This window comes from Sturnira hondurensis, unplaced genomic scaffold, assembly GCF_014824575.4.
Source record: "Sturnira hondurensis isolate 20B ecotype Veracruz unplaced genomic scaffold, ASM1482457v3 Scaffold0007406, whole genome shotgun sequence".
Taxonomy (NCBI): domain Eukaryota; kingdom Metazoa; phylum Chordata; class Mammalia; order Chiroptera; family Phyllostomidae; genus Sturnira; species Sturnira hondurensis.
The window spans coordinates 10,920,315-11,059,517 of NW_028080037.1; the positions used below are offsets into that span (position 1 = coordinate 10,920,315).

Consider the following 139,203-nt stretch of genomic DNA (forward strand, 5'->3'; position numbering starts at 1 on the left):
GGCCCTGCTCCAGACCCAGAATCAGACACTGTGAGGTTGGAGCCTTGGAACCTGTCTTCCCAAGCTCCCCAGGTGACTTATAGACATTAAGGTGTGGGAACTCCTGGATGGAGGGAGAGGTGGCCTAGACCAGCAAAAAAGCAATTCTTACACAGGAAAAAAAAAGTGTATTATGCAGATTATGGGAGTTGCCAAGGAAGGCTTTTTGGAGGAGGTAACCTCTAAGATGAGACCTGAGGGGTGAGCAGAAGTGAAGATGCCAGGGGTAAGAGGGTAAGAGGAAGAGACACAGCCCAGATGAAGCCAGAGCGAGGGCAGGGGGCAGGCGGGGTGGAGAGAGTAACAAAGCAGAATGATGCACCCAAGTGGAAAGAGGCCCCTGGCGCAACCTGGGGGATCAGGGAGACTCTGAGTTTTCCAGTGCTTTCTCGGATACGAGTTTTTCGGCTTCATCTCATCTCAGATGAAGATGATGGGTGTGGAAGGGAATCAGGGCTGGCAGGGAGGAGGTGTGGTCTCCCAGGACCTAGAGCCTGTTAGAAGCCTCTTATCAGCTGGCTAATGGTGGGCGGAAGCCCAGTCTTCCATCCTCTAATCAGGATGCTGTTTTCACCTTCATTGTCAATGCTAAGCCTTTGTTTGTTTGAACTAAGTCTTACTATCTAGTGTCCTTAGTGCCTGCGGTAAATGGTGACATTTGAATAAGTGGAGGGGAATCGCTTTGTAATGGGACCCGGAGAACACCTGCTTCTTAGAGCCACCTGTCCCAGCGGAATTGCAGGTGCTCTTCCTCCTCGGAATGACCCTCATGGCCCCCAGTGGTGACTCAGCCTTGAGTGGTAGTAGGACTCTGGCCAGCCTGGATTCCAATCCCCTCCCAGCCACTTTCTGTCCCCTTCCAATAGCTCAACATCCTCCTGAGACCAAAGAGGCTAATAGTACCCACGACATACAAAGAGCCATTTGGAGAATGGGGTGAAGTTTCCTATGAAATGCTTAAAAGAGTGGCTGGCACACAGTAGGACTTCAGGGAATGTTGGGTATGACCACCTGACTCACCTCCACAGGCTGGCTGGTCCCCAGGCTGGGTTGGGCAAATACGTCTTCAGAGGTCTCACTCTCAAGCAGAGCCCCTCCCTGAAACAACTGGGCACCCTTTCAACCACCCTGGAGCCCTCTCCCATGCATTGGACCAAATGGAAACAATGGAAAGCCAGTATGGCTGGAGTGTGATCCTATTCTCGCTGTCTCCATTTTACAATGAGGAGAGGAGGCTCTGGGAAAGCAAATGACCTGCCCGGCGGCACACACGAAGTGTTGGAGGCAACGTTTGAACCTGGATTTAGTCTGACCAGGAATGCTGTCAAATGGTTTTATGTCGCCGTTTCGAATCAGGGTTCAAGCTCATTCAACATTCACGAACTTGGATGGAGAACTTAAGTCTGATTTAAGCCTGAGAACAGGCTCTGTCACTGGCAAGGTTTTACTAGGCCTCCTCTCACCCCGAGTCACTGTGCCAATATCTGCCAGTTTCAACACAGACAATGTATAGTGTTGGGATCAAAGCTACCAGCCCAGAGGCCACTGCAGGCGTCCAGGGGAGAGAGAACGTGAGTAACTTGGGGGTGGGGGTGGGGAGAGGGGGGTTAGAAATTAAAGAGAGAAACTGACCATCCAAGGCCAGGCTCACGGGCAGGCCAGCCTCCTTCTTCTTCCTCTCCCGCTAAGTCTGCCAAGGAAAACAAGGTCATGGGGGCCATTGAAATCTGCAGTAGCTCTACAGGGTGAGCCCACCAAGCACTCAGACCTTGTAATGCATTTGTATCTGAAGTTTTTACAACAAGCCTATTTTCTTCTGGCATTGGAAGAAGAAGGATAGCAGCAAAATAACAATAGCCATATGTAGTCCAAAAATGTTTTAGAGCAATTAGCATTTATTACTGTGCAGCCTGCCATAAGAAATGCAGGCGTTGGGGGGGGGGGTAGTGATCACCTGGGTGGAGTTTAGGATATAGCCAAGAAGCACATAGGACTGTTAGATTAAAGACACGACATCATACTGTACGTGTCCTAACTTCAAGAAGCAGAATTGCCTTGCTGAAAAGATATTGATTAAGCATCTGGTTTGTGTCAGTCACTACACTGGGCATTGGGATAGAGGAGTAGGCAAGACAGACAAGGTACCTGCTCTCCTGGAGCTCCCAGGCCACTTAGAAGTCAGTGAAGTGACGAGTGGGAAGAGCACTCAGAAGGGAACAGCATGAGGAAAGGCCCTGAGGTTGGAAGGGGCTTGACCTATTTCAGAAACACAAGGCTAGTTCAATGGTTGAATGAGGCTTCCTTGGTAAAGATGGTGGAGACAGGCAGGGATTATATCCTTGAGGACTTTGGGGTCGGCATAAGGCATCTGGGGTTTACCCTAAGGGAGCAGACAGCCACTGAAGGTTTGCAAAGAGGAGGGGTGGGCTGGTAGACCTGCACTGGAGAAGGGCCACCCTGGCTGCTGTGAGAATAGACTGGAACTGTAAAGAGAGAGACCAGCCCAGAGGCCACTGCAGGCGTCCAGGGGAGAGAGAACAGTGGCCACGACTGAGCAGGGATGGAGAAGATCACACAGACATTTCAAAGTAAAATCCACTTGATGGTTCATTGAACGTGAGAACGAAAGAGGAGACAGTGAGAAAAACTGCCTTCTAGTTTGTTAGCTTGGGGACTGGGTGGCGCCATTACAAGGCCACCTACCCAATGACAGGAGATGCCTGAAATTGATAATGTAGTCAGGAGAGCCAGGCATGGAGACAACCATCCAACTCATGTGGTACAACGAAATGAGCTAAAACAGAGATGCTAGCTGGGCCTCTGGGGGCAGGGAGCGGGGACGGCTAGATGCTGGCTGGGGAGCCTCAACAGGCGAAGAGATCACAGTGGATGGAAGAGTTGGAGAGAAGCTGGAGACAAGGAGACTGGAAGGATGATGACGCGTACAGGGTTTGGAGAAGACCTATGAGGCTGACACACAGAGTGAGCGGAGGGGCCTCTGGGAGGCCCTATGTGCCAATCCGAGGAGTCAGTGAAGAGAAATGACTTCGGCTCCAGGAGAGGAGAACCTGGTCCTTCCTGTATTTCAGAAAACCGGTGGTGAGTGTGTGAGAGGCAGTAAATTAGGCATTTGTCTCTGTAAGAAATAGCTCTAGAAGGTTCAGCAGAGAACTCTAGGATGGTAACCCTTGGAGTGAAACTCACCAGCCAGACAATAGGAATTAGCAGGCTTTTCCTTCTTTAAATTTTTATTTTGTGTGTAACTTAACCCATACACATGTATTATCTAGTCAATACTTTAATACTTAAATAATTATTATGAAAAAATGGACTGATTGAAAGCAAAGACTTTGGGGTTATTCAACATGCATTTGAACCTTGGCTCTGTCAGGCTTGTCTCTAGCCGTGTCAATTATTGCCTTGCTGAGGTTCAGGTTTTGCATCAGTAAAATGGGATAACGTTGGGGGTTGTTGGAAGTAGGGGTTTTTTTTTGGTTTGTTTTCGATTTTGTTTTGAGAGAGAGGAAGGAGCAAGAGAGGGAGGGAAACATCCAAGTGAGAGAGAAACATCAGTTGCCTTCTTGTAGGGGCCCTGACCGGGGGAATTGAATCAGCAACCTTCCCCTCTGCAGGACGCTGCCCAGCCCACTGAGCCGTGCCAGCCAGTGCTGGAAGGTTTAAATGAGATAATATATGTCAAGTGCCAGCACTGCAATAAGGATAGGCTAAATGGACCTGTTAGTATCAATAATTAATAACAGTTAGTCAGATGGGCACACCCTCAAAGGAGGTCTCAGCTGACATACAAGGGTGGGTCAGGGGAAAGGGTTTGGAATCAGACACAGCTGAGGTCTGGCGCTCTAAATGAGCACTACTTCCCTAAGCCACAGTGGCCCTCCTAGGCAAAATGGGATGCTAACACACCTCCCTCCACAAATCGGGTGCGGGCAGTTAGTCAATTGCCAAGTCCATTGCCCTGTGAGTTACGTTATGAAGATAAATATTTTCAGGAAGGCCTCTCTCTCTCTCTGTCTCCCAGGCCCAGATGTCCTTTCAGTCACTCCTCTCTGCTCCCCACTGAAGGGGTGTGTGGGGGCGGGGGAGGGTAAGGTAGGGCGGGGGAGTATTTTCCAAGAAAAGAATCTTTCTCTTCTTGTTCTAATCTAGGGAAGCTTCAGGAAAAGTCTCAGAGGCAAGGCCTTAACAAGGAGTCCCTGAGGTCCCGCCCAACTCCCTCCATTCCTCTTGCAGGTTCCGCCCCTCTCTCCTTCAGGGATCCTGAGACCAGACAGCCACGTTGAAGGTCGCAGGCACTACTCATCTCTCTAGGCAGACATGTGGGCGGCGCCCGCACATGTGGAGCCTGCCACCCACAGGGAGAGAGCGGTACTGCAGGCGCGGGCGCCAGAGGAGCCCCCATGCTGTCCAGTCACCTTTGGGTCAATATTGACTCAGTGCCTTTTCTGCGCCAGGCCGCCAGGTGGAAGAGGCCCCTGCCCTGATGGGGCTTACATTCTAACGGGACCAATATCAGCAACGGAAGCGGTAGTAGCAGCTTCATAAACTGCTTTTTGGTGAATGCCTTTGTTTTTACAACACAAGTAGTATATATTCATTGTAGAAATGTAAAAAGAAAATTAAAACTCAGACATAACTCTGGTTATCATGAGAATATAACCCTTACAGTATTTTTCTATGCATTTTACGTAAACGAAAATAGCCCTGGATGGTGTGGCTCAGTGGATTGAGCACCGGCCTGTGGAACGAAGAATCTCTGGTTGGATTCCCAGTCAGAGCACATGCCTGGGTTGCAGGCCAGGTCCCCAGTTGGGAGCACGTGAGGCACAACCGATCTATGTTACTCCCACACATTTCTCTCCCTCTCTTTCTTCCTTCATTCCCCCCTCTCTAAAAATAAATAAACCAGTCTTTTAAAGAAACCAAAAATGTACATGTCATAATATTTGTAGCATGCTTTGTAGTGTTTAACAGCTTTATTGAGATACACTTTTCATATTAAACACTCGTCTTGTTTTTAACTTACTGTAACAATAGGTGATGGATAATAACACGATGTGAATTGCTGCTATTTGTTGAGTGAGGTGCTGAGTGCTTTTACTCACATCACCACGGTCAGTCCTTCCAACAACCTTATTAGGTAAGTGCTATAATTTTCTCCACTGTCTGATGATGAGGTAAAAGTATCTTCAGACCAAAAACAATGCAAGCAGCTCCATGAGATATAAACATTTATAACAGGGTAATTTACCTCCAGGAATGTAGGGTTGGAGCGGACAGACGGCCTACCAATTTGGCACAAAATATTCTCTGCTACCAGACCCCTGTTAGAGTACTTAACAAAAATTTTTTTATATTAGAGAGAGAAATATTAATTTGTTGTTCCACTTGTTTATGCATTCATTGACTGATTCTTGCATGGGCTCCGATGGTGGATTGAACCCACGACCTTGGAGGATAGGGATGACACTCCAACCAACTGAGCTACTTGGCTCGGACATGTTTTCAAAAACAGAATAACTTAGATACTAATGATTGACAAGACAAAGGGACAGAGCATGCAGCACGTGCCAGGTGCCCTACCTCCTGGTGTTTGTGGATGATCACAACCATCACTTGTGTGATATTTATCTCAGTTGTCATGCCAGTCCTCTGTCACTGACAAAAATGTTTATGGCTACATTTTGTGGAACACAGATAATCATCCACTAGAAGGCTTTCATGGGTTTGCTAAACACAGGGAGGTTGGTCACAGGTCACAGCGTGCAAACTTAAAGGCGGAAGAAATCTGGGAAAACAAAGATGGCGTTAGCTTTGTTCACATCTATATGTGCACACCCGTTCTTCGGATGAAGAGACTGAGGCACAGAAAAGTAAGTGATTTGTCCAGAAAAAAGGAGCAGAGCCACATTGTAATCCAGCTCTGCCTGAAAACCTGAGTGCTTAAGCATTTGTTATGGCTGCTCTGTGCCAGGCTGCTTGGGAAGTTAGGGGAATCTGAAAGACAAAAACAAAAACAAACAATGTGTGTGTGAAGGGGTATCACCTGGAGCTCACTGTGGAAATCGAAAAAAAACAAAATGGAATAGTCTTCACACAAGGCAAAGTGAGCTAAAGCACCATCAGGGACCCAGAGGCCTAGGGGCACGGCGTAGCCAGGAAAGGCTGCCTGTAGGAGGTGAGGACTGGGTGAGGTATGTGCAGACTGAGATGGGCAACAGAGTGGGAAGGGCATTTCCGGCCAAGAGGGGCCAGCCTGAGCAAAGCCTCAGGTCTAGACAAGCATAGGAGCATACACAGGAACCAGAAGGGGAAAAGAATCAAGTTCTATGCTTTTAGACAGATGGAAGATGCCTAGGGCCTGTCCTTCAAAACCTGACAATCAGCTAGGAGAGAGGCTGTGGGGGAACCATAGAAATAAGTCGTAGTTACCCTTCCCGGTGCACTCTTCACATGCCAGGTTCTCTGCCTATGCTCTACTGCCATCACCTTATGCTCACAACAGCCCTGGAAGATTGGCAGTTATGAATCCCATTCATAAGTGACGGAGTCTCAGGAAGTGTCTTGGTCCAGGTCCTCCAGGCAGGGACAACTAGGGCCGGGAGACTCAACCCAGGAGGCTCAGCGACCAGGTCAGGTGCTCTAACCTGCACCGCTACATTCTTCTTCCTGCTCTGAATGCCTCTGTCCCACCCCAGAGAAACAGATTGTCACACCCAGGCCCCCTGCGCAAGCCTCTAGGTACCCCACAGCCTGGGAGCTTTCAAAATGCAAAGCTGACCGTCTCTTTCCTTGCTTCAAACCCAAACTCCTCAGACCCTGAGGATAAAATCCTAACTCAGCAAGGCTTGCCGGGTTAAGTTTTTACTCCCTCCCTCCCCTCGCACCTCCATCTTTAAGGCGCTGTTTGGGATTCTGGACATAGCACCCAAATATTTCCTCTGTGGTGATGTCTGTCTGGAACACTCATCTCCCTCCCAACCAAAACTTGTCCCTGACTCACTCGTGTTTATATGGAGAGAGATGCCCGTGACTTTGATATCATCTCCTATAGGAAGCCTTTCCTGGCTGCCCCTCCAAAGTCCAGCCAAATGCCCCTTTGCTCTGCTGCCAGAGACCCTCTACCCACTCTACCCCCTGCATTCATTTTGCGCCAGGCGTTGTGTGAAGGTCCCTCGAATTATTGAAGCAGTGTTGCATAGTGGTTACATGCACAAGCTTTGAGGCCACGCTTCTGGATTTGAATACTGGCTTGATCACTTAAAGGGCTAACAGGCAAAGGACATAACCTCTCCTTGTGCCTTGGTTTCCTCATCTATAAAATGGGGATAAGAATAGCATCTATCTCATGGGAGGGTTGTAATGACCAAATTAATACAGAAGAAGGGCCCAGTACATAGTAAAGGCTTAAGAAATGTTACCTAACCTCTATTAGCCTGTTAAATACTTGTGTTAACTTCAATTCATAGGTGAGGTCTAAGACATGACTTGACTTGCCCATATGAGTACATAGCCAAGTAGCAGACCTGGGACTTGAACTTGATGCCAAGGTCCAAGCTGTACTGCGTCCCACCGTCAAACCCATCACACTGGTTGTAATAGCTGTTTACTTGTCAGTGTCTCCCTCCAGGCTGGGTGTTCCATGAGGGTCACTGCTATCTTGTCGCCTCAGCCCAATGACACATTTGAGATTCTAACTGGATGAATTAATGATGCTGTGCAGCTCAGGCAAGTTATTCAGAGGACTGAGACAGTGGTCACAACACCCTGGCTGCCCCTGCAGCCTGTGTGGAAAAATGCTTCGGTGCCTTCTTCTAGGATTAGCCTCTTGGTGGACAAATATTCCCTGGTCCAGGAACTAGAGGTGCTCTTAGCTGGGAGAAACCACAGCAGAAGTAGCAGGCTGGATGCGCCAGATAAGCTTTCCCTTAAGCAAGCCCTGGCCTTGGCTATGCAGCCTCCCCCAGTCTTGCTCCAATACCTCCCCCATCAGCAGCTGTCCCCGTGTTAAGGTGCCCACCCACCAGCAACCTGCTTCAAGGAAATCAAGCATCAGAGAGAGCCGTAGTGGGTTCAGTGCGAACATAAATATCATCAGCTGCCAGAGAGGATGACGTCAAATCCAGGGCCGGCTGGCTGTGGCCTTGGGGCAGCTCCCTGCACAGAGAGGCCTGATGTCCTCGGAGTCACAGTGGTGGCGGGGGTAGAGGGTGGGGTAGAGCACAAGCCGGGAACTGCCAGCTCAGTGCCCTGAGGGTGCATTTCATGGTTCTGTCATTCTCAAGGACCCCATGTCTTGGAATATTTTTCTTTCTAAACCCACTGAGGTCAGAAATTAAGTAGTTGTTCCTTTTCTTGTTCTGCATTCAAAGCATCCAATCAGCATGAACTTGACGGGGTGACCTTTTGGAGTTGGCCTTGATCTACCCAAAGCAAAATCTGTGTGGCTGTGAGGTTAAAAGAGTTGACTCGAGTCCCAGAATGCCTGGGTCTGCCACTGGTCTACAGCTTTGTGATCTTAGGCAACGTCCCGCGCATCTCAGAGTCTCAGGTTCCTTATATGAAAAACGGGGGGAATAGTATCCATCTCACAAGAGATAACATGTTATGATTAATGTATTTTTACTGAGTGTCTATCCTGCGCCAAGTGCTGGGGTGACACCAGTGAACAAAACATAGTCCATGAAGGAAGGCAGGCAATAAACCAATAAATATTTAATAGGTCAGATGGTGCTAAGTGCTATGAAGATAAGTAAGGCGCAGTAAGGATAAAGTGTCAGGATCAGAAGGAGTTATTTCACTTCGGGATAGTCTAGGAAGGCCTGTATGGTAATATGACTTCTGAACAGACCCCTGGTTGAACTGTGGAAGCAATTCATGGGGAAATCCGGGGAGATACTCTTCAAACAGAGAAATGAACACGTGTCAATGTCCTGAGGAAGGGAAGTACCTGGAATGTTCAAGGAAAAGCAAGAAGGCCAAGGTAGCTGGAGTGAAGTGGGCAAGGAGATGGGTAGAAAGGGTGAGGTCAGAGAGGCAGCAGAGGGCAGGGTGTGTAGGGCCTGGTAGCCCACTGTAAGGACTTTGGCATTTACTTTGAGGGAGATGGGATCCATTGGAACATTCTGAGCAGAGGAGGGAAATTATCTGACAGGTTTTAAAGGGTTCCTCTAGCGGCCATGTAGAGAATAGACTGTGGGGGGACCAAGCAGCAGGAAGACCAGTTAGGAAGTTGTTGCAATTGTCTGGGTGAGAGATAACATCTTTGATTAAATTGGTAGCAGTAAGAAGTGGTCAGATGATGGATGTCTGAAGGAAGAGCTGTCAGGATATGTAAAGGGATTGTAACATGTGGGGTGTTTGTATGTATGCATGATCGTGAGAGAGAGAGAGAGAGAGAGAGAGAGATGACTCCATAGTGTTTAACTTGAAGAATGGAGTGGGCATTTACTGAAGTGGGGGAGGCAATTTGGACACAAAATAAGGGTTCAATAAATATTAGTTATTCTCTGCATTGATGAGTTTGGCTCCCTGGGTTGTCTACACTCGGTGACCCAAGGCTTTGCAAATGTTGAGCATACCTGGCAATAACAGCAGAGGCATTATGCCTGAGCAGGTTCTCTGTGGTGAGCATGATACACAGAATCTTATCCATGTCACCCTGCATGGCATAAGAAAACCCTATGAGAAAAGGAGCATTTGTTGCATTTTTAACACAGTCTAGTCATTGAGCGTTTTCCATTGCCTCCTGTCTCTACCACTAGCATGTAGGCTGCATGAGAGAGAACTTATAGCTCCTGTGTACTAGTGCATGTGCCTGGAACATACTGGGAACAATGGTTAATATTTATCAAGCGAAACTTCATTATTATAGACGGAGGGTGAATAATGTCCTAAGGTAGAGCAGAGTTTTAATCAATATTTGTTGGATAATAAATATTCGTTGGATATTTAAAGGAGTGTTACATTCCCATTTTAGAGAAGAGGGAACAGCGGGTGGCAGAGGAGAGATTTGACTCAGGATTTCCTGATGCTCGGGCTTGGACTCTTTCCATGGCCGCAATGTGGGGCCTCACCTCATATAACTTCTGGCTACGTTTGAATAACATGCAAAACCCCGGGCTACTCAGAGGAAGATCTAATCCTCAATCAGATTGTGAAGCTCTAGTAACATGATCCTAAATTTTTGTCTTCATAAAATGCATGACCTCCAAGTATTCATTTAATCTAACTTACCCAAGGTCACACAGGCTATAAGGGAAGAAAACAAGATATAAACACAGTCTTCCCACACCAGTGTCCCTGTTTATTTCCCTAATCGGGGTTTCTTGACCTGGCGCACAAGGACTCTTTAGGAGATTGCCAGATGTGCTTTACGGTACCTCTTCCTCTCAACATTGTCTGCTAAACATGTGTGCTTAGGAGCAGGTGCATTTGGGGGGGAAAGAGTTTATAGCTTTCATTATATTATTTTTTAAAGATCTTAGGAGGGGAAGGAAGGGAGAAAGAGAGGGAAAGAAACATCCATTGGTTGCCTTTTGCACCCCAGGGGACCTGGCCTGCAACCCAGGCAAGTGCCTTGACTAGGAATTGAACCAGCGACCTTTTGGTTCACAGGCCAGTGCTCAGTCCACTGAGCCACAGCACCCGGGTCCTTTCAGTATATTTTTTAAGTTGCTAATGTTAAAAAAAAATTTACTTTTATCTGCACTTGCTGGTGTGGCTCAATGGATTGAGTGCAGGCCTGTGAACCAAAGGGTCGTGTTGTCTCATCAGTCAGGACACATGCCCGGATTGTGAACCAGATTCCCAGTAGGGGGCATGTGAGAGGCAGCCACACATTGATGTTTCTCTCCCTCTCTTTCTCCCTCCCTTCCTCTTTAAAAATAAATTAATTTAAAAATTACTTTTATCATATGTATCTATTTTTAAACTTTTATTTTTTTAACTTTTTAGTAAAAGGCGAAAGATTTATACAATCTGAAGAGAAACCAGAGTATAACTTTTTAGATGAGTAGGAGAAAAAGGAAGAAATGGGGTGGGGGCAGACGCCAATTTTTGTTTCCCATTGCTTATTCATTCATTCACTCATTCATTCAGCAAATTTTTGTTGAGCACCTGCTATGTTCCAGGCACCATTCCAGAGTCTGGGAGTGTTCCAGTGGGGCAAACTCTTGGCATCAGAGTTTATATGTCTGCTATCAAGGGAGACAGACAAAACAATAAGGTTTTAATTATTATGTCAGGCTCCATGAAAAAAACACGGGGTCAGAGGAGGAGGAGGAGGAGGACTGGCATTTTAGATAGGTGTTTTATGCAGTCCACGCACTCCCACAAAGGGAACGATCACGGACGCCACAATGCCATCTGTAACCTTTCTTCTGCGCTTAGCTTCTACGAGGTGGGGAGGCAGCGAGGGAGTACTGTACATGGAAGGTTCAGGGCGCATGCTCCCTTCAGCTCCGGGGCTCCGAGGTTTGTTGTTTTTTTTTTTTTGAAAAGGACTCAGCGAGCGAGGGAGGGGAGTGCGCAGGATTCTCCGGTTAAAAGGCACCGCCCAATAGGAACTTCATTTGAGGTTGGAGTCCCGCCTCCACAGCTCCTTTTGCTTCCGTTTCCGGCGTTGAGGAGGTCCTGGTCAAAAATGGCAGCGGCTGCTGGGTCCCGGGTGTCCGAGCTACTAGGTCGTTTCCGGCCACAGCTAGCACGGTCTATGTCAAGTGGTGCCCACGGCGAAGAGGGCTCAGGTACTGGGGCTGCGGTCGGTGGGGGCGGGCCTCAGTCTAACTGCAGCGAGAGGGCGCGGGGCTGTGACCTTGGCTTGAGGCTTAGGGGGAGGGGAATGAGACTTGGGCGGGCCCTCACTGCAGGCCCGAGCCGTATTGCCCCTCCGCAGCTCGCATGTGGAGGGCCCTTACCTTCTTCGTTGCGCTCCCCGGGGTGGGAGTGAGCATGCTGAACGTCTTTCTGAAGTCGCATCACGGAGAGCACGAGAGACCCGAGTTCGTCGCCTACCCTCATCTCCGCATCAGGTCCAAGGTATGCCCTTGTATTCTCTTGGAGTGTCTGTTCTCCGTTCATTCCAAATGCCCTCGCCCAAGTTCTTAATTCTCTAAAAGCGTGGATTCAGGGTGTGTATAATTTCTCATTTAATAATACCAAATTTTATTTTCTCCGGTTTTATGGAACGGAACCTGAGGGCAGGGCGGGGGGGGGCGGGGAATGTCTGTCACTTTGCAGTTTCTTCTTTAAAGTATACAGTAAGTGCCCTTGAGGTTTCCTTTTACGATTCATACCACCTTCTGCCTCCTGATACTGTTCTAAAGCAGTTGGTGGTTTTTTAAAACTTGGAGGTTTGGGAAACTTTCTTAGAGTGGCAAAGTCGAACGTGGTTCACCTTCCTAGGACCTGGACCTTTGGCAGGTACTAGCTGCAATGAAGAGACTGACACCTTCAGTTCTCCTTTAGGCTGTATGTCTTCTCAACTATTTTATCCTTTGGCTGTTGATGTAGTTATAACATCATTGGTTTTCTATTATTTGCTGTATTCTTAACAGATCCTCTTCTGGTTCTTTAATGACTGTTACATCATTTAGTCCAGGTAGTACTGGCCTCTTAGAAACTTAGGCTCGAGCCCTGGCTGGTGTAGCTCAGTGGATTGAGCGCAGGCCTGCAAACCAGAGGATCATGGTTCGATTCCCAGTCAGGGCACATGCCTGGGTTGCAGGCCAGTTCCTTGCAGGCTAACTACCAGCACGGGAGGCACAAAAGGCAACCATACATTGATGTTTCTCTCCCTCTCTACTTCCCCTCTAAAAATAAATAAATAAATAGTCTTTAAAAAAAAAAAAGGAAACTTAGGCTCGATTCTTAGATTCAGAAAGAATTGGACTCTTTGAGCCCCACTCCCACCCTTGTATAGTAGCTTTAGAAGCCATAAAGCAAGATTTCTCAACCTCAGTACTATTGACATTTGGAGCTGAATAACTTTTTTAAAATTTATCTTCAGAGGAGAAGGGAAGGAGAGAGGGAGAGAAACATCAATGTACAGTTGCCTCTGGTGTGTCCCCTGCTGGGAACTGGCCTGCAACCCAGGCATGTGTCCTGACTGGGAATCGAACCATGATCCTCTGGTTTGCAGGCCTGCGCTCAATCCACTGAGCTACACCAGCCAGGTGGAGCTGAAAATTTTTTGCAGGGACAGGCTATTCTATTCTGTCAGTTGTAGCATGTCTGGCAGCATCCTTGGCCTCTACACACGGCATGCCAGTAGTACCTCTCCCTGCCCCAGATGTCTCCACATATTGCCCAGATACTCCTGGGTTGGAAACCACTGCCCAAGAGCAGTGCTTTTCAAAGGTAGCATGTGAGTACCTTCTCCCCAGTACCAAACCTCTGCCATACAGGCGATTTGAGGGTTATACTTTCTGATACACCAGTTACCAGGGAGAGGCTTATGAAAACAAACTTGAGTTTGCTTTTCCATTTATCTACTTCAAGGGTTCTCTTGGAAGCTATAAGAGCTCCCTTAAATTATGGTAAGGCTGAAGTATGCCAGGTAAATAGACTGATTTCCATTTAGTTTTATGTATTATCTGTCACTCCATCTGTTTTAAGCAGTTCATGGCGCTGCTGTCTCTGAACTATTTTTTGGAATGCCTAACTGACATCTTCACTCCACAGCCCTTTCCCTGGGGAGATGGTAACCATACTCTGTTCCACAACCCTCATGTGAATCCACTTCCAACCGGCTATGAAGATGAATAAAGAGAACCTGGACCACGGCCCACTGGGGACCACAGCACTGGTTTGGACCATTACTCTGCACATGGACCAGAAAAATACATGGGACCTTAAGCTGACCTTCTTTCCTAATATCAAATGATGACTAAAGTATTCTAATCTTCCATCTCTTTGCTAATAGTAGGAGGTGGCTTAAATAAATAACTTAGTCATGAGCTCAGTTGTATTCATTGGTGGTGTTTTTTTCTTAGAAATGAGCATTAATGTTATTTCTGTTTCTGCAGGGAAGATCTGGGGCTGCTGTTTAGTTTTCAGGTCCAATTCAGGCTTCTTAATAACAGCGCCTCTCCTTGGTCTCTTGTGCCTGGGGTAGGTAAAGCAAAGGAGGTGGAGCTGATCAAGATTGGGTCCTGACAGACATTGCATGGCCAGTAGCTGCTGTTGTTTTTTGAAGATTTTATTTATTTATTTTTAGAGAGGGGAAGGGAGAAAGAGAGGGAGAGAAACACCAATGTATGGTTGCCTCTCACACACCCCCTACCAGGGACCTGGCCTGCAACCCAGGCATGTGCCCTGACTGGGAATCGAACCAGCAAACCTTTGGTTTGTAGGCCAGCATTCAGTCCAATGAGCTGCACCAGCCAGGGTGCGTGGCCAGTAGTTTCATCTAAAAGAGGTATTTGGGATTCTCGAGAGGAAGTGCTCCCTCTGTATCTCAGCTTTCTCCTATCCCATTCCATCAGCATTTGCTGCAGAATACTCCCTGTAATCAGATTATTTTCTCCCCTTGGAGGTTATAAGGGTCGAAAACCTTTGGAGAAATAAAGGTATTATCTTTGAAGTAGCTGAGATAGTTGGAGGATGAAGTCAAAATAGCATGAGGAACAATAAACCAAAATTATTCTCTCGGTAGCAGTTATAATAAAAGAACTGGGTTGGCTTGGAGCTGATTTTATTCTCAAGGCTCAGCCAGACGGTTATGTGGTAAGATTCAAGAAGCTACGAGGTTTTGGTGTTAGCGCACACAGAAAACGGGTACTGTGCAAAAGTGAGACACACAGAAACACAGAAAACCATTTACAGTCAAGAAAAAAGAATGCCTGTTGTCTGTGCCATTTGGTGATCTAACCGCAGCCCACGCTTCCCCGCGGAGCAGTTGCGCTGAGGCCCGGCCAAGTTCAGGACAGATGGACTCATCCTCAGGCAGCTCGCTATCCGGCCCCCCCTCAGCGGGGTTCCAAATAGGCTGTTATAATCCTTGTAAAATGGACCTCAAACAGTCAAAATATAAATGCAGAATGTTTTGGAATGGCATTAGGGACTGGTTACATTAAACTTGGAGTAGTAATTGGTAAAGCATAACAGAACTGAGGCTTTCTTTAAATCAAGTTTTATACTGTGGAACCAAATTAATGAAGATAAATGGTTGTGGGAACTACATGACACCCTAAAGGACATAAGTGCGCACCTGATCCTGACTTTTTGTGTCATTACATAAACATTTTAAGGTACCTGTGTAGCCTACTGTAGAATAAACTTTACAAGTCAGTGAGGTTTCTGTTATGTCATACAACCTAGTTAGATAAATTATAACTTTTTCTTCACCTTTCATTAGAAAACAAAACTCCCCCCAGTGTGTGTAATGGGGTAATAGCTGTTCCATAAAGTGTTCCGAGTACCACAGAGCCAGTAATGCTAGAAACTAAATGTTACAGTTTATTTCATCTTCATGATTACAGACATTACAGGGCAGGGTGGGTAAACAAGGCAAATAAAGCAAACTCCTTTCTCCTCCTGTTTGACCAGATACAGTGTTTTGCCATTTTGATGATACACGGGTTGACTGAATTCATTGACTTAGGCTGAAAAGCTGGCAACAGCAAATCTCTGCAACGAAGGATCTTCCTCCAGCGATCTTAATCACTGAACTACACTGTGAGCTCTGAGTGGTGCTCACTCTTAACATTCTTGAAGCTTTCATGTCTTGATCTTGACACCTCTTGGTAAGGCAGGGAACTAACTGTTAAAGGCCTCCTGGCTAATCCAGTCCACCAGCAATCTTAACAGTTAACTTACTGTATAAAAATAAAACTCCCAAGCATTGACTGAAACTGCTGTCCTGAGACTCCTCTTCAGAGAATTTGCTCCTGGAGAGGAAAGAGGCCCTAATCAACTATTTCCGTGACTGCTGCCCCCCCCCCCCCCNNGTGACTGCCCCCCCCCCCCCCCCCCGTATACCTACTGTCCTTCGAAGCATAACTCAGAAGGTCAGGTGACCATGATCATCCCAACAAGTTTATCGGTATTTACATACAAGTATCTTTAAAGCTGATCCTAGATGAAGCACTGTAACCATAATCCCCCAGAAGTCATTCAGTTTTAGCGCAGTGAGTTCCTGCATGATGCCCGTGAAAGTGAGAAATTGTCCCAAAGTGAAAAGTGATGGTTTGTCACCTTTTACAAGTGAGAGAAAAACATCTAGGAGGGAAACACCGGCCCCAAACACACACCAACTTCTCATTAAATTGATGGCTATCTTCAGTCTTAACACCATCCAGAGCACTCAATTTCCTGATTTGAGCAGTCCATTTTCAAGGTGACTGTCAAGGTCAAGAAGAGCTTTCAGGCTTTTCTCTACCATGGCCCATGAACTCCAGTCCTTCAATGGGGATCTCTTTCTCCTTTATTGCTTTCTGATGGGAGCAGAAAAACATTATAAAGGTCAATGTGAAGCTTATTGGCTTTGAGCAAGCTTCACTTCCTCTATGCAGATAGAATAAAGACAGCAACAACTGGAGTGAGGAAGGGTAGAAGGGAAAACAGACCAATGAAAGGATAACAACAAAAAAGGAAACCATAATGGCTAACAGGTCAGAGAGAGGCTACCACCCTGCCCCGCTCCCAAACAACAGTGGAAAAGTGCCCCACCTCAAAAATCAAGGCAACTTGATTTTAGCGAACTTGGCCTAATCACTTCCGATTTCTGGGCGTGAGTGTTCCATTTTCCAAATACGAACTATGCCTCTTCTGCAAGTTTAAGATGACCACTAAGTGAACCAAAGAATGTCCCCGTACTCCATAAAAAGTAAAGCGCTACCAAACATTTAACTTTGTCATCGGGAGAGCTACCAGGCAGCCTTCGTGGTGACGGCAGGAGAGAGAACTCCGGTCCCCTGCCACTGGCCTCATTAACAAGACTTTTCTCCACCCTCCCGGTCCCAGCCCCCGCAAGATACTAGGCGTGAGGCTGTGACACGGCGGAGAACGCGGGGTCGGGGGTAGGGACGACGGCCGTGGCTCACCTGAACACACTGCTGGTAGCGCTTGAAGAGCTCGGTGCACGGGTCCCCGGAGGCGTCCCCCTTGAGGAACTTCTCGGCAAACCAGCGGTTAAAGCACTGATCATACTCGCGCTTCATGTCAGTGCATCCCTCCCCTACGCTGTTCATGGCGGCGACAGTGGCGGCCCACTGATGTCATCATTCTTAGGCATGTCGCTCGGCTTACGTAGAGCACGGTACGGAAGCCGAGCAGAGGAGAAATGTGGGCGCGAGCTGCGCGGCTGGTCCTTCGAGTCTGGGTGGGTGGGCGCCGGGGCTTCACTTCCAAGGCAGAGCCTCAGGTAAAGGCTGGGAGGTGGGGGTGTCTGCACGCGTGGTGAAACAGCTCTGGAGGCGCAGCATGCTGCACCCGTGACCCACAACCTGTTTTGCCCGACCCCCGCTCCAGGGAAGTGGGCGAATCACCGCGGATGTGATCAAACACCTGGAGCGTCTAGCGCTCGTGGACTTCGGCAGCCAAGAGGCCGTGGCGCGGCTGGAAGCAGCCATCGCCTTCGCCGACCGGCTCCGCGAGGTGGACACGGACGGGGTGGAGCCCATGGAGTCAGTCCTGGAGGACAGGTAAACTCCCGACTGCGGGCCCCCGAGCCTTGCCTGAGGCGCCTCCGCAGCCATTGAGGGTAGCGATTAGTGTCTCATTTCACAGAGGGAGAAAGCTTTAGGCGAGATGCAGGAACTTGCCCACGATCACCCCGCGGTAAGTGCTTTCACTCTTCTCCTTGTTTATGTGTCCTATCGCTCTCGTTTGAATACTTCAAGGCCTCCCAGTGTAACTAGGAACAAAATCCGAACTGCTGGTCATCCTCGAAGCTTCACAGACTCACTGCCTTCCACTCGGACGTACTGCTTTTATCAGTTCAGCCACATCGGCTTCATTGCTGTCTTTCCAACACGCCAAATTATTTCCTTCTCTAGGATGTTTGCACGTGCAGTTCCTTTTTTCTTGGACAGTCTGTCTCTTTGGCAGGTCCTACTTTATTTCCTCTGAAGGGCCTCTTCTGACCACTCTAAATTCCCAATTCCCCTTCCTTAGCCTGTTGGGTTTTCTTCAGATAGTTTTCTTGCTTATTTTTGCTCATTTGCTGTCTCTTGCTATTAGAATGAGTTCATGTCTCATTTGCTTACTGATGAATTCCCGTCTCAAATTTTTATTTTTCAAATTACATATTCTCTGATCTAGTGATTCCCTATGGAAATATCTCTGAAAGTGCATCAAAATGTGTACACAAAGTGTCCAGAGTATGCAAATCTGTTCGTAGTTTAAAAAAAAACCACACAGAAACAATCTAAGTGTCCTCCGTGGCTAAATGCATCATCAAAATACAGTGGGACTATTCAGCAGCTGTTAAAAATAATGAAACAAATAACTACATATGCTGACATGGAAAGGTCATTAAGATATATTCAATAAAGGCACAGTTCAGAACATTGTGTAAAATATTATCAATGCTTTGTGTCACCTATTTTGGGGGTGTATGCATTCAATTTTTTGTTTCTTGAAAGGGCATGCAAGAAACTTATCTAGTTAGTTTTAAAGAAAATGGGAATGCAGAGGGAAGGTTTTTTTCATTTTATACCAAGGGCCAAAACAGATACCTCAGGGTGTAGAGGAATAACACAAGCAGTGAAGTGTAGTGTAAGGCAGGAAGGAGGGGCAGGATCTTTGACAGATTGACTGGCTCAACTACTGAAAGGGCACAGCCTCTACCCACTCTACAATTAATTGTTGCCTAATCTTTTTTTTTTTAATGTTCTTCTCTGAAAAACAGACTTGTTTGCTGTTTGGCACTGCAGCTTTTTAGTTAGGATGGATATGTAGTCATAAAAATAGGGGTAATCTACAACTTTGTCCTAGACTTTGCCTGATGGAATTTTTTAAAAACATAAACTAGTTCAAATGGGAACAAGATTAGTGCCATTAATCAGTGCCAATGGGGACAGCAGACCCACCTGTAACCATAACCTCTGAGTAAACTGCTTGCTGGCTTCCTGTTCTGAACTTGTCTTTGATTCCTTCAAAGCTTTTATTTTGTATTTTGATGCTCAGGTCTATACAGTTTAACTAGTTTGTTACACAAAGTTACACAGCATTTCAAAACAGAAATCTGATGTCATTCTTCTACCCAATCCTTCTCAGGTGGGTATAGCTTAAAAATGAAAGTTTCACCACAGCAGGCAGGGCACCTTTTAACGGGGGCCCTGCCCACCTCTCCAAGACAGTGCTGTCACTTTCAATTCCTCTAGCTCCGCATTTTTTTCTTCAAGGTCTTTGTCTTTACCCATCCATCCCACTCCTGTTTGTTGCCTCATTTCTAACGATTTCAACTGCTGCCTCTTCAAGACCTGCAGCTCTCATGATTTTCAGTAAATGCTGGAATTTTACATGTATTTCATACATCTATTTGAGTGATTCTGGATTCTCTGCCTTTCTACTCCTGTTCATCCACCTTCAGGCAGCGTGTTTGCTATTGCTCACCATGTTCTCAGTATATAGCACTGAGCAGACACTCAGTAAATGTTTGCTGACTGTTCTTTACTAACCTCTTTGGAAAAGTAGGGAACAGAAACACAAGACAGTCATAATTCCCCAAGTCACCTAGAGGGTAAAGAAATGCAACTATTACTCACAGGAGGGTTTGTGGAGATGATGAAAGGGATTTGGGTCTGATAGCTGGAATAGTGACTTGGTATGCAGTGATATGCAGTCTTGCCATAAATTTGGAAACCAGTTTGACTTACGATTCTATTTCAGAGATGTGACATTGGAAGGACTTTCATGTTTTGAACATGTTGCCTATCAATTGGTTTGAATTAAAAAGCATTAGCATGTTTACATGCCAGGCACTAATATTTATATGCATTAACTCAGTTATCACAACCCTGGAAGGCAAATACTAGGATCTCTTATAGATGAAGAAACCAAGGGTCACAAAGGTTATGTAACACACCCCAAGGTTTCACAGGGAGTCAGAGATTTCCAGGTTTGGCACTCAGAGCCTTACGGCTTTACATAAGCCATCCAAAGTCCACCCCTGGAAACTTGATCATCCTCATCTCAAATCCAGAGACTGACTTGGATGACATCTCTGATTGCAGCCAAATACTTCAATGCTTAGGACGTCCCTCAGAGCCTTATTTGAATCAAAAACTCTCCATCAAAATGGTTAGCATCAAACTAGAAAAAAAAATAGGAGGGAGAGAAAAGGCTTGTAGGTGATGGAGGTAATAAGGTGGCGACCACAGTAAGGACTCCTAGCAGCCTGAATCCAGGGAAGGGCAGAAACTGCAACAGCAGAGCTGTCCTACCATCAGCCCAAGGGCCAGCATAGCCGCCTTTCTTTCCTTTGTGGTGCTGTATTGCTTTACATTAAGTGCTTATTATATTTGCATTTCCCACAGTTACTGGTTTAAATATCTATGAGCTTTGGAAGGCAGGGATTTCTAGTTCACAGTTGAAGACTTTCTCAATCAGGATTTCTCCTCTGAACCAGAACACAGATCCAAGTAATTCTCTTCAATTCTCCCGAGGGTAGTTCCTAAGTAATAGTAGCCCAGACATACACTTGATTGTGAAAATGGCTGTCCTACAGTACCTGGGCTAAATTCTCTTGTCGAACTTGGACTGAGAAAGACCAGGTGAGGTAGGCACTTAGTCAATCAATGATTCACAGACACCTAAAGAGCTTATCAATTCCTGTTTAGTGTTTTACTCGTGATTCCGGGGTCAAGAAAAGCTAAGTGACTTGCCAAGTGAAGGGTCTGCATGGCGTGCCCCTCTCAGAGACCCTGGGTTCAGCAGCCTATGATGAAGAAAACAGGGTGGTGTGGGTTTATTCTAGATACAACTTCATCATAAATAGTAATTAGGTGGAAATGTGTGACATTTCAAGGGGTGAATTTTGTTTTTCTGGAAATGTTATGTAGGAAACCTGGTAACGAAATGAATAAATAAATCAGTTGTTACTAGATCAACTCTTGGCAAGCACTATCTCTCAACCTGTTGGTAGAGGTAGAGATTTTCCTCCCAGAGGCCAAGAAAAGTTAGCATCCTGTCTGTCTGTAGGGCGTAGGCAGGTTAAGCATGATTATGGCAAGTAAAGTACCAGTTACACTCTGAATGAGTAGTGGGGACTGAGGCTTATTTGGACAGCACTCACTCTAAAAAGGAGCAGTGCTGTTCAGCATCCACTTCTTACTGACATTACTGTATCTTTTTTAAACATCATTTAATCTTCCAGCAATTCTATGAAGCATTCTACAAATAAGCTGATGCATGGAGAGGAACAGTAATTTACATATGGCCCTGCCTGGGCGGCTTACTTGGTTAGTGTTGTCCTAACATGCCAACGTTGTGGGTTTGATTCCCCAGTCAGGGCACATACAAGAATCAACAGATGAGTGCATCAGGAAGTGGAAAAACAAATCAGTTTCTGCCTCTCTCTTCCTCCTCTAAAATCAATTAAAAAAATTTTTAAAGTAATTTGCATATGCCACGTGAAGGTGGCTGTGGCAAAAACACTCATTGCTGTTGTTTGAATCCAGCTGTGATTTAGGAGCCCACGCACGCTCTTACCGATTTTGTTTTACTGCGCAACAGAAATATAAACTCCAGAAAGTTCAGTGGTCACCTTTATGGATATTTATTTTTGTTCTCCAAGTTTTCTTAAACACATAATTCCTGTATGTATAACAAAAAAATACTAGTGCAACCTTCACTTTTTTTGGAAAAAACTTCAGGTCTGGTCCTGGCTGGTGTAGCTCAGTGGATTGAGCCCAGGCTGTGAACCAAAGGGTCGCTGGTTCGATTCCCAGTCAGGGCACCTGCCTGGGTTGCGGGCTGGGTCCCCAGTAGGGGGCACGTGAGAGGCAACCACACATTGATGTTTCTCTCCCTCTTTCTCCTTCCCTTCCCCTCTGTCTAAAAATAAATAAATAAAATTAAAAGATAACTTAAAAAAAAAACCCTTCAGATCTAGAAAGATCACATAGTTAAGACAATGCCAGATCCTGGAATGGACTCCAGCTGTCTACTCTTCAGACTATTAGTGTTTACCGTGTTTAGCCTTAGGCTAAGTGCCACCAAAAAAACCCCAAAATAAAACAAAACAAAAAACCCCAACCCCAAATACCCTAATCCTTTCTTACAACTTAGCCCTCTAGGCAGCCTCTGCCCAGATGTGCATGTCACATCCTTGCCCCTTTGTCCCACTAGGTCTAGCCCTAGGTCTCTGCCTGACTCAGAACATTAATACCTTGGCCGCTCCCCTCTCAGCGACTGAGCAGACTGCTGGTTTTTCAGCCCAAAGACCTGGAAGCAGGCTTAGACCTCCTGTCATGCACACCTAAACCTTGAAACAGTAGTGAGGCCTCATAGTTATGTTCATCTCCTGTCTGGCTTCACTGGTTTGCCATCTGCATACTTGAACGAAGCCATTAGGCCAGAACTGTGGTAACATCCTGCAAGGGATGCGCTTTATCTCCTCCACAGGTGGCTGCAGTGAAAAGAGCCCTGTCTTAGAGTACCAGAACTCAGCCCAGATCCCAGTTTTACCTCTGAGCTGGTATCCTTAAGTCACTGAAGAGCCATTCCTGACAAGTTACCTGCAAGTCCATTTCCTGTCCTCCCAATCCTGCCAATTTTTGCCCATCCTTCAGCAGTGACATCACTTATTCTGGGTACTCTGCTTTATACCCAGGCTGTCAGGCATCCTACTTACTCCCTTGGCGAACTGTGCTGTTAAGATTTAACACACTGTATTTAAATTGCCTTTAATAACCTATCTCCACCAAAAGCAATTTACCCTTAGTAATTATCCAAAAATATTTAAACATGATCAATCCCGAGGAATAACAGCCACTTACCACACAGGTTGTTGGGAGAACCTAGAGTGTAGACTGTAATTTGATCCAGTGTTGACCACAGATCCTCCACCTCTGAGCAATGACCAGCACTCAAGAATATGCTGCTCCCTGCTCCTCCCACTCCTGACCCTCCCCACCCACACCTTACAAGTCCTGTTCTCCGACAAGGTAACCTTAAGCTTCTGGTTTTATAGATGTCTTTACTTGAGATCCGACAATGTGGTAGAAGGTAACTGTGCTGAAGAACTACTACAAAACTCCCGTCGAGTTGTGGAGGATTATTTCGTGGCCCCCCCAGGTACGTGTTTCCTGAAGTGGTTTAACAAAATTGTTCCACAGTAAACTAAGAACACAGGACGAACTGTGAGGCCCAAATCTGCTATGTGAAAGCACTCTGAAAAGTATAAACTAGAATTAGATGATGGTGGTCAAAAGGTACCAACTTCCAGTTATAAGACAAATAAGTCTTGGAGATGTAATGTACATGATGACTATAGTTAACAGTACTGTATTGTATATTTGAAAGTTGCTGAGAGAAATTAGAAGTTCTCACAAGAAAAAAATGTTATGTGAGATGATAGGTATTCAATAATCTCATTCTGGTAACTGGTAATATATGTATGAGATCATTATGTTGTACAGCTTAAATTTATAGTGTTGTATGTCAATTACATTTCAGTAAATCTGAAAATAACAACACGTATTAACAATTTTAAAAAGTATAAAGTGCATATTGGTGCAGCATTAATGGGGTCAGACTCATCTCTAGGGGCCAGTTGGTAACAAGAATGAGCAAACAGCTGGGCCGGGGAGGAGTGTGTACAGTAGCAAGTCTGGAGTTCAACCTGTTCCTAAAGGGGCAGCTGGTATTCACTGCTTCTCATTTAGTGCCAGGCAAGGATGGGAGCCCATTTCCCCAGAGAACATGGACATCTGGCATTTTGTGTAGTACTTCCCAGATTTCAGGTACTGGCAACCAATTCAAAATTTAAAAAAATAAGACCATGCAAAGAAAACATACCTGCAAGCCAGATGCATCCTGTGAGCCATCCGTTTGCAGCTTTAAATCCACTGCAACTATTTTAGATGGAAGCTTTAAAACAACTCTAGGCCAAAAATGAAATCTAGAACCTTGGGTGGGTTAAATTATTTTTGTCTCCTCTATAGATAAGTGGGTCCTTGGAACTTCTGCACACCTCTAGATATTTGGGGATGGGACTAGCCTAAGCACTCAGGTAGAGATGGCTTCCCAAATGCCAACTTCAAGTTCAGGAGATCCATTCAGAGGAGGACTTTCCTGAGCAGCCTCCAGAAACAAACATCAGCCCTCCAGCTCAGGGGTAACTTCTTTGATCAAGGTCAACTAGTCAAAGGAAAGCTCTGGTTGCAGCAAGGATGGGAAAGAAAGCTAAAAAAATTTGTGAGGTCTACTCTTAACCATGCCTCTGATTCACTAAGCAACCTCAGTTAACTGGAAATAAGATCTCAAAACCCATCTCAGGGCCAGATGGTTGTCACTGTTTCAGCAGACATAGCCACTGATCACATGCTATTCCTAAATGGAACCTTCTGTCAGGCTTTGCTTCTTAGGACAAAGTGAGTTCACAGTCAGTCTTCCTTTCACTCCTGTATGCATACAGATGGCTAATTAACCTGTCTCTGCTCCTTACTGACAAGTGCATTAATTAGGTTTCACCTGTAATTGTGATTCTTTCAGATATTCATGGCGAGAAAAATAGGATAGTAGCTACACTTATTTCCTTTGCTTATTTTTCCATGACAAACCAAGTGATACATTAGCTAAGTAGAGCCAGTTGGGCAGCAGGCTCAGCTATAACATTCTTTTGCATTATTGTTTTGAAACAGGTAATATCCCTTTGCCAAAGCTGGATGAACAAGAGCCCTTCTCACAGAGCTGAGTAGCTATTCCAGGAAGGGGTGTCCTGTGAACACATGGAAGCATGACAGTATTTTGTTATTATGAACACTAAAGTTCCCACTTCCTTCAGTAACCTGAAAAAAATTGATGGTTAAGTATTTTTGGTAACTAACTCTTCTGAAGACAGAATTGGGAAAGATTTAGCCAAAACACAGCAATGAGTTCCTGACACTAAACGAAGTGAAAAGTATTGTCAATTTCCAAGGAAATGTTCGGTTTGGAAGACATCATCCCCCTTTCTGTCCTCCAATGAAGACTGTCCACCGAACTGCACTTGTGTGAATTTTTGTTTCTGTCACCGTTAGACACTGCATCTGATCGTACTCTGCGACAACCTGAGCTGTCCTTTTTAGCTGCTGTTCCATCAACCTGAGCAGTATTTTATCTTTACTGAACACACCCAAATTTGTTCTTGGGTACCCATTTTTTTCCAAACAGACGGCTAACTTTTTGTTAAGGTCTGAAGAGTTATCCAAGTAGAATATAGCTTTGGAACTCCTGGACTTAGAGCCATCCACCACATCACAAAATGATTACATGCAAAAGGGATTATTAGTCACACCTAGTTTCTCTTTCTAAAAACATAAAAGTGGTCCTGGAATAGCTAACAATCTTTATTGTATATCAGAAATTTGCTGAAGGTAGCCCTGGCTGATGTGGCTCAGTGGACTCAGTGCTGGCCTGCGAACCAAGGGGTTGGTTGCTGGTTCAATTCCTGGTTGGGGCACATGCCTGGATTACAGAGCAGATCCCCATCGCAGGGTGCGCGAGAGGCAGCCACACATTGTTGTTTCTCTCCCTCTTTCCCCTTCCTCTTAAATAAATATTTTTAAAAATTTGCTGAGGGTGGATCTTAAATATTCTTACCACATATGGGATAGATATGTCTATGGCATTGGTGGTGGTAGTTTCATGGATGTATTCTTCACCCCAAACCCATTAAGTTGTATATATTAAATAGTTTTTTACATGTCAGTCATACACCAAAGAAGTGTTTTTTGTTCTTTTTTAATATAGCCCCAAGCCTCGTACAAAGTAGATCCCTACCCCCATGATCACTGGATTGAGCAGAATCCAAGATGGTATGGGGGTGGGAGGGAGGTGGCTTTTCAAGTGTTTTGTTGTTTTTAAGCTCACATGGCTCACAGAGAATGAAATGGTGGTCGCGGGGCAGGGGGACAGTTCTGGGACTGTGTAAAAAGGTGATGGGATTAAGTACCAATTGGTAGTTCAAAACAGGGGATGTAGAGTACAGCATAGGGAATCTAGTCAATAATGTTGTGATAACTATGTATGATGCCAAGTGCATACTGGAAATATCGGAGAAAACACTTTGTAAAGTTTATGATTATTTAACCACTATGCTTTACATCCAAAACCAATACAAAATAATACTGAAAGTACATTGTAATTGAAAAAAGAAAACCCATGTGGCAAGGATAAATGAGACAGATTTAGAAAAGTGATAGAACCAGAACTCAGAAATCTTTTTTCTAACCAAACTGCTAAAGCTGACTCCCACTGATCTTTATACTGCTGCCCACTTATAAAAGTCTGTTTTTATTCTTCCCATTCCCTGCCCTATCAGCAATGCTCACTTTTTTTTTTAAGCACCTTAATTTACAAGCTTGGTCTTAAACTGTAAGAGAACCCTGAACCTGCCCTTGGGATGGAAGTTCTCAAACCACTGTAAGAGCAACTAACTTTATCCACAAATAAAGTTATCTGTTCCTGCTCTTTACCAACTGGGTGTAAGTTGTCACTACAACTGAGTGATTTATTCAGTGTGCCTATTTGGTGAAATCTATAAACTTTAATCAAGGACAACCACACATGTCAATTACTAAACGTTTAAAATATATTTCTAAACAGAATGGGCCCACTCAGTCACAGTAACTGCTGATCTCAGAGCAGAACAACCCACAAAGACAACACTGATTTTTCCCCCATAATCAGGGGTGAAAAATATACAAGTTCTTTCTGAAACAAAACCACAATTTCTGCAGTTGAAAATGTTTCACTGCTAATATGGCCCTGGTAGAAATTATGTAGTTTTATTTCCTTAAAAAAAAAAATTAAAAAAATTTCCTAAGACACTAAATCATCAATCTGGAATGTAAATTCTGAGCACAAAGCAGCTCAGTTTGCCTAAAAAATAAAGACAAAGTTCCCATCACCTGTTTCAGTAGGGCCTGAAAGGAGAGAAGTAGTGTGGGGAACCCCTGCTTTGGTATGGAGAGTCGCGGCCTCTTGACCCAGACCGAGACCGTGAATAGCCATAGCTGGTGCTTCTCTCTGGATAAACTCGGATGTAGGAAGTTTCACCCTGAAATTCGAATACAAAGGAAAGGGGAAAATAAGAGCCAGAAGAATAAAGCACACCAACACCCAGCACAGCTGTTTAACAGTAACAGTTAAGGACTGATCACCAACTATTTGCCTGGCACGATGTTACCTCGTCAAGCCCTCACAGTTCTGAGGTAGGTACTCTTTCATAGCCCATTTCAGGAACGCTATCAGCTCTCAATGGTGTGGCTCAGTTGGGCACCATTCCACAAAGTGAAAGGTCGCCAGTTTGATTCTGTCAGGGCACATGCCTAGGCTGTGGGTTGGGCTTCAAGTCAGGTCATGTGCGAGAGGCAACCGATCGATGTTTTACCGTATCTGAATTACTGCCACTAACCGCGAGAACCTAAGAACTGAAAAGGACCACAGAGATCATATACACACACACGGTGCAGCAAAAGTAGGTTTACAGTCCTTTGTATGGAAAATACAATAGTGAAAATGCAAGAATACACCTGTGTTTTACGTATTCACAACTCTAAACCTATTTTTCCCCCCCCCCCCCGTATAGTTCAATCTCCCACTGCTTCATAGGCATCTTTCAATGGGCACCTATGGAAGGAGTTAACCTGTATTCATCATCTTCCAGGTGTCAGAACCTGGGGGTAGATGCTCTAGTTATTTCCATGTTTTTTCCCCTGGCAAGTCTTGTAAGACAGTGCTATTATTGTGACTGTCTTGCATATGGAGGAACCAGGGTTGAGAGTAGCTCAGCTAAGCAGCAGGAATCATGTTTAGGCTGGCATTTTTCCAGGCCTTTTGCCTTCAGCCAGCATTCTCTGATCTAAAGATGCTTTAAAATGAAATAAGCCAGATGCTCTCCCACCACATGAAGGTAGTAATTGGATTTACCCTGAGGCTCTGCTTTGCAGTGTATCTGATCAAGTGCTATTTTGTTTCTGCTCCAAATTCAAGTCTCAGGGGTTAGTCCAGGCCAAGGGCCTTGCTAAACCACACAACCTCCAAGCCGTAAAATTAGGGATTATGTGAATCCTTAGAAAAAGAAATAGCCCTGGCTGGTGTGGCTCAGCAGATTGAGCAACAGACCAGGAAGCAATGGGTGGCCAGTTCGATTCTCAGTCAGGGCACATGCCTGGGTTGCAGGCCAGGTCCCCAGTAGGGGGCATGCAAGAAGCAACCACACATTGATGTTTTTCTCCCTCTCCCTTCCCCTCTCGAAATAAATAAAATATTTTTAAAAGAAAAAGAAATAGGCCTAGATATTCATGTCCCCAGACAACCCTAAACCCTAGAGCAAGTTAGGACAGGACAACCAGAAAGAAAGAAAGTCCAATTGGTAGTCTAGTATGTAGTATCTTATCTTACCCCTATCTTCAAAGGGGTAGTCAGAATCAGACAGATTGAGATATCCAGAGCAGCAGATGTCCTTCTTGAATAGGACATCCAAGAAGGACATCAAGAACTAAGCCCCAAGGGTGAGGTGATCAACCACAAGAAAATAACAAGGTGGCTCAGGTTTCAAAAAGGATCCTGTACTACTTTGGGAAAGAAAAGTGAGGTGACGACTCAGCCCCAATAGCAGTACCTAGAAGGGCTGAGATGATGAAGTTGGCTTGCAGAGCCCAGAGGAGGGACAGCTATAATATTTAGGTTCACTGAGAGAGACCACCAGTTATGAGAGGGATGCTATCACAATAGCTCACCACATTATGTCAGACTGTACCAGTATTCTCTCCAGGTTAAAAATACTATGACTGCAGACCTCTGCTATGACCCTGAAGGGCTTAGTCAAAATGAATTTCCCTGGCTCTGTCCACTAAAGATAGATCTTTAATGGTCATTAAATGGCAAATGCATGACCTGTTGGTACTTCTGCTAGGTCAGCTTTAGGTGCAGTGAACTGGGTACAAGCTCTTCAACAGAAGGTGGGGACCCACCTCATGAGAGCGGAATTTGGTGTCATCCAGTTTACGCAGGGCATATTCCATATCTTCTTTTCTGAGATACTCAACCATCCCCATTCCATCCTTCTGTACATCTGCATAACAGACGTCCCCAGCTTCTCGCATGTGATCCTTCAGGTCCTGCCAGCTTCCTGAAGGAGGAAGTCCTGGGCATGGAGAACATAAGAGGCCACATCCTTCAGCTGTGTTAATTGCCCTGTTTACAGCCAGCAATACCTAAGATCCCTTCTCCATCAATCACTATTTTTAAATCCTGAGGGTCCCCAAATCACAAATCTTAGCAAGGAAGATGAAACTAGAGAAAAGCACTAAAGTATGTGTAGTAAACCACTTTAAGAAACTGGTCCCAGGCTTATCTTCCAGAACAAGCCTTTCCAACACAGCAAGAACTCCTTCTCATTATAGGTTTGCATCTCTTGAGAATTCATAGCCTCTCTTTGTCCTTCATAATTAATATAACACTCTCAAGACTTTGAGTTCTTTTTCCATATGAAATTTATCAATACCAATGATGTCTTGCCTAACTAGGTTCCCAAGATATGGGAATTTGAAACAATCCAATAAAATAACCAAAGTGTAGCAGAAGGTAACAACGCAACAAAAATCTAAGTCTGTTTGCTTTTTTGTAGGTGTGATTAACTGACCAACTAGACAAAATACCTCTTAAAAGATCACCAATATTCTCCAATACAGTGGGGGGAAAGGTAAGACTCAGATGCTAAAACTAGTCGGGAGTCATACACCCCTACCTGGTGTCATGAAAGGGAAATGTGCTCCTGCTCTCAAAGGCTGTGTTACCGTCCACAGCTCAGGACTGCAGCCATTTCCTAATAGTTTTCTAAGCACGATTTCAGAGCAGCATGGAGAGAGAAAAAATATGACATCCTGAAGGAGTGAATAGAGTTCTGGGGTTAAATTAATTAAGAAGGGACACAAGATAGGCAGATACTGATAGTATCACTCTTAAGCACCAATGGGAGTCAGCTGTGACTGTAATATTCACATCGAAGAAGGTGCCAGGTTCCTCAAGACATTTCACTCCACCAGGGCCCTAAAACACCCCTGAATGTAGAGAAGCACCCCAGTTCTTTACCAGTGTGGTAATATTTCAAAAGATGAATAAACCTCAGAGCTTATCATTTAATCACTGGTCAACACTAGACATTTTGTTCTGCACTTTCTAATACAATCCCTAAGCTGCCAAGTTGTTTTTCTGTTTTAACATATGTCCCAAAACACAAAACTGGCGTTTTTCAGGCTCCAAGTTGTTTAAGCCTGGCTCCTGGAATGTCTTTTCTACTAAGTCAAATACCATGGGACATTCCGAAAGAAAACATCTTTAGAACCATCTTCAGTTAAGGGGTTTTTGCCATCAGCTTCCTTTTCAGTGCTAGAAAACTCCTCTATAAGAAACAAGTTTGGTAGAACAAGGTTGCACTACCAGGGCCAACTTCATTTGCAAGATACCTGCCTCACTGGCAAAACAGGCAGGGCTTTAGGCTGTCAGTGTGCATAGGCTGTAAGAAAGAAAGCCCCATTTAGGCCATGCACTGAAGAACAGCTAACATTTCTTGAAGGCCAGACTGTACTAAGTATATTCTACATTCCTCATCTCATTTGGTTTTTCAAAAGAACATACCTGAAACAAGAACTCGGAAATCAGATCTTCTTGTAGGAGGCCCATTCCTACCACCACGGGGCCACCCACTGCGACCCCCATATGTTCTGGGGAACTCCACACGAAGCCGACACTGGCCGTAATCATAACCATTCCTTCCATAAATGGCATCCTCAGCATCTCTGCAAAGAAAGGTCTGGCGTTAGTGCTGCTCAAGAGACTGAACGACTTCCCAGTGAGGGGCATGAGTAACAAGTACCAAAGGAAACCTAAAATGAGAAAATAAACAGAATCTTTGATGCAATACTGCTTTGGTCTGAAGACCTTAAACGATACTGGAATTAAGCTTTACACCTGTCACATACAGGGTTTTCTAGGTATGAAATGGTAATGAATGAGTTAACAGATTACTTATAGGAGGACTAATTCAAAAACAAAAAGGAATAAATTAACTGATAACTGATTTTGCAAGTAAAACAGTATTTCTCTAACTTTGGTGGACAGTTTCTCAAAATGCATACCACACATTAGTCCTTTAATACTCTTTCTCCTACAAGGTCTAATACTATTGAGTCTAGAGAAAGAAAAACCCATTTAAAAAGGCGGCTCAAAACACAAATGCAATTTAGTGTTTTGTGAGACCATAAAACTCTCAAGCATATGCTTTTGGCATGGTTTGGAGAAGTCGTCAAAACCACTATCTGGGTACAGTTTCGCCAAAAAAGAGAGAAAATATCTTTTAGTCTTTCCTAGGGCTCTAGGAAACATAAAAACACCAGTTGATTCTCCAGTATTGGATGGGAGAAGGAATGGCTTGGGTGGACAGAGCTGGAAATATACTAGTAAAAAAGGCATCATTCAGTTGTCATAGGCACATTCATTTATCAAGATTTTAGTTACAAGATTAAAAGCAAGGAAGACAACACTCAGTGGAACCCTGGCTGTATTTATAGTACAGTGGGAGAGAGGCAGAGCTGCTACGGTTTAAAGCAGACTCTGAATAAAAACTGACTTGAGTTCAAATCATTCTTCTGCTGTTCACTAGGAGCTGTCTCCAGGCAGATCAGTAATTTTTTGTATCTCTAAATGTAATTAATATCTTTCTCACAAGGTTACTNATTAAAAGCAAGGAAGACAACACTCAGTGGAACCCTGGCTGTATTTATAGTACAGTGGGAGAGAGGCAGAGCTGCTACGGTTTAAAGCAGACTCTGAATAAAAACTGACTTAAGTTCAAATCATTCTTCTGCTGTTCACTAGGAGCTGTCTCCAGGCAGATCAGTAATTTTTTGTATCTCTAAATGTAATTAATATCTTTCTCACAAGGTTACTGTCAGGATTAAATAACATATTGTGTGTGCACAGCTTTGCTTGAAACTTGGAATCTAATGATATCAAACAATAGCTTTTCTATTACTTTTTTTAAATATACATTATTTATTTATTTTTACAGAGAGGGGAAGGGAAGGCGAAAGAGAGGGAGAGAAACATCAATGTGTGGTTGCCTCTTGAGCACCCCCTGCTGGGGACCTGGCCCACAACGCAGGCATGTGCCCTGACTGGGAATCGAACCAGTGACCCCTTGCTTCACCGTGCTCAATCCACTGAGCTATGCCAGCCAGGGCAGCTTTTCCATTATTAAAGAAATGAGGGCCCTGGCTGATGAGCCTCAGTGGATCGAGCGCCTGTGAGCTGAAGGGTCGCTGGTTCGATTCTCAGTCAGACTATGTGCCCTGCGTGCAGGCCAGGTCCCCAGTATGGAATTGTGCAAGAAGCAACACACACTGATGTTTCTCTCCCTCTCTTTCTCATAAAAATAAATAAATGAAATCTCTGAAAGGGCAGAACAGGGAGGTTCAAATCCTACCTTGATCCCTGATCCCTTTTACCAACTCTCTAAATCCTTCGTTTCCTCATCTGTAAAATATTATTAACAATACCTACCTCTTTAAAGGCTGAAAATGCTAAGTAATACACAGCATGGCATTAAGACACACAGAGACTGCTCAAAAACCACACGGGAAACGTTACCAACAGAGGTGCGACCTTCTCCAGTTTAGGTGAGAAAATGCCTAGTTCCATTTTTTTTTTTTTTTAGGCAAATGGCAATCGACGCCTCAGGGTATGTCCTGCCAAATGCTCAAATGCTCTCCTGGCCCCGCACCTCAGCACCAGACAGACACTTCCAGTCCGTCCTAACCGTAAAGCCTGCAGAGCCCAGCGTCCCCGAGACAAAGCTGGAAAACACAGATCAGGCTCCAGTTTACCCCGAGTTGAATAACCAGCGCAGTCGGGCGGCTTCTAAGAACCTCCAACCGCAGTTTTGAAAGTTCCTAAGTCTTTTCCGGGCCGGGCCGACAAAGTTTGCAAAATCACAAAGACCCCTTTGAACCGGTTCGGGGACGGAGAACTTCCAAATCCTCGCGCCCCTTAGCGTTTGGCCGTGCCTCCCTCAGTAGAGGAGAGGCGTGAAACCAGAGGACGCCCCCCCCCCCCCCCCTCAAGCCAGTACCGGGAGTTTTTTCCAAACCCGGGAGCTTTTGGAAGGACGAGGTCCCGGCCTTGTGGGGCGGGGCGCGCGCCGACCGAGATCTGTTCCGTCACAGAGACCCCTGTCCGATTCCCCAAAGCACCTACAGCCTGGCAGCCTGTGACCCCCAAGACGGCGCGTTCGAGCGCGCAGCCGGGGAGCGGGGGGTGGCGACTGGCCACTCCCGCTCTCCGCCGAGTCTTCCCCCTCTGGTTCCGGGGCCAAGGTCCCCAAAGCCTGGCCCGCTTCCCTTTCAGGGTGCCTCTCCAGCCGCGAGGAAGGAAATGACCATTCGTTCATTCGCACCATCCCTGGGCCGCGGGTTTGGGCCCCCCGAAGGCCCAGCTTTGTGTTTTCAAGTAAAGTGAAAAGAAAGCCCAATAATAATAATAGAGGAAGTGACGCTGGCGCAAGGGACGGCCCGGAGTCCACAGTGCGAGGAGGCCACAGCCTCCACCCGGGGGCGCCGCAAGGGGTCTGTGCTGAGGGGGGAGGGGAGCGCCGGAGGGGGAGGGGGAGCAAGACGAGGGAAGGAGGGAAGGCGGGGACCCGCGGCCGGCGCGCGGGTGGATGGAGCAGGGCCTCACCGGGGGTCCTCGAAACGCACGAAAGCAAAGGGCACGAGGCCGTGCCGGTTCTTGAGCTCGATCTCGCGGATACGGCCGTACTTGTAGAACAGGTCCTCCAAGTCCTTCTCGCGCACGTCTGTAGGAAGGTTCCCCACGTAGATGCGCCCGTCGCCCTCGCCGCCGCGCTCGTCCGCCCAGCCCGACATCCGCACCGCCGGACGCCGCGGGCCCACCGCAGCCCACGTCGCCGCCGCCGCCGCCGATGCCGCCGCCGATGCCGCCGCCGCCTCCTCAGCCGGGGCTCCCCCGCAGCGTCCCCGCGGGCTCGGAGGCGCTCAGCCGCACAGCATTATGGGAACTCGGAGCGGAAGCGAAAGGGTCGGAGGACACAGAAGGAATTATCTTAAAGGGGACGCGGCTGCGAGGATTGCGCGTGCGCTCGGGCGGTCGGCCCCCTTAGGTGCTGGCGGATCCCTGACTGCCAAAAGGGAGGTTGTGGAGTCCAGCTACTTGGGTTTAGTTCTCATAGGCAATTCACTCAACAGTTGCATGGACTCGGGCAAGTGTTTCAACCTCCCTAGACGTCAGTTTTGTGCCTCTCTTGCGCCGCCTACCTCACAGACGTTTGTGAGCACTCACTGAAGTGAAGAGGGTGGAGCTGTCAATCGGCTTGCGGGTCTTCCGGGGGAGGGAGTCAGGCCGCAAGCTCACCCCGCTGCACCAGAAAAAGTCCCGGACCGCTGGGCTGGGCGGGGTCATAGCGGCCCTCAGTTCTCAGGTCAGTAGCCCCCTAGACCACCCTGTTCCCATTTTACAATTGCTTAGAACTGAGGTTGTAAGACGGACAAAGATGGATATAAGAGGGCTGAGATGGGCTCAATAGCTTGGACTTGAAGTTCATGGGAGATAGGGAGGGAATAAAAGGATCATAACTTTGGCAACTCTCGTTATATAGTGCTTCCTATGATTTGTGCTTTTAGTCCCCACCAAGGCCGGGGGGGGGGGGTCCACTGTTACAGGTGAGGAAACGGAGGTCTCAGTGGGGGCAGGATTAGAACCCGGAGTCTGGCTCACACCTTCTGCGATGAGTCCTTCAGGAGCTCCGGTAGGCTCCCACCTCGGGGCTTTTCACATTTACATCCCATAGTGCAGGGCATTGAATCTGGGGATGTTACAAAAGTGAAGCCTTGCATCAGAAGAATCTCGATCTAAAAAGATTGATCATATTAAAAATGAAACCTCTAGGATAGATACAAGAAAGCAAATATAGGAGAATGTTAACTCTAGGACCTAGACGGTGTGTTCACGGAACCATTCTTTATAACTCTCTGTATATTTGAAAATTTTCGTAATCGTACGTGGGGGGAGGTATAAAATGTGTTATAAAATGTGGTCCTGGCTGGTGTGGCTCAGTGGACTGAGAGCCGGTGGACTGAGCGCCGGCCTGCGGAACCGAAGGGTCGCTGGTTAGATCCCAGTCAGGGCACGTGTCTTCGTTGCCGGTCAGGTCCCTGGCTGGGAGTGTGCAAAAGGCAACCTCACACCGATGTTTCTTTCCCTCTCTTTCTCCGTCCCTTCCCCTCTCTCTGAAATTAAATAAATAAAATTTAAAAAACAAACAAACTCTGTTAGCCTGGCTAGGTAGCTAGTTCTGTTGGTTAAAGCAGTCTCCCAAAACACCAAGTTTGTAGGTTCAATCCCTGGTCAGGGCACATACAAGAATCAATCAATGAATGCATAAATAAATGCAACGACAAATCGATGTCTATCTCCCTTTCTCTCTCTAAAATCAATAAATTAAAATTTGTTTAAATGGTTAAAAAAAACTGTTAATGCTAGCATTAGGAAGGGAATAAAACCAAACATCTATTCTGAAGGTAGTTGACTTTAGTTACACCACCTTTTAGTCTTTTTAAATGAAAACAAACAAAAAACATACACATAACTACTGAGTGTATCATCTTTTTGGAAGGTAATTTGAATGGCATACATCCGGCCCCGATAATATACACATTCCTCTTGATCCAGTAATTCCACTTGGATTTTATCGTGAGGAAATAAGATATCGTCACAATAAATTATTTGTGTTCATTGTGTCTGGGAAGAGGAGACTTCCCTACCACTTGAGTTCTTATGGCTGGACCAATAATAAAATTGACCTTAAACCCAGATTAACAGGAGAAAAAACGATCTAATATGTGCACACAGGAGATCATACATAATGATGCTCCCCAGAACGATGAACCAGCCAGCTTTTCTAAACAAAGAAACAATAAACTTGTGAAGAAATGACAGGACAAGGACACTTAGCTTTGTATGCTTACTACTGAGGAATCTACAATGTTGGGTTTGGGTAGTAAATTAGTAAAGGAGTGACAAGGTTTGTGTATGAGGCTTTTGGGCCCTGGATTCCCTAACTCTAGTGATACAGCGTTTCCCCTGGTCCCCTTGCAGCAAGGAGGGCACCTTTATAGGGGAAATTTATTCTGGCAACTCGAGGAGACAAGGGAGGGTCCATGTGCCCTTCCTGCACTGGCTGCTGGTCAAGGAACTTTATTTTAAAGTAATTAATGTCGGACATTTGGAGGCAGCCTTCCCTGGGCCCCTGCAATTTCATTCTGTGAAATTAAAAAAAAATTTAAACTCCTAATTATGAGGGAGTGGTTCAATGCAATGATAATGAATCTTACACAATTACTGAATGATGTTTTGAAAGATATTAAGGTCATGCTAATTTAGTTTTAATTAAAGTGAATTAAAAATGGTGTTTTATACACACACATATATATTCTGAAGGAATTTAGTAAACTGGTTGACACCAGGTGTCTCTAAAGAATGCAACTGTGGGAAATTTCAGTTTAGATGTCATACATTTCTGTGAAGTTGAAGATTGTTATTTCAACTATTTCATTTTTATATTTTGAAAAAATAAAAAAACAAAATTTATGAATTAATTCAGTTCTATACAATTATGTATGTGTATATTCATATCTTGCAACAAGAAAGTATTCAAGATAATAACCTTCCCAATGTTTGTGGCGATATTTCTTGATGGAAGTGATTTCTATATTTTATTATTATTTATGCTTTTCTGCATTCATCCAATTGTCTGTAATTATCAGGTACTACTTGTTTAATTGAAATAAAACAACAGATTATTTTTAAAATAAAACAGTCAGGACTATCGGTTGTATTCTGGAATGTATAAAGCTTCTAGCTATGAAGACAAGCAGGAAAGAGTCCTGGTCCAATGTGATTTTGAGTCTAAGTGCACAGCCTTGCAGGTGCTTACGTATCCTAAAGGCATCCTAACATCCACATACCTCCTCATTTTCAGGGATATTAACAGCACCTTCTGAGTTCTACCACTCCTCCATTATTGTTGCCAGGAAAGATTAAAAAAAAAAAGCTATTGAAGACAATTTGGTATTCTTCCTAGGGAGAGAGATACATGGAATCAGCTAAGTGACCTAATAGGACTCTAGGTGGAAGAATAGTCATGATTCAGCTTGTTTTGTGCACAGTCTTGCTGTATGAAGTCACCAAAGGGATTCATACCTAATGGAGAATATGTTGTGCCCAGATATGGGGATGTGGCAAGTACAGCCTTCCTGATGAGCAGGAACACAGCTAAATGGCTAGGAGGCATCATAAATGCCTAGGAACCACAAAGGTGGGTTTTGTTCCCATGAGCCCAGGTACTAACCTTTGCAGGTCAGAACACAAACGAAGCCAAAATTATTGCTTCATGTTCAAGGTGCCCATTCTCTGCTAAGGCCACAGACCCTAGGCAGGGATGCCCTTTTGAGCTTTTGCTCATCTAGTTATTCAGCATCACCAAGTGCATGCTGTAGTTTAAGCCCTGTATGAGGCGAATGGTGTATGTGTAGTCAAGTTGCTATTCAAACAGTCAATGAAAGCACGGTTGCGATAAGGGTCAGCCTCTGTGAGTCCAGCTAATGCGGTCTTAGAGATTATGAGAAAGGCCTCCAGGAGTATGAGTTCTTTAGGTTGAGTTCTGAAAGACCAGCAGGAAATAACCATAGGGAAGCAGGGAAGGGCTTTTCAGGCAAAAATGACAGCAACAGCACATACGATGGCCCAGATAGAAGACAACATGGCAGCCCAGGGACAGCTCCCACTGCCCTACAGTTTGGCTAGGGCAAGTTTAAGAAGGGAGAAGGAACTGAGGCTGGGGCTTCAAGGCCTAGGAAACCATTTTATGGAGTTTAGACTCTACTGAGGGCAGTGAGTAACCATTGAAGGGTTTTAAGGGATTATGTTGGAGTGAGAACTCCATAGAAGTGATAGGGGAGTTGGGGAGGAGACGGAGAGCAAATTTTACTAGAGGGCAACTGCAGGGCAGTAGAAGAAAGGAGAAGTGAGTGAGCTATGTGACGGTACTGCCATTAGGAGGGAACTTAGGGACAAAGGAGAGGCGATTAAGAGGTCAATGGAGGAAGTATTTCCATTTAATTGCAGTGTAAAGCCTCTCCTGTGACTTCATAGGTTACTTTGTTAAAACTACATTATCCATTAATAGCCCTGGCTGGTGTGGCTTAGGGGGTTGAGTGCCAATCTTCAAACCGAAAGGTCGCCGGTTTGATTCCCCGTCAGGGCGCCTGCCCGAGTTGTGGGGCAGGTCCTCGGTTGGGAGCATGCGAGAGGCAACCAATTGATGTTTCCCTCGCATATCCACGTTTCTCTCCCTCTCTTTATTTCTTGCTTCCCCTTTCTCTAAAAAATAAATAAATAAAGTCTTTTTTTAAAAACCTACATTATCCATTAATGATTTTAGAGTTGGGTTCTCTTTGTCCAGGGAAGATATACAATGTGTTCAGATTAGCCTAAAGGCGAGTGTCGGTAAGAACAGGAATAGCCCCAGATGGCCCAAGTACTAGCAGGTTACACAGTAAAGCAACTTGGGAGTGGGTGCTGGGATACTCCAGCTAGGAGACCACTGCAATCGCCCAAGCAAGAGATGCCAGTGACCTGATGCAAGGTGATAAGAGGTAGAGATACTAATGAGATTAGATATGCCAAGAAGATGAAGTCAGTGGACTTGGACAAAGATTGGACACGGTGGCGGGGGGCAGAGGAAGGAGGGAAAGTCCAGATTGATTCCCAGGTTCCTGGCATGGGGACCTGGGTAGGCAGCGGTAGCATTCTGAGATGAGGAACAAAGCAGATGGAAATGAGCTGCAGGGGATGGATGATGATAAGTTGAGGTACGTGTGGAGGACATAAGAAGGGAGAATAAGAAGTGGGATGGCTCTAGGGTTTTCCTGCCCTCTCCACTGACGACGGAAATCCAGGCGAGTGACCAGGTGGTAGGTGGGCACTGGAGTTAGAGAAATGGGATGGGACTGTCTCCTTCCTGCAGAGAATAAGAGAGTTCAATGAAATTCATCATTCCTAATGATAAGAATGGCATCAATGGGCTCATCTTCCAAATGAAAAGAAGCCTTTGACCTTGGCAAACTGTTAAGAGTTAATGTATTTCCCACAGCAAGCCATTTACTCCCTGGTAGGGAGTTGGGCGGTGCCCTATTAAAGAAATAATAGAACAATTAACAGTGGAGATAAAACATTCTCTGAACCTGCCCCTCTGGTTTTCTTCCTTTCGCTATGACATCAGTCCCCTCTGGCATTCCAGCAAAAGGATTTCTTCTCTGCCAGTCTCAGTCATGACCCTGGCCCTTGGGAGCAGTGGGCAGTAGAGGAAGTGATGGGAGTGGACCAGCAGTGGGAAAATGAGTCATCTCGGAGAAACTAGCCCAGCCTGGCGGGGAGAGCTGTGGGCTGGGTCCCTGTGGAACGTGTTCCTGGGCACAGCAGCATGGGAGCTTTCTCTCTGTCCTTTGCCACTATATTTGTATGCTGGGGAAAATAAAACATCTGCTGGAGAGCGACATAATAAAGCACTTGCTGTGCAGGGGAGGACAGGGAGCAGCAGCAGCAGAGCTAGGGGGTTTGGAGAGACTTCGGAATGGGGGTGCAGAGAGCTTTCAGAAGGCAAATGCCATGTGTGGGAGGATGAAGAGAGAGGATGGAAAAGATAATGCAAAAAGAGTTGCTGCGTTGTGAATATGATTCCCCTTTGGTGTTTTCTTAAGAGACTGCAGAAAATCTTTAGTATTGTTTTACAAATTATTCTTGGATATTACACTGATGGTTTGTTGTTTGTGTGTTTAATGGGGCCAGACAGGCCCAAACCCAAGGGCCTGGTTTTACGGGAGGTTCACCTAAAGTAGCATCCTGAGTTTGTAGTAGCTCTCTTTTGCCAACTTGCTCTATTCTGATGGAATATAGCTTGTCGTATCAGGGCTTCCTTTTCTTGGATTCATGGGTTTCCAGGGTCAGTGAACCACTGCCTAAACAACCAGCCCCCACTCCAACCCTGCAAAATTGTACAAGTTGTGAAGCTGGATCCAAAGTATTGCCTGTGAGCAGGAAAGTCTTGATTCTGAGAGAATATGCGTGCCATGTTACCAACAGAACTTGGCACAATGACGGAAACATTCTATACCTGGGTTCTATGAGGGTTCTTTGCCGCATGTAGCCGTTAAAACACTCAAAGTGTGGGTTCTATAACTGAGAAACTGAACTATTAACTGTAATCAACTAATTTTAATTTAAATAGATAGCTATGACTAATAGCTACCATGTAGGACAATGCAGTTCAACATTTTCAAAGGGGTGTGAACCGTACCCCTGCACCCCCCACCACTGAGACTAATCACTTCCCTTTACAGCCCTTTTGTGTTGGCACATAGTAGGTACTTAAAAAACACTATGAATTTTATTAACTAGTACTTAAAGAAGAGTTACTCTACTTCCAGAAAAAGGGAACTGAGGCAGAAAAGGACCAAATGGGCTCCTAAAGTTCACCAAGTTTGTTTTCTAAGCCCTAAATTCCTTACCCTCAACCCAGCTCTTTTCCCTAAACATTTTCCACTCTGTCACATACCTTGGAAACTTACTTTACAGCGCAGTAAACCAGAAACACAGGCAAATACTTGAAGGAGTGCAAAAAGATCAATGACAATGCTAATGTTTTATGAAAGAGGATGCTTTGATTTAATAGAATCCTAATGTTTTTGGGCTCAAGCCAATTTTTTACTAAGCAGATTTTTAATGAACTGTGTTAATATAATTTAGCAATGGTAGCTTAAGAGTAAACATTCCCACCCTGGCTGGTGTGGCTCTGTGGATTGAGTGCCGGCCTGTGAACCAAAGGGTCGCTGGTTGGATTCCCAGTCAGGGCACCTGGGTTGCCGGCCAGGGGCCCATGAGAGATAACCGCACATTGATGTTTCTCTCCCTCTCTTTCTCCCTCCCTTCCCCTCTGTCTAAAAACAAATAAAATAAGATTTTTTAAAAGTAAACATTCCTTAAAGGTAAAATATATATATGGGAAATAGCTGGAGATTTTTTTTTTAAGTTAAAAAGAAAGAACAGAGAGCCAAGAAGCTTGTAAGCCACACATCCCCCGTGCTAACACATGCACAGCTCCTGAATTTCCTTCTGTCTGGCTGAGGCTGGTTCTTCCCTTTGGACAGCACATGGGCAGGGCTTCTGTGAATGTCACATTGACAAACATTTCCTGCAGCGAGGCAGCTGGGGACGTTTCTTTTGTTATTACGTCCTTCTCATGGGCTGCCAGTTTGTCTGTCTACGGCACACTCCTTGACGGGGTCTGCGGGAGCCTAGGTTTTCCCCCCTCATTGAATGCTTCATCTCCAGCATTGAAGAGCAAAGGGTGTCTTAACTGGCATCTGGGACTTTGGTGGCTTCGCCACTCCTTGCCCACTCAACATTTGTTCATTCATTCAACTTTGATTGAGCTACAGAACATCTGGCTTGGTGCCAGAGATACAACAGTGCCCAGGACCCTAATTCTGCCCTCACACCTTTCACAGGCAACTCAAAAGACAGTTTCAACAAAGTAGGATACGTGCCACGAGAACTACAGGGTGCTGCAGAATCTCTTAACCAAGACTGGAGCGGAGTGTTCAGGGAAGAATTCCCGGAAGGAGTAGCTTCTAAGCCAAGATCTGAAAAATCAGCTGGTGTTAGCTAGGTAAATGAGGAGAAGAAAAGAAAAGCATTCCAGATCAAAGGAAAAGCAAGTGCAAAGAAAGCTGGGAGGAAGGGGGCGGGGAAGCTTGGTGCTTTGGGGAAGCCAAATAGCTCAGCACAGTGAGGACGTGGGGTGGGAGGGAGGGTGTTCTTTCTCACTCTGCAGCCACGAGGGACTTAGGGTGAGAGGCCCTCATGCCCGTCAGAGCCTGGCTGGGCTAGATTATACATGTAAGTTCTAAGTACATCAGCTGCTCAGTGGAAATCAGTATAAGCTGCCTTTACCATACAAATATTTATTGTACATCCCTGAATAGGATGTTTATAAAGGCGATGAGATACTCAGGCAGGGGGGGGAGGGGAGAGCCTGCCGGGAGTACAGCCTCGCAGTCTCTTAGGGGAGCTGTGAATAGCGAAAGGGTGCTTGTTTGGAAGCCAGAAGGAAAGCAGAACAGGACTAAGCAAAAATCCAGTGATCCCGCCCAAGCCTGAGGAAGAAGGGCCACAGGGGATGCTGTGTTCAAAATGCCTCACAGTTATTAATAATAACAATGAGTCCACCTAAAACTGGAGAGGACCTCAAGGTCCATCCTGAGGGAGCTTGTTACATGGGAAAACGTGCAGTTCGGAATACCACACAGACGTTAAAGAGACCAAGTCCGAGCACATGCAGACACAAAAGGATCTCAGGACTGTTTCTGGAACACCTACTGTGTGCACTGTGCTACATGCTAGGGGCAAAGCAGTGGAAGAGACCAAGTTTCTGGCCCCCTGGAAAGAACCCCATCTCCACCCCTTTATCAGCCCTTCAGAATTTGCCTTTACTAGCCTCTCCTTATCTCTTACTACTCCTTATCTCTTACTATCTCTTACTACTTCTCTAGGATTTGCTTTGTCGAAAGCCTGTACTAGGTCTTTGCAGGGGCTACTTCTCCTTGGAACACCCTGTTGCTCCTCTCTGCCTCTCCAGCCTTTTGCCTGGCCACGCCCTCCTAGGCTTTCAGGTCCAGTTTTGTGCAGAGTTGGCGTTCAGTGGTGCCAGGACCTGTGTGACCCAAGCATAGAACTTTCCTCTTAGTTGTACCTCTGTAGGGCCCAGTTACCCCTTATTGCTCCTTTCGTTCCCCTTGTATTTTTGCTGATTTGTCTAAGCACATTCTAGAACGTCTTCATCAAGTTCTGTGTGGCATCTTGTTGGCATTGTAACTGGAATGGTGTTAAATTTGTAAATTTGCATGGGGAATTTTTTATTTTTGCTACGTTTGGCCTTCCCATCCAGAAGCTGGGCATCACTTTCCACTTATTCACATATTTTTCTATTTGTGGCTTATAATTTTTACGTTTATTGAAGTCTGTATGTCTAACAGTGTGCTTTGCTTAATACTCAGTGACTTCCGGTGGCATCTTTTTAAAAAAGAAAGATTTTATTTATTTATTTGTTTTCAGAGAGAAGGGAAAGGAGTGAAAAAGAGAGGAAGGGGAACATTGATTGGTTGCCTCTCATGTGCCCCACAACTAGGGACCTGGCCTACTGCCCAGGCACGTGCCCTGACTGGGAATCAAACCAGTGACCCTTTGGTTCTCAGGCCAGTGCTCAATCCACTGAGCTACACCAGCCAGGTGTAGCTCTCTTTTTATATCACTTCTGACAATGAAGGTGTTGTTTTTCTATACCAGTTTCAATGTCCAACTCAATGTCCAAAAACCAACTCAATGTCCAACAATCTGATTCTGCCACTGCCCAGAGTTTGTGTAGACGCCCTCTGGTTAAGGGCTTAGTCCCTCCCACAAGACTTACTGTCATTTCAGACACTGGCCACAAATGAGGTTCTTAGTCTATCCACACTTCCTCCTGGATGACTACAAATTTGGGGGTTCATATAGACTGCATGTTTATGTATTACCCAAAATTCATATGTTGTCCCAGTTACCACACTGGCCCCTCTGGTCCTCTCTCCCCGGTGACCTTTTGATCATGTGAGCCCCCACCTGTAGTCTTTCAGGGCCAGTGGTGGCCTCAGGACAGAATCCTGTGTCTTAACTGGTTCATAGGACCCTGAAGGTCTGGCTGCTGCCCACCCCTCTCGGCTTATCTCTCCCATTCTCCCCATCACTTCCTGTAGCCAAGTTGGCCTTCCTTCAGTGATCAACCTTCTCCCAGCCTTCAGGTCATTGAACATGGTATTCCTTTCATCTAAGAAGCTCCGTATGTTTCTCCTTAGCCTCAGTTCCTGTTCCACTAGATTGCTGCTAAAATGTGACTTCCCAGGAAAGCCTTCCCTGCTGTCTAGGCTAGGGCAGAGCCCCATTAACAGCTCTCGTACCAGCCTACCTACTCTGTCACAGTATTTGTCACAGCTATAATCACATCATCACGTGCATCTTGTTCAATGTTACCTCCTCCACATGCAAAAACGTAAACTCAGTCCGGACAGGAGCCATGTCTGACTTATTCCCTTCATGTCCCTAGTGCCTAGATTAGGGCCTTGTATCCAGTAGGTATTTGATACCTGTTGAAAAAATGAGTAAGTGAGTAAGAGGCAGGGCAAGAACTCTCAATGTTTATTGTCTAAGTGGCCAAAGCACTTAGGCAGGAAAAATTAAATAAGTAATGGAGTGTCTCTTGGGTTTCTGTCCCTAACACCTAGCTCAGGCCCTGACCCACAGTAAAAATTCAGGGGATGTTGCTAGCTGAATAAGCATTCCCTCTTCCATCTATACGTACTCCTCCCTTGGTGGTGATCTCATCCAATGTGAAGGCTTAAATGTCATCTATAAGCTGATGACTCCTCAGGTTATAGCTCTAGCCTGAACCTTATCTCAGAACTCATATATCCACCTGCATATTTGACACCTCCACTTGGAACACCTAATAGGCATCTCAAACTTAACATGGCCAAAACAACTTTATGTTTCTGTTTTGGTCAGCATTCTCCAGCCCAATGTATTCTTCTCATTGTTCAGGCTGCAAATCTTGGAGTCACGTTTGACTCCTCTCTTTTCCTCATATCTTGTATTAAAACATTTTAAAAATTTTTAAATATTTTATTTATTTTTACAAAGGGTAAGAGAGGGAGAAAGAGGGAGAGAAACATCAATGTGTGGTTGCCTCTTGAGTGCCCCCTACTGGAGACCTGGCCCGCAACCCAGGCATGTGCCCTGACTGGGAAGCGAACCAGTGACACTTTGGTTCACAGGCAACTCAATCACACCAGCCAGGGAAAACTTTTTAAAATTTTTTAAAACTTATTTTAGAGAAAGTGAGGAAAGGAGGGAGAGAAAGAAACATTGATTTGTTGTCTCACTTATTTATGCATTCATTGGCTGACTCTTGTATGTGCCCTGACAGGGGTTCAAACTCACAAGCCTGGCATATTGGGCAATACTCTAACACACTGAGTTCCCTGGCCAAGGCTTCCTTGTATTAAATTAATCAGCAAATCTGTCAGCTGCACCTTCAGAATATATCCAGAATCCAACCACCTCTCTCATCCTACCTCTGCTTGGTCCAAGCCTCCATCACCTTCTGTCTGGACGTTGCAATAGCCTCTACCTGGCCTCTTGCTCCCACTGGCTTCCCTACACTCTGTCCTCTACCTGGTAGCCAGGACATCAAATCTTGACTCAAATGGTGCCTTTACAGAGAGGCCTTCTCAGAAAACTCTATTTGAAATAAGACCCCTTGCCTGTCACCCTTGGTCTCTTACTCTGTTTTTATCCATTATAATGATCAGGGTTTGACATTTTCGCTTGTTATCTTTATTCTCCTGATGAAATATAAGTTCCACGAAGAAGGGACTTTGCCTATTTTATTCTCTTGTGCATTCCTAATAGAGTTCTGGTTCCCCAATTACTATGTGTGGAGAGGGGCAGGGTTTCTCTTACACCAAAAAACAATTCTCCAGACACTAGCTGGGCGCCCTACAATTTCAGCTCAATTCTGACACCCAGAGATTACTTAAGGGTTCAGTCCTATGAGACTACCCCACCCCACCCCTTTCAGACTCTAGTCACAAGCTCAGGTTGTTACCTGTACTTCTGACAGAGTGGCTATAAGTCAGAGGTTCTCATGACCCCTTCCTCTGGCTTGATTAATTTGCTAGAGCATCTCACACAACTCAGAGAAACATTTTACTTACTAGATTACTGGTTTATTCTAACAGGGTGTAACTCAGGAACGGCCAGCTGGCAGAGATGCACAGGGCAAGGCATGGGGACAGGGTGCAGAGCACCCACGCCCTCTCCAGGCTCGTCGCTTTCCCAGCCCCTCCATGTGCTCACTAAGCCAGAAGCTCTCCGAACCCGCCCTTTTGGAGTTTTGTGGAGGCTTCATTACATAGGCTCAGTTGACTAAAACATTGGCCTCTAGTGATTGAGCTCCATCTCCAGCCCCCCTCCCCTCCCTGGAGACTAGCCCCCATCCTGAGATGCCTTCCAAAATCACCTTATTAACACAAGCCCAGTTGTGGTGGGAAGGGGCTGGTTAAAAATAGCAAGACACCCGTTTCACCTTATGACTTTGAAAGATTTCAGGAACTGAGGACAAGAGACCACTTATTATGATAAAAGATGCTCCCATTGTTCTTATCTCTCAGCAAATTCCAAAGATTTGGGGAGCTGTGAGCTAGGAAGTAGGACAAAGACCAAACATGTATTTGTTAAGATAAATCACAATATCACAATCCTCAGAACCCCGAACAGTTCTCTCTCAAAAATCTCTCAGCAGCCCTGGCTGGTGTAGCTCAGTGGATTGAGTGCGGGCCTGCGAACCAAAAGATCACGGTTTGATTCCCAGTCAGGGCACATGCGTGGGTTGCAGGCTGGTTCCCAGCAGGGGCCAGTTCCCAGCAGGGGACGCATGAGAAACAATCATACATTGATATTTCTCTCCCTCTCTCCTTCCCTTCCTTTCTAAAGATAAGTAAATATAATTACTTTTTTTAAAAAATCTCTCAGCAACCACGAAGAAACCCTAAGTTCCCGAGAGTCAGGTTTTCCCCCAGACGGTGAATAAGAATGGAGATGCCAGACGTCAGATACCAACTACCTGTCTCTTTGGGGCCCTAGAATGATTAAGATTTAACTCAGGCCCACTTTTCATATAATTAAAGGGTGACACAGGGTCACCTAGTGAGTCAGGAGAGGCTCACTGACTCCTAGAGCAGAGTCAGGTCCTGCCTCTTGGTCCGAGCCGATGGGTGGGGGGGGGGGGAGCCCGTTCTGTAATGGTTGGATCTCCCATCCCCTCCTGCAAGTAGGCCCGCCTGCCTGGCGTTCTTGACGTGACGCTGTGAGTTTGAGAACTGTGATATTCAGACCTGGTCCAGGTTATCTAGGGCAGTGGTTCTCAATGACCACCCTCCAGGGAACATTTGGTGTTGTCTGAAGACATTTTAAGTTGACAACAGGGCATGATGTACAACTGGCATCTGGTGAATAGAAGGCCAGGGTTGCTGTTGAACACCCTCCGATGCACAGGACAGCCCCACACAACAATAAGGGGTCTCATTCAAAATGGCACCGTCTCAATCACCAGACTGTTCCTGAGAAACGAGGACTATGAACAGTACCCAATGCATGAGTGAGGAAACTGAAGCTCGGGGAGGTGGACTCACTCATCTAGGGTAGAGGCAAGATGTGGACCCAGGGCTGCCTGGTCCCACTGTCTATACTTATAGCCTCTGCTCTGGGTTGTCTGCCAACCGAGGGGGCCTACTAGGCCTCTCTGCTGTGCCTGAATTTACCCATCGCCCCCATGGACAGGAGGCTGTGCATTGAGCCTTCGGGGGTATCTGTGCACTCAGGTGAGGCTTGGCTATTGGCCAAAAGGGAGATTTTCTTCCCTGAGTTGTCCCTGCTTGTCTGGCCTCACTGTCCCCGCACTGCAGTACAGTACTTGGCTCCAGAGCTCAGTTCTCCTGCCAGTCCCAGGCCAGTGCCAGCCCTGCTCCCATCGGAGGAGGCTTCTGTTCAGACCTGGGAGCACTCCCCCATAGGGCCCCTCCTCTCTGGGAAGAGCACTTTGAGTCAGCTCTAGGGGCTGCATCTCACACCTCCTTTCAGGTGAGGGAGGGCTGGAGCTGCTAGGTTGGTGGCAAACTCCTGGTCCAAGACAGGGCTTGAGGTCCCAGGGCAGGGAACAGTGTGATCCTGGGCTAGTGGCAGGGTTGAGGTGGAACAGGCTGTGATTCTTTCTAGCCTGTTTGCGGGAGGGGACAGCTCCAAGCCCTGCAAGGAATCCCTCAGCCTTCTTATGAACAATCCCAAAGGGCCTTCTTAAGACCCAGGAAAAATCTGTTGGCTAAAGTACAATGGTAATTTGTCCAGGAAAGCTCAAGACAGTCACGGACCAAACCAGGGTCAAGTTTGGGAGGAAGCAATGCAGAATAATTTTGAAATACCCACCCTTTTTTTCCATCCATCCATCCACTTGACCCAACATATATTTAGGGAGTTCCTGCCAGGGGCCAGCATACTGAGAGCCTCCAGGGGCACACATCATCGCTGTCTTTGTCTAGGAGGTAGGGCAGCCCGGTTTCCATCCACCATGTGAGACTGTGGAGTCAGACCAGAGTTCAAATCCCAGCTCCACCATTTCCTAGCAGTGGGACTTTGGGCAAGGGACTTTACCTTTCTGAACCTCATTTTCCTTATCGAGTTGGGAGACATCAGTGAGGCAATGTGTCCCTAAATCCTGGCACATAGTGAGATGTCAATACATAAGAGCAAGAGCTACCATTTTTGGGGGGACTTTTGCTAGGTCCTTAGATACATTATTTAATACAATCCTTGCCACCAGCCCATAATGAAGGTATTATCTCCATGAAAAAAATCAGGAATCTGCGTGTCTGAGAGAGTAACTAACTTGTAAGAGGTCACACTACTCAGGCTTTTCCCTGGGCTGTCTGATTCCAAAGCCCGTACTCTCAGAAATTTTGATTCCCTCTAATTTTGATTTCCTGTGGGTAGAAGATGGGTGTTTTCAGGCGCAGAGCAATTAGGAGTGGAACTGAGTGAGCTGCCCAGACGAGATGCTATGGAGCCCCAGATGGGCCAATTCAGTTGGACCTAGTGAAGGGATCTTACATCCATTCCAGGAGTGTGGTTTATTTGAGATTAATGAGCCTTTATCCTTCTTGGGTTTTGAACCCCTTAGTGCATCTGGTAGAAGCTATGGATCCTTTCCCTGGGAAAATGCCTGCAGGAACACTTTACACACAGATTCTAGGGGGCTTGTGGAACCTTTAGAATCCATCTGTGGGCCCCTTTAAGAGCCCGCCTAAGGGCAGCACTTCCCAAATGTGGGACATATATCTCTCTAGTGGTGTCCAAGATCAGTTTAGCAACATGAGAACAAAATGTTTTATATTCTAGTATTTATATTTTAGAGTTACCTTCTGTTTCTGACAACTGAGACTGGTTCTCTATTTATGGTGATGATATAACTTTGCCTTTACAACTACACTTATTTTAAAAAGTAAAGGGAATTTAATGAAAGAAAAACATTAAATCAATACTAGTAGAGGTAGGGTGCAGGTATGGCAAAAATCATGACAATGATTTAGAAAATTCTCTTGGGTTTCTACTTGGTGGACTCATACTGGGTCTCATCTGAACCTCCTGAGGACTCTGGAAGTGACCTATTCTCAGGCTCCCTAAATCTGATCACCCAAGAGTGCTGTTGAGTCTCCCCTTCCTCCCCTTCCTCTGGAATCCCTCTAGTGCCTGTGATGAGCTGAATCCTCCCTGCCGCCCGGCAGAACTACACCAGAGGCAGTTTTCCTGCAGCACGTAGTGCAGGCACGTTGGTGCCATACCAGTTCATTCCTTCGCCATTCGTTCAGCAAACATCATGTGCTTAAGTGGCCAACACAGGCCATGCTCCACGGACTCCCAGAAAGCATGAGACCCTCACTGTGGAAAGAGAAGCCAACCTGTCTGGTGCAATGGGAAGAGCACACATTTGGAGTCAGACCTGGATCTTATAGATCTGGCTCCATAACTCACTGAGTAATCAAGGGCAGGTCCCTTCCCCTCTGTGGTTTTTTTTCCAACACCACTTCTGATACTAAGTGGTTTTTTTTCCTCTCCCTAACACCAAATACTTATTTTTCTTTTAAGGTTTTATTATTTATTTATTTATTAAGATTTTATTTATTTATCTTAGAGGGGAAGGGAAGGAGAGAGAGAGAGAAATATCAATGTATGGTTGCCTCTCGTGAGTCCCCTGCTGGGAACTGGCCTGCAACCCTGGCATGTAGCCTGACTGGGAATTGAACCATGATCCTTTGGTTCTCAAGCCTGCGTGCTCAATCCACTGAGCTATGCCAGCCAGGCCCAAATACTTATTTTTCAACCAATTCTCCAACATCAGCTGGGTGTCCAACAATTCAACTCAATTCAATTCTGATACTGACTCCCAGAGTTAGGGCAGACCCCACAGGCTAAGGGTTCAGCCCCACAAGACTGTCCACACTTCTGATGCAAAAGGGGTTCCCGGCTCCCCTCACTTTGTCCAGCTGACTACAAATTTGGGGGTTCCCACAACATCCTCAGGCTCGATAATTCTCTAGAATGACTCACAGGACAGTATTCTACTTACTAGTACAGATTTATTCTAAAGGATACAACTCAGTAGCAGCCAAGTGGAAGAGATAAAAGGTATTGAAAGTGGGGGTGGGGCCCAGTGCCCTCTCTGGGTGCAGGTGTGCCACCCTCACAGCACCTCATGGCAAGCAGACAGCTATGCCTGGAGGGAGACAGGAGGAAAGGGGTCTCAGGCACAGCTGTTGTGAGGAATAACTGAGTGAATGCAAAACACTTGGTGGTAAGCAACCACTCAATACACAGCTGCTATTCTTATTACCTCATCCACTTTACTCTCAGCATATGTATATGTGCATGTGTGTATGAAAAGTAAAGGCCCCCAAGAGAGGTTCCAAGTTCTGGTGTCATTGTTAGATTCCACAGCTCAGAGCCACACTTCTGAGTCATGCAGAAGCGCTAACGCAACCTCGCTCCCAACTTCTTTCTCAGGAGTGACTCTGTATAGAACTATTTTTTAACTCCTCAAACCCATAATCTGAGTATTGGAAACACGGACCTTGGAAAAGCCTCTCAAATTCTTAATTTAACTGATATACATATATTGTACCTGAGGTTCTCATTATTCCCACTTCTTTCTCTTTGGAGTTGTGTGCCTCTGGTCAAATTGCAAAGGGGCTCTGGGTTCTTGAGAGTAGATGGTCAAGAAGAAAAACGCAGAAGTGTAAACAGAAAGCTCTGGTTAGGTGATTAACCTGATGACTTTATGGAAGTTCAAAAACACATTATAGGCATTTAAGGGTTGGTTCAAAACCTTGCTGTGACTCTCAGGACAGTTCCATAAACTGATAGTTATTAATAAGACCCACTGATTCCTATATGCTACATGATGTTGAGAGCTTTAAAGGCATTACTTTATTTAATACTCCCAACATGCTTATGATGTATTTCCTTTTATACTTACCCCCCTTTACAGGTAAGAAAACTGAAATTTAAATGAGAGTGCTGGGATTTAAATCCAGAGCCGATCCTGCTCCCTAACCTCTCAAGACCTTGCTTTTTTAACCACTTAGTGGTTAGGGTAGTCTGTCTCTGTCTCTGTCTCTGTCTCTGTCTCTGTCTCTCTCTCTCCTAGAGGAAGTATCTCTGAGGGATGCCTTTCTAATCATTTAGGGCACCTCAGCCTTAGAGATAAATCCTCAACCAAGAAACTCCCACACAGGAAAGACTGCCTCATCGGAGCAAGATGCCCCACCCTGGGTACACACACCCAAATCCGCCCAGGTGTGCCCCCCCCACCCCTTTAAAGGAGGTGTGAATTGCCCAGCAGGAAAACCCAATTCTGGGGGGTGGGTAATTCCTTAATTCATAAGGAAACCCTCTCTTATTCCTAAAGAATCTCCGATATTTCTAAGGAGGAGAGGCTACATAATTTGCCGGATCTAAAGCAAAAAAAAGAAAACCCGAGGTCCCTTGCTAAAAAATAAAAAATAACCCAAGAATGAGACAGTAGAGCATTAAATCAAGCCCTGAGATTCCCTCTTCTGCGACTGCACTAGTCTATTTGCCTGGGTAACCGACCAGGCTTTAGAGATTCCCTTTCAGGGAAGCGATTGGCCAGCTCAGTCAGAATCCGTACATCCTTCCGTTCCTGGGGTAAACCCGAGTGTCTATCATTCGAGAACAAATCTTGGGACAATGTCGGTGAATTTGGAATCACTTTCCTGGCTTGCGCAGAATCTTCCCTCGCACCTCTCTAGCCGTTCGGTGTTCTAGATAGCGCGCCCCAGCTCCACCTTCGGGGTGTGTGGGCCTCACCGCGTGCTGCCCATCACCGGGGCAACCGACGCCACGAGCAGTGCATTGTGGTCTGCAACAAAATGCAGAAGAAAGATCCTGCGGGAACCATTGAGCCCATGGACCAATGGGAGAGCCCTAGGGGTTGCATCAAGCCAGTAGGAATGTTCTATGAAGGCGGGCCTTCAGGAGCAGGGTGGAGCCTAGGCACTAGGCGGCGGTGTCTGGTGTGGTGCTCCTTAGATGCGCCACGGCTTCAGTAGCGACGGCTTCTCCTGCCAGGTGTGAGCTTTGCCAGCCCCTCCCCCAGGAGACCGTCGCAGTTGGCCAGCACCAGCTCCTCTGTGAGAATCCTGGGGCTCCGGGGGACTTTGCTACCTTGTTTTATAGCTCCCTAGACTTCTCCCGCGGTTAGTTCTGCGTGGATCACGCTCCCTGGGAAGTGGTCTGGGGGGCGTCATCCCGGGACGGCGGGGAACGGGCAAGGGGTAGGTGGCGCTTTGCAGACACATTCCGTACCCCAACTCCTCACCCTTTGTCTTGCCCCCCGTCCTCCAGGTAACCATGTGCGACCGAAAGGCGGTGATCAAAAATGCCGATATGTCGGAGGAGATGCAACAGGACTCCGTGGAATGTGCTACTCAGGCGTTGGAGAAATATAACATAGAGAAGGATATTGCGGCGCATATTAAGAAGGTAAAGATGGGGCGCTGGCGGGGGGCTGAGGCTAATGCCTTTCAGCGGGAGCGAGTCACAACTTAGTTTCCTCTCCGGGATTATGCATCCCCAAAGCGCCTAGTCGAGATCCTGGAGAGCACGCAGGGCAGCTCGTGTGTAGAGGTTTCCAGAAAGAACGCAAGTGAATTTTGCGCTCCTTTGGGAGGACCAGGATCTCGGCGCCCCAAGTTTTTTTTTTTAATTTATTATCCAGCTCTGACGGAGAAAGCGCCACCTAGCAACGGTTTCCAGGATCGGGGAGCAGCGGTTCCCCGTTCCTGCACGATTCCTGCGCCGAAGATCCATCTGGGTGTTCGGGAGGGAGGAGTGCGTGGGTGTTTCCAGCCAGGCCGGAGGGAGATCTTGCCAGCCTTCCAGTGGGGAGTTTAGCCGCCAGTTGCGAGAAAGTAGGTGGTAGTGGTAGTTGGGGGGCTAGGGATGGGGCTTGGTAAATGACAGTCTGTAGACAGCTGTCAGAACTGCCAGCTGCCCCAGCTATGTTTTCTGGAAGGGAAGGAAGCTGGCAGCCTAAGTCGTGAGAGGGTTGCAGTCCAGAATGGGAAGATGAAAGACTTTAGGTGAAATAGAAAGAAAGACCTTTTTTTGACAAATGCAGCAGTGCGTTCCTGTAGCTTGTAAGAATGTTCTTCTTGATGTAAAAGAGGTTAAATGCTGCATACAATATGAGGAGCCAAATCACAGACTTCTAATAATTTTATAGATAAAGATTAGCTGTGGCCCCTGTCTACAGTAGCCTAGTGAAGAAATTAACACGGGCGTTCTAGTTGGTCCCCAAGCCTCTCAGAGAGGGGAAAATAGTGTTCCTGCAGAATATCATCCTCAAGAGAGATGTGAAAAGGAGGGCTATTTAAATGGTAATTAAGGATAAAATTTGAACCGGTGGCTGTTAGATTCTGCTCCCCACATTCTTTTTATAGGAGCATTGGAGTGCCAAGTGTCTTGTCTCCTTGAATGAAAATTTTGATCCATGCTAATGATGGTTTATATGCTAATTGAGACTTTGTCCTTTTGGAAATCTTTTGTTATCAAGGATACTGGAATGCAGTTAAGGAATGAACTATAATGGGGTACTCTGGGCTAAAAACCATTTTCTGGGATTTAGGAGGTGCGTGACTGACATACAGTAGGGGGACTATTCAGTTCTGTTTACACACAAGAACAAGATAAACCAGAATTGTTGGTGTCACCTATCAGTGAATATTACAGAAGTTACGAAGGTGGAATTACCACGATAACAAAGTGCCCTGTCTTTGAGGCTGCCCTTTCTGCTTTTTACATCCCAGCCGGTTCCCAGCTTAGCTCAGACTGCAAGTATGTTTGCATTAATGCACTATGTAGGCGACTTGGAGCTGGGGAACATTCTTTCGTTCTAAGAATCTGCCGATGCTGGCGTTCCTCATTTTTACCCCTGCAAGCTCTGCCTATCCAGGAGGCAAACTCTGACCTCTGGTTTACCACTAAAATTCTAGTGTTCTTTTTCTCTCCCCTCCCCCACTAGGAATTTGACAAGAAGTACAACCCCACATGGCACTGCATCGTGGGGAGGAACTTCGGTAGTTACGTGACACATGAAACCAAACACTTCATCTACTTCTACCTGGGCCAAGTGGCCATTCTTCTGTTCAAGTCTGGTTGAAGTGAACTGCACCACACCCCCAGTGATCCATCCGAAAACGAGGATTGCAGCCTAAATTCCAAATACCAGAGACTGAAATCTTCAGCCCTGCCTAAAGGAACACCTTGATCTTGAACCTTTATCGTGTTGTTTTGTACAGGGCATTCTCTGTACTCATTTGTTGTGGTTATAAAACAATTAGCAAAACAGCTCACATTTGTATTTATTTTCTATTCCATACCTCTCTGCTCCATGTTCTTCCTTCTCAAAATCCATCCCCCCCCTCCGCAAATAAATCTGTTGAAGAACTTTGTGTTAGTTACAATTTATTCAACTAATCTCAAGTTCCTGAAGGTGTCCATAGCCATTTAGGTTAGTGGGTCCCTGAAGTAAGCTTCTGTGGGATATGGTACACTAACCTATTAAGTGCTCTCAAGTCTGTCATTCTCAACCCATCTGTAACTGTCATGCATGGCAGAGAAATTTCTGGATTGAGTCTTATGCCTAACCTGATAAATGCTGTCCTTAAGTGCTCATTAAAAGATGTTGCCTCAGTGGATTGAGCACAGGCCTGCGAACCATAGGATCGCGGTTTGATTCCCAGTCAGGGCAGATGTCAGGGTTGCAGGCCGGTTCCCTGCAGGCCAGTTCCCAGCAGGGGATGCATGAAAGGCAACCATACATTGATGTTTCTCTCCATCTCTCCTTCCCCTCTAAAGATAAAATCTTAAAAAAAAAATTAAAGATGTTGCTATAAAATGTTCTGGGCCTTAGGCCTCAAGTGGTTGTGATGAATGTGTCATAGAACTCCTTTAGATAAGCTGTCTGTTGGCTGTGGAATGGAAATACGCTGACAACTAAGTTGGGCTAATGAGAAACTTGGTCTCTCTCGGCTATCCCCACTCCCTTTCCAGGCCCTGAAAGGATACTGCGAAGATTAAAGGTGGCTTTAAAAGGAGAAATGAGCAGCAGCCCTCCATGTGATTCGTCCGAAGTCTTTGCAGGCATTGAAATGCATGAGCCTGCTGGGCTGGGCTTTAGCTGCAGTCAGAGACCCAATGAACAAATGTGAACTGAGGTTGTCATTCAAAGACCCAATTAAAGCTGGTTAAGTAATCTTCGTTAAAGGTTTCCTGCTATCAATTTTAGGAAGATGAGGCTTTTAAGACAAGCAAATAGGGCAGACTTTTATTACAGGTAGAAAGGAAATACTCGGGAGGCTGAAACCATCCACAACCATCTTGGGAAGTTGTAAGAGGGCCTGGCTTCCTAGTTACCCTATGCTCAGTATTCACGTGAAGTACGGATTTTTGCTTTAGCTCTTGGATTTGTGAGCTACAATCAGGATTTCTGAACAGCCAGGTTATTGCTACCTGGAAGGGGTGATAGATTTGAATTGATAGGTGATGCTCCATCTTAAGAGCAGCATTAGGTCTGTAACATCCCTGGAAGATTGTTTTCCTTTATTGGTACTTGGGGTTTTAGGAGTCCTAGTGAAGTTGAGCTATTTTAGGACTGGGAACATTTTCAATCTGTTCATGTAAATACCAGCAGCTGGACATTGGGGGTTCTGACTTGATTAGGCCCTTATCTGCTGCCAGGAAGTGGCAGCTTTTCATTTATTTTTTGATTCAAATGTGAGGAAACCACATTGCTGTGAAGATAAAACTGGGTTGATGGTTCACAAAGTTCCTTCCAGTGCCTGCTCCTTGTTAATGTCAAAGGCCCATAGGCATCAGCTGGTTGATTTCTCTTTCCATAGCTGGGAAAAGAAGTAGTAAGCTGAGGTCTTTCTAAGGCTCAGCATTCTGTTAAATGCTCCTGGTTGCTGTCTTTCAGAGAGTTGCATATAGACGCTGTATCTGAGCGCTTACCGGTGACAGGGCAAGATCTTAAGAGTGAAGGTACGTAAATGACCCCTACTGTGCTGGGACAAGAGGCAGCATATTGGAAGCCTTTTCAAATAGCCTTGTACCAAGCTAAGCTACAAGGAACAAACTGCCAGGCAACTCACAGGTTGGCTTCTGCAATTTCTTACTTAGCAAGGCCCCACAAAAACCTTAAGCTCTATGCACATTCAAAACATGCCTCATTTTAACACCAACGACTGTATTAAGGATATAAGAGCCCTGAGGACTGGAGGGGGTTAGGCTAAATAGTTTTAAAACTTTTTTGCTTTAGCCCTGGCTGGTGTAGCTCAGTGGATTGAGCACGGGCCTGTGAAGCAAAGGGTCGCTGGTTTGAGTCCCAGTCAGGGCACATGCCTGGGTTGCAGGCCAGGTCCCCAGTAGGGGACACGTGAGAGGCAACCACACATTGGTGTTTCTCTCCCACTCTTTCTCCTTCCCTTCCCCTCTCTCTATAAATATATAAATAAATGAATAAGAACACATAGATTTAAAAAAATAAAACTCTTTTGCTTTAAAAGCCTTTCTTCAAATGTATTCTGACAAAGGAGCTCTTTATATAAGACTTACACGCAGGAGTTTGCCAGTACATTTATTCTCTCGAGGAGATGTTGAGTTGCTTTCTTCATGTCGGGCACAGAGGGCACAACAGTGGCTTTGGTAGAAAGGAGCACTGAGTGAATGAATGATGACAAATGTATTTCCCTCAGGAAAAAAAATAAATCACAAACGCCAAACAAACCGTAAACTCATTTAGTGGTTCAGTACATAATTCTGGTTGTGGTTGTTAGCCCTCTGATGGGCCTTGGCTTTTGTCCTTCAACCAGTCCTAGGATGAAAGGTTGACTCGGGTACAGTTAGGAAGGTTTCTGGTTCAAGTCATTAATTTCAATGATTCACTGTCCCTCTGGAAGTCAGTGCCAGCAGAGAAACTACAAACACGCTTCAAAACCGCCTTAGTGCTGGTTTTTACTTAACACCACGCACTGCACAGCTGAGAAATAGCAGGAACTGGGCAAAAAACACAGACACAATAATACCTCAGGGAGAAGGCCTGAAGCAGTTCCTGAGGAAAGGTGAAATAAAGTGACAGGAATTTGTTTCTTCCACTTTGAGACTGGTCATATCAGAAATGAGTCCAAGGCACATGCCCCCAGGCGGGGACGTCCTGTTGCTGGTCTCACCAGCCTGATGATCCTTCCGCTGCAGCCTCTGACAGGATGTGAGTGGTTCCCGCTCCAGGACTGTAAAGGAGTTAGAGTTTGAAGCCAGAATGAATGGCCACGATGCCGGATGTTAGACTTTCATAAGTCACCTTCTGAAAGCCTGCATCTTCTATCATCTCTTTGAACTCCTCCTAAAACACAAAGGGAGACACAGAGCAAGGGTCACGGCGACTTCACCTTTAGGGCCTTTGTCGTAAGCTACAAAAGTTTTATACCTGACACGGGAACCGTCGAATACTCTCCACAAGGTACTGGTAGGACTTCCAGTCTCCTGCGATCACTTCTCCCAGGACAGGAATGACCTGGAAGCTATAGAGGTCATAGAGCCTAGGCAAAAAGGCCAAAGATGAAGGTTAGAACATGCCCCTTGGTAAGAAGCAAGAAGGTCTAAGCCTCATAAACTCTAATGCCTATAGGGTCAAGCAAGTAACTAAAACAAGTGAAGTGAGAGCAGTAGGGAGTGGTGAGGACGCGGTCACAGGCATGGTTAGGAAGTACCATAAAAGTGGAGAAGGGGTACTTACTTCTCAGCTCTGACCACGGCCATGTAGGAATATGGCTTACTCAGGGTTGCCCTGTTATCGGTTTCTCAAGTGAAGCTAGAAATCTGGATTATTATGTAGACTTCTGATCTCTAAATATGGACATCTAAGTCACCCTTTTAAGATGCCAGGTGTCAAACAGAAATCTGTGGACAGACTGCAGCCTCTGGTTGCTGGTTTGAGGCTTTCCCGGCCTGGACAATGTTCTTCAGGAGCGGCTGACATCTGAGGGGGTACCACCCCTCGGGGAGTCTGGGGATGAACTACGAGGTTCATGCTTACTGCTTACTGGCTACTCTCTATCCATGCTGGGACGGGAATCCTTGGCTGAACGATGAGAATCATGCCCTGTTAACAATGCCAACCTGGACACAAGGGGATTGTTGACTTGGCTAAACTCCAGGCAGAGAAACCGTCCTCCTGGTTTCAGGACCCGATGGGCTTCCTGGAGTGCCTGAGTGAGAACAGGAACAAAAGAACATTCCTCAGCAGACTCACGCAACTCCGCGAGGCCGAGGCATGTTAGCTTCTGTCCCCAGTGGGGGCCGTGGGAGAGGCAACCACATCTCTCCCTCTCTTTCTCCCTCCTTTCCCCTCACTCTAAAAATAGAAAAAAATAAAATCTTTAAAAAAATAAATAGCCCTGGCTGGTGTAGCTCAGTGGATTGAGCAAGGGCCTGCGAACCACACGATCGCGGTTTGATTCCCAGTCAGGGCACATGCCTGGGTTGCGGGCCAGTTCCCAGCAGGGGACTCATGAGAGGCAACCATACATTGATGTTTCTCTCCTTCTCTCCTTCCTTTCCTAATGATAAATAAATAAAATCTTTAAAAAAATAAAAAATAAAAAAATAAAGAAATAAATAAAGAAATAATAAACTGTCTACAGGACAGGACAGGACAGGTCACAGAAACCAAGCTAAAGACCACTGCAAAGGATATCCCAACCCAAGCAGAAGAATCAGGTAACTGGAGCCTGTATTACAAAAATGAAAACTGATGCTTTGAACACTGTCTTCAAGTGCTGTGGACAGAATATTAAAGTAGAAATAAAGAAGAGTTGCATCAGATCAAGAGCCAGACATTCTCTTCTCTCTGTAGAAAACCATAAATCGACAAGCTACCTCCTGCCACAATGATGTCAGAGTGTCTTTCTCTGTGTCAACCTCAGAAATGCCCCTGAGCTTCTGCAAACTCACAGGATCAGACGGCTTCTTGAGTGAGAGGAAACTGATGAAATACCTGAGCAAGACTGACAGTCTTAAAGATTTAAATACCAATCCAGAGCAACTAAGGCTTCTATGGGGATCTGCTCTGTGATCCTCACCAATTTTGTGACTAGGAATATTGGCAACCGAAAGGACTGAGGCCCCTGACTCTGAAATAGTTATTCCATTCAAGGGCCGAACCTAGAAAAAACCCCTCTCCATCTTCCTTTGTTCATGGTGGAGCCACTCTGGGAGAACTAACACCCTGAGACGCAGCTGTTCATACCCGATCAACGTGTGTCACGTTCCGGATCCCAAAGGCAATGGTGTAAACGTCAAACTTGTCGTCATCAAAGGGCAGTTCTTCAGCATCTCCCAATACCCAAGCGAGTCCTGAAAGAGAAAACTCATTCTCATCTCCATTGGGGAAGCTGCCTCTTCTGCACCCAGAACTGCCAAACCTGAGGAGAGGCGTGTGGGGCAGCCCTGAATCTGCAGTCAGCCAGGCGGAAGTTGGACAGCCTGGACGCCCCGTTTGCAGCTGCCTTCTAAATTGGAGGCAGTTTTAGGGAGCTGAGCCCTGGAACCTGTGGAATCTGATTCTAACGGTGGGCAGTTACCTGTGAGAACTGAACTCTCAGACGACTAGCTGGTGTGGGAGAACTGGAGAACTGTGTGGTGACAGGCAGGCATTACACATTTGGTATCAGAGGTGGTGTTGGAAAACACAGACCTGCCTTCCCCCTTGGATTCCTGGCCACTGTCTTCATGGGTGTCCCCCAATCCTGAGGACTTGAAGCTGGTGTCCTTGACGTTTAGGAGAGGCCCTTCACCCAAGGCTCTGAGTGAAACCTGATGCTTGCTTAGTGATGCCCACCTTCAGGCAGTTTGTATTCACCGAAGTGTTGTGTATTGCACTGTGGTTAGGGGCCCAGATCCTGGGGTTAGACCTCCTGGGTTCTAATTCCAGCTTTACCACTTATTAGCTGTATAACCTTGAAAAAAACTACTCTGCCTCAGTTTCCCCATTTGTAAAATGGAGTAAACAATAGTATCTACTATAGAGGGTCACTGGAAGCATTCTAAGTACAGAGTATAGCGTTGTTATATCGGTTCTATGGGAGTCGGAGAGAATCCAAGTGTCTAGACTGCAAGTCTGGTCATGTATTGAGAAAAAAACTAAGGAAGCCCCATATCAGAGTGGCTATACCCTATAAGGATCCTGATTCAGCTTTAACATTATTTAATTTTCAGCGAATGATACATAATATATTATTTAGAAGGAAGGCTCTGTAGAGGAAGGCCAATGAAAATTGGAAAGCAAATTAGCAATATTTAACAAGAACTTTAAAAATAAGCCTACCCTAACCCTGGCTGGTGTAGCTCAGTGGATTGAGCCCGGGCCTGCAAACCACACGATCGAGGTTCAATTCCCAGTCAGGGCACATGCCTGGGTTGCAGGCCAGTTCCCAGCAAGGGACACACCAGAGGCAACCATACATTGATATTTCTCTCCCTCTCTCCTTCCCTTCCCCTCTAAAGATAAATAAATAAAATCTATTAAAAAAACCCTGACGAGTATGTCTAGATGTTGGAATTATGGGTAACATTTACTTTATTCCTATTTTCCCAAAATTTTGAGTTTAGAAATCCAAAATTTCTCTTAAACATGTCACTTTCCGAACCCATCAAATATCTAAGGCTGCTGACGTCAGAGCTTCCATTTGGGGAGAAAGTGCTACACATAAATGTAAAAAAACACACCCGTAACGGGGCTATACGTGAACATGTCTTTACTCATTAACTCTACATTTATTACAGAACTTCCAGGATCCTCCTACTTAGCTTCAACTATTGTTGCATGGCCTTTCTTCACAAAGGCATTGTTACTGAAGACTGATAAAGCGAGAAGGAACGGGTAACGACAACTGCACTATCTGACATTTAACGGCTCCTATGCAGGTGGGTTTGTCTTCGCAGTAGGAGAGTCCGAAGGGCAAGCTAGGCTACGGAAGAGAGGATTCCAGAAACGAAACAGCGCTTATCATCTCTATCTCTGTTCGCCATGCTTTATGGCTGAGTACCAGCGAGAAGGAAACTCGTTTTTCAGTAGGAGTGAGGAAACATAGCGCCTTTGTCTAAACACATCAGCGGCCGTCTGCCTTCTGGTCGGTGTTGAGGGCACACAAAAGAGCCCTTTATCCCGGGGGCCAAGCGGGCTGCCCTCGGCATGGGCTGCTGCTCTCAAAGTGGGCGGTGGAAGAGAGAATGGAGCTAGAGTAACCACAGTCACTCCTGGTGGGGGAGGGAAGGAGAGAAGTGCTGATGCTGACCTGAGGCACTTTGTTTTCTTTGTTGTCGGGCCTCTCATAATGGCTGCCTGCAGGGCCTGGGCCACGTGGGAGAGGGCAGAGCTGCGGCTCTGAAAAGCTGGGTAAACATGGGGCAGCAGCCCGGATCATTACTTCTACTTGAAAAAATGGGGATGGGGGAAGTAGTACTTCAAAATATTAAAGCCGAATTGGTTTGGGCACAGGCCAGGGTTTTGGGTTCTATCCTTGGTCGGGGCATATTCAAGAATCAACCAATGAATGAGCAAGTAAGTGGAACAACAAATCAATCTCTCTCTCTCTCTCTCCTCCCTGCTTTCCTCTCTTTCTCTAGACTCTATATAAACAAACAAACAAATAAATAATATTAAGCCCTGGCCAGGTAACTCTACTGGTTAGAGCATCATCCTGATATACCATGGCTGCAGGTTCAATCCCTGGCCAGGGCACATACAAGCAACCAGTGAATGCATCGATAAGTGAAATAGCAAATTGATACTTCTCTCTCTCCCTTCTCTCTCTCTCAAATCAAAAAGTAAGACTTTTTTTTTCTTTTTCAAAAATATTTTATTTATTTATTTTCAGAGAGAGGGGAAGGGAAGGAGAGAGGGAGAGAAATATCAATGTGTGGTTGCCTCTCCTGTGTCCCCCAGTGGGAACTGGCCTGCAACCTAGGCATGTGCCTTGACTGGGAATCGAACCAGGATCCTTTGCTTCACAGGCCCGCGCTCAATCCACTGAGCTACACCAGCCAGGGCAAAAAGTAAAACATTTTTTTTTTAAATATATATTTTTAAGATTTTATTTATTTATTTATTTATCTTTAGAGGAGAAGGAGAGAGGGAGAGAAACATCAACGTATGGTTGCCTTTTGTGTGTCCCCTGCTGGGAGTTGGCCTGCAGGGAACTGGACTACAACCCAGGCATGTGCCCTGACTGGGAATCAAGCCGCGATCCTCTGGTTTGCAGGCCCGCGCTCAATCCACTGAGCTACACCAGCCAGGGGAAACATTTTTCAAAAATATTAAAACAAACAGCCAAATGTAAAATGTACACCTTTTTTTTTCTTTTCTCAACCGACTGAGATAAATGCTTCTAAAACATACATCTTTAAGCTAGACCACAGACTGTCCATTTTGTGGTTGCAGGGGTTTCCCGGGAGATACGCAGTCACTCTCCTACCTGCTGTCAAGATTGCTGTGGTTTCGGAGTACAGTAAGTGCTCACTTAACATCGGAGATAGGTTCTGGGAAACTACGACTTTAAGTGAGACAATGGATAATACAACGAGTTTACCACTGGCTCACAGACATAAGCACGAGTTAAGTTCCTACAGCATCTTTCTGGTCACAAAAACACCACCCAACTTCGAAAGTAAGACTCAAAACCCTTCTAATATTAAACACTGAGATCAATGTGAGCTATAGATACATTTAAGAAAGACTAATAAAAACAAACCAGATAACGACTTTCCACCCCGATTATACCAGCTCAGGGCTGCAGGCGCTGGAGCCTGGCCCAGACTCAGGGTGAAGGGAAACATGGCAACTCCACACAGACGGCGGTCCTGGCCAGGAATCAAAGTATTTTTTTCTCATCCACGTTCGAACAAAACGATGTTAACAAAAAACGTTATCCTACGACCTGCCGTACTATTTACAGGTGTTTCTTCAACTGTATCAGTTGGGCCTTCTGAGAAATTGGTGCTCAGATGGAGTGCAAAGGGTTGTTTTATTTTGAGGGTTAGGGGCACCTGGAGAAGACAGACGAAAGAGGAAGACAGACCTTGGTGCTGATCCGATAAAGCCTCAGCCTACCCGACAGGGGGCTCTGGAGCCACCGCTGCCCACGAGTCCTCCTGGGAACCATCCAGGCCCTGGCAGCCTCCTACTGCTCAGCCATCAGCTGGGTGCTGTCAGGAAAGCCTGGCTGGAAAGCGGAGGCAGAACCTGCAGGTGCTAAGAGCTGGAGGCTGTCAGCTAACTATACTCCTGTAGCTGCAGGGCATGTCCCTTCTTTAAGGGCAGCACACCTGCTCAGCTGCCACATCAGTCAAATCACCCTAGTACTGACAGGGGAATGGAGCTGCTCAGGAATAGGACGTTTGGGGTCACTGTGGAGTTGCTGTGTGTGTGAGCAAAACTTCTGTCTCGGAGTCCAGGAGCCGAGATCCCAAGATTCAGCTCCAATGCAAGATCTGCCATTTAAGTCACGGTACTTGAGTTAGATCCGTAATCTCTTTGGGGCTTTGGTCATCTCACCTGTCACGCTGGGCTGACAATCTAATTCTCTGGGTTGCTGAAATAATGTATGTAAGCACATAAGGTAGATTCACCCTCACCAATGATCTTCAACTCCTAAGTTTTTAAAAGCAGGAAAGTAAAGCACTTCAACATTCCCCACATTCCATCTCACTTGGTAAACACACAGACACTTCTGTGTGTCTACTCGCTGTGGGACTTGCCCGTTTTGTATCCTTGAGCGTGGGCTTTCTGCTTCCCAACCTTCAGCATCTCCTTGTTGATGTCACAGACCACGACGTGGGAACCACCTAAGGAGTCCTCTTCATTCTGGTACTGCTGGGCGATTTCTTCCCAGGATAGATTTTGCTGGGCCCTTAACTGCCTCTTCTGCTTTCCCCGATACTGTGCCTGAACATAATTAAGGAACCGGAATGCAATGTCACCTGTGCCAAAGGGGGAACGATAGAAAGATAAATGTAAGCAACAACCCAGTGTTTCCTAAATCCAAAAGAGGCGACAAAGGTATAGAAGTTGAGGAGTGTATGAAAATGAAGTTTGTACTCATCTCCATAGTAACTGTTATTTTTTTAACTTCTAGGATTCTTTCAAAAACTTTAAAGAAATTGTATAAGTAATACATGGACAAATTCTGACCATAAAAGACTCAATATCTTGCCCTGGCTGGTGTGGCTTAGTGGATCGAGTGCCAGCTTGTGAACCTAGGGGTCTCCAGTTCGATTCCCAGTCAGGACACATGCCTGAGTTGACAGTTAGGTCCCCAGTAGGGGGTGTGCAAGAGGCAACCACACATTGGTGTTTCTCTCCCTTTCCTTCTCCCTCCCTTCCCCTCTCTCTAGAAATAAATACATAAAATCTTTTTAAAAAAAGACTCACCATCTCAATATATAGAATAATATATGAAAGTCGCATTCTCTGTCCATACCTTCCCTACATAACAAGTACATAATACTTGTTATGACAAGTATTACAAGCTTAATACATAGCCTTCTAGTCTTTTTCTAGTAATTTTTATGAATGTAATATAAGGGTATAGTTACAAGCAACAACTCTCTCTCCCATCATTTCTTAATCCCAGTTTAGTTCCCCAGAGACCATCCGGCCCAACTTTTTTGGCTCTTCTATAGGTTACAGCTATTTCTTTACTTACCAGATTTATCATGATATCCTGCCCCCATCTCTTCTTGCCTCTATCTTCTCAATACACTCATAGCATTTTTCATAGATACCTTTGTAACCTAGAGTAACAAACTAGTCAATATTTTATTTCTTATCCTATCAACTATAGATGGTATCTCTTGACTCCCTTAAACCTTCCATCCTATGTACTTTGACTCTGTCAAAGCTGGTAACAAATTACTGTGACCAGACAAATACTGTTCAGGCCAAGTCAGTGCTTTCCAGGATGACATTTCTTTTCTTATAATGCTGTTTCCTTGTCTTTGTTTTTCTTATACTATTTGCAAGAAATGAATCCTTGCCCTGGCTGGTGTGGCTCAGTGGATGCACTGCTGGCCTGTGAACCATGGTGGGGTCACTGGCTTGGTTCCCAGTCGGGGCACATGCCTGAGTTATGGGCCAGGTCTTTGGCTGCGGGTGCACAAGAATCAGTTGGTTGATGTAGTCCTCACACATTGATGTTTCTTTCCCTCTTTCTCCCCCTTCCCCTCTCTCTAAAAATAAATACATAACTACTTAAAAAAAAAAAGAGATGCATCCTTAAGTTTTTTCCAATTTGGTATTCTCCAGTCACTTTCTTATGTATTTAAATACATTTATATATACTCATATGAAACAACTTAAAAATATAAATGGGATCATATTATACACTGTTATATGACTTTTTTCCCCTTATTTAATGTCTTTGAGATTTTTCATTAGTATGTATAGGTTTTCCTACCTCTCACTCCCTTAAATAGCTACATATTTCATAGAATGGATATATCTTAATTTAAAGCCATTTCTTTATTGATGGATAAACAGGTTATTTCTAACTTTTTAGTTTACTAAAAATAATGCAGTGGGCATATTTATAGCTCTATCTTTTTAAATATATAGGAGTACGTTTTAATTACATTTTTAAAAAAGATTTACTTACCTATTTTTAGAGAGGGGGAAGGGAAGGAGAAAGAGAGGGAAACATCAGTGTGTGGTTGCCTCTCGCTCATCCCCTACTGGGGACCTGGCCCACAACCCAGGTATGTGCCCTGACTGGGAATCGAACCTTCGACCCTTTGGTTCACAGTCTGGAGCTCAATCCACTAAGCCACACCAACCAGAGCTCGTTACATTTTCTAAATGGGCAGTTACCAGCATGAAGTAATGGTTCTGGTTCTGGTACGCCGGGGATGTAGGCAGCTCTGAGTGAATACTTTCTGTAGCTTTATCTTCGTGCAAGTTTTTTTTTTAATTTAAATTTTCATTTTTTAGAGAGATGGGGAGGGAGAAAGGAAGGGAGAAAAACATCAATGTGAAAGAGAAACAACATTGCTAGGTTGCCTTTTATATGTGTTTCTACCAGGGCTGAACCCCACAACCCAGGCAGGTGCCTTGACAGGGAATCAAACTGGTGACCCTTTGCTTTATGGAATGACACCCAACCAACTGAGCCATAAAGGTCAGGGCAAGTTTTTTTTTTTTTAAGACTTGAAGTATTTTAGATTTTGATAAGATTCTGCTAAACTGTTCTCTACCGAGCAAGATTTTTTATTTGCTTTCTAAGATTCCATTTGGGGAGTGGACCACACCAACAAAGGCCACACATTTATTTCAAACATACGGATTATTCTACTATAATTTATTATACATTATTCTGGTGGTATAATCACGTCATTGCATTGTATTATACATCATTCTAAAGTAATTTAGCAAGCACATTAACCACGTAATATCACCAAGATGCATTTTAGAAGCGCCTGACATTTTTCTCCCTAAATGTCTAGCGTGCACCAAGTAATAAAGGAGGCATCCCCACAAGAAAGAAAATGGGTCAAAGGTTAAAAAAAAGGCAAAAGTCATTTAGATCATGAAATGTCACTGGAATAAAAAAAATGGTCTTATTATTTTGTAATTCTGTGCATTTTTAGAAAAGTGACAGACACATAGCTGATATTCTGTGCTTCTGATTGACATTCAGTTAGAAAGAGAAGAGTAACCCTTTCTTTGAAGTTTATGGATTTTCAACTACCATCTTCGGGCTAATGGCAGGTGGGGCAGTTCATTCCAATAAGAGACACTAATTTTTGTAAAAGGCACTCAGTGGTACCTGAGGACACGAACATGGTCATTACCTGTGCCTCCAGCAACATCGAGGAGCTGGGTCCCAGGAAATGGGTGCATTCTCCAGAGCAGCAAATCCTTCCAAATACGATGGATACCAAGACTCATCATATCATTCATCACATCGTACTTCTTGGCCACGCTTTCAAACACCTGATAGACTGACAGCGAGAAACAGCACACAATTATGTTACTGACAATATTAACTTGGTAAAATTCCTAAGTGAAAGAGAAGGAAGCCCACCCCTGAAATTCCTGTCTTGCTATGGTGAACTCAAGCCATAAGCTTAATGCCCAAATCTACACCTTAATATTGCATCTTTTCAAAAAAGTTTGTATTACTTCATGTCAGAAATCAACCTTTCTACTGTCTTAGTTATCTTTAAGACTACTACTTAAAAAAATTGGTTTCAGAGAGAGAGGAAGGGGTTGAGAGAGAAAGGGAAACATTGATTTGTTGTTCCACTTCTTCATGCATTCATTGCTTCTTCTATGTGTCCTGGCTGGGGATCAAACCCGAAACCTTGGCGTATCAGGATGACACTCTAACTGAGGTTGCTACCTGGCCAGGGCTTAGAGTCACTACTTTGTAATCATGCCATGTACAAACTTGGTACTAAATAGGTTTCTGTTTCTTAGAGGATAGGGGGTGGTGGTGGAAGTTTTTCTAATGGTTATTATAATAAAAGACAATAAAATCCATTAGAAAAACATATGACTAATAGATGGGAAGGCCTCAGCTCACCTCTGCCTGTATCACTGAGAAAAGCCTCAGGTCAATATAGTGGGCAGATGGATGGCAAGATGCGAATCAGGGGCAAGTTACACTGTAGAGGGTCCTCATGAATCATCACAGGATCAAGGCAGAATGTGGAATCTGGGCTAGCAAGAAAGAGAAGGAATTTACTATCCAAGAAACTTTAAGGCACAGCCTCCATTTAGGTTCTTTGCACTTCAGTTTCTCTGCTCATAAGATGAGAAAATCACTGGCAGCCCCTTCCTTCCCTGCCTTAAGGCTGAATTAGGTAGTAACGGGGAGATACTTTGAGTTCCTTAGATGAAATGCAAACCCCAAACACTACTGCCCTCTGCTGAGTCAGCCGACCCTGGAGTTCCCCTTTAACCTGATCTTGAATGCCTATTCTCAACCCTGGGATCTCCAGGCTTGCTTTTTCCTTTTGGGGAATTGAGGGGCACTAAGGTTCAACCTACTGAGTATGAGCACCCCTAGCTTCACATGACTCCAATATGCATGAATTTCAGTTACTGTGTCTTAACACTAGTAAATAACACTAGTCTCCCCCCCAAATATCATTCAGATACAAGGGGATATTAACTGTAATTGCATAAAGCATAAACTTCACTACTGTTTCTTCAGTTGACAGGTTACTATGTACATCACAGCTATGCATCCTGATCAATAACCAGTCATGTCCCTTCTTTCAGTTTGTAAATGGCAGGGCACTATATGCCAGTTTTTCAATTCACCCAGACGGCGAAGCAGGCAGTTGTGTTACCTCCTTATCTCTGTTGTAAACATGGCATTTTACAAAACTGGATAATTAAGAGGAAACTGGCCAACAGAAGTGAGAGTGCAGCGAGGAAATGAAGAGCGATAATGCTGGAAGTGAAATTTAAATGGAATGTCAATGGAGTTACAGGAGAGATGGCTGACCGTGGGAATGCTGATACTGCTGCCACTTGAGAGAGCAGATCCGCAGTCAGAGCTGCGAGATGAACTTATGGACATAAATGAGGATGTGGTTGTGATGAAAATGTTGAAGATGTCACAGATGAAATGATGCCAGCAAAAAATTCCACATTAAAGGAATTCTTGGAGATATTTCATGACAATAAAAGTGAAAGTATAGCCCGGGCTGGTGTAGCTCAGTGGATTGAGCATGGACCTACGAACTAAAAGATCGAGGTTCAATTCCCAGTCAGTGCACATGCCTGGGTTGCAGGCCAGTTCCCAGCAGGGGACACATGAGAGGCAACCATACATTGATATTTCCTTCTGCCCTTCCCTTCCCCTCTAAAGATAAATAAAATCTTTTTAAAAAGTGAAAGTATAAAATATTAGAAAGTAAAAACTTAGAAAGGAGTATGACAATTTGTGATGCATAGAGAAGATGCTCACTCCCTATTATAAATTATATGATGAGAAGGTTGCAAACACTGTTCAAACTACTCTTGGTAAATGTTTTTGCAAAGGAATAAAACAACTTAATTTTCAAGGTTTCTAATTTTTCATTGAAATTTTAATTTAAGAATTTAAACTTAAATTTAAAAATTCTAAATACATTAAATTAAAATCTTAAAAAAATAAATTAAGCCCTGGCTGGTGTGGCTCAGTGGATTGAGTGCGGGCCTGCGAACCACACGATCGCGGTTCGATTCCCAGTCAGGGCACATGCCTGGGTTGCAGGCCAGTTCCTGGTTCCCAGTTCCTGGCAGGGGACGAATGAGAGGCAACCATACATTGATATTTCTCTCTCTGTCTCTCTCTCTCTCCTTCCCTTCCCCTCTAAGATAAATAAATAAAATCTTTAAAAAAATATTCAAAGTTACAGTAGAGTTAGTTACACATTTAGTATGGTTGAGGTGAGAGGTAATACACTCTAGTAATCTTTAAGAGGATGGGAAATTATATTGTAGACTCTTTCTTATTTCCTGGGTGGCCATAGGCTAAGTGAAGGAACCTCTCAGAGCCTCACATTATCCATTGGTAAAACGGACATAACACCTTCCTCATTATAAATGGTACATTTGGAGGGGTTTTTTAAAATATTTTATTTATTTATCTTTTTAGAGGGGAAGGGAAGGAGAGAGGAAAGAAACATCAATGTATGGTTGCTTCTTGTGCATCCCCTGCAGGGAACTGGCCCCTGCCGGAAACTGGCCTGCAACCCAAGCATGTGCCCTGACTGGGAATCGAACCGCGATTATCTGGTTCGCAGGCCCGCGCTCAATCCACTGAGCTACACCAGCCAGGGCTTGGAGGGTTTTTTTCTTTATTTTAAAAAAGGTTTTACTTATTTCCTTTTAAAGAGAGGGGAAGAGAAGGAGAAAGAGGAGGAAAGAACTACCAGTGTGTGGTTGCTCCTCAAGCTCCCCATACGGGAGCCTGGCCCGCAACCCAGGCATGTGCCCTGACCGGGAACTGAACTGGCAACCCTCTGGTTCCAAGCCCACACTCAAGCCACTGAGCTACACCAGCCAGGGCTACATTTGGAGTTTTAAAGCTGTTCTTTTTCTTTTCTATGCCTATGGTACAGTGCTGGGTTCAAAGAAACTTCTCAATAGTATCTAATATTTATCGAACAATTATAAAGTGTCAGGCATGGTTCAAAATACTTTAAGTTTTAATGTATGAAGTAATTTCATCCTCACAAGAACTCTTAAGAAAAAGGTTACTATTATTTCTAGTTGGGAAATTTGGAAGCTGAGGTAGAGAAGATACTTTCCTTTTCCCTTTCTAGAAAAAAAATGACTTTTCCTGCCCTGATCACGTAGGACATGGTTAGAGCATCCTTCCCACACACCAGGGTTCATCCCCGGTCAGGGCACATACAAGAATCAACGAATGAATGCCCAAGTGGAACAACAAATCAATGTTTCTTTCTCTCCCAAATCCATTTGAAAAAAAAAAAAAAGACCCATTCTTCTAGCAAGAGGTAAAGAACGTGGTCTCTGTAGTCAGACCAAACTGGATCGGAATATTGGTTTAATGGTTCCACCCCTTACTATGTTAAATTTGACAAGTTCTTGCTTAACTTTTAAATTTCAGTTTCCCCATGTGTAACATTGGGAAAACAATACCCACCATCAAGACGTTGAAATAAAAATGGGAAATGTCTGCACGGCGCCTGGCACATTATAAACACTAAATTGATGCAACTTAGTGATAACTGCTGTGCTTACTAAGGAGGTGTCCAAGCCCTGCACTCACACGGTCAGACTGAGGGGACTCCTTGGGTGTCAGGAATGCACAAGCTACAGCACCGGAGCTAACGTAACAGGACGTCAAATCAACCCTTAGTTGGGCAGAAGAAACTAGATCGAAGACGATCAGATCCCACCATCCGCCCTCTCGCCCCTTTCACCTTTGCCCCCTTTCTCTTCCTCCGACACGGTCTCAAACCCGAAGTGCGTTTCCGATGCCCGCTTCTCTTGAGACAAAAGCCGTGCACCCAGCAAGCTCCCGGGCCAGGAGCTACGAAGAAGCCCGGGGAGCCGGCAGCCCCGCATCAACCGCGACCACCCACGCCCACAGTTGCTCCATAGAGCGCAACTCCTGGGGGCCGCCATCTTGACAGTCGGGAGACAGCCGCCAGACAGTACGTCACGTTGCATCACTAGACGGCCGACGGCGGCCGGCCGGAGACAATAACAGAACGCGTCCTGAAATCTGATATTAAGGATCCGTGCATGGTTTCTGGAATCCGGAATCTTCCCAAATTGAACACAGAATTTCATCAGGAGGGAGTGGACCTTAGGGAGAGGCTTCACTCACCTCTCAGCGGCCATGTCTGTGAATCATGCTAACCAGTAGTAGTACCAGTACCAACTTGCAAGATAACGAAAACGGTGAAGAACGGGGATGGGGAGTGGGGAGAACTGAGGTCAAGTGTGGTCAAAGGCTAAGATTACAGGTTAATTCTCGCAACCTGTGGTGTGCATAAGACTAACCTGGTTTGATCTTTAAAATGCAGATTACCAGGCCCCAAATACCAGAGATTTTGAATCAGTAAATCTGATAACGGATTTTGGGAATCTTTATTTGAGCAAAGTTTTCGGGTGATTCTGAGGCGAGGAATTTGCAGACCATTGTTAAGGAACATACTAGACAACTCTGAAAAATAAACATCAGAAAGAAAAGCTCTGATATCTTAGGAAGTCGTAATAAATCACCACTCACATTTCCCCTCCTGCTGTCATGCAGCTGCATTTGTAGCTCCATAGAATGGGTGTTTTACTGGCATAGAATGGGTGTTTTACTTCAAACCCAGATTTCCCCGTTGTTTGTTTTTTAATTTTTAAACGGAAAGGGTAGTGTATTGTAGACCAGCTTGCGGGAAAGAGGGTGGAGGTGGTAAGTTTTCCTTGGGTTTCTGTTTCTTTGATTCTTTTTTTAAATGTATGTTTCCTGTAAATATTTCACAAGGAGAAAGCGCCAAGGACCCTAAGAAACTATTTTGAAAATGAAAATTTTCTTTCTGGTTTAATGTAGCCTGACAGATGGGTGGACACCTACCACTTTCTTTCGGAAAAACTGCACTGGGGTTTCTCTTTTCCCGTCTTTAATTTTTACAAGTGATGGAAGGAATGATTCATTTATGTAATCAGAGTTTTCACATCTTTGTTAAAGGCAATAAAAACTCATCAAGGAATCTTAGTATATCATCCTAATCTAGTCATACATGAGAATGAACCTTAGGATTTGAGGCTGTTCTTTCTAAATATCAAATTAAATTTACAGTAGCTACCCTGGCTGGTGTAGCTCAGTGGATTGAGCACGGGCCTGCAAACCAGAGGATCGCGGTTCGATTCCCAGTCAGGGCACATGCCTGGGTTGCAGGCCAGTTCCCGGCAGGGGGCATACGATACATTGTGTGTCCTCGGCAGAGGCAACCATACATTGATATTTCTCTCCTTCTCTCCTTCCCTTCCCCTCTAAAGATAAATAAATAAAATATTTAAAAAGTAGCTAGTCTCTCATTTCAGTATGATCTTTGGGGAGGGGGGAACTCGAAATGGGGAACCAAGATAGGAATTGGCAGAGGGCATTTTAAAGAAATTTAAAAGTATGAGGGTAGCTCAGAGTGTAGCTCAGTGAATTGAGTGCCAGACTGTAAACCAAAGGGTTGCTGGTTTGATTCTCAGTCAGGGCACATGCCTGGGTTGCAGTCCAGGTGCTCTGTTGGGGGTGTATACTAAATGTTGATGCTTTTCTTCATCTCTTTCTCCCTCCCTTTCCCTCTCTCTAAAAATAAATAAAATCTTTTTAAAAAGATTTTAAAATCTTTTTTTAAAAGATTTTATTTATTTATGTTTAGAGGGGAAGGAGAGAGGGAGAGAAACATCAATATATGGTTGCCTTTTGTGCATCCCCTGCTGGTAGTTGGCCTGCAAGGAACCGGCCTGCAACCCAGGCATGTGCCCTGACTGGGAATCGAACCGCGATCCTCTGGTTCGCAGGCCCGCGCTCAATCCACTGAGCTACACCAGCCAGGGCCTAAAATCTTTTTAAAAAGATTTTATTTATTTATCTTTAGAGGGGAAGGGAAGGAGAGAGGGAGAGAAATATCAATGTGTGGTTGCCTCTCGTGTGTCCCCTGCCGGGAACCGGGAACTGGTCTGCAACCCAGGCATGTGCCCTTGACTGGGAATCGAACCGAGATTGTGTGGTTCACAGGCCCTCGCTCAATCCACTGAGCTATACCAGCCAGGGCATAAGTAAATCTTTTTTAAAAAATGAGGTTAGTATCTAATTTTTTGTTCCACTTAAAACTGATAATTTCAAGAAAATGACATATATACTTATTAATGTTTTGTGTAACATGTGATTAATAAAGAGCCAAAAAAGGGCCCAATTATGGGAATTCTAGGGTTTTGTCTATTTATTTGTTCATATTTGACTGCTGAAATTCCACTCAGCTCAAGTGACAACACCTCTGGGAAGTCCTCTTTTACCCCTCCCAACTGTTTGTACTTCTTGGAGTTTCTCCTCTGGACAGCGTTTTGTGTTAGCTTTATTATAGCCTTTATCACAATCTTCTATTGTCGTTTTTTTCTTTTTTCTTCGTGTGAATGAGATAGTAGTCAGTCATTTTTGTTTACAACTGGAACTCTAGGTATTCAAAATTCAATCCTTGTCCCTATGCTTCTTATAGACACCAGAAAAGGTTTCAACCTTGTGTTCCCTATTGTTCTGCAGTGTTTTAGCTATGAGCTGGCTTCCACCCAGTTTCACCATGATTCTATTGCAATTCCTGGGATGTTTTTGCTTAATTTTGTGGGCTTTTTCAAGTTGACTTAGGTAACTTTTGAGCAATAAAGAAAATATGCTACCCACTGAACTTTTTTTTTTCAATGCACATACTAGCCAGACATGGGTTCTCTTTTTATTTTTTTGCAATCCATCTCATTTTATTTTATTATTTTATTTTTAAATTTATTTATCTTTAGAAAGGAAGGGAAGGAGAGAAGGGGAGAAATATCAGTGTATGGTTGCCTCTCATGAGTCCCCTTCTGGGAACTGGCCCACAACCCAGGCATGTACCCTGACTGGGAATCGAACCGCAATCGTGTGGCTCGCAGGCCCGAGCTCAATCCACTGAGCCACACCAGCCAGGGCTCATTTTATTTTATTTTTGATTTAATCTTTATTGTATTCCCCGCCCCCCCATGGACTTGGATTTTCTGGAAAGATTTTAGGTGAGTAATGGAAACAAAGATTGTAATAGTTTTCTGACCACCACCAACTTCAATTTCCTTGGCAGCCTTTATATTCAGTTCCCTTAGCTGGGCCTTGAGGTCCAAGTTCATTTCCAGCTCAAGGAGAACCTGAGAGATCCCAGATTCCAGCTCATCCGGCTTCTCCCCATTGGGCTTCATGATCTTTAGGCTCGAACTGAATGAATATGGCTTTCTCCTTGGTGAGTGCCAGCCTACCCGCTATTCATTTGTTTGACTACCTTAGGAAACTACGAGTATATTTAAAACCTCAATTTTAGTGTTGTTTGGCATTCCCTGTGCTCAGCACAGTGCCTGGCTTACAACAGGTTTCTAATTAAAGTTAGTCTGAGAATTATTTGTTGATCTCTCTAACAGTGTGTGTATGTGATCCTTTGAATTTCAAACTGCTTTGGTTGAAGGGCATCATTTATAATTTTACAAAGTAAGGATGGATGTGATGCGATTGCAAAAATACATATGCGATTTTCCGTCTTAGTTTCCATATCTGTAAAATGGGGAACTGCTTATCTCGTAGGTGAGAATATAACTTACTAGCTGTGTGGTCGTGGGTAAACGATCTAAGCTTTTAAAGACCGTTTCCTTGTCTTTAAATTTGAGTTATTGTGAGGATTAAGTGTGATATAAACTTATAAATTGCACAGCATAGTGCCTGCTAATAATAAGCACTGAATGACAACTATTATTAATGAACTGAAATATTAACAATTATTTATATTAATAAATGACTTATTAACAATGAAATAAAGTATTGTATGAAGAAGTGTTGTAAAGTGATATTAAATGTAGGGTTTTGCGGTTATTGTTGCTATTATAGTTATTAGGTGATAGAATAAGAGCCATTCTATCACCTATTCTATTAGGTGATAGAATAAATTGAGCCATGAGTAAATTGATATTAATTTTAGCACAAGAATTATACATTAAACAATGAATCAATAAAGGAATTCCACAGGTATTCCAATATTAGTAATAGTAATAGTATTCGTTATTAGTAATAAATACTATAAATACTATTATTGTATATTATTAGCGTGCTATTATTAAGGCCTGGACTACAAGTCCCATCATGCCGTACGCCCTCACACACTGAGTGTGGTGAAATTACTAGACCCGGATGAGGGGCGAAAACCACACTTCCCAGAGTGCTTCACTTCCACATCTCCACCATATATATAATCCATCCGGGTTCTTCGAGATGCTGTTTGGCGACTCGTCGCCATTCCAGGAGCTTCTCGGCCTCGGCCCAGAGGCGAGTGTCGGTCGTTGTGTCGGAGACACCGGTCCCCGACACCGAGACAGCCAGCCCTCTCCCCTGCTCCGCGGCGGGAGAGCGTGTCAGTCCGGCCGGCCGGCGGGGCTCGCGCACCTACCCTCGCTTTCCTGTTCCCCGCAGCCTCCGCCCCGCCAGGCCCGGCCCGGACCTCCGAGCCCCGGCCTTCTCCGTCTCGGTCACTGCTGCCAGCGGGTTCGACCGCCCCGCCCTCCGCTTCTCTTCCCAATTTGAGAAGCCGAGTAAGGAAACAAGGAAAAATGTCGCCATGAAGGCCGAGAACCGCTGCCGCCGCCGACCCCCGCCGGCCCCGAACGCCATGAGCCTGGGTCCCTGCCGCGCCCGCTCCGCTCCGACCGCTGCCGCCGCCTCCGAGGCCCCAGTTGATGCCGCAGAGCTCCCCCAACGCCGCCGCCACCGCCTCCGACATGGACAAGAACAGCGGCTCCAGCGGCTCCTCCGCCTCTTCGGGCAGCAACAAAGGGCAACAGCCGCCCCGCTCCGCCTCGGCTGGGCCAGCTGGAGAGTCTAAACCCAAAAGCGGTAAGGGCGGGCTACTGTGGCGGTGGGCGCCGGGCGGGTCCTCGCTCTCTTGTTTGCTGGGTCACACCCGGAGACAAGCTCCGCTTTCTACTAGGGTTCCTATTTTTCTCCGCTTTTCCATGGTTCCCATTACTTAGGATTACTCTCAATGAGCCTTGAACTGCGTGGTTTACGTAAATTCTTGCGCCAATACTCGAAACAGCTCGTGAAGTAGATGTTACTCTTCCCATTTTGCAGATGAGGAAACTGAGATTCAGAAAAGCTGAGGTCGCCTAGCTGGTATGTGCCTGACAACAGGTCATAATACCTAGTTGTCTGACTCATCAGTCCACGCTCCTAAAAACAAAGTTGTTCTACCCTATAGTGTTGATTTAGCATCCGATAGTGTTCAAGTTTAAACAGGGGAGGGTGGGGCCCCAAAACTCTTCAAACTCAAGTCTTACAGTTAATATTCTGGCCCCAGAGCCATCTCTGTTGAAGAGGACTTGTCTTTGAAAAGCTTTGTTTAGCGTGGAGTCGTGTTGAAAAGCACAGTCTTTTTAGGTTTGCCAGAGGGTCTGAGCTTCCTTACCTGCAAAGGTGGAGGTAATGAGAATAAATTAATTTAGAAGACAAGCGAAGGAAGGGCTTACGAGACTACCTGACAGGTATCATGCACTGAATCCACCTCTTGCTTATATTTCCCCGTGTTAGGCTCCAGTTGTGTCCTTTCCCAGGGAAGATTTTGTCGTTTCTGTGGTCATGCCACTCAGTGTTAAATTATGATCATGACGATGATAACAGCTACCATTTACTGAGGGCTTACCATGTGCCCGGTCCTGGGCCAGGCTTTTACCTCTGTTGGGGATACTCCAGTCGCCGACCTGTCCAACAAGGTGGAATTTTCATCTAAAGGAGGAACAAGTTGATAGGCCAGGAGTTTAGGAGTTGGCAGGTCTGGAGTTGTAATTTATGCTGTTTCCTCTTGTGATTATAGTATTAGCAGTGGTAGGAAAATGTTTTCAGTGGATTGGGAAAGTGTCTTAGAGAGGGGAACATTTGGAGTTCAGCTATTTGAAAGTTTTTAGGCTTAAGAAACTGTTACGGCTCACTTGAGTTCAGATTTTACCTGCTGGATATAGCAAACTTCTTTACCAGGGGTGCCGAGGACTTCTAGAGACTGCATATGGACCTCAGGTGGAGACCTGTTGCCAAGATAATAAGTGAATGCTTTAAATATGAGCAGGGGTTAGTGGACTCTCAGGCCATATCAGGGAGTGTCACATAGACTTTTTGCATGTGTGTGGCTTTGTCCCAGATCCCTTTAGAGATCCTTCTGGCCAGTGTTGGAACTGGTTTAGAGTGGTCTGACCATATCTCAGTATAGGTGACTTTACTTTTGCACACTATTCCCAGATGTGAAGTTAAAGGTCGGGATTCTCCAGCTATCTGAATTCTCATCTAATTTTTCTGGGGCTCCTCTTCAAGCTGTTAACATAAAATCATGAGTTAGCTGCAACAAGTGCCTTAAAGTTTATTCTTTAGTAAGGCAGTAGGTGAAAGTTTGCATCAAGCTGAACACAGTAAAATAACAGCAAGACTAAGGCACTTAAGGCATTTTACTCACGGTTCCTGACGTTAAATACTACCCCACAGGATGATGTAGAATTCTGGTGTGTGACCAAAGCAAATAATTACCAGTGGTAACATTTCAAACAGGCTTGTATAGAATAAATAACTGTTGGATTTGTTTTGACTAAAGGGATTTTTGTTTGTTTTTTATTTTTTTAACAAATACTATGAAGCACTCAAAATAGTTGTTCATCTTCTTCATTAAAAGCTTCTGAGGAAGAAAATAAAGCCTCATGTAAAGGACTTTTTCCTGGGTTTTATGAAACGCACAAGTGTGCCTGCCCTGTTGGGTCTGGTCTTAGTTTTTGTTTGGTGTGTTTGTTAGAAAGCTTGGCTGTACCTGCTGTTACAGTGCCCACTTTTCTGACTTCTGCAGAAAGGAAGGTTTGTAGCCAAACACAGAAGGTCTTCATTCATAATCCACTGCTTACATTTAGCAACAAATTCAGAGGTAGAGTAGGAAGAGATTACATTGGTTTAGGAAATTCTGGGTATTGGCCAGTTTTAAGGTTGAATGGAAAGGTTGCTCCCTTCAGAACGCTAAGCTTAGCCTGTGCTGCCAATGCAGGAGTGTTCCCGACCACAACAAAAGGGCAGGCTCAGGTTCAGTGTAATCCCTTAGAAAGGTTTCTCAAAAGCTGACTGAAGTTTTAGTGTGTTTGATTCTGCTGGAAATTGTTGAAAGGACCTCTTGAGTTTCAGAGTATTGAGTCGAAGAACAGGAGGGATAAGTTGAAAAGACATAACTTGCCTTTCTTTTGTCAAAGTAACAAGAACAAGAGTGTTGTTTTTTCTTTTTTAAGAGTTTTTCACTTTCTAGCCCTGGCTGGTGTGGCTCAGTGGACTGAGTGCCAGCCTGCGAACCAAGAGGTTGCCAGTTCAATTCCTAGTCAGGGCACATGCCTGGGTTGCAGGCCAGGTCCCCAGTAGGGGGGCATGCAAGAGGCAACCACACATTGATGTTTCTCTCCCTCTCTGTCTCCCTCCCTTCCCCTCTCTAAAAATAATAAATAAATCTTTTTTAAAAAGAGTTTTCCAGTTTCTTAATATTTAATTTCCTTTGTCTCTTTCTTTACCCTATCACATGTGAAGAAAGAATCTCTGATTTCTACTCCCTAAACCATATGTCTCATGAATGGTCACTGGCTTCCTAGTTAACGTGATTAACGTACTTGAGTCTTTGTTGCTGCGGCTGGTTTGTTTGCCCTTCATGCATACAGGAAATAGGTAAATTTGGCTACTGGGATTTATTTAACCTTTCTGAGGTCAGAGCGGCATACCACAGTTTCTTTGTATTGCCTAATTGCTTGAGACATTGTATTTTTTATTTATTTTATTTACTTATTTTTAGACAGAGGGGAAGGGAGGGAGAAAGGGAGAGAAACATCAGTGTGTGTTTGCCTCTCACTGGCTGTACACCGGGAAACCTGGCCTGCAACCCAGGCATGTGCCCTGACTGGGAATCAAACCAGCAACCCTCTGCTTCGTAGTCTGGCGCTCAATCAAGTCTTTAGAGGGGAAGAGAAGGAGAGAGGGAGAGAAGTATCAGTGTATGGTTGCCTCTTGTGCATCTCCTGCTGGGAACTGGCCTGCAACCCAGGCATGTGCGTGACTGGGAATCAAACTGTGATTCTTTGGTTCATAGGCCTGCACTCAATCCATTGAGCTATTTATTTACTTTTAGAGAGAGGAAGGGAGGGAGAGAGAGAGGGAGAAAAAGATCAACATGTGAGAGACACATCTATCAGCCTCCTCTTGCATTCCCCCAGCTGGGCACCTGGTCCAAAACCCAGGTATGAACCAGACTAGGGAACCAGTGACCTTTCTGTTTGCAGGGCGGTGGTCAGTCTACTGAGCCACACCTGCCAAGGCTAATTGCTTCAAACATTTACATAACATTCCTTTTCTTGGATATATCCCAACAGCATTGTTCTTTAGCATTGTTCTTTGTTCTTTTTAAAAAGATTTTATTTATTTATTTTTAGAGAGAGGGGAAGGGAGGGAGAAAGAGGGAGAGAAACATCAATGTGTGGCTGCCTCTCACGTGTCCCTCACTGGGGTCTTGGCCAGCAACCCAGACATGTACCCGGACTGGGAAATGAACCAATGACCCTTTGCTTTGCAGGCCCGCTCTTAATCCACTGAGCCACACCATCCAGGGCTAATTGCTTCCAACATTTTACATAACGTTCCCTTTCTTGGATATATCCCAACAGCATTGTTCTGGTAGAGTTAAGATATAATTCTAAGATGTTTAACAGTGACTATCCCAGGAATCCTAGAGGTTTGGGAGACATCATTTGGAAACAATGAAAATAAAAAGAGGCAAGAGGGGCTAGGCAGTTTAAATGCAAACAGTGGACCCTGGATGGGAAGGAGGCTCTTGCTCCATCCCCCTGGCCTCCATGGTGGTACTGCCATGGAGGTTAGGGGAAGGTCAGGTATTATGAAGTGGTTATTTTGAGGTTGGTGATATTAAGCACTGTCCTACACCTGTCCTCTTATTCCGGTACCAGAAGCCAGGTTACAGTGGTAATCTTGAAGAATGCCTCTGAGCAGTAAATGGACCTGGAGGTTTTGATGGCTTTAAAAATTGAGTTGAGCCCTGGCTGGTGTAGCTCAGTGGATTGAGCAAGGGCCTGCGAACCACACGATCGCGGTTTGATTCCCAGTCAGGGCACATGCCTGGGTTGCAGGCCAGTTCCCAGCAGGGGACTCATGAGAAGCAACCATACATTGATATTCCTCTCCTTCTCTCCTTCCTTTCCCCTCTAAAGATAAATAAAATATTTTTTAAAAAGAATGCAAGCTGTATTGTTAAAAAAAATTGAGTTGACTCGAAGCTTGTCAATAAAAACCACTTAGAGAAGTTATAAGAATTTCTTGGCCTATTGGCTGGAGTCCTTGATTTATATGGCTTTGTTGGAAATCTAGTGGGTGCTCTTGACAGGAATGATTTATGCAAATAGGCCTTCGAATAATAATGGCATTTGTGTGCCAGGCAGTGTGGTAGGCATTTCACAGAAGTTTTCTTTTAATCCTCATTGACCCCGCTAGGAGGGAGGGTAGAGGATTAGCCCTGTTTTACAAGCAAGAAAACCAAAGCTCAGAGGTGTTAGGTGATTTGTCCAAGTGAATTCTTCAGAAGTTCTAGGCAATATTTATAGATGTACTTTGTATAAATTCACTTAGCAAGCAGGTAACTTACTGGCACATATATCATTCCGGATGTCACCTCTCTCTTCCTTTCATTCAGAATTACTAATTTCAGCTGGATTAAATTTGTTGTCAATTCATTGTGTAATAAGGCCCCATATTGCCCCTCCGGATATGCTTGTCAACCACTCTGGACGATGGGTAAGCAACTTGCTTGTGATTACAGCATGAATCAGCAGCAGAAACTTCCCAGCTGATCTGACCTCTAGGCCGTGCCACCTGTCAGCACTAGAGCTGGAAGTACTGATGGTGCCAAATTATTAACACAAATTTATGGCTTTTAATTTGGTAATGGGAGGGAAGAGACTGAGATATGCTTACCATTACTTGGTAGAGACCGTTCTCTTAGGGAAACGTGGAATAACAGGCACTGGATTAAGTTCTCAAGTCTCTTGTTGATTCTGGGATCCTGAGTTCTGGAGTTGAGCCGTTTAACTAGTGGTCTTATGCCTTTTGGAGTTTGTCTTTTTTTTTTTTTTTTTTAGATTTTATTTATTTGTCTTTAGAGAGAAAGGAAAGGAGAGAAGGAGAGAAATATCAGTGTATGGTTGCCTCTCGTGAGTCCCCCGCTGGGAACTGGCCTGCAACCCAGGCATGTGGCCTGACTGGGAATCGAACCGCGATCGTGTGGTTCGCAGGCCCGCGCTAAATTCACTGAGCTACACCAGCCAGGCCTGGAGTATGTCTTGATAGTAGTTCTGAGCAGTTAGTTGTTCTCAGCTCTGACTGCACATTAGAATTTCCTGAGGACCTTTTTCAAAAATAGAGATAGATGGGGCCCTTCCCTAGTGATTCTTTTGGTCTTGGATGGGCCCTGGGACCCCCGCAGCTTTAAAAGTCTCTGCAAGTGATTCTGTTGTGCAGCCAGGATTTAGAAACCACTACTTTGAAATTTAAAATTTTCAACAGAGAATATACTTCTAGGAATTAGACTTTTTTTGTCTGCTTCCCAAAATTTAAATTAGGTCATCTCATTGCTATCCCCTGTAAGAGAAAGGAGGAGAAATTATACCCCTAAGTTATTTACATGTGTATCCTGGCAAGTTGTCTATAAAAACATTTCAAAAACAGTACTCTAAATTTTATCTCTGGGTCCCAGGGCTGACTGTATTTTAAATCTTTAGCTGCCTGTTGCCTGGGTGTCGAGATAAGAGCCAATTTCTCACTTTATATTTTAATACTAAATTTTTTAAAGAAATTGATTTCAGAAAGGGAGAGGGAGAGAGAAACATTGCTTTGTTGTTCCACTTTTTTCTGCATTCATTGGGTGATTCTTGTATGTGCCCTGATTTGGGATCAAACCTTCAACCTTGGCATATATGCCCTCCCTCTAACAACCAGCTGAGCTACCTGGCCAGGGTCCAACCTCTTTTTTTTTTTTTAATATTTTATTTATTTATTTTTAGAGGGAGGGGAATGGAGGGAGACAGGGAGAGAAACATCTTTGCGAGAGATGTTGATCGGTTGCCTCTTGACTCTTGCATAGACACCCCCCTCACTGCCGCCGCCGCCGCCGCCGCCGCCCCCCCCCCCCTTTGGACTTGGTCCATGGCGGGGAGTCATACCTGCAACCTTTTGGTTTGCAGGCCCGAGCTCAATCCACTGAGCCACATCAGCCAGGGCCAACCTCTCACTTTAGATATCTGACTTCATACCTTTAGGTAAGTGGAAGACAAGATGAGGGAGTTGATTTTAGTAACTAAAATCATAAATCTGTTTGTGGTCAGCTGTTGTAATCTGTTTAAGAAATAGCACTTCGCTGTTCATCAGAAAGAGTCCTATAAGCATTACGAAACTGTTTCCTTGCCAGTGTTGTAATAAGTTACTAAAATGAAAACAGCCCTCCTGCTGAGTTCCAGCTTACTTTCTTGTGCCCTCAAAGTGTAGAATCTGGCTTTACCTAAATCTGTGCAAACTATTAGGTACTTGTCTCAAAAGTATCAGGGTCAAATGCAGGATCATCTGAAACAGTCTTGGGTAATGAGTTTTGGGGAATATGTGGTTTCTGTATATTCCTCATCTCTTCATAAGACCTCATTTGTTCTCATGGTAGAGTTAGCTTGAGGTTCTGTGTCCCCCTGAATAGTCTGTGTATTTGAAGTCTTGGGGTAAACAAATTCCATGGGTTGAGGGCCAGGCAAAATTTGTATGAGATCTGAAGCCTCATGTTCTTTTTTTTTTTAAGATTTTATTTATCTTTTTTGTATTTTATTTTTCATTTTTTAAATATATTTTATTGATTATACCATTACAGTTGTTCTATTCCCCCCCTTCATTCCCCTCCACCCGCACACTCCCTCCCCCACCATTCTCCCCCCTTAGTTTATAACCACATGTCTCAATTTCTTTAGATTCTATATTTCCCCCACTATTCTTGCCCTCCCCCCATCTATTTTCTACCTACCATCTATGCTATTTTCTGTACCTTCTCCCCCCTTCTCCTCCTCCCACTCCCCTGTTGCTAACCCTCCATGTGTTCTTCATTTCTATGGTTCCACTCCTGATCTAGCTGTCCTCTTGGTTTGCTTTTGTTTTAGGTGTGGTTGTTAATAACTGTGTGTTTGCTGTCCTTTCACTGTTGATATTTTTCATCATCTTTTTCTTATATAAGTCCCTTTAGCATTTCATATAATAAGGGCTTAGTGATGATGAACTCCTTGAACTTGACCTTATCTGAGAAGCACTTTATCTGTCCTTCCATTCTAAATGAAAGTTTTGCTGGATAAAGCAATCTTGGCTGTAGGTCTTTGGATTTCATGACTTGGAATACTTCTTTCCAGCCCCTTCTTGCCTGTAAGGTCTCTTTTGAGAAATCCACTGACAGTCTGATGGGTACTCCTTTGTAGGTGACTGTCCCCTTATCCCTTGATGCTTCTAGGATTCTCTCCTTCATTTTAGTCTTGGCTAATGTAATTGTGATGTGCCTTGGTGTGTTCCTTCTTGGGTCCAACTTCTTCGGCACTCTCTGAGCTTCCTGGATTTCCTGGAAATCTATTTCCTTTGCCAGACTGGGGAAGTTCTCTTTTATTATTTGTTCAAATATGTTTTCCACTCGTGGCTGTTTCTTTCCCCCTTCTGGTACCCCTATAATCTGGATGTTGGAACGTTTAGAGATGTCCCGGAGGTTCCTAAGCCTCTCCTCATTGTTTCGAATTCTCATTTCTTCATTCCTTTCTGGTGGGATGTTTTGTTCTTCCTTCTGGTCCATTCCATTGATTTGAGTCCCAGTTTCCTTTCCATCACTATTGGTTTCCTGTGCATCTCCCTTCATTTCAGTTATTTTAGCCTTCATATGTTCCTCTAATTTGTGACTATAATCAACCAGTTCTGTGAGCATCCTGATAAACAGTGTCTTGAACTGTGCATCTGAGAGGCTGGCTATTTCTTTTTCGCTTAGAGTTATTGGCTCTGGGGCTTTGAGTTCTTCTTGCGCCATCTTTTGGGCTGTTCGTGCCTGTTCCGTAGCAGGATTGGAGCCCTAGGTGTTCACCAGAGCAGGGCAACTCAGTCGCTGGGTTGTGACCTTGGTTGTATGTGGGGGCGGGGTCAATGAGGAGCAATGGCGTTCTGTCTGCCGTCTCCCGCCGAGGTCCCCACAGGTGTCCCAGCTGCCACTGTCACCGGGGCCCGCACATTTCGTCCCACCTCACTCGAGTGTGCCACTGCCGTCAGCCCTGGCCCCCTGGGGCCTGCGTGGTCCATCTCACTGTGCAGGAATGTGCGACCATGGTCAGTCTGCCCCACACCCTGACAGGGTCCGGGCTACTTGCGAGCCTAGGTCTGGGGATCTTTCCTGCCTGACTCTGCTCCGCTGCTGGCTCCGCCCCTCTTACCATCCGGTTGAACGGTTAGTTGTCGGACTTCCATATAATTCAATTTTCTGTTCTTTGGCTGTGTCTTTGTTCTCCAAACCTTTGTTGTATTCAAACTTGGTTGTGGTAGAAGGCACAGTGTTTCCACCTATGCCTCCATCTTGGCGGAAGTCTATTTATTTATCTTTAGAGGGGAAGGGAAGGAGAGAAGGAGAGAAATATCAATGTATGGTTCCCTCTCATGAGTTCCCTGCTGGGAACTGGCCTGCAACCCAGGCATGTGCCCTGACTGGGAATCGAACCGCGATCGTGTGGTTCGCAGGCCTGTACTCAATCCACTGAGCTACACCAGCCAGGGCTGAAGCCTCACTTTCTAATTGTTACCACTGATGCCATAACTATTGCTAACTGAAGAAGTTGGTAAAAGTCTGTTTCGTAAAATCTAACTTCAGATTAAATGCTAGTCACTTTCCCTAACCGATATTTAAAGGTAACTGGTAGGAGTGGAGTTGGCAGAGCAGTGTTTTGGTGACTGTCTGTTTTCGCTTTGTGTTGCGGCCCTCTCACATGGCCGGTAGCCTGTCTCAGGCTGTACTTTGGTTAGTTCGAAGAGGATGGCATGCCCTTCGGTTATGCCATGTTGCCAACAAACTGAGTGTGAGGTGCTCGTTGTCATAATTGGAGTGTGTCGATCAGCTCACATTTCATTTCCTTGGAAGACATGCTTCAGCTTGGATTTATTTAGTCTGCTATAAAATAAGTTGGTCATCTTATCTAGAAATAATTTTTCTAGGTCCTTAATAGTTTTTAATTAGCCAAATAATAAGGATACAGAACAACAATAATTCAGTATACTGAAGTCAGACTCTTAGAGAGTGAGGCACGAGTATAGGAATCCCTTTAAAGCTCATCTAAGTGATTCCTACGAAGTGGTAAAAGTTGGTAGTTCCATTTCCCAAAGGTGATTGTCCAGAAAAGCTGTGTTGCTTTTCCAGACATTAATATGCCTATTAATGACATATTTTTATTTATTTTTATAAAGATTTTATTTATCTTTAGAGGGGAAGGGAAGGAGAGAGGGAGGGAAATATCAATGTATAGTGGCCTCTCGTGCGTTACCTGCTGGGAACTGGCCTGCAACCCAGGCATGTGCCCTGACTGGGTGGGAATCAAACTGGTGGTTTGGTTCTCAGGCCTGTTCTCAATCCACTGAGCTACCTCAGTCAGGGATTAATTACATATTTTTAATATTATATAGAATTTTGATGTATTTTTTGGGGAAAATTTTTGCAACTTCTTAATAAATTTAAGTTTTTATTAAAAATATATTTTTAAATATATTTTATTGATTATGCTGTTATAGTTGTCCCATTTTCCCTCTTCACTTTCCTTCACCCTGCACATCCCCACCCACCCACATTCCCCCCTCCTTTAGTTCATGTACTATATACTATACTAAACATATACTATGTTTTTGGACTATAAGATGCCCCCCCGGGGGGGAATTTTTCATATTTCTTTTTTTAAAAACTGGGAAGCTGCCTCTTTCTTTTTATTTTAAACATTTTTTTAAAGCTTTTATTTACTAATTTTTTTAGAGAGGGGGGAAGGGAGGAGAAAAGAGGGAAACATCAGTGCGTAGTTACCTCTCACATGCCCCCAACTTGGGCCCTGGCTTGCACCCCAGGCATGCGCCCTGACTGGGACTCAAACCGCAACCCTTTGGTTCGCAGCCTGCGCTCAATCCACTGAGCTACACCAGTTGGGGCAAATATTTATATTTCTGAGGCTTATGCAGAATCCTCTTGACTTTGTAAACCACCACTCCCTTCAAGTTTGAGGGTAAGCCTAATGGGTTTCTTTATTAAAAGTCCTTCAGCTTCCATTTTCTCTAAGTTTTTGCTTTAAAGCCATTAAATTAGTGTTCAGACTTGATTTGGTCAGATTTCCATGTTGAAATAAGATAACATGGAGTGAGCAAAAGGACAAGAAAATTAATAAATTAGTCTTGTTTCATCTAAAGGCTTGTTTGGAGACCTCTTTTACCTTCAATTATTGAGTTCTGAATGGTTCTTCTGATAGGTTTTATTTTGCCTTTTTTAAAGCTGGTAAAGTTTGGCACATGTTAAGTATGTCTGGCGACATATATTCTTTGTTCAGTTTGGGACAAAATAATCCATGTACTTCAGCTTCCCAGTAGAAAAGTGGGGGAAAGAGTACAAACAAGTTCTTTACACAAAATCCAAATGGTCAACAGACAGAAAAAGTGTTTGTTGCTAGTCATCAGAGAAATTCAAATTTAAAACAAGTTATTTTGATGATTCAATTTAACAGAGTTTTTTTTAACTCAATGTTGTTGAGAATGCAATGAATTAGACATTCTTACAGTATCATTAGGATATAAATAAATTGGTATAATGGTTCCAGAAAGCAACTTGTGGGTGTATAAAAGGCTTTAATGATTGTACTTGATGTGCTAATTCCACTTTGAGAATTTGACATAATTATACTCATAGGCCTCTGTATAAAGAGGCTTCCAATACTGTATTACACTAGTAAGAAAATGCAAAGCCACCTAAATGTACAACAAGAGAGGATGGGTTATATTATTTTATAAGTATGTGGTAGACATTAGTGCAGCCGTTAATCATACTTTGGAAGACTGGATGCATGCAAGTGTTCTTGGAGTAACAGGTAGAAGACAGTGATCTTGTGTACTCGTTTTGTGGAGGATGTGTGGCACATGGATAAAATGAAGAGTAACAGGAAATTAAACCCTGGTTGTAGGTTGGTATTCTGTAAGTATTGGCAAAGATAGATTATTCTTCTGGATTTCAAAACGGAACATGCATTCCTGCAATTGGAGAAGAAAAGCTAGAAATATTTTTTTAAAAGGTATATCACGTGCTGTCTAATATGCTCTTAGATCTTGGAGCTCAGTTTCTTTTGTCAATTTAGTAGCTTCTCAGTTTGATGTCTAGAAAATATGTAAATATTGTTTTACTTTTATGCCTCTCAAATATATCTGCTAGGGCCTAGGGCCTAGGCCAAGCTGTTGCAGTGTAGAATCTAGCAATGTTTTAGTAATTGAAGAAAGAAATGCCTTCTGTCCTGCATCCAGGTAAAGTACTTTTTCCTAATATGTATTGGCTATTCCTTTTTCTATCAGAATGTCTGAATGGACTTTTACAAGAGCAGTGGTGAAGCTCTGTAAAACAGGAAAATGTGAACTGTGACTCTGTGATTTAGTCTATATAGTATTCTTCCTGAGAGGGGGACCCTTTTGGTTTCATCATTAAGAAACAAAACAAAAATACTACCTTACTATGTGACATCTTGAACAAAACACTGATGTTCTGGCCCAAACTCAGCATTCTTGGAGGTTGTGGAAGGGGTCATTTACCAGTCCCCTCCCCCCTTTTTTAGAATTTAAGTAGTAAAGTTAAGAGTTTATTAGTGAAGCAGTGAAACAGAGTAACTACTCCATAAGCAGAGCATCTCCTCTTTACTTTTTTTTTAAACACAATTTTGTTGGCAAGTGGAGAGCAATTGGCCAAGTATATATATGTCATTTTTCAAATAATTCTTTTGTTTCTTGTTTTCAGATGGAAAGAACTCAAGTGGATCCAAGCGTTTTAATCGCAAACGTGAACCTTCCTGCCCCAAAAATGAAAATTTTAGCAACCAGTCCCGTCGCTCCAATTCACAGAAAAGCAAAACTTTTAATAAGATGCCTCCTCAGAGGGGCGGCGGCAGCAGCAAACTCTTTAGCTCTTCTTTTAATGGTGGAAGACGAGATGAGGTATGGGGTTTCAGAAATGTCCTTTCTAGAGCACAGGCATGAGGGCTGATGTTTTTTCCCCCCAAAGTTTATCAATAGTTGTGGGGGGGGGAGCGAGAGGTGGAATTGTAAGTAACCAGAGCAACCTTGAGTAGTTGAGGATTAACTAGGTTTGAAAATACCCTTAAAGGAAGAAGATACAATCATGAATTGTGAGAAATTATAGCAAATGTGGGATTCCTTAACTTATATACTTTTCTTTTCTTTTTTTTTAGATTTTATTTATTTATCTTTAGAGGGAAAGGGAAGGAGAGAGGGAGAGAAATATCAATGTATGGTTGCCTCTCGTGTGTCCCCTGCTGGGAACTGGCCTACAACCCAGGCATGTGCCCTGATGGGAATCGAACCATGATACTCTGGTTCGCAGGCCCACGCTCAATCCACTGAGCTACACCAGCCAGGGCTATATACTTTTATTATCACTCTTGAATTACAGGTTTTCCTTGGAATATTTAGGTAATAAAGTGACATTAATTAATAAATGACGTTTCCCCTGTAGTATCTAGCAAAATGTAAAATGCCATCGTTTTAGTCATAGGTTTTCTGATTTTAGGAGTTTCTTAGATGACCTTCTGTAAGGGCTTTGTATTTGCAAAATTTAGTGAACCTCCTCAGTGCCATCACTGAGGGACTACGTAAATAGGTTACCCCACTGTTTGAGTCTTCTACACTCTAACCTTTGTAGGTAGAACAGGGCTGATTCAGTGGATGCCCTCAGGAAAGGATTTATTCATTTGTCAGAAGTTTACTGTTTGCCTGCGATGCACCACATACCATTTAGGCTTCTGGAATGTAACACTGAGTGGAACACTGTCTTTCAGGTGCTTAGTTTGGGGAGACATTAAATAAACCATTGTATAATAAAGCTGGTGGTAAGTACTTAACTGAATTTTTAAAAAGCTGATCAAGAGGTGGAGGAACAGAGAGTGAGCAGGAGTGCGGTGTTAGGAGGCAGCTGAGGAAGGCCGCTCTGAGGAGGCGGGTTGTGGTGAGGTGCTGAATGAAGCAGGGGAGTGCGCTGTGCAGCTCAGAGGAAGAGTGCCTTAACAAGTGCAAGGGAACAGAGATGGTACTTTTGGGGGGAGGCGGGTGTTGGAGGTAGGGCAAGAAGCTACCACGGGTGGAGAGGTAGGAAATGAAGCCAAATAATGGGAAAGAGGTCAGATCTCATGGACCCTTGAGGACATTGGCTTTTGTTCAGAGAGATGGGAAGCAAGGTAATCCGATTGGGAGTTTTTGTTTGTTTTTCTTGTTTGTTTGTTTTTTGCCTTGAGCTGCTTTGGCAGTGTGGTGACAAGGACCTGATGATCAGGCATAGATTTAGGAAGAATGGGCAGAAGAAAAGAAATGACAAAATGACAAATTCGTACAGCACTTTCTTGTGGCTTTTCTCTAAAGGGAAGCAGAGAGGTGGGGCAGTAGCTTGAAGGGAATGTGAAGTCAAGGGAGCTTTTAAGGTTGGAGAAGTTACAGCATATCTCTGCTGACGGGGCTGTGCATGCGAGAGGGAAAGTGCGGTGCAGAGCAAAGGCGGGGTTCTGCCGGAACAGTGTCCAGAGTTCCCGAGCTGGCTTAAGTAAGAGCTTTGCCAGCTCGTCCACAGTAGAAAGAGGAAGGCAGAGTTCTGGTAGGAGGGCATAGGAGTTCTTTTCTGATTCTTCTTACTGTCTCGGTGAAGTAGATAGGGAAGGTGAGCTGAGAGAGGAGGTTTGGAAGCCTGAAAATGGAGCTGTCTGGGTGACTGGGGGAATTAATGCGGCACAGAAATGTAATGGGATTGTATTACAACTGCTAGGCAGCATAAGGAGCTGCTTTAGGGAGGCTGTCAGTGTGATGTGGTTGTATTTTTCTTTTTTAAAAAAAATGAGCAGTTTTAAAAGTATTTATTTATTTATTAAAACATTTTTATTTATTGCCCAGACCGGTGTTCTGTTGGTTGGGCATCAGCCTACAAAGCGAAAGGTAACTGGTGGTTCGATTCCTGATCAGGGGACCTGATCAGATGCCTGGGTGGCAGACCTGGTCCCTGCTTGGGGCACGTGTGAGGGACAGCCAACTGATGTTTCTCTCACCCATCGATGTTTCTTTCCTTCTCTTTTTCCCTCCCTTCACCTCTCTCTAAGAATAAATAAAATCTTTTAAAAAATTTAAATTTATTGATATTAGGGAGAAAGAGAGAAACACTGATTTGTTAGTTATTTATGTGCTTGTTGGTTGGTTCTTATATGTTCCCTGACTGGGACTTGAACCCACATCTTTGGTGTATTATTGGGACAATGCTCCAGCCAACTGAGTTACTGGTCCAGGGCTGGTTGTGTTCATTAGCCATGTTTACCTGCTCTGGTGCTGGTGTGGAATCGGTGGAGAGCTGGGTGAGTGCAGCTGATGGGAAGGAGGCACCGGGTCATACGGCCTCAGGCAAATGAGGAAAGTAAGTTTGGGGTGTTGGAACATTGGCTTGAAGATCCCAGTGAAGAATTGTTAGAATCAGGACTATAGAGAACAAGGTTGAGAAAGGACTGAATTGCTGGTTGGATGTAGGGTGTTCAAATTAAGGTGGTAGACGAGGTATAGTTGTTACCAGCATGGTCTAGACTGTAGAACAGTGTTGTCTGTTAGAAATGCAAGTCACACATATAATTTACAATTTTCTAGTTACCACATTATAAAAGTAAAGAAACTGGTGAAATTAATTTTAATATATTTAACCCAGTGTAGCTAAAATGCTATCTCACGGTGTGGCACTGGTCACATTTGAAGCACTCAGCAGCCACATCTGGCTGGTAGTGGCCGCCATGGGATAGCACATCCCTAGACAGTGTGCCGGTGGGAGAGCACAGGGCATGCTGATTGGGGGAAGGAGGTCAAGGAACAGAGACGTTAGTGTGTCAGAAGGATGATCAGGGAGAGTGACAGTGGGAGTGAAGATAGGAGGCAGAGAAGGTGGAGAGTTTTGTTGAGTGAGCACAAGCTGTCACCTAAGTTTTGGCCATTGGGAGTGGAAAGCCTGACTAGGGGTTGGCAGAACCGTATGGAAATGAGATTCTAAGGGGCGAGAGGTAAGGCATGATGGGAGTCTTGGGCTTCCTTAGGTGAGTGGTGTAAACGGTGGAGGGGTGTTGTCTCTAAGCTCTATTGTTAAAATAAAAGGACCTTGCCTAACTGTATAGTATGCATTTAATTACAAAGGTTATATATTGTGATTCTATATATAGAGAATGTATACATAGAAGGCCCCTAGTACAGTAGGTATCTTTTGCCCTTTTTATACCCTTTAGATTCTTTATCACATGTGCAAGTGCTGCCTACTAATCTCTGAAGTTGATTAAGTAGCAGAAGCCTTAAATTTGCATTTTCTTCCACCCAATAATTTCTGTTACACATTCACAAGAAATTAGATGCCCAGATATTTGTGCACAAAAATCTGTCCAAAAGCATTATTGTGTTACATGGTGGAAGAGGTATGTACAATCTGTGTCCTACACTGGGGCCTTCTAGTATTCCCTTATAATGTAATGATATATCGCCATTTTAGGTGACTATATACAAATATTTAGTAACATAGGAAAGTGCTTATGACATTAAGTAGGAAAGTGGAATTAGAAAATGCACTAGTTGACTTATAGCAGGTATCTGTACCACTTCAATTTTGGAATATTGAGGACCAAAAAATCCCCCAAATGATTTATTCTTTGTATGCAGAATTTTCTCGTGTTGTTTCTTGCCCCATTCTAAACTGTTTCTGAGTCTGCTGATTGGGTTTATTTCTGGACACAGAGCTAGTCTGCCTACTTGTTCTAATTCTGTCAGTTTTAATTAACAGTGAAGAGCAGTGTGTCTTAGAGAGGAGGTCTCTGATAGGATCCTGAGGCCTGCTGCAGGTAGCAGCTGCCTGCGAGCCACCTCCAGAGTGTAGTTCCACAGACTTGCTTTCGCCAAAAACAAACCAGAGAACAAGTAGGTAACAAGAGTGAGGGTGTGGGAGTCCTATGGGACTGTTGAAAGTGAACTCCGGTAAGTAAATCTTTGTGTTTCAATATAGTTAGGGATGTTTATTTTGTCCTTTTATGGTTAATTGCCACTTAGCAGGGCAGACTAAACAGCTTAAGTAATTGTATGTTTTCCCCCGCTCCACTTCCATCTAGATCTTGGGTAGACTTTTGCATTACCACCTCCTAGAAAGATTGTGCACTTCAAGCTTGTGTTTTATTTAAGTCATAGAATGAGGGGTTGTGCTGGTTTCAGCTGTAGATCAGTAAGTCTCATCCTAATTGAAATGCTGATTCATTTTCATTTTCTCTAGGTAGCAGAGGCTCAACGGGCAGAGTTTAGCCCTGCCCAGTTCTCTGGTCCAAAGAAGATCAACCTGAACCACTTGCTGAATTTCACTTTTGAACCCCGTGGCCAGGCGGGTCACTTTGAAGGCAGTGGACATGGCAGCTGGGGAAAAAGGAACAAGTGGGGGCATAAGCCTTTCAACAAGGAGCTCTTTTTACAGGCCAAGTGAGTGTGGCTCCTCCTAGGAGGAGAGGGACACCGGGCCTCTGGGCAGGGCGCTGAGACGTTTTCTACACTGCTGTGGGGGCGGGGCGGGGTGGGGGGCTTGTCAAGAGTTCTCCCTGCCCCTGTTTTTTCTTTTTCTTCTGCCTACTATTGAAAACCCATTTTCCAAGTGAATGTTCTTGGAACTTAAAAGAATATAATGCTTAAATAAATAAATAAGTGCTAAAATTAAGTAATGCTTTAGTATCATGGTGAGGCAGTCAAAGTGTTACTTCAGAATTGGACCCAGATTTGCATCTTGTTTTGACCTTTGATCTTGGGCGATTTACCTAACAACGTTGAGTTTCAGCTTCTCCTCTATACAGGAGGAAAGATTACTTAAGGGAGAATTGAATGGCAAGTTGGAGTGCTTGGCATACGTTTGCTCAAATACTGATTCCCTTTTTCTTTTTTCGTGGTGTTAGTTACAATGCAAGATTTAACCTTGGATCTGGACTGGAGTAACCATTTAATATTTTATATAAACTGGTACTCAAATGATTGAGTGAGGACAGCCTTTTCTGCTGCCTTGAAGACCAGCTGTGTTCCAGGATTTCTGGGGGTGAGGGAGCAAATACAAGCCTTCCTGCTGGTTGATGGAGCCTCAGTCTGGGTTAATTTTAGTTCAAGGGAGGCCTGTAGGCGGCTTGGCTGGGCTTGAAAGCAGAAAAAACGAAATTCATGGGTTTAGGCTCCTACCTGCTGAGTCTTTGGATTCCCTCCAGAGCCAGGGCTCAGTGCTTCACAAACCATGGCTGCTAATGGCCTGCATTTGATTTCTAAGTGAAGAGATGAAGTTCTGCGGAGGGCCTGTTGGTGGATTCTGCTGATAGTCTTCCTTTTCCTTGTCTTCCTCCCCATTTCCAGCTGCCAATTTGTGGTGTCTGAAGACCAAGACTACACAGTTCATTTTGCTGATCCTGATACCTTAGTCAATTGGGACTTTGTGGAACAAGTGGTGAGTAGCTTAGCTAAGCTATAACCTATTAATGGAAGAGAGAACTAAAGAACGGGACTGTGGTGACACAGCAGCCCTTGGCTGGGTTCACTACTGATTCCCTTTTCTGCATGGCCTTACTGTAGACATTTCCCAGAGATCAGCCCAGTTTGTTTCTCTTGGAGTTCATTTTGTGCTCTCTGTTGGCACAGACTTGTAAGACTGGGGAGTTGGAGGGCTCTGAGCCAAAGGTATAAAAGCGGTCCTATCTACTACCTTCCTTCTCCACGGAAGAAGTAGCCGGGGAAATACATGAGGGGCTCTGGTTACCCTCCTGACCCAGGGTGGACTCATTACGTGGACATTGCTTCATTGGTAGCCATCTGTAGTAATCATCATTAAACCGGGCCTCAGCTTTGTGGCTCCACGCCACTGCTATGTTTGTTTTCTATTGAAGTTACGAGGTCTGGGTATCCCCTTGCCATTCCTAGGTTATATGATGTAAAATATCTTTCAAAATATTAGGCCTCAAAGCCTGGACTTCTATTTCTGTACAATTTTTTTTTAAGATTTTATTTATTTTCAGAGAGGAAGAGAGGGAGAAAGTGGGGTTGGGGGGTAGAAACGTTCATTGGCTGCCTCTCTCGCATGCTCTCACCTGGGGACCCAGCCCGCATGTGCCCCGACTGGGAATCAAACTGGTGACCCTTCAGTTCACAGGCTGGCACTTAATGCACTGATCCACACCAGCCAGGGCCAAATTCGTAAAATCATCTGAGAATGACATAAAGCCTGTGAAACTTAAGTTTTTACATGCATTGGTTTAAATAAATGGAGAGCTATGTGAAGTGAAAGTCTCTGATTCCTCTGTTGAAAATTACTGGTGCATTACTTTTAGATTCTTTTTGTGCCTTTACATATGTATTTTTACATATAAATATTTTTTGTAAATGAGATCATTTGTTGATTTCTGTCTTTTCTTTCCCTTTGCAATAGAACCCCCCAAATACCTGTTATGTAGTTTTATTATATTAAACCATTATGTTTTCCTTAATGATCTGCTCAGAGTACTACTGTACATAAAACTTGCATTGTTGTACAATTGAAGAAGGTGTGTTGAGTAGAGATGTATAGGGATGGGAGAGGAGAGGCTTCAACTTGGGCAGTCCCTAGTCAATTCTGAAAGCAGTGTGACTTGTGGCATTTTGTTTCAGCGTATTTGTAGCCATGAAGTGCCGTCTTGCCCAATATGCCTGTATCCACCTACTGCAGCCAAGATAACCCGCTGTGGACACATCTTCTGCTGGGCATGCATCCTGCACTATCTTTCCCTGAGTGAGAAGACCTGGAGTAAATGTCCCATCTGCTACAGTTCTGTGCATAAGAAGGATCTCAAGAGGTGAGATGGAGATTTTGACTAGATTAAACATCAGTCTGCTAACTCCTTGTCCTGCTACATCTAAATGTCCATGTTACAGTGTTGTTGCCACAGAGTCCCGTCAGTATGTTGTTGGGGATACCATTACGATGCAGCTGATGAAGAGGGAGAAAGGGGTGTTGGTGGCTTTGCCCAAATCCAAATGGATGAATGTAGACCATCCTTTTCATCTAGGAGGTGAGTTCAGTTAATTTTGGAGGCAAATAATCCTGGGTATACTCTTTAAGGCTATCGAATAGCTTTCTAGTGTGGGAAATTTAGCCTTTGGGCGTGCAGTTTTTGGCATTTCCAGATTAGTCACAGGATTCTAGTAGGTTAGGGTGGAGCTTGCAGAGAGTGGCTTAACTCTTGGTTTCAAGTTTGGTTCAGTTGTATGTATTATGTGTATTTTAATTTTTCATTTTACAAGGCCTTGCTGAATAGTATGTGGCACTGTGCCCAGGCTTGGGGATTCTAGTCAGCCATTCCTGGCACCTGTCATCGAGAAACTCAGTAGTCTAATAGAAGAGACAGACCGGTAGCCAGGCAGTTTGGGTGTAGGGTATAGAATGTGACAAGTGCTCGTGGTGGGGAAAGTGCAAGGGGTTGTATTTCCTGTAGGAATGAGCATTGCATTAAAGTGCATTTCAGTTTCTGGGCAAAAGAGATTTCTCAATAAATGTTACATTGAAACAATTGACTCCTTATGGAATAAAGAATGAAAGTAGATTCCTATTTCCTACTGTTAATAAAAATCCATTCCTGGTGGATTGAAGAAGTAAATGTTAAAAATACCCACAACTTTTAAACCTTTAAAAGAAAGTATGGGGCAATGTCTTTATAAATCCTCATGTGTAGCCCTGGCTGGTGTGGCTCAGTGTATGGAGTGCTGGCCTGCAAGCTGAAGGGTTTCCGGTTGGACCTGCTCAGTGCACGTGGTGGGGTTGTGAGCTGGAGGTGTGTGAGAGGCATCTGGTTGATGTATGTCTCACACATTGCTGTTGCTCTCTCTCTGTCTTTCTCCCTCCCTTCCCCTCTCTAAAAGTAAATAAAATCTCTAAAAAAATGAATAAATAAATAAATAAACCTTTAGGTATAGGTGGATTTTGAACCAGGCTGAAACCATAGATGCTATAAAAGAAAAGATTGAGGGATAGAGGGAGGGCGAAACGGAGAAAGGGAGTCAAAGATAGGGTGAGAGAAGGAGGCTAGACTTCATATGGTGAGTACACAATAGAGTATACAGATGTCCGATTAATGTGTGTGTGAAATTTATAAAATGTTATTAACCAGTGTTACCTGAATAAAGTTAATAAAAAAGAAGCCCTGGCTGGTGTAGCTCAGTGGATTGAGCGCAGGCCTGTGAACCAAATGATCGAGGTTCGATTCCCAGTCAGGGTACATGCCTGGGTTGCAGGACAGTTCCCGGCAGGGGACAGTTCCCAGCAGGGGATGCACAAGAAGCAACTATACATTGATGTTTCTCTCCCTCTCTCCTTCCCTTTCCCTCTAAAGATAGATAAATAAAATATTTTTAAAAAAAGATTGATAAATTTGTAATCTGACAAGGTTCCTTAAAGTCAACAGATGATAAATAAACTGAAGGAAAATTCACACATTTAAAATTAGATTAATGTCCAGAACGTACAGGTGTTCTATAAAGTAGATTAACAAACTAGTACAAGAATGGGCTAAGCATATGACCAAACTTTTCCCAGAAAATGATATTGGAATAACCTCCAGATGTCTACAGAGAGTTTACTTTACTAAGAGTTTTGCAGATCAAAATCCCTATTAATCTAAAAAAAAAAAAACCCCGCCCTGGCTGGTGTAGCTCAGTGGATTGAGTGCGGGCCTTCGAACCAGATAATTGCGGTTTGACTCCCAGTCAGGGCACACGCCTGGGTTGCAGGCCAGTTTCCGGCAGGGGACACACCAGAGGTAACCATACATTGATATTTCTCTCCCTCTCTCCTTCCCTTCCCCTCTAAAGATAAAGAAATGAAAATATTTTTAAAAAATTAAAAAAAACCCAACACATTGGGAAGTTGAGGTATTGGCAGGGGTGGGGAAATCGGTACTTTTGGTGGTGGGAGTATAAATTAACAGCCTTTGGTGGGGGATTCAGTAGTATTGAAAATATGCATCACCTTTAATCTAGCATCTATCCTTAAATAGTGCAAAGCATTTGTATTGAGAGTGAATAAGGATTTTTTTAAACCATGAAATTGGCAATAAACTAAATATTCCTCAAGGAACTTACATATTAGAGTATATAGTACTGTGGAACACTATATAGAAAGTAAAAATGATAAGTCTCTGTGTTAATACTTAAAAAAAGAGATTTCATTTCTTTTTAGAGGGGAAAGGAAGTAGAGTGAGAGAAACATCAGTCAGTATGTGGTTGCCTCTCTGGCGCCACCCAGTGGAGACCTGGCCCACAACCAGGCATGTGCCCTGACTGGGAATTGATCCCATGACCTTTCTGTTCGCAGGCTGGCGCTCAACCTGCTGAGCCACACCAGCTAGGGCTAAACTTCTTAAAAAGTGTGGAAAATGTAGGGGAGGGAAGGAAAGGTAATAAATTACTCATGTTCCTTTTACCCAGAGATACACCAAAAGTTTTACCCTAGTCTGGTGTCTGCTTTTTTCCCCATGTACTGTCCTCAGACTTCTTTTTAATGACTACACCATCATGTTGTTAATCACTTCTTTGTTATTGGACTGGTCTTTTACAGCTTTTTTTGATATTATAGACAACACTGTAATCATTGAACATCAATTGACTAAATTTTGACTGCATCTTTGAGTTTCTTAGGATAGATTCCTGATATGATGGGGTCAAAATTATAAATCTTATATTAAGGTTATTGTTAAATTATTTTTAGGAAATCATGCTAAATTACTTCATCTTCACTTTAGAAAAACTGTGTATGAAAGTTTCTCTGTGGCTTCATGGTTGCAAGCCTTGAGCGTTGCACTTTTGTGACCATGCGGGCTCTCCTCCCCTAGACGAGCTGCACGGCCAGTACTCCAAGTTGCTGCTGGCCTCTAAGGAGCAGGTGCTGCACCGGGTGATTCGGGAGGAGAGGAGAGCGCTGGAGAAGCAGCTGGCAGAGGAGAAGCACAGTCCCGAGTCCTGCTTTATTGAGGCAGCCATCCAGGAGCTCAAGGTGAGATGATGCCCTGGAAGCGGGGCGGGATGGTGGGGGCAAGTCACTTCAGCCGCACTTAGAGATAATAGATAAGCATGGCGAGAGTAAAAAGGCTGTGACTTGCTCTGGGCTTTGGTGATGGAAGAGAAGGGCTGACCTAGTGGATTTTAAGCACTCTGGAACAAAAAGGAACATGCCAGAATGACCTTATAACTCACTGAAACACTGGAGTTTCTTAGGTTAGCTGTGTTCACAGTTAAGCAAGGTATGCTTTTTGTTTTCTAGGAAAACACTTGGATGTATTTTTAGAGATGTTTTGTTTGAGGGACCTTGTGGAGTATCACGGCCTATCCAGCAGGGCCTAGCAATGTCTGCTGAGGATTTCGGAGCAGCAAGAATTACCCAAATAAAGAATTCCCTGTCTTGTAACTTCTGCATCAGGGATTCTTAAGCTTTAACAAGCATCAGAATCACTGGTTGTTGGGCTCCACCCTGAAAGCTTGGTTCACTAGGTACTGTTCTTAAATTTACCTCGCTTAAGCTTCATATCTCGGTAAGATAAATACAACTATCACCTTTCACAGACAAGGAGATGGAATCATGGGTTAGGTAATTTGCTTGTAAGACACCTAACTGGTAAGAGACGAACATGGTACCTGAATTTCTGTTTCTCTGACTTCTAAGTCTTCTAGGGCAGGGTCCTGTGTGTTTAATTTTTATTTTCTTTATACAGGGCAGAGCATTTGTTCAAACACATTTCAGGTAGAAGAAAAACTAGAAGTAGAGCTGTCTGAGTGGAGGTGGGTGGGGTTGCCAGGCCCCACCTGCTTCTGCTCTGGGGCACTGCCTCAGCGCAGTTTGTGAAAACTAGTTCTGTGTTCTTGGATTTCTCTTGAGGATGCTTTTGTGTAGGGTTTTACTGTCAGAGACTCTAAACACTGCCATTCTGCTTGAGTACCAGGTGCTCTTTGCTTCCCATTTCCCTTAAAGATAGAGGATTTTAAGTACTTAAACTCTTCCCATTGGATCTTGTTGTCTTTTAACTTTTATTACTGTTGAGAGAGACCGTTGAAAGCCCTTTGCCTTCAAATTTAAGGGTGTTTCCAGAAACTGAGCTTTCTTCTGTCTTGTCTCTGTGGTCTAGACTCGGGAAGAAGCTCTGTCAGGATTGGCTGAAAGCGGAGGGGAGGTCACTGGTGTCGTGGCTACTCTGGAACAACTGGTGCTGATGGCTCCCTTGTCCAAGGAGTCCGTTTTTCAACCCAGGAAGGTTAGTGTGTCCCTTTTTCAGCCCAAATGGCTGCTGTCCCTCAGATGCTGCTGTTGAGCTGGTAGGCGCTGTGTGAGAGCTGAATTTTCTTGGAAGAGGAGACTCTGGGTGTTTCCTGTGTGCTTAGTAGTTCTTTCCCCGGGGGGGGGGGGGCGGTTGTTAAATCAGTAAATTTGATGGCTGAGATAAATATCCAGAGAGCTTGGTTTCTGCGCCTACCTTTGCCACGTGTACTTTCTGTTGACCTAGAATTTGTCCCAACAGGGAGTGCTAGAATATCTCTCTGCTTTTGATGAAGAAACCACCGAAGTCTCTTCTCTGGGCTCCTCTCGTCCTCTTGGTCTCCCTCTGGTAGAGGAAGAGGAAGCAGTGTCTGAACCGGAGCCTGGGGGCTTTTCAGAGGCCTGTGATGACTCGAAGTTAGCAAATGACAATCTTGGAGAGGGGACTGCCTGTACTGAGTCTAACCAGCAGGAGCCTTTCACCAGTTCAGACTTCACACGCCCGAGCAGCTCTCCTTGTTACTACTTTTACCAAGGTGAGGGGCCCTGAGAAGGAGGGCCGGGTTGCCACAGAGATGTTTCAGAGAAATGGCCTGACGCTCTGGGCAGAAGGACGTATCGCCACTAGGCCCTGGGTGCTTAGCCGGGGGGCGCTTAGCCTGGTGCCTTCTAGCCTGGGAGGGAAAGGCAGGCCCGGCTGCCAGAAGGGCCCCGTCTAGAGGACTGGCGAGGACTGTTGTGTGACAGAGCCACTTGTCTGCAGCGGAGGACGGGCAGTACATGTTCCTGCACCCTGTGAACGTGCGCTGCCTCGTGCGGGAGTACGGCAGCCTGGAGCGGAGCCCAGAGAAGATCTCAGCGACAGTGGTGGAGATCGCTGGGTATTCCATGTCTGAGGTAAGGCCTCCTTTAGCGGGGGGCTGGGCCTAGTCAGCCCAGTTCAGTTCACAAACCTTTGGGGCCTTTAGTTTTTGTATTTCTAAATATGTTATTGTCGGTGATGGTGGCTGTGAATTTTTTAAAAGTTAAACGGTGCTACCTTTTACAAGTTAAATGCTGGGATTCTGTTACATCAGCCACCCTGCTTTGTGCTTCATAGGTTATATTACTATGGTTTGGGGATATAAGTGTCTCCTACTTGCATTCCAGATGAGTTTGTTTCTCTTTCCCTGTATTGCTTGGGAGAAATGTCTGAGAAAACAAAAGTCCTTGGAGACTTTTTTAAAAGCTTAGATACCGATGAATTAATTGATGACTTATATATATAAAATTTTGCCCTTTGGGAGTTATCCCTGTATTGATCTGAAATTTGTTATAAGCCTATACTTCTCAGTACTAAACTTTCCATAAAACTTGCTGAAAAAGAAAAAATTAAACTTAAATTGGTGGGCTTCATTTTTTACTCTTTTAAGCCAACCTTTGTGCAGTAGGCAAATCTGCTTTATGTGTCTACCTAGTTATCATTAATTCTGTCAGTGGTTCTCAGATTTTTGCCAACAAATAACTTTTTATTTTCCTTATTCTCGCCCTTCAGTCATGGACTCCAGAAAATCAGAAACAGTTGATCAGCTTTAGATTGTTTATGGCCAGGCTCAATTCATTCATTTGCAGCACAGACCAAAAAAACCACATTTGGTTGCCAAGTCTACCTTACTGTAGCTTAATTGACACTTTGTGTGTGGCTTTTCAACGTGGTGGTAACTTGAGCACTGCTCTTTGAGCTCCAGTGCTGTCTGTGAGTGTGTGTAGACTGTTGGCTGGCCAGGGTGGGGGTTTCTTTCTACTCGTAGAGCAAGGCCTGGGCTTACTCGAGTGTTGGTCCCCTTTCCACTGTAGGATGTTCGACAGCGTCATAGGTATCTCTCTCACTTGCCTCTCACCTGCGAGTTTAGCATCTGCGAACTGGCTCTGCAGCCTCCTCTGGTCTCTAAGGAAACCTTAGAGATATTCTCAGGTAAGAATGCCCTGGCTTTGCTTCTCTTTAGAGTGGAATACAGGAGTTCTTGTGACTAGACACCCAGGGTGGGAGGAGTTAAGGAGCTACCACTCCTTATGGGTCTCCCCATTTGTCTCAGAACCTCTTGATATAGTTTATCGAGTCCATCTGGGGCCACCCATGTGGCCTTAGCTACTAATCAACTGGGAGGAGGAAATGGCCAGGTTGTCCTGGGTCAGTCTCCTCATAACTCGACCAACCCACAGACGACATTGAGAAGAGGAAGCGTCAGCGCCAGAAGAAGGCTCGGGAGGAGCGTCGTCGAGAACGTAGAATTGAGATGGAAGAGAACAAGAAACAGGGCAAGTGTAAGTTCAAGAACTCTTACCTTGAACTAGAACAGCTGTGCATCATTGTACAGAGTCTCAGTGCCTGAGCCCAGGAGTCAGGCTGCTTGGGTTCATGTCCCAACCTGCCACTTATTCTCTTCAGTTACTTATACTGCTTGATTGATTTTAGAGGGAGAGAGAGAAACATCAGTTTCTTGTTCTGCTTATTTAGGCATTCATTCATTGATTCTTGTACGTGCTACTGTGACTGGGGATCAAACCCTTGGTGTATCGGGATGACTTTTAACCAACTGAGCTATCCAGCCAGGGCTTCTTCCTCAACTCTCATGATGAGAGTTGAGAGTACCTCCTTCATAAACTTAATTTGGATTGAAGTGCATGGCACATAGTAAGGAGTAAGATTAAATTCATCCTTGGCATAGTTGGTGCAAAAACCTGGTGGGGGAGAGAATTGGAGATCTGAATGCTGGGGTTAATTGTCCCACGTGCTCTCTGGATGGATCATTAATCTCACCTTTACTCTCTAAGGTGACAGTTATAAATTAGGGTTTTAGAGCTTCTTGTCTACATCCTACTCCCCTGGGGGAGTTGTATGGACTGTCCTCACCTGTTCGAAAAAGATTTGAGGAAACTAAATGGACCTACCATTTTCACCTTTTCTGTACAGACCCAGAAGTCCACATACCCCTAGAGAATCTACAGCAGTTTCCTGCCTTCAATTCCTACACGTGCTCCTCCGATTCTTCTTTGGGTCCCACCAGCACTGAGGGCCATGGGGCTTTCCCCATTTCTCCTCTTAGCAGAAGTCCGGGTTCCCAAGCAGGTAAATAAAGTTGGGATGTAAAGAATGAAGCTGGCCACTAGCCACAGACCTTAAAGTCCTAGTGTGTGAATTTACAACCCTGACATGTCCGGCATGGTGAGGTCTTTAGGTGACTAGCCTTATTTTGGATAGTATGTTCCTGAAGTACGTCAGATTCTTGCATTTGATTCACTTTTACCTTTGGTTGTACTGAATACTTGATGCCTTAGAGAAAAACCTCAAAGCAGCTCATGTGGCAGGGTAGTTACATAGAGATTTTCCCCTGTGACCCTGCTCTTTTATTTCTAGTTTCTGCCTTTGAGATACTCCCCCTGTGTGCTGAGTGTGTTTGTTTGTGTATGTCTCCTTGTAGCGTTGTTATAATAGGTGGTGGGGGGCAGGGGGAGAAATGGTCTACAAAGTCTTCTGGTAGGTAAATGGCTAAATTACAGTATTTATGCTTTGAAATACTTTCCACCTACTGAAGAAGGAAATAGCTTTCTCCATGAACTAATGGGTAGACCTTTAAGATAAAAGGAAGTTGTAGAACAAAACAAAACATGATACCATTTGTGGGTTTAAAGAAAAACCACACCAAAAAAGCATTTCATATAAATGTATAGAAAAATATTGGGATGATTATGTCCCAAACTGGTAATGGTGTTAGACCCTAGGGAGTGAGACCATGGTTGAGAGGTTGTTCAGAGGCCTTTAGTGTTTTAGAGAGAAGGTATTACAAAATTAAACACTTGAAAAAGAGTTGCTGTAATTTTAGATATCATTTCTGCTCTTCGTCCACCTAACATATTGTGATACTTAAATTTATTTCTCTGTCAGGTATTTTAAACAAAATGTCCAAGATCAGAATTTAAAGCTCTGTTACCCTTGTGATCACATGCCCGTCGTGATGAGGAACCTGGGGCTAAGGCAGGGATTTGGTTAGTGGCAGGGACTGGGACTAGAACCTGAATCTTGAGGGCTGCACAACCATGACGCTCTGAAGAGTGCATTTAGCTGAAAAGAGAGCTGCCATCCAAAGAAACACGGAGGACATCAGCCCATCACTCGTGATGTAAAAACTGTTTCACACACTAGCTTTTCTGAAGGTGTGGGCCTTAGTGTATTTACGCAGGAGCAGTTGGGTGGTCCTAGGAACAGAAGCACTAAACCGTCCTGGCTGGCGATGGAGGGGCCCGCTTATAGTGGAGTGAATATGCTTCTCCCTCCCAGTCCGGGTCAAGGCGGTGGGTAGACTTGATCCGTGGGAAACGTAAGGTCAGAAAGGACGGGAGGACTGTTGCCTAGGGAGTATGAGGACAAGCTTGCATCTTCATTCTGGATTTGGTTGTGTGTGTGTTTTGGATTTTAACTGAATATTCCCAAGTCATAGACATCTGATGGCTGGAACACAAAGGCTGACATGAGTAAATTTTTTTTAATCTTTTACTTGGAGCTTTCTCATCTATCTAAAACCAGATCCTAACAATCCAGACCTAGGTCCTGAGAGCTAGCCAATGTGGAAAGCTCATTCACAGTATTTCTTACTGTGTGAATAGATTCCACCTTCCGTGTTACTGTAAAAACTACACTTCTCTCTGTGTAGTGATCATTGGTGTGAATAATAGGCCATATTTTTGGCTTTTTGAGAACATGGCAGAGTTGAATTTAGATCAAGGTTTGCTTTTTGAGGTGAGATTGGTAATTGTCCACACCTGATTCAGGGTTCCCACTTCACTGGGACTTGACTCTCATAATCAGGTCTCTGGTTCCCTTTCAGACTTCCTGCTGACCCCTGTGTCCCCCCCTGGCAGTCAGGGCAGCCCTGCATTCTGCATTGGGAGTCTGGAAGAAGACTCCCCTCTCCCTTCCTTTGCCCAGGTAAATCCTTTGGTTGTGGAACAGGCCGAGAGTGTTTACATGAACTCTACTGCTTGTTCTTTCTGGAAATTCCTGTTGCAGAAGGGGAGGCTTACAGGCTAGTATTTCACTCATTTTAATGATCATGGAACTTTTTTCAGAGGGAGGCTCATAGCTTTAGTCTCAGATATTACTGTGGGTACCAAGAAGGGGGGAAACCAAGAGTAGTTGAGGGAGAGAATCAGAGTTCTTGTGATTTAACAAATCATTAGGTTTCTTTTTTCCCCTTTCCCACTTGGGCAGATGCTGAGGGTTGGAAAAGCAAAAGCAGATGTGTGGCCCAAAACGGCTCCAACAAAAGGTGAGGATGTCCCTCCTGGTAAAGGGGGATTTTGGCCCCTTTCAGAAAGTGTAAGTCTCTGGAGTTGTAACCCTGGTATTTTTTTAGATGAAAACAGCTTAGTCCCTCCTGCCACCGTGGACAGTGATGGGGAGAGTGATAACTCGGACCGTGTTCCTGTGCCCAGTTTCCAGAATTCCTTCAGCCAAGCTATTGAAGCGGCCTTCATGAAACTGGATGCGCCAGCCGCTGCAGACGTCCTCTCCGGTAAAGGCAGAGCTGGGGGCCACCAGCAGCAGGCCTGCGGCCGGACGCTCTTCCCTGAGCCTTTAGGCCCACGTTTTAGTGTCAGCTAACCTTCCATTTGGTGTGTCGTGTAGGAACTTTTTGCCACCTCGGGTTAATCCTTGAGGCTTGGATGTGAAATTCTGAGGAACTCTATCCCCACCCCCCAAGATACAGTAGTGGTGTGTAGATTTTGGAATCCTGGGTTGGTAAAGGGTGGCTAATCGATGCAGAAATTAGGCTGAAAGCCCACCCCCAGGCAGTGGTGTTTGTGATAAGAGTAACACTGACATCTGTGTTGTGCTTCTGTGTGTGCCTGGCATGTGCTAATTTCATTCTCCCATTGGCCATATCAAATGGGCATTACTCTCATGTTACACGTGAGGAAACAGGTCTAGGGAGATAAAGTGTAGGTGACTTGCCCAAAGACAAACACCTGGAGCATGCAAAGGACTGGTGTGTGGGTGGGGCTACTCTGATTGCAGGGCCCGCACTCTTAGCTCCCACTCCCATTCTCAGTAACGAAAACGGCCCAGGGAACAAGGGGACAGCATTCTAAGCTAAGCTCTCTTTCTGTTTCCATTTAGAAGAGAAAGGAGGAAAGAAAAGAAAAAAGCAGAAACAGAAGCTTCTGTTCAGCACCTCAGTTGTCCACACCAAGTGAACCGCCGGCCCAGGCCACCTTCTCCATTGGGTTTCCTTTTTTCTGTGCTTTTGTTTTGCTGCTGTAATTTTTAAGTATTTGAATTCGAACAGATTAGCTCTGGGTGGGGGGAGGGGGTTTCCACAACATGAGGGGGAACCAAGATTTTAAATACAGTGTATTTTCCAGCTTCCCATCTTTACACCAAAAATAAAGTGTTGACACTCACAAGAGATCTCTTCCTGCCAAGGTTTAGTTTGTTGCCAGGTCTTTTTGACCCATGTGTGATTAGTTTTTCACAACACCAGATGAATTTGAGTTTTTTTAACATCCCTTGGAACAGCCCCAGCCAAAGTGTTAGGTAGCACCACTCTGCTGACATCGGGCATCAGGGCATCATGGTTTCTGCACACCTAGCGGTGTGTCTTTTAAAAATAGTTAAATCTTTTCTATCTGTTCAGTTCTCTTAAACAGGGATGGGAATAAAATGGATGTAGGGTACCCTGCTCAGACTGCAGTTCTCCAACTGACATGTGGGACCAGACCTGGGTTGCACTTGCATGTGTGATGGAGGGTTTTGTCTCCTGCACGTGGCCACCGTTTGGCAAGGGAAGTTGTAACTATCAACTGAGGAAGCCTGGGGACCTGCCAACCTTTAAATCAAACTTCTTTCAAGTGATGGTAGCCTGAGTTGCGGGAACAGAGGAGTCCAGCACACCTGGAGGCAGGGCAGGTTTGGAAGCAGTGAGGCTGCCCACCGCCTCCCTGTTGTCTAGAGTAGTCTTTGTTTTGGTTGGAGCTAAATTTGAGTGATGTGAATTCTTTTGCTGCTTAATAAAGTAACCTCTAGGTGTAATAGGATGTGAAGGCAAACAATTGAAATAAATTACCTGCACAAGCAACTCGAGCTTTCTGTTTTATTGAACTTCAATTCAGGTCAGCTAGACCTTATCATAGTTAAAGTAACAACTGCTGTGAGTTTGAGCAGTTCTGTGCTCTCGCAGTAACGTCTTTGCTAGTGTCAAGTCTGAATAAAAAGGGTTCATGAGCTAGGCTTAATGGCTTTAACCTGTCGTTCTGTTTAATATGTATATTTTCATTTTTAAAGATTTTATTTATATTTAGATGGGGGGAGGGAGGAAGAAAGGGAGAGAAACATCAATGTGTGGTTGCCTATCTGGCGCCCCACCCCGTAGGGACCTGGTCCGCAACCCAGGCATATACCCTGACTGGGAATCGAACCCATGACCCTTTGGTTTTCAGGCTGGCGCTCAATCCACCGAGTTAGCCAGGGCTAACTTGCCATTCTTAAAAGGAGGCAGTTTAGAAATCCCAGTTCAGGAACTCTGGGGATGAGGGTGTTCCAGCCTGAGATGAGAGAACACATTGAAGCACAAGTGAAACATCTATCAAATGTGTCAGGGACTTTGAGTGGCATCCATCTTGTTAAGGAGAAAGCAGATCCTAGAAAGGGGAAGATCCTGCTGCCTCCCAGAATGTCGGGTTCCAACAAGTGGGCAAGTGGGCCCGCAGGCTTGGGCACCGCACAGCCTGCACAGGTTCACTCCATTGCTTCAGCCACCTCATCACCACCATCGGAAAGTTCCTCGTCACCGGATTCTCTCTCTAGTAAACAGCTTTTTGTGACAGACTTCTGGATAGCTTCCCGCTCTCCTGGAGAAAAGCAGACAGCATGGATGAAAGGCGTTTTTGAGTGTGACCTCTTACTCAGCCAGAGGTCGGTCACTGCTCAGTGGACACCAGGCTGGTGTTGCTTACCTTCATCAGTGCAGTTCTGCAACAAGATCAACAGCTGCCTCCTGTTGTACTGAATCAGGAACTTCTGACACGTTCTAATTGTACCTGGCACGTGAAAGCTTTGTGGTCAACAGCTTGTGAAAGGTGTCTGCCCCAGACACTCTCAGAGCTAGGGGAAGCATCTTGTTCTCAGCAGGAGAGGAAGACCCACCCATCGGTCATGAGTTAACTCGGAACCTGTTACCTACTGAAAATCAGCCATACCACATGCCCTCCTACCTCCCACGTGTAAGGTGTTGAGAAAGCACGGGTAACGGTGTCCTTTGTTCTCCAAGTACGTGATGAAGGGGAGAGCTGACCACACAAGCTGGTAGAATTCCTTTCGGCATCGAAGTAGCACTACTCCAGTATAGGCATTGAGGTATCGCACTATAGAAGGGGAAAAGAATTCATTTTGGGAAATTGGATTCTCAGAAGCAAGTTAAAAATCTTAGGATAACAGAGACTGTGCCAGAGAATGTTCAAGGCAGTGGCACTTGGGACAGTTAAAAACAGGCTCCTGAAGGAAACATTTTAGGACAGATCATTTACAAAAGGGGGTTAGACAATATCTAGGGCCTTCCACATTGCTCAGAACTGGTGAATAAATTCAGTTTTATTTTTCCAAGAGAGGAAGGGAGGGAGAAAGGGGGAGCGAAACAGCACTCTGTTGCCTCTCACTTTCACCCAAGGGGGGACCTGGCCAGCAATCCAGATATGTGCCCTGACTGGGAATCAAACCAGTGACCCCTTGGTTCACCAGCCAGCGCTCATCCACTGAGCCACACCAGTCAGGGCTCCGATTTTCTTTAACTGTTCTTTTTTAAAAAATAAATATTTTATTTATTTATCTTTAGAGGGGAAGGGAAAGAGAAAGAGAAATATCAATGTATGGTTGCTTCTCGTTAGTCCCCTGCTGGGAACCGGCCTGCAACCCAGGCATGCGCCCTGCCTGGGAATCGAACTGGGATCACGTGGTTCGCAGGCCCACGCTCAATCCACTGAGCTACATCAGTCAGGGCTCTTTAAATGTTCTAATTTACTGATTTGTTAACAATAAACGGGGTGGAGAGGTGGAGACCCATCTTCCTCAGAAAAGAAACCCTTGGCTGAAAAATGGTTCTGTGGCTAGGTTCTTGTAGCAACTGAAAGAATTGTGCCTAAGTGCGTGTAAATACCCAGTATTCCCTGTGGAGCATGGCCGTCAAGAGGGCCCTCTTCTTCCCACTTTACAACTGTGTGTTCTGTACTTTACAGGCCCTATTAAGGGCTTTTCAGGATTCTGTTGGGGTTTTCCCCCCATGTGATGTCAATATAACCAACCAGTCACCTAACAACAGTAACTCTACTACCCTCATTTGTTTCTGACCATCCTATTAAATTTAGTCTCAATTCCCAATATACACATCAAATAGGTACAGGGGACTCCTACCCACAGTTCCACTGTCTTCCGCTCTTAGCTCTCAGCCTAACTTTGGACTCGTCCACAACTGGGGCTCTGGACCCCAGGCGCCTGACGAGGACGACATCGTACGGAGAGGATGGTTCATCAGGCTGGGCAGCTCCGGGGGGTCACTTGTGCCCTTTCTTTCTCCCTCCAGCCCCCAATCTCTCCAAGGCTCCCCGCTTCCTTTCCCCAGCCCGGTCGGCCCGGTTCCCTAGCACCTTCGTACCGGCAAAGCCTATAGAGCAGGCGGCTGCACCGAAAGTCCCGTGCACACGGGCGATCGTGTCCCGTACAAGGCCGCCCAATGCTCGGTCATCCAGACTCAGGCGGCAGCGGGGGTCATCAGACACCACTTCGCAGAGTAGGTACCTGCGGCGGGCGAGAGGGAGGTGAGCGCGGGGCCAGGGTCACGGGCAGCGGGACTGGAAGGGCGCTGATGAGACGCTCACCTGTGCTTGAACCGCACCATGGCGACTTCCGCCCCTGGCTTCCCTGCGCGCTAACTGTAGCCTCCGCAGTCTCGTAGCCACTCAGAGAGGGATGCAGCATAGGAAGGCGGAGCTGTAATGCTGAGAGGCTGAGCCCAGTGTCAGTCTCCTTCAAGCCCGCCTTCATTTGCGTTTGCAGAGCGCAAGCGTACTGCTGAGTTCCAGGCTGCTTTGGTTGGTTCGGTGCTGTACTCCACGTCGGAGCAGTTTGAGACTTTGATGGGTATTTCTACTCCACGCCAGTTTTCAGTACTGCGTAGGATGCAGCTGCTGCATGTGGGTCCCTCGGGGGGACTTTACTTCCTGTAACATTGCAATACAGTTGTGTATGCGCTTGTGTTCTCTCCTTAAAGCTGGGCGATGGAATTCCTGTATTTGCAGGCCAGGGATTGACCTATGAAATCGGACGCTTTCAGATTAGGCTCGATTATTCAGATTATTTTTTTCTATATAGCCAAATATGTTATTACTGTTCGGATTTTTCAGCAATCTTACAGAGGCGGGTGTGTCGTCTCGGCGTTTTTGTGGTTTTGGTTTTTTTTTTGGGGGGGTGTCATATTTTCCAGTTTTTAAACTGAAAAGCACAAAGAAGCAAATAAATTATAACTCCATCATCGAGAGAGAGTAATTTATTATATGGTGTATTTTTCCGCGTTATTTCTCCCATGTGCCAATGGTTCTCAAAGTGCGATGCAGAGACCACGGGGTTTTCCAAAACTCTAAGGTCAAAAAAATTACTTTCATGTCAACAGTAAGATGTTCTTTGCCTTTTTTATTTTCACATTGGACCGTAAAGTTTTCCAGAGGGTACGTGACATGTGCTGATACCACTCTAACAGCTAACGCAATTGTGTATTGTGTTTTAAATATTTCTGTTTTAATAGCCATGGTAAATATCCAGTGTCTATCTATCCCACAAAAACAAATGCTCTTTGGGATCCTCAATAATCTGAATGCAAAGGGGTCCTGAAACAATGAGAACAGTGTGAGATGAGAACTGCTGTCCTGTGCTGTTATCTATTTTTTTAAGAATAGAATCATACTGTTTAGTACTCTTTTGCTGCTTGAAAAACTGTATGTTATTGAGATAGCATCCATAAAGTGCATATAAGTGTACAACTCAATGAATTTTAACATGTGTACAGACTTGTGTAACCACCGTCCAGATTAAGAGCATTTCCAGCTACCAAGCAGGGTCCAATGCCCTCTTCCCAGTCAAAATTCTTTCCAGAAGTAGCCTCTATTCTGACTTCAATTTTGAAAGATTAGTTTTGCCTGTTCTTGAATTTTAGGTAAATACCTGACAACATGTTTTTATGTGTGTGTCTGTCTCCTTTCCCTCAACATAATGCCTGTAAAATTCATTCTCTTCGTTCGACTGTATTTTCATGTCAAATGTTCAGCGACATTATCAGCTACACAGTATTGTATTCTTTGGATGAACCACCGTTAAACTGGTCAACATTTCCGTGATGTATGTTTATATTACTTCCAGAGTTGCTTGTCATACCCAGCACTTTGATGCACACCCTTGTGACTAGGTGTTTATACCTATGCCCGACTATTAGTGGAACTGTCAAGGACTTGGCTGGCCCTGTGAGGTCCACAAAGGGAGGCAGGTTTCACAATTGATTATTTGCAAGATCTGAAATAAGTCCTCAATTTTCCCATCTCATCTTTCACCTCCTTAAAGAAGGGATTCTGAGGAAGGAAGAGGGGCGTGAGGGGAGGCAGAAGAGCACTGGCCCTGATGAGGGAATAGCGTCTGCTTTTTCTTCTCACTCAAGAACAACCTCATTACCTTTTTTTTTTTAAGGTAAGGTCTCGCCAGCGTCCCCCTTTGGCCAGCAGGGGGCGACAGAGGCCTGTAGTGCATAGAGAAAGACAGCCCCAGAGTTCTCCCTTCTCCCTCGCGTCCCTAAAATAACGCCTCTAATACTTCCTGGCCTTCAACTCACTTTATCCCAACATTTTATGGGAAGCAGCTAGGGCTCAGATCAAATTCACACACTCGGTAGGAAGCAGGAGGAGAATTCCAACCCAATGCCATTTGTCTCCAAGGTCCTTGCTCTTACCCACCGTCTGATGTTCTGTGCAGGGCTTCTCTTGTCCACTTCGTGTGAAAGGGAGAGGCTTAGGTTCGAATCCCCTCTTCGTCACTATGCAGTCACATGCTGTCGTGGGGGATTAAGTCGTGCCGGTAGATCTCAGTTTCCTCATCTGTGCAGTAGGAAAATAATGGTTCCGCCCTCGTGGGTGGATGTAAGATTTAAACGAGTTCACGTGGGCGAAACGCCTGGCACGGTAAGTAAACTGTTTTGTTCTTTTATTTCTCTAGCATAGGGCTTGCAAAATATATATTGTTTAAACTTATTTTTATTGTATTTTTTCCATTACCATTAGTCCACCTCATATACACCCCTCTACCCGCCTCCCCCTGCAAATCACCACGCCGTTGTCCCCGTCCAGGAGTCCTTTCTAAACTCTGTTTCGAATGAATGATCCACTCCTTCCCCCCCCCAGGCCCAGCTCCTGGAGGGACGCTCCCTTGGGCGGCCCTGGAACCCCCTCCTCTGACCAGGATGGGCCTCCTGCCGGCCCCACGCGGATCGGGATACCGGCGGTAGCCCCGCGGGTCCCGCGGCCCAGGCGGGCGGCGCCGGCGACGCAGCCGGCTCCCTGCGGTAATTAGCCAGTGCCGGCTACGGCTCCGCCAGCCTCTAATTACACGTCTCCTAATGAGGCCGGCGGCTGTTTGCAATCACCCGGTCTCCGCCGCGCCGCACGGGAGGACGCGGGGGAATCCGCCCAGGAGGCGTGGAGGGCGGCGGCCTCCTCCGGGGCGGCGACCGAGGTGTGCCCCCGCCGTGCGCGTTCCCGGAACGCCGGGCGGCCGCGGGCGGTCAGTCCCCTCGATTCTCTCCTAACCGGGCCGCAGAGCCAGTATGATCCGCAGTCCACAGGTGAGTAAGGGGACTGAGACTGGGAGTGGAGAGCTCACACAGGCACCAACTCAGGCAGGAAGGGGCTCATTAATAGTGATCTCTCTGACCCCCCAGCCTGTCCTTTGAACCGAGTCGGGAACTGCCTGGATCCATGGGGTGTACTATACTACTCGCTGTCACTGCTCCTGGACAGTCGGAGGAAGGTCCCACATCATATAAATGGGAGATGAGGGAGGGGAGCTCAGCAAACGGCCTTTGAGCGCTTCCGCTTCTTCCCATCTGAGGGTTCCCACGCTCAATTTGTGCTTTTGGATCAGACACAAAACCGAGTATTAATTCTGGCAAGGCCTTTAAAGCTTACTTGAAACCATAAAATCACACAACCCATTTTACAGACCAGGAAATCCGGAACATTCCCTAGGGAGGTGGCTGGGGCAACTACTAAAATGCTCCAGTAAGAAAAGGGTGGGAAGCTACACCTGTTAACCTTGTTCCAGGGCCTTCTGGGGAGAGGGGAATCCAGAGTCGCTGGCTTTATTCTTCGTCTTTATCTAACGGGCTACCGTTTATGAGGCTCTTACTAGGTGCCAGGCAGTGAACACTAAACACTTCATTTGTTTGACGTCATTCAGTCTGCACATCAACCCCACGAGGGCAGATCTCAGGGAGGGAAATGACTTGCTGGAGGTCGCACAGTCATTTCCATCTGCAGAAGACCTTTTGTCTCTCCCCAAAACCTGTGCTCTTAACTCCATGCTCTCCATCTCTTCTGGGATGTCTGGGACCTAGAGGGATGTTCAAAGAAGGCAAACCCAACCAGGGTGCCATTCCAAGGTGCCCTTGGCATCTCCAGGGTCCCTGTCAGATCCTGGATGCTGCCGCGGTGGGTGGTGACCGAGGAAAATTGTGTCTGCTTTAGCATTTTGTTAAGCAGCTGCTGCTCATTAGGGGCTCCTGCTCTTCTAATCCAATCAACCAATTCCCTGTAAAGCCTTTATGGGGACAATCTGGCTAAAATTAAACCCTGCAACTCCTGGCCAGGGGCCTGGGGAGCTGCCACCTCCTCCAGGTTGCTGGGGCAGACACAGCCCTCCCTGGCCCTCAGAGCCAGGACGTCACATCGCGCTCCGCCCTCAGCCTCACTGCTCTGTGGACCCTTTTTCCCCCTTCCCCTTGCCTGCTGTGAGAATTTGCTCATCCAAAAATTAATTGAAATTACAAGGGTACTACTGTTTGACCCAGCAATTTCTCTGCCAGGAATTTGTCCTGCAGAGAAATTCTTGTATTTGTGCCAAGTGACAGGTGAACAGGATGTGTCTGGCAGCATTGTCTGCGAGAGCGAGAGGCAGCTTCACATAGCTTGTAAGCTGCAGAGCCAGGATTTGGACCAGGCAGTCCATGCGCTTAACCAGTATCCCATACAGCTTCTATGGCTTTATGTGCTTGGAAAAATTCCAAAAGGGGGCACGAAAACTGTTGATGGTGGTTACCTCTGGTGAGTGGAGATGTAGGTGGGAAATGAATAGAAGGGGGAACTCGTTTTTACTGTGCCCCCTCTTGAACTATTTGATTTTACCAGGTGCGTATGTTAGTTTCATAATTTGGAGGAGTTACTGAGCCCTGGCCCCCAAACTATGTTATTAGTAATCCTCACCTTTGTCCTAGACCGTGGGTACGGTCATTATTCCCAGTTTACAGGCGAGGAAGCTGAGCTCCCCCAGGTGGTCAGGCCAGGCCACAAGGTTAGACATGGCACAGGGGGCTGGCTCTCCAGCCAGTGTTCATACCCCTAATGTATGTTATCGTCCTGTGCTTGGAAGGTTCAGAGGAAAGTGGTTAAAGCGGAGACTCTGGAGCCAGTTCGCCTGGGTTCAAGTTCTAATTTAGCTGCTTACCAATGTGTGACCTGGGGCAAGTCACTTCCTCTAAGTGAACCTCAGTCTCCTCTCTGTGAGGATGAAATGGCTTTGCTCCAGGTCAAGTGCTTACAACAGGGCCTGTCTCAGCCTGGGTGCTCAAGATCCACAGCCTTGTCCTGACCCTTGTCTTCCCCAGTTTCAGGCTCAGAGCGAGTCCCTCTCCCAGCTGGTGGGCCCAGCTATGGCTGTTTCCAGTTTTCTCCCCCAAGGGCAAAAGCCCAGCTACCCTGTGCTCCAGCCTCCAGCGAAGTCCTTTGGACTCGGTTCTCCTGGGTCATCTCAGTGTGGTGGTTGTGACCAGAACCTACCACATCACCAGAACGGGAAAAATGGGCAGAGCAATGGGGCTGGTGTGGCCCAGATCCAGGGCGAGGCTGCGATGGGCGGCCCCCCAGTTCGGGATGTACCCAGCGCCTTCCCACCGCTCATGCCTGAAGGGAGAAGGGGCTCAAAATAGCTGTTGCTTCCCCAGCACGGCGCTAGGCCAGGGACAGGAATAGACATCTGGGGGTGGCCGTCTCAGCTTCCTTCAGGAGCCCTGAGGAGGGGACTGGGAATAGCTAGAGGCCAGACTCCCCCCCAGCATGGGGGAATAGTGCAGCTGTCAATATGCAGCGACTTACCCGTGATGGTTCAGCCCACGGAAAGTGTCACCTCCGTCATGGCTGGCTGGTCAGCAGGTAACTGGCACTGGCCAAATACCAGCCAGGGTCTGGAGTCTTCAACCAACTGGAAGTGCCTTTCAACACTGGCTCCTACAATCCTCTCGGCCCATGGGGAAACTGAGGCCTGGATAGATGGTCATGTGCTTGGGAGCACAAAGCTGGTTAGAAGCCAAGCTCACAGGAAAGGCAGGGCTCTGGGCTTTGAGAGGCAGTATAGAGTGGTATAGAAAGGGTTAAAGGACTCAGACTGTCTGGGCTGCAATCCAGCCTCTACTGCTTATGATCTGCATGGTCTCAGGCCTCAGTTTCATTACCTGTGAAATGGGCACAATAGCAGTACCCAGCTCCTTTACTTGGCTGTGAAGATCAAATGAGTTAATGCAATAGTTGAGTGCTATGATCATGATTATTGCTTCTTACCAGATTTCTCACTCGTTCACTGCTGAGGCATTGGCTGAACACCTGCCATGCGCCAGGCACAGTGCTAGGCCTGCATCAGCATAGCCCACAGTGTGGCAGGAAGAGACCAGCTGGCAGCCTGCCCTGTGCCAGCTACTGTACTAAGCATCTTTATCTGCGTATATCATTTATTCCTTATGACAGCCTATGAGGAGCCATTATTGCGCCCTGTTTTACAGATGAAAGGAGTGAAGCTCAAGAGGGTCCCACAGCCAGGAGGCAGCAGAGCCAGAATCTGAAACCCTGGCTGCCTGCCCACGTAGCTCCTGCAAGTAACCACTGCGTGACACTGTCATTTTTCTGGGGACGTGGACAAGACATTCCGTCAGTGCAGTCCAGGGGTTGGGTGGGAAGAGCTGGGCGCGTGGAGGAGGGCTCCACATTTCCAGCCTTGGCGTTTCTTACTCCAGCCCCCACACACCAGTCCCATGTTAGATGTGAGGTGGCCTCCAGCCCACAGCACCAAATTCCCACCTCCACTCTTCTGGGCTTCTTTGAGTGTCTACTATGTGCTAGGCCCGTGCTAGGCTCTGAGAACACAGAGAAGACTTCATCCCTGCCCTAATTACTTGCAGTGTGGTGAGAGCGACAGGTTTCTAAAATGGCAAGAGCAATTCAGGGGCAGCCGCTGTGAGGAGGGAAAGCGTGGGGGCAAGAGGATGCCCAGAGGAAGTACCTACCATAACTTAGCATGGGAAGTCAGGGAAGGCTTCCTGGAGGTGGTGATGTCTGAGCTGAGGCCTAAAGGAGAGTTAGCTGGGAGAAGAGAGAGGTGGTAGGAAAGCCATGGAGGCATAGCTTGTGCTAAGAGGAAGTGCTGAGGTCCAGGAACTGTGAGTAGCGGGGGCTAGAGGTGTGGGTGAGGGGCTCTGGGGCTGCAGGGACAGACAGGGACAGATCACTCAGCGTCTTGATGCCCACACTAAGGCGCTTGCATACTATCTGGAGGGCCGAGAGAATGAGATCAGGCGCTAGGAGACTCAGGCGAGGATAAACCTCAGGAGAAACCGGCAGCTCTGTGAAGTTTTTCGAGGTAGAACTAGTTATGTATTGCTGCATACTAAATGACTCCAAAACTTTGTGGCTTAAAACCATTTATTTTTCATGATTCTGTCAAGTGACAAGCCAGTTCTGTTTCACATGGTGTCAACTGGGGGCGCTGGGACGGCTGCAAGTTTCCAACATGGCTTCACCCACACGGCTGGTGGTTCGTGCCAGCTAGAAGCTTAGCTGAGGCATGACTGGGGGAACCTCAGTTCACCTTCATGGGGGCCTCTTCTGGGGCTGGGGCTTCTCACAGCGTAGCAGCTGGCTTCCAGAAGCGGAAGCCGACGGGCCTTATGATAAAGCCTGTCCTCAGAAGTCCCAGAGCATCACTTCCGTTGTATCCTAATGGTCGGAGCCCGTCGGTCCCCAGACCAGCCTGATTCCAGGGGAGGGGTAGGTAGTGAGTGCTCTCTCTTTGCTGCTGCTGCTGAGTAGATTATTATATGTACATTTGAGTGGCATTTAGTGCATTCGTGATATAGTGTGACCAACACTTCTTCCTATTTTTAACTTTTTGACATTTTAAAGAAGATTTTATTTATTTCTTTTTAGAGAGGGGAGGGGAGGGAGAAGGGGATAGAGACATTGATGTGCGAGGGAAACATCGATCAATTGCCTCTCACATGCCCCCAACTGGGGGACCTGGCTTGTAACTCAGGCGCGTGTGTGGACAGGGAATCAAACTAGGAATCACTCAGTGGATTGAGCGCGGGCCTGCGAACCAGACAATCGCGGTTCGATTCCCAGTCAGGGCACATGCTTGGGTTGCAGGCCAGTTTCCAGCAGGGGCCAATTCCCTGCAGGGGATGCATGAGAAGCAACCATACATTGATGTTTCTTTCCTCTCTCCTTCCCTTCTCCTCTAAAAAGATAAATAAATAAAATATTTAAAAATTAAAAAAAAAACTAGGAATCAAACTGGAATGGAATCAACATCCTTCTGGTTTGCAGGACGACGTCCGACCCACTGAGCCACACCGGTCAGGGCCTATTTTCAACTTTGTTTATCACCTCCTAAAAACACTCTATACCAGCCCTGGCTGGGTAGCTCAGTTGGTTAGAGAGTTGTTCAGATACACCAAGGTTGCAGGTTTGATCCCCGGTCAGGGCACATACAGGAGTCAACCAACAAATGTATACATGAGTGGAACAGCAAATACATGTTTCTCTGTTTCTCTTTATCAAATGAATCAATGAAAAAATTTTAGGACACTTCATACCTATGCTGCCGTTTCACCCCATTCCCTCTCTCCCCAGCCGCTGGTAACCTGCTTTCTGTCTCTGTAGACTTGCCTGTTCTGGATACTTCATATAAAAGGACTCATACACTATGCGACCTTCTGTACCTGTCTTCTTTCACTTAGCGTCATGTTTTCAAGGTTCATCCAAGTTGTAGCACGTATCAGTTCTTTATCTCTCTTTATGGCTGCATAGTATTTCGTTTCAGGGATAGACCACAATTGTTTTATTCATCTATTTGTTGATAGACATTTGGGTTGTCTCCACCTTTGGACTGTTATGAGTAGTGCTGCTGTGAGCATTGGTAAATAAGTATGTGTTTGAGTCCCTGTTTTCCATTCCTTTGAATATATATACCTAGGAATGGAATTGCTGGGTCACATAGTAGCTCTATGTTTAACTTTTTCAGGGACCACCCGACCGCTTCCCATGGAGGCGATGCCATTTTACACTCCCAAGCAGCATTGTACAAGGGTTCCTACTTCACTACAGCCTTGTCAACACTTACTATTTTCCGTTTTTTTAATTGAAGCCATCCTAGTAGATATGAAGTTGTTTGCTTTGCATTTGCTTAGCTACCAGTGATGTTGAAAATATGTTCATGTGCTTTTTGGCCATTTGTGTATCTTCTTTGCCCATCATTTACTTGGGGTGTTTGCCTTTCTGTGCTAAGGTGTAAGAGTTCTTTATGTATTCTGGATACTAGATCAGATATACAGGGTTTGGCCAAAGTAGGCTCACCATTTTTCACATGGAAAATAACACAATAATGAATCAATGATAATACCATAGTAAAGTCTGTGTCTCGTGTACTCAAGTGTAAACCTGCTTTGGCTTCCCTGTATGATTTACAAATGTTCCTTCTACTGTACAGGTTATCTTTTCCCTTTCTTTTTTTATTTAAGATTTTATTTATTTATTTTTAGAGAGAGGGAAAGGGAGGAAGAAAGAGAGAGAAACATCAATGTGTGGTTGCCTCCCACGTGGCCCCCACTGGACATGGCCCACAACCCAGGCATGGGCCCTGACTGGGAATCGAACCAGCGACCCCCTGGTTCACAGGTCAGCGCTGAATCCACTGAGCCACACCAGCGAGGGCTCTTTTCCCTTTCTTGATCATGTCATTGATGCACAAGTTGGTGTCAAATCTGAGAATCCATTGCCAAATCTAAGGTCACAAGATTTACCCTTAAGTTTTCTTCTAATTGTTCTGTGGTTTTAACTCTTAGGTCATCCATCCACTGAGTTAATTTTTATATACAGAGTGAAGTACGGGTCCAAGTTCTTTTTGTATGTGGTTAAGCTCTATCTTTTGACTGGAGGTTAGCATGCCCTTACAGGGAGGGAAGAATTATTGGGGGTCATCTTTGGAGACAGTCTTGGTGATGAGTTGACTGTGAGGGCTTGGGGAAGGAAGGGGAGAAGAAGGCAGCCAGGGTGGTCCCCACATTTCTGGATTGAGTTACGGGGTGGACGGGGAAGCCTGGGGGAGGAGTAGGACTTAGGCGAAGGGAAGTAGGAGAAGGGAAGAAGAACTTGGTCCTGAGCATGTTGTTTCAGCTCCCTTAACATCTTGGAACCAGGAATATTGGGAATCAAATAAATAGTAAATAAAATATGCAAGGTGCTAAGGTTTTCATTCATTGAACAAATGGTTACGGAATGCCTAATAACAATGCTGGGTGATATTTATGTGGTATTAACCACGGGCCAGCACTATACTTTTGAAAAATGGAGCTATAGTATATAGAACAAGTAGAATGAACACATCTAAAGTGTACAGTTTATTAAATTTTGTATGTGCCACCTTCCAGGTAAAGACGTAGAACTTTTCTAGCTCCCAGAAATCTCCCTCTTAGACACGTTATGTTTAATACAGTGTCTACGAGATAGGAATTACTGTTATCCCCATTTTTCAGATGAGAAAACTGAGGCTTAGAGAGGTGAAGCCAGTTGTCCAAGGGTACCCAGGGGTGGAATCTGGATTCTAAGTCAGGCTTATAGGATTGGACAAGGTTGAGGAGCACCCCAGCCCCTGCCTGGACTAGGCCTGGACTCAAGCCTGATCCTCCTCTCTGGGAGGATCTTGGGAACATTTTCTGGGCCTCTCCTCTGCCTCCACGCCTCTGCCCTCCAAGCCTCTGACCTCTTCTGTCACTCTGCTCTGGTTAAAACTGGCCTCCTTGCTTTTCTCCCAACCTGTCAAGCTCTAACCTGCCTCAGGGCCTGTGCACTCAATATTCCCTCCATCTGGAACTTTCTGCTTCCCAGACTTCCCATGGTCGGCTGGCCTCATGTGTCTCAGTTCAAATGTCACCACCTCTTTACAGTGTTCTTCCCCGAACAGACTGCCCTATTTAATGCTCTCCCCACGAGCCAGCACAGTGGAGCCACATGGCCTGGGTTTGAATCTTACTCCTACTTTTCCCTAGCTGTGGAGCCCTGGGCAAGTGACTTCACCCCTCTGTGGGGTGAAGTGCCCATTTTCTGAGCTGAGAAAGGGGGGTGATCATTATAGCGCCTACATCATAGGGTGTAGTAAGGATGAAATTATTGAACATCTGTTAGCAATGCTTGGCCCAAAGTAGATGCTTTATAAATATTTGCCATTATTCACATAGCACTTTCCCTTCTGAAAGTGGCCTGGTTATTGGTTTGTTCACTTGGTTTTCCCCTCGTTGGTGAAGACGGTGGTTTTGTCTGTGCTGTCCATTGCTGTGTCCCCAGGACTCAGATCAAAGCCTGGCCCACAGCAATAGACACTGGTTGAATAATCAAGTGGGCGAATAAACCAAGCTACCAGACGGGTCTGTCTGCAGCTCTCCCGACATGCTGTGCTTGCTCTCACTTCCTGACCTTTGCGTGGACCTGATCCTTCCCTTTCCTTTGCCTGGACCTGATCCCCGGGGGAAGGGAGGGGAACAACGAAGGGAAGAGAGGCTGGCAGCCGCCCCTGCGGGTGCGTACTGCCCCTGCGCCAGACACCCGCGAGAGCGAGGTCTGGGAGTGAGAATTTCGACTTTCCAGGACTACGATCACCTGTTTCCACCCCCCCCCCCCCCGTTGTTCTGCAGCTGGGGAAACGGGCCCAGAGAAGGGAAAGGACTCAGCCAAGGTCACACAGTGCGCGAGGGCAACGTTCTCCCCACTGTACCCCATATGTCCCACTTGGAGCCTNTCTGTTAGCAATGCTTGGCCCAAAGTAGATGCTTTATAAATATTTGCCATTATTCACATAGCACTTTCCCTTCTGAAAGTGGCCTGGTTATTGGTTTGTTCACTTGGTTTTCCCCTCGTTGGTGAAGACGGTGGTTTTGTCTGTGCTGTCCATTGCTGTGTCCCCAGGACTCAGATCAAAGCCTGGCCCACAGCAATAGACACTGGTTGAATAATCAAGTGGGTGAATAAACCAAGCTACCAGACGGGTCTGTCTGCAGCTCTCCCGACATGCTGTGCTTGCTCTCACTTCCTGACCTTTGTGTGTGCCCTTTCCTTTGCCTGGACCTGATCCCCAGGGGAAGGGAGGGGAACAACGAAGGGAAGAGAGGCTGGCAGCCACCCCGGCGGGTGCGTACTGCCCCTGCACCAGACACCCGCGAGAGCGAGGTCTGGGAGTGAGAATTTCGACTTTCCAGGACTATGATCACCTGTTTCTACCCCCCGTTGTTCTGCAGCTGGGGAAACGGGCCCAGAGAAGGGAAAGGACTCAGCCAAGGTCACACAGTGCGCGAGGGCAACGTTCTCCCCACTGGACCCCATATGTCCCACTTGGAGCCTGTTTCTCACGTCCGAGCTGGATCTGCCTCCCGACGTGGGGCTTGGAGATGGGGTGGGTGAGGAGCCGGGCCCTGCTGCGGGCTACCCCTCACCCCGCTCAGCTGAGGGCACCAGGCCTAATGAATGGACGTGTTCTGATTTACACCGACCTGAGTCGGGCTCCTGATGCCTCCACCTATTCGCCACATGGCCTTGGGCTCTCTGAGACTCGGTTTACTCCCCTGGAAGATGAGGAATTTGAAACCAACTTGCCTCCCCTTCCCCCGGGATTGCCGGGAAGAGTCCTATGAAAAGTTCTCGTGCATCGAGTAATTATTTTCAACTCCCATATGGGGCATGTCTGCATTGAGTTACAGGGTAGGTGGGGAAGCCTGGGGGAGAGTAGGACTTAGGCGAAGGGAAGCAGGAGAAAGGAAGAAGAACTTGGTACTGAGCATGTTGAGTTTCGGCTCCCTTAACATCCGGGAACCAGGAATGCATTTTCTCCCCATTTTCCAGGTAAGGAAGCTGATGCTCAGAGTGGAAGATAAAGTGACTTGTCCAAGATCACACAGCCAGCAAGAGTAGAAGAAGGGATCTGAGTTCAGGCAGGCTGTCTTCTGAGCTCACGTCCTCAGCCACGTGACGCCCCAGGTCTGGGCACACGGTAGGCGCTCAGCAGACGGTCACAGCTGGTGCCCCTCCAACTGGAGCCCTGGGAAGACTTCACCTGCATGCTGGTACCCTCTTCTAGGACAGCAGCCTTCACTGCAAACCACATCTCTTGTTCATTTGCTTTCCCTCCAATCCCTGTTTGCAGACAAGGGCTCTCAGCAACCTCTCTCTGATGGGTTTTCAGATGATCCCCACCTTGATTAGTTCCAGAGTCTTCTTGCAGAAGCACGAGTTATTCTGGGGATTTGATGGCTCCCCCTGGCCGCCTCCGACCTCCCTCCTGCCAGGTGCAAGCACCTCTCTAGTCAACTGCAGCGTTTATCAGATGCCTCCTGGCTGCTCACTTCTGAGCCTGCAGCTCTCAGCCCAGACCCAAGGCCTGACCCTGCTCTCGGCTCCCCTCCTCCCTGCCTTGTAGCCGCCTCTGCCTTCCCCCTAGTTTGCCAAAGTAGGGGACGCCAACTGCTTCCTGATTCTTGACCCCAACTTTGCCACAGAGTATTGGCCCTCCCTCCAATTTTAGGATTTTTCCAGACTTGTGCAAAATCTCACACACCAGTTAAACATGAATATTTCTGGCCAGTGTTCCCACCCCCCTGTCCCTGTTGGAGTCCAGTCCTCAATGTCACTCAGCCTGGGGTGGGAGCCACTCAAACATTCCCAAGGATAATTCTATGTGTATTTTACCACAGTAAAAATTCCTGAGGGGACACAGGATGCCTCCCCTCCTGCCACACCATGTTATATCACAGTGTGTGGGGCTGACGTCACAGGGACGGGGCGTGGGTTCCGCTCTAGCTGTCTGTTCTCTCTCTGCTCCTGGCTCTCCCTTCCAGCTCCCACTCTGCCAGGGCCGCCCGCAGGCCCTGCTTGCTTTTCAAAAATAACTCTTGAATCTCTCACTGAGCTTGTTGGGGGGTGGGCTGCTTCCTTGGTGTCCCAGGCTGCGTGTGAATCCTCCCAATGCAAGACTCCGCCAACTCTGTGCTGGGCTGGGGGGGCGGGGCTGGTCAGCATTTGTCTGGCTGAAGTAGTTCGGATGCTGGTGTCCTGTCTTAGCACTTACAGACCTTCAAGGAAGTGGGGCAAATGGGTCCTTCCTGGTGCCCACAGTCATTCATTCATTTGTTTATTCATTCATTCACCCATTCAGACATTGAACAAGCATCTATTAGCTCCCTTTACCTGCAGACCACACCTCCAGCTGGCCTCTGTTGCTTTTTTCCTTTGTTTCTGAGTCCTTTCTCTGCTCCTCTTTGAATTTCTACGTCCTTCTCTGAAGTAGGGATCTTAATTAATGTGGCCAGTCCCTCCCAGAAGGAAACAGATGGCGTGCTCAAATTGGGTAACTCGAGAAAGGGTGAATAAGGGACTCATTTAGGCGTGAGCAGGGTGCAGGGAAACCGCAAGGCTGCAGAGCCAGGCTAGTTATAGACGGAGGGCTGAGGGGACAGTTTTGCTACCTAGAAGGAGCTGTGTGGACAGAGCCACCTTCACAGAAGCCGTGACCTTCTGTTGAGGGACACAGCCTGCCTGTGGTGTCCTGCAGGGAGGGAGCAGAGGAATAAATATCCTGACTCCCTCCTCCTTGTCCCTTCCCCCTCCTCCTGGGGGCCAAACCTGATTAGGAGCCAGAAATTATGGGAGACTTTTGAATCTGCCAAGGCAGCCTTCCTGGGCACAGAGCAGAGTGGAAGAAGGTGAGTGGTTCTGGGCAGAGTCAGTAGGTGGTCTTTTTTTTTGTCCTTATTTTTATTGGTGTATATATATATATATATATATATATATATATATATATATACACACACACACANGGACAGAGGGAGCGAAACATCAATGTATGGCCACCCCCCCCCCACCCCACCCCCGTGCATCCCCTGCTGGGAACCAGCCTGCAACCCAGGCTTGTGCCCCGACCGGGAATCGAACCGAAACCCTTTGGTTCGCAGGCCCGTGCTCTATCCACTGAGCTACACCAGCCAGGGCTTCTTAGGGTATATTATACATACAATAAAAAACACTCCAGTGGAGATACAGAGCAGTTCCATCTCTCCCCATTTTTTCTCATGCTTTGCAATCAGGGCTCCGGGTCTGCTTTCTGACACGATAGATTGTTTGGTGTGTTCTAGAACTTCATGGAAAAGAAACCATGCAGAATGTTCTAAACAAAATGCAGAATGTTCATAAACAAAAATGTTTATGAGGTTCATCTACATTGTTAAACATATTGGTCCTTCTTTCCTTCCTTCCTTCCTTCCTTCCTTTGTGCTTTGTAGTATTCTACTGTGTAGGTATAGCCCAAGTCCTTAATGTGGTTCTCCTGGTGAGGGACACTTGAGTTGTCTCCAGTGTGGGGCTGTTACGAAGAAAGCCGCTATGAACATCCATAAAAGTCCTTGTATGGACACATGTTTCCATTTACTTCAGGTGAATAGCTGGGAGTGGAATTTCTAAATCACGTGGTAAGTGTCTAACTTAATAGGAAACTGCCAAACGTTTTCAACCTAATTGTGCCGTTTTGCAGGCCCCGCAGGAGTGTTTGCGAGTTCCGGTCGCTCCAGACCCTCACCCGCATTTTTGTATGATGGGCCTCGTTCGTTTTAGCCATTCTCCTCTGTGCTCGGGGGCATCCGATGGCTTCGGTGTGTCCTTCCCTGTTGGCTAAAATTATTGAGCACCGAGCAGTTGAGGTGAGATCCACATACCATGCAATGCACTCACTTGAAAATGCACAGTTCGGTGGCGTTGCACAACCACTGCCTCTCCTGTCCAGACAGCTTCATCGCCCCAAAGGAAACCCTGCATGCATGAAGTCGTCACCCCCACCCCCCTCCTCATAGTCCCTGCCAACCCTCCATCCGTGTTGCGTCTCTACGGATTTGCCTACTCTGGCTACTTCACAGAAATGGAGTCATACAATATGCCACCTTTCCTATCTGGCTTCTTTTGCTTAGTGGACACTTTTTCAGGTTCATTTTGCAGCATGTGTCCGTACTTCATTCCTCCCTGTGGCTGAGTCACGTCCACCGTGTGGATGTACCACCACTCTTCACCAGGATAGACTTATCCCCACTCTCCTGTGCTGTCTCCCCGTGGAGCGGGGGCTGTCTGCCGCTTTACAACTGCTCCAGGGAACAAAGGAGAGCTGGCCTTGCCCGCGTGGAGCTGCAGTCTCTTCTGAACTCAGCACTCTCTGTGGCAGTGATGTTTGTCCATCTCTGACCACGCCAGGGCCCGGTGTGTTTCTGTTCATCTGTCTCCGAGGTTCCAGTGCCTGGCCCAGGGCTCTTAGCTGATGAGGTGAGTTTGAACCTGGGAATTTGAGGAGTTAAGCAGTTTCCTTCAGCCCCCAGTGATGAATGGCGGCCACCATTTATCAAGCACATACTCCATGCCACCCACTGTGGTGAGCACATGTGGTTCCCCCAGCACAGCCTGCGAGGGGGATCTGCATTTGAATGCTGACCCACCCTGTAGATGGCGGCCCTATACTGCCTTTCCAAGTGTAGTTCCCGGTTAGGGTTGGGGTCTTTCTTCTCCATATTCCATCTTCCTTGTCTTTCTTCTTCCAGGGGCATCTGAACAGGACTAGAGGGTGACAGAAGGATGGGCAGAGCCTTGACTTGGGACACACCGAGCATCGCAAAGGACTCTTCGGTTCTTAGCCTTCTGGGTGGGTGCTTCCAGCTTAGCTGAGACCTGGGTCCCTGGGGGGCACCTTCTCAATGCCCCTGTCCCCCAGGCCCCCTCTCCCCGTGTTTTCCTTGGCCCCTCTAGTGCAGCGGGCCGAGCTAGGATCTGCGGGGAAAGGAGCAGGATTTCGGCTAAATATAAACCAGGCTGTTCCAGTTTCCAAATAGAACAAAGGAGCAGGGTGTTAAGTTGATTCTTATAAATAAAGAGAGAGGGAGTGAGAGAATATTTTTTCGAGATGTTTAATAAAATCGTCTTGTTAAAGGCAGGAAAATCACCGGGCTGTGGTGGGAGGGTTTGGAGGAGGACGGGGAGAGAGGATGCAGAATGCTGCCTTCTTCCTGCGTGGAGACTTGCCGAAGTCCTCCTCATTGTGCTGGGGCCAGAAGGAGCGGCTGGGGCTGAGAGGGCCACCAGGCAGGGCTGGGGCAGGAGGGTCCCGAGGAGGAGGAGGAGGACAGGAAGGAACATAAACATCATACAGTTTCTGAGTATTGAGCACCCACTGTATGCCAGGTCCTGTGGTGGATTTATGGCGCGTCTCACCAAATGCCCACAGCTATGGGGTTGGGATTCCCATCACTGGGTGCTCTGGGATCTAGTCCTTGCCCCTCTCACTGACCTCAACTCCTCCCCGTCTCCCTCTGCTCGCTCCACTCCCAGAACTCCAAGTCCACACACCAAACTCCTTCTCTTCTCCAGGCCTAAGTGCCTGCTCATCATTCAGGTCTCAAAATAAGTCGCTTTCCCCCTGACCACTGTATCTCAAAGGGAACTGCCCCCCCACCCTATCCCCCCACCCCATGATGACCCCATTACCATGTTCCATTTTCCTCATTAACATACCACTCCTGAAATTATTTGCTTGCCTATTATGTCTCTCCCCTCCCTCCACCAAAGTGAAAGCCCTATGAAGGCAGAGGTTTTGTCTCTGACCCACTGCAGTGGCGCTGGGGGCTACAGCAGAGCCTGGCGCACGGGAGACATTGCTACATGTGTGTTTGCTAAGTGAATGGAGGAGTGAGTGAGAGTCTGAGAACCGAACTCAGCTGGGAGAGGACAGAGCCAGGAACGAGCCCAGCTTTGCCTGACCCCCGCACATGTGCCCTTTCTGGTATTTTATGAGGCTGCCAGCATGGTGGAGGGGGGAACTCAAGGGAATCTTTCTAGAACCTCAGGGTTTGGGGGGGTTGACCACACACAACCCCGGAGGGTCAAAGGGTGTCAGGGAAGCCAAAATGTCACCATCGCCTTCATCCTTAAACAATGTAAAACTTATGAAACAGAGCTACTTTGGGGGAGCCATGCGATAGTGAGAGCTTCCTATTCAGTGTCCCTCAAAGGATGGTAGCTCTGGGGAGGTGACAGAGGCCTTCTCACCTTAGGAGCTGGAGGGGATGGCTAGGGGTGCAGAGCTCCCTGTGTCCCTGCCTGCCTGTCCCCCTTCACCCATCCCACCTTCACTTCTTCATGTCCACTCACGGCGGCACATCACGGGTGGGGTGGGCTGGGAGCAGCGGCCGTGCGTGTCCCTGGGGCCTCAGGGGACATTGTTATTCCTTTCTGCTGCCATGAGATTCTGCCTCCCTGGGTGCCGTACGGCCTTGGACGAGTCACCTGGCTGTCTTCAAGTCTGTTTCTCCCTGCATAAGATGAAGAAAAAGGAATTTGCTTGTCTCTAACGATTAAAGATACTACTACATTTTATGTCAGGAACCTATACTTCAAGCGCGTGGTAGATAATCAGTAGAATAGAAGAAAGATGTTGTTTTCTTATTATCACTTTTCTCTGGACTATAATCGAGTACAAGAACTATCACACCATTAATTGAACAGTTACCTAATGCCAGGCTCTGGGCTAAGCACTCTATAACGGGCATCTCGTTGAATCCCCATTCTAATTAATTCTACATGAAGTAGGTACTGTCATTGCAATCATTCCCATTATTATGAATGGGGAAAATGGGGCTCCCAGGTGTGAAGTCACTTGTTCAAGGTCACACAGCCAGGAAGTGGCAGATTTGGGACTGAAATCCAGGTAGGCCTAAATGCAGATCTTGGGCTTTTGAATATTAACACAATCCTGCTTCTTAGGAGGGACCAGAGGGCTTCCTGGTGCTCCAGGAGGGAGAGCCTGAGATGAAGGGGGACTGACAAGGCCAGAGAGGTCCATGGTGAAAAGCAGAGGCCCAGCTTTAAATAAGAGGTCAGCAAGGGCACCCGGGGTGGAGTGGAGTGTGTGGGGGAGGAGCAAAGTCGCAGTCTGGGGGGCTGTGGCTCTGAGCTTCTGACTCATTCAGATGGAGCAGCTCCATTCCCAGCTCCTGGAGATGCTATTTATAACCTGCAGGTTCTAGCAGCCTTCCAAGCAGGAAGCTCTGCAGGTACCTGGGGCCTTCTCCCTGGCTGAGGAAGGGCAGAGAAGTGACGGGAGAAGACCTTGGTTGAGCCTCATTTCACCTGGCTCTGGACTCTCCAATCAGCACAGAATTCACGGCCCTGTGGCTCCCTCTGGGCGTGTCCAGCTTGTCCTCAGCACAGCGCCTCGCACCAGAGGGGCTTGCATGAGTGAATGAGTGAATGAATGGCAGTAGCTTCAGGCTTTTGTACTGGGTCAGATCATGTCATTTCTCCGCCCCCAGCTCTCCAGTGGTTCCCCATCGGATTGGAAGTGAAGGCCAAGGTCCTTGCAGAGGCCTACAAAGCACATACACGCGCCAGCTCCTGTTCCTTCTCACCTCCCACCTCCTTCTTGTTCACTTCGGTGGCCTCCTGCCTTAGGGCCTCTGCCCTGTCCCCTCCTCCTGTGACACTGCCCTTCCCCTAGACATGTCTTCCTCCCTCACTTCCTTCAGGTCTTTGCTTAAATGCCAACTTCTCAGTAAGGCCTTCCTTGATCATTCTACTTAATCCTACCCATTCATTCTACTCCGTGTGCCCTTTCCCTCTTTAATTGTTCTCCATGGCACTTGCCATCATCTAATAGTCTATATATATTCCTAATTTACTGTTATACAGTAGTCCCTCCTTATCCCCAGGGGATCCATTCCAAGACCCCCAGAGGATACCTAAAACCGCAAACAGTACCAAGCCCCATACACACTGTTTTTTCCTACATGGACCAAACAATGATAAAGAGTTACTCTGGCATATGTAAATTGCTACTCTTGTGCTTTGAGGCCATAACTGAGTAAAATAGGGTGACTCGAACACCAGCACTGTGGTCCCACAACAAGCGAGATAACCAAGGTGCCTACTGAGTGACTACTGGGTGGGGAACATCTGCAGCGTGGACACACTGGACAAAAGGGTGGTTCACATCCTGGGTGGGTCAGGGCAGGACGGCAGGAGATTTCATCATTCTACTTAGTTTTTAAACTTATAAATTGTTTATTTCTGAAACTTTCCATTTAATATTTTCAGACTCCCGCTGACCATTTCACTGGGATTTTCACGGACTTCCAGTGTGACCTTGGACAGCTAACCTCACCTCTCTAGGCCTTAGTCTATTGGACTCAGTGACCTCTCAGTTTGGACAGTCTTAGGACACTCTCCCTTTGCTTCAGCTCCTAATATTTTTTTCTACAACCTTTGCTAAGAGGAGAGCTGGCCAAGGCCTGGCTTAATATTTTTCTCCCAGACTAGACTTCTCTGTGCAGTGTTCAAGCCACTCTTGTATCTGTGTTAGGGGCTTTGAACAGATGCATTTCTGTGAATGAGTCTCTCCGTGTGTCTGCGAAGCTGGCTGAGATGGGGCATTCGGCAAAATGTCAGCATTGATCCTATTTCTGTCTTCCTGCTTCTTTTGTTTTCCATGGAGCAAAAAGAAGCCATTTCCAAGGGCATGGCAGACCCTCCTCTAATTGATGGAAACATTCACTGCTCTGGAGACCCAAAGGGAGAGCTTGTTGGCTGTGAATCCTCGTACCTGTGGCAGGCTGCTTCCACTTCCGCAGGAGCCAGCTGTGAGAAACCCACAACAGAGCTGCCCACCTTTCCATGAGGGAAGCCCACAGGAGAACTGCAGGCTTTCACTGGGATGCCAGGGCCATTTTTAGATCTCATCTGTTCTTAATGGGAAATGGGTCCAAACTTGTCCAGGTTTTATAGCAGTCCCTGGCGCGTCATTCTCTGTCACCGCCTTCAGGTCTCGGCTCAAATGCTAGCTTGTCAGTGAGGTCTTCCCTGACCATTCTACTTAAAATTACACCCAAACAATACACTCCTCTTTCCTTTCCCTGCTTAATATTTCTCCATGACACTTGGAGAAATACACATGTTATGTGTATTATTAATGGGCTGTGGACTTTATGAGCATGCTCACACGCTATTCATTTAATCACACAACCTCGTCTGTTTTGGCACACCCTCGCCCTACCTAACCTGGCATCAGCAAAGCATTACTACATTTTTGTTCGAATAAATTTTCATTAAGTAATGGGCAGCAAGCAATGATGCCATTTTATAGATGATGAAACTGAGGCTTACTGGTGACAAGACTTACTCTAAAGCCAGGACATGAACCCAGGCAGGCAGCTGGCTCTGAGTTACTCGGGAAGGAGAGAGGAAACTCCTTCCAGGGGCAGCCATATTTTAGGGGAATAAACTTTACTTTTAAAAGATGAACACGGGCCTAATAGAGCTTGGGCATTTGGGAGCCAGAGACACTGGGCTCAAATCTCAGAACTGGCATTTCCTGTACCTTTGGACAAATCCTAAAAATGACAGGCACCCCTGTTTTCCCACCTGTAAAATGAACTCATCAGGCCCAGGACACTCAGCCCCTGGCAGTATTCTGAGAGATATATTACCCCAATGACTGCCACTAGTCGATTCTCAATACATCCCAGGCCCGACCCTTGACCTCCATAACGAATCCTGCTCTCAACCCTACTCGGCCTCCGGCCTTGGAGCAGCCCAGATCGAAATGCGCAGCTGCAACGGCCAAGCTCCAGTGGGGAGAGCACGTGATAAGTAACTGCTCATGCGCAACCGTTGCAAGTCATGTGACCCCATGCCGCGCAACCAGTTGGTGCGAGGTTCACGGGATGATGTGGTTGCTTTGTGATCCTGGGGACTGCTTTGTTGTCACGTAGGCTGGAGCTCCGAGTTCTGGAGCGCTTGAGTATGCGTCTGAGGTGGGAGAGAGATGCGAAAACCTTCTAGAACCCCTAACGAGGCTCCTTCAGCCTTTCCGTTTCTTGAGGGAGGCTCTGCTGGGCCCCGGGCACTGAAGGAAACCCAACCGAGGAAATGGTCCAAATGGCCACCGCCAGGCTGGGCAGCCCTTGCTCGTTTGCGCAGACAGGTGTCAGGCACCGGGGATCGAGGGACTCACAGGCCCAGCTGGAGGAACAGACGTTCCCGAGCTAGTGTAAACCGCGCACAGACTGGAGGGCTGAGTCTGAGTTAGGCTGGAGAAGAGGGGAGAGGAAGCGCCTGCAGACAAATCTGGGAACAGTGGGTGCGAAGTGGGAAGGAGCCTGGATGGTGGAGAGAACTCAGGCGGGAACGATGGCCGTGTGAAGAGCTTTGGACTTGAGCCTAAGAGCAGTGGGAAGCCACTGAAGCCGGGGGATAATGTGATCTTTATAGTCCTGTACTGAATAATATTTTTGCCTTGCTTTCTCATTCAGACCAAAAAAAAAAAAAAGGATTTGAATTCCACACCTGCCGTACTATACTTTTTCAGAAGCAGAGAAGAAGGGAATGGTGGAATATGTATTTATCTCCAGGATTAAATGTGCTAACAGATGCAAATTGCCTAGGATCCTATATGGGGTCTATAAATAGTAGTTCCCTTATCTTTTCTCTGAATTCCATTCCATAATTTCTGCTATTCCAGGAGCACCGGAGGAAACCAATCTCCCCTACAGACGGAAGAGAAATTTCATTGGAAGTGAGCCAGGTGGATGAAAACTCTGAATGGGTTCAAAGATCAAACGGTGACCTGTCTACAAAATTATTATTCAGGTAGTAAGCTTCTCACAATCATACAACATATTTGATTTGTATTCCCTTTTTAAGGAACACATTTATGGCGTAAAATGAGACCAAGGGCCCTTGCTGGTGGGGCTCGGTTGGTTGGCGCTTCATCTTGTACACTGGAGATCGTGGGTTCTGTCCCCAGTCTGGGTGCATATGGGGGGGCGCAGCTGATCGATGTTTCTTGCTCTCTTTCCCCTTCCTCTGTGTCTAAAATAAAAAAAGTTTAAAAATTAAAAAAACACAAGGCCAAGGTTTACAAAGTCTGAGCCCCTGTCTGTGTTGTCCCTCACAGAAAGATGGCCACCTTTCTGGCCACAGAGTAGGCTTTTGAGTATTTGTGGGGTTGATTTAAATACTGGAATTTTTTTTTTTTTTTTTTTTTTGCAAAATCTCAAGCCAGGGGCATCCGTTCTGCAGCTCTCTCTTTATAGTTGTTAACATGAATTTTGATGGCATGGAAAAGCTTGTTCTCTGGCTTATATTTAGCTCATACACACTCTACTGCACAATTATGTTGTAAAGAGGAATTAGGTTTTATCTTGAAGTTGTTATTATAGCCTTGGGTAAAGGTGAACATTAAGAATAACTATAAAGTAGTAGCATATCATATTATTAATTTTGCTCCTTTCCTTTTAAACCGTGGTTGCAGGGCTGGGATCAGACTGACGCATGTGGTAGGTGTTACCAGTTAGGGTTTGTATAAGAAAACAGATGGCATGCTCAAGTTGGAGCATTAGAGGAAGGTCTAATAAAGGGATTGTTTTTAGAGATTTGGGTAGGGTAGAGGGAAACCATAGTGTAGGACCCAGGGGGCTGGTGATAAATATCCAGGGTCTTCCCCAGTCCTAAATCAGCAAGTTGAAGGTTGAAAGAAATTACAGAACCCAGAGAGAGAACTGTGTTGTTCTCTTTCTCTCAAAAGGAGAAGGCTGCTTGGAGAAGGAGCCGAGACCTTTTATCCGAAGGCACAACCACCCTGAGGCGATCTGGCAGGGAGAGAACGGGGGAATGAATAAGTACGTGAAGCTCGTTCGCCTCCTGCCCTGCAGTTCCCGCTGCTGCCTCCAGCATCACAGAAGCTGGAGGGCCAAGGAGCCGGTCCACACAGTCCAGACGGGTTTTGACGGGTTAGCACCCCAGGGTAAAGAGCAGGGTGGATGGAAACTGCATCTAGAGGGGCACATGGAATATCTCTGGAACAGTAGGCTTAATTTCCATGTTGAATGAAGACCCGACATTTAAATCTTGGTATGGTAATGAGACAATGAAACCTTCAGGAATCCCGCTGTGGGGGCAGCTTCGGGGTTCTCATTGGTTCACTCTTCAGATCTTCTGGACATACTGTGGAAAGGATCGCACTGGGCATTTTGAGGGAAGCCTGGTAGCGAAAAAAGAAGCCCAGAAATGTAGTGCATCTCCTCCCTGATGGATGTATCTTTAAGAACACATCACCACTCCATCAAAGTGTACCTGCTTAGTGCTCTAAATAGTAAATGTCACCCCACTGGGCTCAAAGTCAGAGGCTGTTCCCTTAGAAGCAGGAGTTATGTTCAGGCAGCGCACGCAGGATCTGACTCTTGTTTATGACTGGCAGCTGGTCTTTAGGTTCCTTGCCGTGTTGATACCTTTCCGGTGGTGGTTGCATAGTCGTTTTTCAGGCAGGGGGGAACAGAATAGAGTTTATCAGTGTAACTCTGGGAATTGGACTCACTCATGTGAATGGAGTCAATTGTAGTCTCCCATACTCGGAATCCGTGGAACCATTTTCCTCCTTAATGAAGTTCTCTTGGAAGAGGAGGGAACGAGTCACCTTTAGTGACATGACTCTGACAAGCAAATCAATTTGTTCCATTTGTTTCCTCTTTGAAAACAGCAATCCTCGAGCGTTACATAATCTAATCTTCATGCCTCGCTGGTTTGTTCTGTCCTCCTGAGGAATCGGCAGATGGTGCCAATGCGGAGACCCGCGCACACGCCTCGCAGGCCTCCTGTTGTAACGGGAGGGTTGCTCACAGTGCCTGTCTCTTTGCTGTGGGGTCCCTTGCTGGCACTTGTTCCCAGGATCAGCTTGCTCTTTAGCATTCCTCAGGCACCACTGGCTTCTTGCCTTGGGCTCTCAATCCAAGATTAATTGGAAAGGCTGAAAGCGGATAAAAAGAGAACAGAAAGTGAAGTTGAAAGGGCAGAGAATTCGCCAGATCTTTTCTAAAAGCCTTCCTCCATTAAGAGCTGAGTGTCTCTCAGAGAGCATAGCTCCAGACCTCCATCGTCCTCATCCTGCCCGTCCCCCCGTGCATCCTTGTTGCTGGGTTACACGTAGTCTGGGGACAGGGCTGGAAGAGTGGAGCTCTGCTTGCAAAGGTCTCCGAGTTTCTCTCTCACGGTGAGTCACAGACCTGCACAGCCCTGATTGTTCCCCAGGCAGGGCAGTTGCCTGGAACCCACCTCCAGGTCACTGACGTCAACCTCGCTAAAGGAAAGTCATCTCAGAACTCTGCAGAGTGAGGCGGCGCCCAGAAAGGGCCCCGTCAGCCAGAACTATGATGTTTAAATGTCGCCTATCCCTCTCCTTTAAAACCCCCAAAATGGCAGCTTCCAAGGAAGCAGAGGCCCTGCGGACATCCCGTGGTGGGTTTACTTCTGACACCTTGGGCTGGAAATCAGCTGGCATGCCCTGGTGTTGCCTTTCAGTTGGAGTACTGAAGTACTTCCATGTTAGTCGGTAAAATACTTACATCTTTGCATCTTTGCGCTCCCAAGTGCCTCCCATCCCTCTGCTAGGTCTGCTGAGAGGGTCTTATTTTAGGTACTTTCATGAATAGTTATACCTTTTCCTGCAGCAACATGAGCTTCCTTTTCCGAACCTATTTTGTTTCTAACCACGGGGTACCGGGAGGTCTGCTCAGCGCAGGACCAGGCACGGTGCCAAGTGCCGCAGATGTAACCACCCTGCTCACAGACTGCACTGTTGGCTGGCTCTGGTTTTTGATGGAACCCCCAGGCAATTAAAGCATAGAACCTTCCTGCCTGTGGCAAAAACATGCCCGGTCCTTAAAGGTCACATGTACCTTTATGCTAAGCTGGCCATTCAGCATCCAGGTTGTGCAACAGAAATGATCTGTCTGAAGGAGAAAAACAATCCAAGTCATGTAGAATCTTTCAATCCTCTTTCCAAACACAGGGGACTAATTTCTGTAAAACCAAGAATGTTTTGCTTCTTTTCAATGTTTTATTATTTATTTATTTTTAGAGACTGGAAGGGAGAAAGAAAGGGAGAGAAACATCGATGTGTGAGAAACATGGGTTTTCTCTCACATGCCCCCAACCAGGGACCTTGGGGGTCGCTGACTAGGAATTGAACCAGGGACCTTTTGGTTTATAGGATGACACCCAATCCACTGAGCGACAGCAGTCAGAATTGTTTTGCTGCTTTTAATTGGTTCCTCATTCACTGAATAGTAGGTGAGCACCTGCTGTGCTACTATGTGTCAGTCTCTGTGTTAGGTGCTGCAGGTCCACTAGTGAGTAAAACAGACCCAGGCTCTGCTTTCATGGAACTTTCAGTCTAGCGGGGGAGGCAGATCGTAAAGGAGGCCACTGTGGTTAGAGTGTCGTTAGGTCAACTCAATGTCATGGGTTGCATTTCAGCTAATGGAAACTGCATGGATGTAATGGTGACTTCCGGGGTGTAGTATACTGACCTGTCACCCTTGCTAAAGGAAAATTGTCTCAGAACTCTGTAAAGTGAGGAGTCTCCCAGCAAGGCTCCGGCAGGGAGGACCATGATGTTCTACACTCCTCAAGTTCGGGGGTGGGGCTTGTGTATTACAGGAGTAATGGAAGGGGGGTGATCACTTCCTATAACCATTCAGGGTCTCAGGCTGAGAACTGCTCTGGGTTGGGAAGGACAGGGCAGAATATTCTGAATGAGAATGGTGGTGATGATATATTCTAGTATTTGGAGACCTATACGCTGTTTTTAAAAGAAAATGGTAAATTCTGGCCAATCGGTCCTTTGTAGAGGATAGGATTCCTTCATCTATGCTTTTCCTCTTCTTTTGCCCTTGAAACCAGGGAACAAATACAGGATTTGCTAGCTCAGGTGAGGGGCGTAAACCACACCCAAAAAACCATGGATAGCTAATGGCCTGCATAGGAATTGGCTTCTGGCAGCCTGGGCTTCACTCTGGGCTTCAGAGCCTTTACCCACCGAGTCTGGCCACTCTAGTTTGAAAAAGTGTAATTCATCTCCCTAAGACAGTCCAGAGCATTTGGTTCTGCTTGTCAGTATTAATGATTTTTTTCTCTCTCTGTCCTGCTTGCTTAATTTTTCTTATCACCGAGTTATAATTATACACAGTGAAATGTACCGTCTTCAGTGGAGAGTTCAGTTTTGACACACGTACTATCTTGTAATCCACATCCCTTTTCACTTTATTTAAAGAATCTTAGAATCCTCTTAAGTGGTGAACATTTGGGTCCACAGGCAGATTTCTGGAAAGGAATCCCCTATTCAGTCCACTGGCTGCCCCTGCCCCCATTTTTTTTTTATCCAATCCTTTCCCGAGTTCCCCAATCACCAAAGGACTTAAAGCCATAAGAACATTGTGTAATCCCAGCTTTCTGAAACCTAACAGAGCGATTTTGTCATTTGAAAACAAGGGAGAGATTAGTGTGGAATTTGATTCTGACAACAGCAGGAAGGAGCCAGCGAGGTAGAAACGTGGCGGAGAATGAATTCAGGCTCCGCCGTGATGATGCCCCAGAGCCCATTCCAGGACTCCAGGTGTGACACCCGGCCCGGTCAGGAAAGGTCCGCTTTTAAAGCAGTTTGCTCCAGGGGCACAACATTATTCAAGTGAGACTGTTCAGTGGGAGGCCCCTATACATTTGAAGAATTTTGTCCTTGGCCCTGTCTTACTCCTTCTAGATGGATCCTCTCAGAGATGAGACGTAAAGACAGCTAAACACACTGTTCTCTCGAGACAGAGGTAGTCCATGGTGCCAGGCCCATCTTCTCTGTTGCGTTGTCCTTGTCTACGGGGACGCCTTCCCCGCTCTCCAGAACAGCTCTGATTTTGCATAACTTTCACCCAGGGTTATACAGTCTAATAATAATAACATCAATTATTTAATAATTACAATTCGTATAACACATGCAGTCATGTAAGAGGCTTTATGTGAAAATGCTTTTAAAGCTATAAAGGTATATACAGCCCCAAAATATTATTTAAAAATTGTTTCTCAGCCCTGGCTGGTGTAGCTCAGTGGATTGAACGTGGGCATGTGAACCAGACAATCGAGGTTCGGTTCCCAGTCAGGGCACATTCCTGGGTTGCAGGCCAGTTCCCGGCAGGGGCCAGTCCCCAGCAGGGGATGCACAAGAAGCAACAATACATTGACGTTTCTCTTCCTCTCTCCTTCCCTTCCCCTCTAAAGATAAATAAAGAAAATATTTTAAAAGAATTGTTTCTATGTATCAGGAGACTTTGCAGTGATTATAGTCCCATTATATCTTATGGACAGGCAAGCCATTCTCATTTCCACACCCAAGACTTCCTACATCTTAATGATGGTATGTTAAAGTATTGCCTGTATCTTACCTATCCACCAGACTTAAAATCCATAAAGAAAGGCACTGTGTCCTGGCTGGTGAGGCTCACTTGATTGAGCACCAGCCTGTAAACCGAAGGGTCACTGGTTCAATTCCCAGTCAGGGCACATGCCTGGGTTGCAGGCCAGTTCCCAGTTGGGGGCGTGCAAGAGGCAGCCAGTCGATGTTTCTCTAACACATGGATGTTTCTTTCCCTCTTTCTCCTTCTTGTCCCCTTTCTCTGAAAATAAATAAATAAAATCTTTTTAAAAAAGAAAGAAATGCACTATATTTACTTATGCATTACTCTGCTCCCAATGCGTACCACATGCTGGGTACTTAATCATCTTTGTTGAATGAATGAAACTCGTTTCCTCATTGGTTTTGTCTTCACTGTCCTAGTCTACTCCATAATGAATCAGCATTATCTTCAGAAATACAGTTCTGCTCATGTCCTGTATACACTCATAGAACCTTCAAGGACTCTCTCTCATCTGTGGAATAAAGGATACACTCCTGAATGTCTCTCCTTCAAGATCCTTCACAGTCTGGTGCCAACCACCTTTGCAGGCCTGTCTTCCAGCCCTCCCCAGCCCTCCCCTGCCCTCCCCTAAACCACCTAGTGATTCCCAAAGGCATCCTGCAGTTTCACACCCCCGAGCCTTCACTTAGGCTGCCCCCTCTACCTGGAATGACCTTCCTTTTGCCTTCCGTGTTCTGGT

At 45.8% G+C, this 139,203-nt stretch overlaps 8 protein-coding genes and 1 pseudogene across 10 annotated transcripts; 4 read left to right on the forward strand and 5 right to left on the reverse strand.

Annotated features, from left to right (window-relative positions):
• Nucleotides 1–11,658: 11,658 nt before the first annotated feature.
• COX6A1 (cytochrome c oxidase subunit 6A1) lies at nt 11,659–14,020 on the forward strand. Its single transcript, XM_037052251.1, has 3 exons — nt 11,659–11,804; nt 11,954–12,096; nt 13,741–14,020. The coding sequence occupies exons 1-3, from the start codon at nt 11,702–11,704 to the stop codon at nt 13,822–13,824; spliced, it is 330 nt and encodes a 109-aa protein (XP_036908146.1). The 5' UTR covers nt 11,659–11,701; the 3' UTR covers nt 13,825–14,020.
• Nucleotides 14,021–15,493: 1,473 nt separating this feature from the next.
• TRIAP1 (TP53 regulated inhibitor of apoptosis 1) lies at nt 15,494–17,297 on the reverse strand. Its single transcript, XM_037052255.1, has 3 exons — nt 17,103–17,297; nt 16,020–16,493; nt 15,494–15,988 (listed from the first exon to the last, which is right to left on the reverse strand). The coding sequence occupies exons 1-2, from the start codon at nt 17,247–17,249 to the stop codon at nt 16,410–16,412; spliced, it is 231 nt and encodes a 76-aa protein (XP_036908150.1). The 5' UTR covers nt 17,250–17,297; the 3' UTR covers nt 15,494–15,988; nt 16,020–16,409.
• Nucleotides 17,298–17,313: 16 nt separating this feature from the next.
• Nucleotides 17,314–25,567, forward strand: GATC (glutamyl-tRNA amidotransferase subunit C). Its single transcript, XM_037052254.1, has 4 exons — nt 17,314–17,422; nt 17,530–17,702; nt 23,198–23,301; nt 24,870–25,567. The coding sequence occupies exons 1-4, from the start codon at nt 17,342–17,344 to the stop codon at nt 24,920–24,922; spliced, it is 411 nt and encodes a 136-aa protein (XP_036908149.1). The 5' UTR covers nt 17,314–17,341; the 3' UTR covers nt 24,923–25,567.
• Nucleotides 25,568–26,539: 972 nt separating this feature from the next.
• Nucleotides 26,540–34,293, reverse strand: SRSF9 (serine and arginine rich splicing factor 9). 2 transcript variants are annotated; one of them, XM_037052252.1, is made up of 4 exons: nt 33,949–34,293; nt 30,853–31,013; nt 29,187–29,389; nt 26,540–27,268 (listed from the first exon to the last, which is right to left on the reverse strand). In XM_037052252.1, exons 1-4 carry the CDS (start codon nt 34,134–34,136, stop codon nt 27,125–27,127), a joined length of 696 nt encoding a protein of 231 aa, XP_036908147.1. In that variant the 5' UTR covers nt 34,137–34,293; the 3' UTR covers nt 26,540–27,124. The 2 variants fall into 2 exon arrangements, with proteins under 2 accessions (XP_036908147.1, XP_036908148.1); XM_037052253.1 differs by having other exon boundaries at nt 29,187–29,359; nt 33,949–34,290.
• Nucleotides 34,294–52,575: 18,282 nt separating this feature from the next.
• On the forward strand, nt 52,576–54,916 carry DYNLL1 (dynein light chain LC8-type 1). The gene is made up of 3 exons (XM_037052257.1): nt 52,576–52,697; nt 52,912–53,049; nt 54,590–54,916. Exons 2-3 carry the CDS (start codon nt 52,918–52,920, stop codon nt 54,725–54,727), a joined length of 270 nt encoding a protein of 89 aa, XP_036908152.1. The 5' UTR covers nt 52,576–52,697; nt 52,912–52,917; the 3' UTR covers nt 54,728–54,916.
• A 2,271-nt stretch (nt 54,917–57,187) lies between these two features.
• COQ5 (coenzyme Q5, methyltransferase) lies at nt 57,188–71,786 on the reverse strand. The gene is made up of 7 exons (XM_037052256.1): nt 71,566–71,786; nt 67,471–67,620; nt 64,384–64,605; nt 59,876–59,982; nt 58,747–58,835; nt 58,055–58,166; nt 57,188–57,970 (listed from the first exon to the last, which is right to left on the reverse strand). Exons 1-7 carry the CDS (start codon nt 71,768–71,770, stop codon nt 57,869–57,871), a joined length of 987 nt encoding a protein of 328 aa, XP_036908151.1. The 5' UTR covers nt 71,771–71,786; the 3' UTR covers nt 57,188–57,868.
• Nucleotides 71,787–74,298: 2,512 nt separating this feature from the next.
• LOC118991340 (40S ribosomal protein S7-like) lies at nt 74,299–76,532 on the reverse strand (annotated as a pseudogene).
• A 50-nt stretch (nt 76,533–76,582) lies between these two features.
• Nucleotides 76,583–107,802, forward strand: RNF10 (ring finger protein 10). Of its 2 annotated transcripts, XM_037052260.1 has the most exons (18): nt 76,665–76,754; nt 81,622–81,722; nt 88,999–89,195; nt 93,538–93,737; nt 94,644–94,734; nt 95,928–96,112; nt 96,192–96,328; nt 99,143–99,303; nt 100,430–100,555; nt 100,820–101,093; nt 101,321–101,454; nt 102,394–102,511; nt 102,760–102,861; nt 103,511–103,666; nt 105,423–105,523; nt 105,806–105,863; nt 105,951–106,109; nt 106,715–107,802. In XM_037052260.1, the coding sequence occupies exons 2-18, from the start codon at nt 81,719–81,721 to the stop codon at nt 106,789–106,791; spliced, it is 2,280 nt and encodes a 759-aa protein (XP_036908155.1). In that variant the 5' UTR covers nt 76,665–76,754; nt 81,622–81,718; the 3' UTR covers nt 106,792–107,802. The 2 variants fall into 2 exon arrangements, with proteins under 2 accessions (XP_036908154.1, XP_036908155.1); XM_037052259.1 differs by lacking the exon at nt 81,622–81,722 and having other exon boundaries at nt 76,583–76,754.
• Nucleotides 107,803–107,990: 188 nt separating this feature from the next.
• POP5 (POP5 ribonuclease P/MRP subunit) lies at nt 107,991–110,543 on the reverse strand. The gene is made up of 5 exons (XM_037052261.1): nt 110,464–110,543; nt 110,241–110,383; nt 108,808–108,957; nt 108,550–108,633; nt 107,991–108,444 (listed from the first exon to the last, which is right to left on the reverse strand). Exons 1-5 carry the CDS (start codon nt 110,481–110,483, stop codon nt 108,332–108,334), a joined length of 510 nt encoding a protein of 169 aa, XP_036908156.1. The 5' UTR covers nt 110,484–110,543; the 3' UTR covers nt 107,991–108,331.
• Nucleotides 110,544–139,203: the final 28,660 nt, after the last annotated feature.

What these genes read in the sequence shown, in the direction of transcription:
- GATC (XM_037052254.1), top strand. Translation starts at nt 17,342, where the DNA reads ATGTGGGCGCGAGCTGCGCGGCTGGTCCTTCGAGTCTGGGTGGGTGGG. An exon ending in CTTCCAAGGCAGAGCCTCAG is followed by an intron (nt 17,423 to 17,529) that starts GTAAAGGCTGGG and finishes CCCCCGCTCCAG; the next exon opens with GGAAGTGGGCGAATCACCGC. An exon ending in TTATTTCGTGGCCCCCCCAG is followed by an intron (nt 23,302 to 24,869) that starts GTACGTGTTTCC and finishes GTTTTGAAACAG; the next exon opens with GTAATATCCCTTTGCCAAAG.
- COQ5 (XM_037052256.1), bottom strand. Translation starts at nt 71,770, where the DNA reads ATGGCGGCCCCCAGGAGTTGCGCTCTATGGAGCAACTGTGGGCGTGGG. An exon ending in GGAAGAGAAAGGGGGCAAAG is followed by an intron (nt 67,621 to 71,565) that starts GTGAAAGGGGCG and finishes TCTCGCTGTCAG; the next exon opens with TCTATCAGGTGTTTGAAAGC. An exon ending in ACGTGACACACGTTGATCGG is followed by an intron (nt 58,836 to 59,875) that starts GTATGAACAGCT and finishes GTTCTCACTCAG; the next exon opens with GCACTCCAGGAAGCCCATCG.
- RNF10 (XM_037052259.1), top strand. Translation starts at nt 76,598, where the DNA reads ATGCCGCAGAGCTCCCCCAACGCCGCCGCCACCGCCTCCGACATGGAC. An exon ending in CCATCCTTTTCATCTAGGAG is followed by an intron (nt 96,329 to 99,142) that starts GTGAGTTCAGTT and finishes CTCCTCCCCTAG; the next exon opens with ACGAGCTGCACGGCCAGTAC. An exon ending in CCGTTTTTCAACCCAGGAAG is followed by an intron (nt 100,556 to 100,819) that starts GTTAGTGTGTCC and finishes TTGTCCCAACAG; the next exon opens with GGAGTGCTAGAATATCTCTC.
- SRSF9 (XM_037052252.1), bottom strand. Translation starts at nt 34,136, where the DNA reads ATGTCGGGCTGGGCGGACGAGCGCGGCGGCGAGGGCGACGGGCGCATC. An exon ending in GTGCGTTTCGAGGACCCCCG is followed by an intron (nt 31,014 to 33,948) that starts GTGAGGCCCTGC and finishes CTTTCTTTGCAG; the next exon opens with AGATGCTGAGGATGCCATTT. An exon ending in TTTCCGAGTTCTTGTTTCAG is followed by an intron (nt 29,390 to 30,852) that starts GTATGTTCTTTT and finishes ACACAGCTGAAG; the next exon opens with GATGTGGCCTCTTATGTTCT.
- TRIAP1 (XM_037052255.1), bottom strand. Translation starts at nt 17,249, where the DNA reads ATGAACAGCGTAGGGGAGGGATGCACTGACATGAAGCGCGAGTATGAT. An exon ending in GCTACCAGCAGTGTGTTCAG is followed by an intron (nt 16,494 to 17,102) that starts GTGAGCCACGGC and finishes TGCTCCCATCAG; the next exon opens with AAAGCAATAAAGGAGAAAGA.
- DYNLL1 (XM_037052257.1), top strand. Translation starts at nt 52,918, where the DNA reads ATGTGCGACCGAAAGGCGGTGATCAAAAATGCCGATATGTCGGAGGAG. An exon ending in TTGCGGCGCATATTAAGAAG is followed by an intron (nt 53,050 to 54,589) that starts GTAAAGATGGGG and finishes CTCCCCCACTAG; the next exon opens with GAATTTGACAAGAAGTACAA.
- COX6A1 (XM_037052251.1), top strand. Translation starts at nt 11,702, where the DNA reads ATGGCAGCGGCTGCTGGGTCCCGGGTGTCCGAGCTACTAGGTCGTTTC. An exon ending in CCACGGCGAAGAGGGCTCAG is followed by an intron (nt 11,805 to 11,953) that starts GTACTGGGGCTG and finishes GCCCCTCCGCAG; the next exon opens with CTCGCATGTGGAGGGCCCTT. An exon ending in ATCTCCGCATCAGGTCCAAG is followed by an intron (nt 12,097 to 13,740) that starts GTATGCCCTTGT and finishes TTCACTCCACAG; the next exon opens with CCCTTTCCCTGGGGAGATGG.
- POP5 (XM_037052261.1), bottom strand. Translation starts at nt 110,483, where the DNA reads ATGGTGCGGTTCAAGCACAG. An exon ending in CTGCTCTATAGGCTTTGCCG is followed by an intron (nt 108,958 to 110,240) that starts GTACGAAGGTGC and finishes CCCCTTCTATAG; the next exon opens with TGCGATACCTCAATGCCTAT. An exon ending in CAACACCTTACACGTGGGAG is followed by an intron (nt 108,634 to 108,807) that starts GTAGGAGGGCAT and finishes TTCACGTGCCAG; the next exon opens with GTACAATTAGAACGTGTCAG.